General features: G+C 40.8%; 2 protein-coding genes across 4 annotated transcripts; both read left to right on the top strand.

Annotated features, from left to right (window-relative positions):
* Positions 1-76,411: 76,411 nt before the first annotated feature.
* On the top strand, positions 76,412-90,494 carry vgll2a (vestigial-like family member 2a). Of its 2 annotated transcripts, none has more exons than XM_043684532.2 (4): positions 76,412-76,837; positions 77,507-77,795; positions 79,328-79,801; positions 89,554-90,494. In XM_043684532.2, exons 1-4 carry the CDS (start codon positions 76,757-76,759, stop codon positions 89,592-89,594), a joined length of 885 nt encoding a protein of 294 aa, XP_043540467.1. In that variant the 5' UTR covers positions 76,412-76,756; the 3' UTR covers positions 89,595-90,494. The 2 variants fall into 2 exon arrangements, with proteins under 2 accessions (XP_043540467.1, XP_043540464.1); XM_043684529.2 differs by having other exon boundaries at positions 76,413-76,837; positions 89,409-90,494.
* A 1,498-nt stretch (positions 90,495-91,992) lies between these two features.
* Positions 91,993-143,676, top strand: LOC148150613 (uncharacterized). Of its 2 annotated transcripts, none has more exons than XM_087981112.1 (3): positions 91,993-92,279; positions 96,935-96,999; positions 142,795-143,676. In XM_087981112.1, the coding sequence occupies exons 1-3, from the start codon at positions 92,057-92,059 to the stop codon at positions 142,810-142,812; spliced, it is 306 nt and encodes a 101-aa protein (XP_087837238.1). In that variant the 5' UTR covers positions 91,993-92,056; the 3' UTR covers positions 142,813-143,676. The 2 variants fall into 2 exon arrangements, with proteins under 2 accessions (XP_087837238.1, XP_087837237.1); XM_087981111.1 differs by lacking the exon at positions 142,795-143,676 and adding an exon at positions 98,179-99,704.
* Positions 143,677-144,179: the final 503 nt, after the last annotated feature.

Here is a 144,179-nt window from a genome sequence, read left to right as displayed (position 1 = left end):
CTGAGCACATTAAATTCTCCATCACTAAAGGCTGTGAAGGAAAGGTAATTGAATATAATGAGGAAAGAAATAGATGATATCCACCAAAGGTGTCGAGTGGTACGATAAGAAAGCAGGAGTATGGCGTTGAGATGGAGGACCATCCTTGATTATTTTGAGTGGCAGAGCAGGCTTCTTGGGCTGAATGGCCTACTCCTGCTCCTTTTTCCTATGTTATGATTATGTGCTAAATGAACTTCTCACATTAAATTTCACCATCACTTCAATATGTACCACCTGCAAATAGGCACACCTTGCTTTCATTCCCTTCCCTCTGCCCATCGCAAGCCACTAATCTTTTATATTCTCAGATAACATAGAACTAACATGACAGCTGTATGTGAGGCTGAAAGCTTTGAAGAGAAAGAGACAGATGAAGAAGGAACACCACCACTTGATCTGACATTTGGTGCCACCAACTCAGATGCTAACATGGAGCATATGTATAGTACTGCTCTGTACTTGAGGAATTACTGGGTTTGAATGGGTGGAGCCAAGAGAAAAGAATGGGAGGCTTCACTGAGGCAAAGTACCGAGGGGGCTGATATGCATGCACACAATGAAGCCAGCTGTCACCATCAAGAAGTATGGAGGGATCTCGAATCAGCTTGGTACTGAGCTTCACTCAGAGATGGGTGATGGACTCTTTAAGCAATACCTTTTCATTTTTTTTCTTTATTCTTAAGTGATTCAAATGGCATCAAATCAGCATGAAAGTGGAAAATTTTCAGTGTTTTACTGTCTTTTTCACTGTAAAGTACACGTGGCAGTAAAATCATGCATTTCTTTGTTCGTTCATTCTTTCTTTCCAGCAAGGAAGTGGTGGCCAACCCCCATGAACAGAATGCAGGGTTGGCTATTCAAGGAGGAGTTAAAGAGGATTCCAAACAAATATGCTGCCACAAAATAAATTTTAAAATCTTGACCCCTTGATTCTCAGAGTAACATAGAGAAGGGAGACAGTGATATAGGATTACTGTCAATGGACTGGTAATACAGATGCCTAAGGCCATGACCTTAAAGCCCAGTATAGCAGTAGGTGGTACTTAAATTCAATTCATAAAATCTAGAGTTTAGAGCTAGTCTCAGTCCATTATGAAACAAAAAAACGATTAGTTATGGAAACACATCTGGTTCACTAATTCACTTACTGAATGAGTAGGACTTAATCTGCCATACTTAATCTAGGTGACTCAGACCTACAGCAATGTGGTTGACTCTTAACCACTCTCAGAAGCTGTTGAGTTCCAGGACAAATGCAGGCTTGGCTGGTGACGTTCAAATCCATGAAATGATGAAGAAAAGGAAGAATGCTGCCAGTAGCTCAACACTTCAGAAAGCCTGAAGGAGTAGGGAAAGTGCAGATGAGAAATTCAAAAGGATATTGGAGAAACAGAAAGGGCATGAAAACAATTGCCATGAAGTCAAGGAAAACCCAAATTGTTCTCTAAATACATAACCAGCAAAGAAAATAAACTCTTAAGCACAAATGTAGAATCAATTTTAATTGAATTAGAATCCCAAAAGTGTGGAAACAGCCCAACAAGTCCACACCAACCCTCCGAAGAGTATCCTACCCAGACCCATTCCCCTTCCCTATATTTCCCCTGACTAATGTACCTAGCTTTCACATCCCTGAACACTATGGGTAATTTAACTTGGCCAATTCACCTAACCTGCTCATCTTTAGATTGTGGGGAAGCCAGAGCACCCAGAGGAAACCCACACAGACATGGGGAGAATTTGCTGTTGATAAAGGGGTGGATGTACTGCACTTGGATTTCCAGAAAACATTTGATAAGGAACGACATCAAAGATACAATAATAAAGGGGATTGTGGAAAATAAATTTTCATAGTGTAGAGGGTAACATATTGGCATGGATAGTGGCATGGATAGAATTTTGACTAGCTATCAGGAAAGAGGAGGCATCAATAAGACATTTTCTGATTAACAAGATATAATGAGTGGTGTGCTTAACATGGATTAGTTCTGGGCCTGAACCTCATTCCAATAATTTGAATGAAGCTTTAGTTGTAGCATTTGATGATGACACAAAAATAGGTAGGAAAGTAAACTGTGCATCACAAAAGGCTTACATGCAGCCAGTCGCCTGAGGCTGGAATCAAACCCAGATCCCTGGCACTGTGAGGCAACAGTGCTAACCACTGAGCCACTGCTTAAAGCTCAAGTGACTTTTCTGTCTCAGACAATCGTGAATCTTTGGAACTCTACTTGAAATGGTGGTAGAAGCAGATTCTTTGAATATTTTTATAAAGCAGAGGTAGATATATTTATGTTAAGAAAGTGTGTTAAAAGGTTATCAATGGTAGATAGGCATATGGATTTGAGGTGCATATATATCTGGCCTGACCAACCTTCCTCATACAATCATACAATGGTTATTGGTTTGGTAAACCCCCATTGCACTGCTTTCAATACATTTTCATCTTTCCTAAAATAACAGAGGCCAATAGTGTCACATTGCTCCAGATGCAGTCTCACAATGCCCTGTGAGGCATAACCCTGCTATATTTGTTTACAATTCCCTTCAAAATAATCAATAATATTCCATTAGCGTTCCTAATTATTTGCTGTACCTGCATGTAAGCCTTTTGTGATGCACAGTTTACTTTCCTACCTATTTTTGTGTCATCATCAAATGCTACAACTAAAGCTTCATTCAAATTATTGGAATGAGGTTCAGGCCCAGAACTAATCCATGTTAAGCACACCACTCATTATATCTTGTTAATCAGAAAATGTCTTATTGATGCCTCCTCTTTCCTGATAGCTAGTCAATATTCTATCCATGCCACTATCCATGCCAATATGTTACCCTCTACACTATGAAAATTTATTTTCCACAATCCCCTTTACTATTGTATCTTTGATGTCGTTCCTTATCAAATGTTTTCTGGAAATCCAAGTGCAGTACATCCACCCCTTTATCAACAGCAAATGTTTGATTTTATTTAATTTGATTGGATTTATTATTGTCATATGTACTGAGGTACTGTAAACAGTGTTGTCTTACATGCTTTGAAGATTATACTACACATGTGCATCAGGATAACAGAACAAAGCGCAGATGTTACCTACTCAACGTTACCTACTCAAATAAATCAAACATTGTTTAAATATGATTTGTCGTTCATAAAATCATGTCAATGCTGCCTGACTACTTTGCACTTTTCTGTATGTCTTGTTATAACATCTTTACATGGCCTTGCTTTCTTTCTCCCTTCTTTTTTAAATGAGTTAATTTTGCCATTTCCTATTCAAATGGAACCTTCTCTGAATCTAAGGAACTTTTAAGACCCTATGGTTAATCCCATTAGGAGCTGGGTACATGCCAGCCTACAGCTCCAACCATTTACTGAGTACCATTTCTCTGAGGCTTGTAATTTTCCTGAATTCCTCCTGCCCTTCCATTTCCCGATAGGCAGCTATAATTTGCATCCTCTACTGTGAAGACTAATGCATAAAACCTGCCATCTCTTTATTTTCCATTGTTAATTTTCCAGATTCACTTTCTACAGGATCGACATTCACTTTCTGAACTCTTTTCCTTCGTATATAGCTATAGAAACTCTTATTATCAGTTCATTTATATTTTTAGCTAGCTTTCTCAGAACTAAGTGCTGGAAATGTTTTTAGCTCTGTTACCAAGTGGCACTTAGTCACTACAACTTGCATCACATCGCTCATTTTGCAATCCTGCCAGGACCTCTCATTTCCAAAACACCTTCCAGCCTTGCTTCAAACATGGGCAAAACAGATGAATTCCAGAGTTGAGAAGAGCTTGATAACGTTTGAAAGAGAGTGGCATTAGAGAGGTCAGGTAAAATGGGATTTGGCGGAAACTCTCCACTGGTTGGAAACATGCATAGAACAAAGGAAGGAGATTGTGTTTATTGAATTCCAAATATCTCAGCACTAAAATATCACAGGATAATTATGGGTGAATTTAGCCTCAACCATCTTCAGCTGCTTGTCAATGACCTGCCTTTTTCAACAGATTAAAAGTGGAATATCAATGAACGTTCAATCACATTTGCTGTATTTTGTAATAGTTCTGAAGAAGTTAATATTGATTTTGCATTAAGCTTTGTCCAGTTTTTAGGTAGAAGAAGTTGAGTTCTACATGGTACATTTTGGTACATGATTTTAGTATGACCAAATGAAAATTCTTATAAACGACATGACCCTTATCTCCTAACTGTCTGGTGAATGAAAGAAAGGATCTAAAAGATAGTCTGTAAAGATAATACTGCTCTTGTAAAGTCACTGATATTTTTCAGCACCAGTCAGGAGATAGTGGGAAATGATATCAGTAAAATGACCATCTCTCGTAAGGAAGCAGTCATAAACTGGGTATACCAAGCCTAGTCAATCTGAGATTGATCAGAAGTTAAAAATCACACAACACCAGGTTATAGTCCAACAGGTTTAATTGGAAACACTAGCTTTCGGAGCGACACTTCTTCATCAGGTAGTTGTGGAGGACACAATTGTAAGACACAGAATTTATCGCAAATGTTTACAATGTGATGTAATGAAATTATATATTGAAAAATACCTTGATTGTTTGTTGAGTCTTTCATCTATTAGAATACCATGATAGTTTCACTTCTTTCATACGTAAATCACAAAAGTTTTTAAATTAAAAGTTACATTCTCAGGTTAACTGTAACAATTGGTGTCAGCTAGATAATATGTTGAAGGTGTTAGCCCCCTGTGTTCCCTGTCTGTGCCATAATGTTTAGACTGATTCTAGTCTAAAAAGTGAGTTAACAGTCTTACATCAATTCATGCAGTTTTTGAGCAATGTAACTCTGCAAGTACAAATTCACCCCACACAAACGTATATGTATATGTGTGCATGTCTGTGTGTGTTGTCGGGGTGTTGTCGGTGTGAGAGAATGTTTATGTGTGTGCGTGTGTGAGTGTAGAGTGTCTAAGTCTGTGAGAGGGTGCATATGTGAGTGTGAGAGTGTGTGTATCTGTAGGAGTATGTGTGTGTCTGGGGTGGGGGGTTGTGAATGTCTGTGAGAGACAGTGTGTATGTGTAAAGTGTTCTAAGTCTGTGAGAGGATGTATGTGTGAATGTGTGTCTGTAGGTGTGTGTGTGAGTGTCTATGTGTGTGTCTGTATATATAGGAGTGCCTGTGTGTGTGTGAGTGTGTGTAGGAGTGTCTGTGTGTGTATATAGTGCAATGGTGGTCGCCTGTAGTGTGACATGAACCCAAGGTCCCGGTTGAGGCCTTCCCTATGGGTACAGAACTTAGCTATCAGCCTCTGCTCGGCCACTTTTCGCTGCTGCCTATCCCGAAATCTGCCTTGGAGGATGGTCACCCAAAGGTCCGAGGTCGAATGCCCTGGACCACTGAAGTGTTCCCCAGCTGGGAGGGAACCCTCCTGTCTGTTGATTGTTGTGCAGTGCCCATTCATCCGTTGCCGTAGCCTTTGCTCAGTTTCCCCAATATACCATGCCTCCGGGCAACCTTGCCTGCAATGTATAAGATAGACAACGTTGGCTGAGTCACATGAGTACCTGCCACGTACATGGTGGGAGGTGCCCCCATGTGTAATAGTGGTATCTATGTCCACACTCTGACATGTCTCGCAGCGTCTACCGTGACAGGGTTGTATGGAGTTATCCTGAAAACCGGGCAGCTTGCTATGGACAATGATCTGTTTGAGGTTTGGTGGTTGTTTAAAGTGAGCAGTGGAGGTGTGGGGAAGGTCTTGGTGAGGTGCTCATCCTCATTGATAATGTGTTGCAGGTCACGAAGAACATGGCGTTATTTTTCAGCTCCTGAGAAGTACTGAACAATGAAGGGTACCCTGTCAGTTGCAGCACGTGTCTGTCTCCTGAGGAGGTCATTACGGTTTCTTGCTGTGGCACGTCGGAACTGGTCGATGAATTGAGCATCATACCTCGTTCTTATGAGGGCATCCCTGAGTACTTCCAGCTGCCTGTCATGTTCCTCCTCATCTGAACAGATCTGGTGTATGCATACAACTTGTCCATAGGGGATGGCTGTTTTAATATTTTTTGGGTGGATCCTGGAAAAGTGTAGCTTTGTGAGGTTGTCTGTGGGTTTGTGGTAGAGTGTGGTGCTGAGGTGTCCATCCTTGATGGAGATGCATGTATCCAAGAATGAGACAGATAGTCGAGAGTAGTCCATGGTGAGTTTGATGGTGGGATGAAACTTGTTGATATCACTGTGTAGTTTTATCAGTGACTCCTCGCCATGGGTCCAGAGGAAGAAAATGTCGTCAATGTACCTGGTTTATAATGTTGGTTGGAGAGAAGAAGTCTTGTTCGAACCTGTGCATGAAGATGTTGGCATATTGGGGTGCAAATTTGGTCCCCATGGCTGTTCCATATGTCTGGATGAAGAACTGGTTGTCAAAGGTGAAGACGTGATCGAGGATAAAGCGGATGAGTTGTAGGATGGTGTTTGGAGATTGGCAGTTGTTGGTGTTGAGTACTGAGGCTGTTGCTACGATGCCGTCATTGTGGGGGATGCTGGTGTAGAGTGCGGAAACGTCCATTGTGACAAGGGATGCTCCCAGTTCGATTGGTCCGTGGGTGCTGAGTTTCTGTAAGAAATCTGTAGTGTCACAACAGAAGCTGGGGAATCCCCTGTACAATGGGTTTCAAGACACCTTCAACATAGCCAGAGAGATTCTCACACAGGGTCCCATTGCCTGATACGATGGGATGTCCTGGTGTATTGGCTTTGTGTATCTTTGGAAGGCAGTAGAAGTTGCCTACATGAGAAGTACATGGGATGAGGGTGTGTAGGGAACTCTGAAGGACTGGATCCATACAACCCTGTCATAGTAGGGGCTGCAAGACGTGTCAGAGTGTGGACATAGATACCACCATTACACGTGGGGGCACCTCCCACCATGTACGTGGCAGGTACTCATGTGAATCAGCCAATGTTGTCTATCTTATACATTGCAGGCAAGGGTGCCCTGAGGCATGGTACATTGGGGAATCCGAGCAAAGGCTACGGCAATAGATGAATGGGCACTGCACAACAATCAACAGACAGGAGTGTTCCCTCCCAGTTCGGGGACTCTTCAGTGGTCCAGGACATTCAACTTCGGACCTGCGGGTGACCATCCTTCAAGGTGGATTCAGGACAGGCAGCAGTGAAAAGTAGCCGAGCAGAGGCTGATAGCTAAGTTCCGTACCCATTGGGAGGGCCTCAAACAGAACCTTGGGTTCATGAAACACTACAGGTGACTACAATTGCACTATACACAGACACAGACACCCCTACATACACACGCACACACACACAGGCACTCCTATACACACACATACACACTTATACACAGACACTCACACACACTCCCACACTGACACATGCACCCTCTCACAGACTGAGACACTCTACACTCACATACACACACATAAACGCTCTCTCTCAGTCATAACACCCCACTCCAGACACACACACGCATACACATGCACACATATACATATACATTTGTGTGGGGTGAATTTGTACTTGCAGAGTTTCATTGTACTTTGCTCAAAACTGCAAGAATTCATGTCAGACTGGTAACTCACTTTTTAAATTGGAATCAATCTAAACATTATGGCATAGAGAGGGAACACAGGGGGCTAACACCTTCAACATATTATCTAGCTGACACCAATTGTTACAGTTAACCTGAGAATGTAACTTTTAATTTAAAGATTTTGTGATTTACATATGAAAGAAGTGAAACTATCATGGTATTCTACAGATGAAAGACTCAACAAACAATCAAGGTATTTTTCAATGTATAATTTCAGTTATATCACACTGTGAACTTTTGCTATAAATTCTGTGTCTTACAATTGTGTCCTCCACAACCACCTGATGAAGGAGCGTCACTCTGAAAGCTAGTGCTTCCAATTAAACCTGTTGGATTATAACCTGGTGTTGTGTGATTTTTAACTTTGTACACCCCAGTCCAACACCAGCATCTCCAAATCATGAGATTGATCATGTGCTGGTCCCCTCATTAGCAAGCCAATCAGATTTTCGACTTGGCTTATGCATGGGGTTTCAACCTTTTGCAGTCTAGTACTCAGAAAGGAAGACAAGATAGAGGAAGAACTTCACTCAACAAATCTTAATAAGAGAAACCACCCAAATCAATCAGAAGTTCTGAGCTAGTTTTCCAAAGTGAACCAAACCCTATTATTTAGCATTGATTATTAATACCTTATGAAATTTCATTGTTTTGTACTTACTTTAATAAACTTAATAAATCTTGCAAAACTTGTGAAAATAATTTTACCTGGATCTTTCTCGTAACTGTTCAAAGTTGAAAGATTGTCTCCCTCAAAGCTCAATCAGTCAATAATTGTAATTAACTTAAGTTTTATAATTCAGTGAATGCAAATCCTCACCCAATCCAAGACAAATCAGTTGACTTAATTGTCACTCAAACTGCTACATTAAATGCTTCCTCTTTCCACCATGGCAGACCATGGTGGTAGTGTGTACTATCCACAAGGTACATTGCACCAATTCAGCAAGGCTCCTTTAACACTATTTTCCAAACCCGTAACTATTACCACTACCACTTAGAAAGATAAGGGCAGCAGATACATGAAAAACACCATCACTGTAAGGTCGCCCTCATGCCACATACTATCCTGGATCTGTAATTTCCTTCCTCCATTAGCCCTGGGTAAAGATGATAGAACACCCTCAAGACAACACCAAATGAATTGCAATGGTTCACAAACATAGCTCACTACCACCTTCTCAAGATCAATGAGGAATGAGCAATAACTACTGGCCCGGTCAACAACAGAAGTGAGAGTGATGTTAAGGCCATATTTAGAGTCATAGAGATGTACAGCATGGAATCAGACCCTTCGGTCCAACCCCTCCATGCCGACCAAATATCCCAACCCAATCTAGTCCCACCTGCCAGCACCCATCCCACATCCCTCCAAACCCTTCCTATTCATATACCCATCCAAATGCCTGTTAAATATTGCAATTGTACCAGCAACCACCACTTCCTCTGGCAGCTCATTCCATACTCGTACCACGCTCTGTGTGAAAAAGTTGCCCCTTAGGTCTCTTTTATACCTTTCCCCTCTCACCCTAAACCTATGCCCTCTAGTTCTGGACTCCCTGACCCCAGGGAAAACACTTAGCCTATTTACCCTATCTATTCCCCTCATAATTTTGTAAACTTCTATAAGGTCACCCCTCAGCCTCCGACACTCCAGGGAAAACAGCCCCAGCCTGATCAGTCTCTCCTTATAGCTCAAATCCTCCAATCCTGGCAACATCCTTGTAAATCTTTTCTGAAACCTTTCAAGTTTCACAACATCTTTCCGATAGGAAGGAGGCCAGAATTGCATGCAATATTCCAACAGTGGCCTAACCAATGTCTGGTACAGCTGCAACATGACCTCCCAACTCAATACTCTGACCAATAAAGGAAAGCATACCAAACGCCTTCTTCACTATCCTATCTACCTGTGACTCCACTTTCAAGGAGCTATGAACCTGCAATCCAAGGTCTCTTTGTTCAGCAACACTCCCTAGGACCTTACCATTAAGTGTATAAATCCTGCTAAGATTTGCTTTCCCAAAATGCAGCACCTCGCATTTATCTGAATTAAATTCCATCTGCCACTTCTCAGCCCATTGGCCCAGCTGGTTAAGATCCTGTTGTAATCTGAGGTAACTCTCTTCGTTGTCCACTACACCTCCAATTTTGGTGTCATCTGCAAACTTACTAACTATACCTCTTATGCTCGCATCCAAATCATTTATGTAAATGACAAGAAGTAGAGGGCCCAGCACCGATCCTTGTGGCACTCCACTGGTCACAGGCCTCCAATCTGAAAAACAACCCTCCACCACCACCCTCTGTCTTCTACCTTTGAGCCAGTTCCGTATCCAAATGGCTAGTTCTCCCTGTATTCCATGAGATCTAACCTTGCTAATCAGTCTCCCATGGGGAACCTTGTCAAACGCCTTACTGAAGTCCATATAGATCACATCTACCACTCTGCCCTCATCAATCTTCTTTGTTATTTCTTCAAAAAACTCAATCAAGTTTATGAGACATGATTTCCCATGCACAAAACCATGTTGACTATCCCTAATCAGTCCTTGCCTTTCCAAATACATGTACATCCTGTCCCTCAGAATTCCCTCCAACAACTTGCTCACCGCCGAGGTCAGGCTCACTGGTCTATAGTTCCCTGGCTTGTCCTTACCACCTTTTTTAAACAGTGGCACCACGTTTGCCAACCTCCAGTCTTCCGGCACCTCACCTGTGACTATCGATGATACAAATATCTCAGCAAGAGGCCCAGCAATCACTTCTCTAGCTTCCCACAGAGTTCTTGGGTATACCTGATCTGGTCCTGGGGAGTTATCCATTTTTACCTGTTTCAATACATCCAGCACTTCCTCCTCTGTAATCTGGACATTTTGCAAGATGTCACCATCTATTTCCCTACAGTCTATATCTTCCATATCCTTTTCCACAGTAAATACTGTTGCAAAATACTCATTTAGTAGCTCCCCCATTTTCTGTGGCTCCACACAAAGGCTGTCTTGCTGATCTTAGAGGGGCTCTATTCTCTCCCTAGTTACCATTTTGTCCTTAATGTATTTGTAAAAACCCTTTGGATTCTCCTTAATTCTATTTGCCAAAGCTATCTCATGTCCCCTTTTTGCCCTCCTGATTTCCCTCTTAAGCATACTCCTACCTCCTTTTGACAGATGGTGCCACAAGCCTGAGAAAAACTAGTATCTAAGGGAGTGATGCGGAAAACTCTCTGCTGGTTGGAGTCAAAGCGAACACTTAGGAAGATTGTTGTGGTCATTTCAGCTCTAGGATATCTCTGAAGGAGTTCCTCAAGGTGGTGTCCTGGCCAAGCCATCTTCAGCTGCTTCACCAATTACCTTCCCTCAGTCATAAGGTCAGAAGTGAGGAATGTTTGATGATGATCACACATTGTTCAGTACCATTTGCAATGCCTCAGATACTGAAACAATCCATGCCCAAATGCAACAACACCTGAACAATATTCAAGCTTGGGTAGACAAGTGGCGAATATAATTTGCATCACACAAGTAGCAGGCAAGGACTATATCCAACAAGAGAGAAGCCAATCATTGCCCCTTGACAGTCAATGACATTACCATCATTGAATTCCCCCACTATCAACATTCTGGAGATTACAATTGACAAAATAAAAGTGGACTAGCCATATAAATAGAGTGGGTATAAGAGTAGGTCAGAGGCTAAGAATCCTACAGCATGTAAATCAACACCAGGTTCCCTAAAGCCTATGCACTAACTACAGTGCACTAGTAAGGAGTGTGATGGTGTTCTCCTCACTTATCTGGATGAGTGCAGCTCAGGCAACACTCGTGAGATTTAACACCATCCAAGACAAAGCAGCCCACTCAATTAACATCACATCTACAAACATTCACTCCCTCCAGCAATCATGTTCAGTGGCTGCAGTGTGCACTGTCTACAAGAAATATTGCAGAAATTCATCAAGTCGCCTGAGACAGCACCTTCCAACCCACAGCTACTGCTATCTGAAAGGACAATGGCAGCAGATACATGGGAGTATCACCCATATATACAGGTTCCCCTCCAAGCCGCTCACCGTCCTGCCTCGGAAATATATCACCTTTCCTTCACTGTTGCTGGATCAAAAGCCTGGAATTCCATCCCTCAGGGCATTGAGGATCTATCTACAGCACATGGACTGCGGTGGTTCAAGAAGCCAGCTCACCACCACCTTCTCAAGAGCAGCTAGCAATGAAAAATAAATGCTGTGAATCAAATCCCATAAATGGCTAAAAACAAACATCCTATCAATGAATAAAATATCTCTTGTGAGAATTCCATAAGTGAAGAGATAAAAATTTCCAATTAGGTGTTGATATCCGAGGTGGAATTGTACGCTCCGCTGAGAGTGAGTTGGGAAATGGAGTGGGATAGGCAGGTAATAAGTCAGGTGAGATGGTTTAGCCTGTCACCTTTCAACATCTGAGGGGTAAGAGGTGGCTAAAGGTCATTGCAGGCTACATTCCCACCTGACCTGGTCTTTTACGGATGGGCATCATGTCACCTGCAGGTGGCATTGGTAAAATCGGGCAGCCAAGGGGATTTGACTGATCATCCTGTGGCCAAAGGCAAGCAAAGAGCGCTCCTGCTAGACAGCACCCCTGTCTGCCTTCACCAATTGATATATCCTGCTAGACAGCACCCCTGTCTGCCTTCACCAATTGATATATCCTGCTAGACAGCACCCCTGTCTGCCTTCACCGATTGATATATCCTGCTAGACAGCACCCCTGTCTGCCTTCACCAATTGATGTATCCTGCTAGACAGCACCCCTGTCTGCCTTCACCAATTGATATTTGCCCCATACCTGCCTGATATGCCTCTGATAAATTGCCGACTTACCTTCACTCCATGCCTCCAACATTGTGATAAGTCTGGGACCATTACAGTCCCAGCAACTGAAAAGCTGCCAGCCCTCTGACTGGCTGGCAGCTCTTGGAGGCATACTATCCAGCATCAGAGGGGCAGTCATCATATATGCAGACAGCTAATTGTCTGAGCAGTGGAAAATTTGGTCTTACCTCCCGAGTGTGTTTGAAATGGAAATTACCCCAAATGTTCATGTAGGCTGGCAGGCCAACACCTCCATGTGACATACTCAGTCTCTGTGACTGACAACGTCCATTCTTTTGGTCAGTAGAAAAACATTGTGCACATTTCCTGAAAAGGTCAAGTGACAGAAGGAAAGACAGTAGGGAGTGGCAGTTAGGTTTGCTGAATTCATGGTGTTAGGAGTGTTGCAAAGGTACAGGGGGACTACATCCACAATAATATGATTGTTACAAACTGGCAATTCCTCAAAGATCAGAAATAGTTAGCATTTTTTAAGCAACTCATTACTTAGGGGCACCTTGCATAATTCTGACAAAATGTAAAAAATGGACTGTTAATGAACTTATTGCATTTCTCATCCTTGTGTGTCCAGAAGCTGGAAGCAGGGAAAATGCTGGAGAGATATGGAGCCAATGTCAAAACCTTCAACATCTAACACCACCAGGGAAGATTAATGAAGCCTATCACTTGCACTCAACAGCCCAAGTCACTTAGGTCAGAGTGACATTGATAGTCTAAATGAGGAATTGGCATAGGATGATTCATACCTTGCAAAGAAGCCAGAAGATAATGTGTTTGATGTGCAGCAAGATGCCCCTGTGTGAAGATTCAACAAATGTCAAAAATATTCTTCAATATTCAGACAATGATCTCAGTAGTCATGGTAGGAAACAAATATTATTAGATCTTCAGAAGCAGATGATGGCACTGCACAGACTCTTCAATACAATGGAACAGCTTGCAGGGATGGCATCAAAGTCCAATGGAGTTTTCAGCACAAAGGGTTAGAAACCCTTACATTGTGGAGCATCCTGGTGTGAATGAAACTTGTAAGAACCTCTGCTATATCTCCCACAGAATACAAAAGTTTCCAAACACATAACTCTATGGCATGGTAAATATGGAATAAAGATGTAGCTACTAGTAATCACAAGTAACCCTGAGGTATGGACACATGGGGGTTTCCCCTCTGACCATATTTTCTCAACCAACTCATCACTGCCCATGTCATGCCAGGACTGGGAAAATTCAGCCCGATGTCTCAAATCAATTGCTTTTCATCAGAACTTCTCATAAAACATCATCATTCTGAAAGATTAACTCTGTTTTCCTCTTCACAGATGCTGTAAGTAATTAGATAATTAGGATTCTGCTGCATCATTAGGTGACATGGTGGCTCAGTGGTCAGCACTGCAACTTCATAGTGCCAGGAACTTAGGTTCAATTCTACCCTTGAGTAACTGTTTGCATGTTGTACTCATGTCTGTCTGGGTTTCCTCCCATAGTCCAAAGATGTGTAGGTTAGTTGGAGTGGCCATAGGAAATGTAGGATTACAGAGATTGTTTGGGATGCTTTGTGGAGAGCTGGTGTGGACTCAATAGGCCAATTGGCCTGCTTCCACACTATAGGGGTTCTATGACTCCTATAACTACAGATTCTCCAGCATAGGAAGAGAGAGGGGAATAATTATTGATCATTTTCATTTCTCCCAGGATATAATTTAGTTGAGTATTGGGTAGGCTCGTTGAGCTATGTAGTATTTTCCAATTATTCTTTCTGTACGTGTGTCCATTTCTTTCAAGAATTCAGGCTTGGAAATGTGTAAATGCTCAGTATTCCTGTTCTCCTTCATTCTACATTCTTTGATAAATACCACTTAGATATCACAAGATTACACTTTTCTAAGGATCTTATTCTACACTGCAGCAATGATGAAAGATCACAGACTTGGAACATTAACTTGTTTCTCCTCTCTTGCAGATGTGGGCTGATCAGTTGATTGTTTACAGTGTTTTTTTTTCAGCTTTCTGTTTATATCCTGTTTTAAATTTTGCTGATTTTGTAAACATTCATTCTTCATTCTTCATATTTTGTTACTCAGTTAAACAAACAAAAACACATACTACAGGTATATCTTCTATCTGCTGATATAAGAATATCCCCAGGGCAGCTATGAGCCACAGTCTGGGTCAATTTACATTTCCGCAGCTTAAATAGATCAAAAAGAACAGAGGGAAGCAAGAATAGCTGGGCAATTAATTTTTTATCAGATCGATTGATTTGCACAAATAATGATCTTGTTGTTGAACATGATAAGTGATACATCTGCAAATTCACTGAATTTTTTAATGTCATCAATTGTGACTCAGACACCAGTCTAGAGACATGATTGCAGAATCTTGCTGGACATTTCAGTGTGGTACTGAAGGAGTACTACACTGTCTGACATGCCACCTTTTGGATGAGCTGTTTAACCAAGACCTTGTCCCTCTCTCTCAAGTGGATTACTTCAAAGAAAAGCAAAGGAATTCATCCTGTCGTCCTAACAATATTTTACCCTTTCGGAGAAAGTGAGGACTGCAGATGCTGGAGATCAGAGCTGAAAAATGTGTTGCTGGAAAAGCGCAGCAGGTCAGGCAGCAGGAGCAGGAGCAGGAGAATCCTTTGCCAACTTCACTGACTCAGAATTTTTGGCTATTATCCCATTGCTTTTGTGTGTGATTCTTCTCGTTATTACATTCACAAGATTTAGGCATCACTGAATAGGAAAATATTTGATGTCCATCCCTAATTGCCCAGAGAGCAGTTAAGTGTCACCCACATTGCTGTATGCCTGGAATCACACTTAGTCCATACCAGGTAAGGATGGCAGTTTCCTTCCCCAAAGGACATCTGTGAGCCAGATGGGTTTTTCCCTGACAACCAACAACAGTTTCATGCATCATCATTAGACTCTTAATTCCAGATTTTGTTTTGATTGAATTCAAATTCCACCATAGTGGGACTTGAACACACATCACTAAACATTACCTGGGTCGCTGGATTAATAGTCTAGTAATAATACCACAAGACCATTGACTCCCCTTCTCTTGCTGTGTTAAAATTAGCTACTGCAATTTCTATATTATGATGACATATTTGTACATCTTGACATCAGGAGAGGCACGATATCCCATTTTTTAAAAATCTTGCTTTTCCATTACAGTCAATGAAATAGAAATGTATGAACATTCATAAAATTTTCCCATGTCATAGACATCAATTTAGTCAGTTAAATTTTCCTGGTATTGGTGAAGGAAATAGTTTTACATTTGTTGAAGCAACACGGTTCAATTCCCTCTTAAACCTTGAAATACATGTTGCTTTGAATCATACATTCCATTTCTTTTTCAAAAATTCTCTTGGACAAGTAGAATGTCTCTTTCAATTCTAAATCTACAATATCCTTCCTAGGGCTAGTTTGTCATTGTAATTTGCATGGATCCAATAAAAAGAAACAAATTAACATCCTCTCAGGAGCTTGTACACATTCATTAACACTGACAGATGTAAGTGTTATAATACTGTTCAACGCAGATGATTTTCATTACTCTCTGCTCCCAGCAAAGGCTTAAAGTCATGGCAAGTTAAGCTGAAGATTCTCAAGATTCCCCACAACATAGCAGCAATGCTTTAGAGAGTTTCTGCAGCTTGTTATTAGGGATGCCAAGCATGGTTCTTGTAGTGTATATTTTCATTTAGTCTGAATACTTGGCACACACTAATAGTAAACAGAGGTCTAGGTAGGCATGGATGGAATTAAGCCATTATATTGCAAGCATATAAATTAAGACTTCTTTTAATTTTATAGTTCTATTATTGATACTTGGATTTTTTTACTTATTGTCGGTCTTTTATTTTTAGCTGTATTTAATTGGGTTTATCAGATTTTAAATATACATTTTCCAAAGTCCCTTTAAAGTGCCAGGATGCCAGACACATTTCAGATTGTAAAAAGAGAAGTATAATGGCATGAGAGTTGAAAATATTTCAAGTGATTACCTGCTGTTGTTACCTAATAAATCAATTTTTTTTTCAATACTGTGCCATAATTGAGACCCATGAGAAATTTACCGAACATTTCCTTAAGCCGCCATCATAAATGTATTGTTACAAGTTACAAGTATTTTGCTTGCCTGCTTTTTTTCATACTTTTGATAATTTTCATTTTAGTTAATTGATGGTTTAACCTCAGGTGTTAAAGGCTCTGATGTTACACCACAATTATTTTGCATGAATCCAGTGCTGAAAAGAGATTTCTTAAACGTATGTGATATTTTTAGGGCAAGTTCCAACAATTTCAGTGCTCTATTTCATTGAAGTGGCACAAAAAGTACTTGTTGGAAATAACACATCAAACTGATATTAGCCCAGAAATTGCCCTTTGGCGCAGGTGGCATGGTGTCTCAGTGGTTAACAGTGTTGCTTTACAGTGCCATGACTCCATCCTTGGGCAACTGTCTGTATAGAGTTTGCACATTCTCTCTGGGTGCTCTAGTTTCCTCCCACAGTATGAGGATGTGCAGTTTGCGTGGGCTAAATTGCACACAGTGTCCGGAGAAAGACAGGGTAGGGGTCCCGGTAGGCTGCCCTTTGGAGCGTTTGTATGGACTCGATAGGCGGAATGGCCTGTTTACACATTGTAGGGATTCTATGATACCTTTTGGCAAAAAAAATGGAAGAACATTTAACTGCCTTGGATAACATTCTTTTGGCCATTATTTTCACAGAAACGTAAGCATATTTTAATAATAAGGGTAACCATCTGTTTTAAAATATCAGCTATAGAAAGGAATGGAATACAAAGAAATAATCCGACAGAACTTCATTTATATAATCAGTTTAACATGCAATGTACATGACTGAGATTGAATTGTATTTGCAGTTTAGCTATTGCTCTCTCTCTTACAAGCAGAAGTGGAAGATTGGAGAACTACCTGAGCTCCCTCTAAAAACGTGCAATATGTTCTCCACATCCACTCAAATAGGCAGACCAACAGACAATTAGTCCAATGTCCTACCTGAAGGAAGAGAGCTCTCTGACAACAAGCCATTCTCCAAAACTGCACCAAAATGTCAGTGCAGACTAAATGTTCAGGCACTAAGCACTTATTCCCTAACATTTCAGAAAATAACTTCTAGCCTTATATTTCCCACATTTTGATAACTTAAAATGGGATTATGCATAACTATCTCTCAGGTCAAAACTAGATATACCTTTACTTGAATAAGTAAGAACAAGTTGCATTTTGCTGCTCCTCAACATGTGCCAATTTCTGTTTTATCATTTATTAACACATTCAAAAATACTTTTCAAATTTAAGATGCAGTTTACAACAATCTTTTCCTATGCATCCTTGTATAGCTACTAACTATAAAATTTGAAATGTATTTCCAATAGAATTATTCAAAATTTGACATAAGTATTATTGAAAAAATGAATTACTTGAAATAAAATAAACAGAACATTTTATGACTTCTTTGGTAATAAAATTAAACAGTGTATTATAATATTAGTAGAGATACCCTTAAGCCATCAACATCTGTCTGGGCAGATACTGGCTGGTTGTGAAGTGCTTGACTTGGTTGTTCCATAATTAGTGATCAAGTTGTATTTAAAAAGTCAGTCTTACATTGATATATCTCTATGTTGTCGGAATTTTAAAAGTGCTACAAAATAATGAATTGTATTTTTGTTTTCAAGATAATAAATGACATTCGGAAATGTTTGTTATTTTTGTCTCAGTTGAAAATCTGAAGAGACCAGTTGAGGGCAGTGACTTAAGTTTTAAACAATGATCATAAACTTTTCTAATGAAGAAAACAGTGTGTTAGCTATTAAATTTTAAAAGAGGTGCTTTTAAAGTTTGGTTTCTTTATCTTGTTTAAATTCTTCCTTATTTAGTTCTATCTTATGTAAAATATATACACGTGACACAAAGCATCTTCATAGCTGACTGATACCAATTGCGGTTGTCAGAATTATTCTTATCTCACTAGTATAAGTTAACTGCAACAAATGCAGTACTGGAAGCTTTGACTGAAAACCATCCCCAATATGTCTGAAATCTGAAGAAATGTCAAGAACTAGAGAGCTGTTTTATATAGGAGATTGGTTCCATTTATAGCAATTATACCTCCAAATAATAAAAAAAAGAATGTGGCTATGAGACATGGTGTCTTTTACAAAGGTTTTTAACAATGTAAATAATTGCATATGAAGCACATCAAGACACCCTGAAAGCATGGAAGTTGACAGATAAATGTTAGCATTTCCTGGAACAGTTATGTAAAACTAAGTTAAAATCGAACTGACAGCAATACTCAAGGTATTTATTATATTAGTCAACAGTCCTATTAATGTTGTTGTAGAGATAGGAGAGTAGTTGTGATAAGCTGTGAAAGTAGTTTTGGACATCTTCCAAAATAGGTTAGTAGCAGAAATTTGTATTATTTGTCACTGTAGAAACCAATAATGGTTGTTATGATCGTGATGGGGTTCTTACTTTGTTTTAAAATGTCTGAAACCAAGCTTTTCACTAAAAGAATTAAGCAACAATGTTCAAGAAAAAGAACTTCACTGCACAAAAAAAAACAAAGAATATGAATGCCTATAACATCATTAATTTTAAATAAATACTTTTGTTCAAGATATTAAAAGTTTAATGTACATAGTTACTTATACTCTAAACCAAACTTCTTAACACAAATTTATCTTCTACACACACTTGGCCTACACCATAAAAACCAGATACTTAACAGAAAACAGAATGTGACCAAACATGGTCTGAGTAATGTTTCCAAAATTTGTGTATCAGCTGAGATGCCTTGGTCGTTCTGATTACTTTTGCCAAGATTTTTTCTTCCTCTCTTCTCAAACCATCACAAGATTATAGACTTACCATTCAACACAGGCATCACTAGGTATTCAACAGGACATGAAATATTCAAGATGGAATTGGATTTCTTTGGATAGTATTAGTGTGCAGGAATGCAGTATGTGGAATACACAGAAGATTGGCAATAGGTAATAGAACTGATGCAGGCACAATAGGATGAATGGTCTAATTCTGCACTGTAATAATTCTGTGATTAAATAGATTTAACATAGTCACCTCAAGTCAGAACTCTCCTGATTCTAATGTTCTTAATTTGGAAGTCTTGCATCTCGCATCTTGCTTCTCTTCTTAGTTTGGTTAACCCAGAATTTCCAACTCATTGTATGTCCAGTTCTTGAGTTATCAAGGGCACAACACTCCAGATTATATTTAAAACTAAAAGTTATTTCTCATTGACTTTTCTGCTATTGTTTATATCCCAGGCAGGTTGCAATGATCAGTTCTTGAAAGCCACTTTTTATTTACAAGAAATCATCTCCCTGTGAATCCTAGCTCTTGAGGGACCTATCACCCAAACATGAGCATGAGTTCTTTCCTCAAGTATACCTGGCATATCATGCTGTTAACTTCTTTACTGCTCAAACATCCAAACAATTTTGCAGATTGTCAAAAAGGAGAAAATAAGGCACAAGGCATTTAAGGATATGCAGAACTGGTCAAGCCTTCATGAAATTCGTGTATCATCATATATACAGTTAATTTCTTCAAATGTAAAACTCTGGTTGAAGATGGTTACAAATGCTTTAAGCCATATTTGTGTGTACTTCACTCCCCATCACTGGAGATGTTCCTGAATATGGAGCTCGCTGAAGCTACATACAGTACTGAGATTGGTGAATTGATCTCCTTTATTTTTTGGGCGGCTAATACATGTACTTGTGAATTTTGAGTCTTTTAAATTTCAATAAATATATAATAATACTATCTTACTTTTCACCTGCTGAGAATCTGAAAAATGAATTGGAGCAATTTCTGCAAGGCAACTGGTATTTATTACCTATGAGTATATAGATTATTATTATTAGTTGCATGCTGAATTGCTTCTGATCTCTTGTAACTGTGCGATTAAGTAGTCAACATTGTAACAGATGATAAACCATACTGTATGTTCTTTTAATTTTAGGGAGCATTTTTATTGCTTACACTAACACATTACTTGAGCCAAAATGTAGTGAAGCTAAAAACCAACTTTACCATTTTAAAGTAAATATTTTATTTGTTGTAAACAACTTGCTGCATTATGTGACATCAAAAGCAGTGATGGAGAAGTAGTCTATGTAACGTTACAGCATTTTTCACATTACTTGCAAGGCGAAAAGTTCATTTTAATAGACACAAAATATAACATGAGCATTAAGAGAAGAAAGCCTTCCACATGAATAAAATGAGATATTTTCACATATCTCACCACAACTATAACATTACAAAAGTTTGATTTGCTGCTAATTGGGAAAAAACCAACACAATGAGCACTGTTCTGAGTGGTGGGAAAAGTGTTTGATTCTATTACCAATTCCTGATAACTTAGACTCATGGTTAATTTTTTTTAAAGGAACTCTAATTAAATCTCAAAGGATTTGAATCTGAAATGGGATATTGGTTACTTTAAAGTAAGCCATTAATCATAAACACTTAAAACATTCTTGTAACTCCCCAGTCATTTTTGTACTTGTTCTTGTTTGTAGTATGTTTATATTGTTCTAATATTAACAGTGCACTTTCTAACCGTGTGATACCACTCTCTTATTGCACCTTGTTTCCAAGTATGGTCACTGCAAAGGCAAGCTTTTGCTCAGAGCCTGTGTGGAAAATTGATGGCCGACAGAGAAGGGCAAAAGAGACGTGACAGCTGGCTCTGTCACCACCAAAAGGCCAGCGCAATGAAAGAGCTTCACTGTACTGATACCATCCTCTCTCTTACATTTGCTTCTCGATTAATCTGATTTCTCTGTCAACAGCTGTCCCCATTTTCACATTCTTTTTCAAAACAAGTTCTGGTTTGTATTCCTTTCTTTTTTTTTGAATAATTTCCAAACGTTACCAAACACCACATATTACCGATTTGATGCCATTTGATAAATATTGTTGTAGGTGATTACTGTGAGACATATAAAAGAGACTGTGTGTCACCACACCCAGTCCTGAAGTCTAAAGTTTATCATTGAATACTCAAAGATACTGCTCATATATATTGAGTAACTGTATAGCAATCATATACAAAAGTTTCAAGACTATTATTTTTAAAATAGGATTGGATGGAGATTATTTTTTAAATTGGGGAATAGCCATCCACTTTGTTTCAGTTAGCAAATATTACCACAAAAAGTTTAGAAAGCACAAAGCAGAAAACATGGCATATATGCCATCAAACCTATTTCTTTGTCTATTGGCAACTTTCCACGCTATCAAGATTCCCATTAAGTCTCCTGAGTAAAATTCCAAAAGTGACTAAATAAAATTCCAAAATATTTATTCACTCTCACATCTTCACAATTTCATCCCAGGCAGTTGTTTCCACTGGTGACAGCTCCCTAGCCCCAGCAGTGCATGAAGTACTCTTTTCCATGGGATATATGATCATCTCAGTCTATATTTATCATGTTACAACACTACAAATGAGAATGGCCGTTTGGCCCATCTTAGCTCATTTGTCTAAATAAAACTACAGAGCTTATTCCACATCCCAGCATCCAGCCAGTTCTTAAATAATTTCGAGAATGCTTTTAATTTCTATTTAATACTCCATTCTTTTATAACGCCTCTTGTGTTCCAGAGAAAGACTTTTTTTTTAGATTAGATTAGATTAGATTACAGTGTGGAAACAGGCCCTTCAGCCCAACAAGTCCACACCGACCCGCCGAAGCGCAACCCACCCATACCCCTACATTTACCCCTTACCTAACACTACGGGCAATTTAGCATGGCCAATTCACCTGACCTGCACATCTTTGGACTGTGGGAGGAAACCGGAGCACCCGGTGGAAACCCACGCAGACACGGGGAGAACGTGCAAACTCCACACAATCAGTCGCCTGAGGCGGGAATTGAACCTGGGTCTCTGGCGCTGTGAGGCAGCAGTGCTAACCACTGTGCCACCGTGCCACCCACTTCTAGCTAAAATTTCAAATCCGCTTCTACTTGTGTGACATTGAATTCATGGAATCCCTTAATCTATATGCTTTCATATCTAATATTATTCTGAGCTCCATTAATATTGATGAGAATTAGAAATAATTTTTAAAGTTCCAGTTACTAACTGAAAGAAACAAGAAAGAAAATTTCATGTTCTGTTAAAAACAAGTCAGGAGGAGTGAATTGATTTCCCTCTTTTAATTTCCTTGGTTGGTCACAACAAAGATTTATGAACTTGTAGCAGAAAGCCGACATCTTTCCAATTAAAAGAGTATTAATTAATTTCTAAGCAAGCCACAAGAAATAGAGGATTTCTTGATTTAGAAAAAAGAACAGGTTTATTACCTGCTAACCTTAAAGAGACAGCATCGGGCTGTTTCATTATCCTCTCTCTGTTACCACACAGTCACTCTACCTCTGCTATTATACTCATTTCACCATGGCTCATTCTCTACTGCATCTTTCACTATTGCATCTTTCTCACTCGCTGTAACCCAACCCAATCCATGTCAACAATAACCCTGCATTCCCTCTGCACTGCCTATTCACTCAGATAGGACAAGCCCCCAGTTGCACCAAAACTAACAGCTGTAGCACTGGCTCACACTTCCCATAACAGCCGTCTCTTTCTCAGTCAAAGAAGGAAACAGAAAGAGTCAAGATGGGTGGTGTGCTGCCCTACACATACCTCCTCCCCCAGAGCATGAGCCATGGTGAAATGAGTATAATAGCAGAGGTAGAGTGACTGTGTAGTAACAGAGAGAGGAGAGGATTCTAACTCTACCACTCCAAAAGGCTGACTGACGATATCTAAGCCGCTGGACTGGTATCAGATGCTGCCTTTGACATTCCAACCTAAGGTTCTCTCTTTTGACCTTACTGAGGACTGCTGATAACCATGACAGGGCTCCAAGCCACCTGGCTGTGTTAAGTAGTATAACAATATAATAGTTACTTGAGCCTGGTATCTCTAGGTTGAGGGACAAGGTGCAGAAAGGCAAGACAAGATAAGGAAAAATATCTAACACGCTAACCTTCTCTCGGGGAGAGTGGATAGGGGTCTCTAAGTTCTCGCTAACTTGTTTAAGTATCTTTGGATATATTAATTTGAGCTTGACTGTTGCTTAATCCACCTTGAAACTTTGCCACATGTGATCAGGTGTCTGTGGCCATTTTAAGTCAATTTCATTCCATTTTTAAAACAATTTCAGTCCATGAAAGTCCTGGGTATTAAACTGGACAATAGAATTCATCATCATGATAGTTTTATGACATTTATTGTAACAGAATACTGAAGTCCTATATATCTTCATTACAAGTAATTTATATTTTAAATCAAGGAACTGTCTTTCACTGTGACAGCATTACCTCTCAAGCACAAAATAGATGAATCTTCCAGCTTCATTTTAACACCTCACAAATTTGATCTTTTCTATCCAGTTATGAGTTTCCTCCCACATTCTGGCAAGGTGAACATTCGAGCCTTTTGACTTCTCATTTCTTTTTCATTCCTAGACTCCGGCAGACTAGCTCACCTGAATGTGAAATTCAATAATATTCAATGATATTTTAATTATGAAAACCTATAACCCAATGTCACTGTGACTTCGTCTGAACCATTTCTAATTTGAAGCCCATTATAATGAAACCCATCAAAAACCTTGATTCTGGTTAGCTAATCTTAAGAAGGACTGTCCCATGGTTTGAAGTATAAATTGCTTACCATCTTGGAACTAAATAGGCACAACTGTTTACACCACAATATTCTCAAAACGTCTCTGGAACAGTGGGGTCTAAAATCTAGCATGGCGTGTAGGCTGTGACCATCGTCTACAAGTCTAAATGACTTCCATCTTTTTTCCCTTTAATCTCTAACAACAAAATCATCCAGGCTACTGTCAAGTAGGTTTTATCACAGGTAACATGACCATATGCATTTTACTTTAAACTTAAAGATCCAAAAGACTTACAAAATTCACAATGGTGACAATGTATCTAAATGGGGTTTCTTTGTACTGGCCTCCTTTCAAGCTTCAGGAGTTTAATTGTTACAGCTTTATCTGAAAACCCAAGTATTCAATATTAGGAATTTTATCTGCGATTTTTATATCATTATCAGTTGTGTAAAGAAATTGTCAATATGTATAGGGACAGCATCAGAGGACATGATAGGCTATATGAGGGGGTGTTATTAATAAAGATCGTTGCTGTGACTTCAGGGAACTATGGAGACATTTGCAGGCAAAGCTCACTATGAAAGGTCTCCAACTTGGGGGTTTGGGGGGAGGTGTGGAAACAGATGGGGTCTCGGGCTGACAGTGCCAACTGTGACTTGTCTTCCCTGACATCAGTTGCCAATCTTTAGACGTAAAATGCTCCTAAAAAATGGCTGGCACACTGCTCAAGCTGGGAGGATTCACTATCAATTTGATGGGCACAAGCTGGATGCAAAGATGTTAAGGGCCTAAATACATGCAACAGTCATTTGCAAGCCATAGCTACATATCATCTGCAATCATTTCATTGCCTTATGCTGTGCATGTAGAGTTAAGGTGCTTAGGGGTCAGAATGTAGAATCTCAATGATCTCTATCGACCCTCCAAAGAGCATCCCACCCAGACACACCCCTAACATATCTCTATAACCCTGCATTTACCATGGCTAAGCCATGTAACCTACACACAGTAGGCCCATTTGGCATGGCTAATCCACCTAATTTGCACCTCTTTGGAGTGTGGGAGGAAACTGGATTACCTAGCTAAAATCCAGGTAAACACTAGTCCCCAAGGAATGGAATCAAACCCAGGTCCCTAGCACACTGAGGCAGTAGTGCTAACCACTGAGCCACTGTGCCATATCTGGTCAAAGGCAATTTGCAACATATCATTGATCTTTGCAAACTAAACATGAGCATCTCAATGATCTTGAAATTAGCAGCATTGATATAAAAAAAGGCAATGCTGGCCAAAGGTAAACTATTATTCTTGCGCCTTCCAAGGGTGCTGTTGGAGCCACACAATATTGGTCTATCATCTGTCATTTAAATTCAACAATGGTTTGCACTGAATGCAGGGAGAAATTGAAAGTTTGATGTAACTCTGGGACAGGAAGGGTTTGGTGCATTGCATGATCTCCTGTTTTGAATGTATGTGATGGTCACTCAACTTGTGCAGTAGAGGTCTGAAGGTGGATGGATGATGGAGATATAGCCTTTATCATCACGGTGCAGCATGTAAGATAGTATGGTGAAGTGTGCTTAGCTGTCATCTACAGGGCAGGTCACCGATGACTCGTGAGGTGTGAGAGACTCTTTTGCTCCCGTTCCCAATGAAAGTCATTTCCACCAAGAGCTCTTTGCCAACTGCTGGTGAGATGTTGTTGAAGGAGGTTCAGGATCAACGGCGAGGTCAGGAACAACAACACATGGCAATGACAATAAGGTCCTCCTAGTTCATGGAGAGGTTGCTGCCACAGGGTCTTTTGGGATCAATGGGACACCCAGAGACTTTTAACTTCAACTCCATCTCCTGGAGATGAGTAATGTGCAGTGTCAAGACAGGCTCTATATGACTCAGGACACTGTGATGGAACGACACCAGATGCTGCAGTTGAATCTGAGGGCTGCAGGAGTAAGAGGTCAGCTGCTATGCACCTGGCTTCTTTCAGTGAGTGACGGCTAACCTGAGTGGGGGATCTCTCAGTCTTGCACCACAAATGCATCAGGGACAGTGACCAATGCCATCTGTCCAAGGTGAGACTGATTCATTTTGTTCCCACAGCTCCAGCAAAGGATAACTATATAAAAAGATAAGTAGGGAGAAGATGGAATATGAAGGTGAGCTAGCTAGTAGTATAAAAAAAGATTGTAAGAGTTGTTTTTAAGAAAGATAAATGGAAAGAGAGGCAAAAACAGACATTGGACTATTGGAAAATTAGGCTGGAGCAATGGCAATGGGGAACACGAAAATGGTGGAGGAACTAAAATAGGTACTTTGCATCAATCTTCACAGTGGAAAACACCAGCAGCATACCAGAACTTCAAGAGAGTCAGGGGGCAGAGGTAGGTGTAATGGCCAGCAATAAGGAGAAGGTGCTGGGGAAGGTGAAAGATCTGAAATTGATAAATCACCCAGACCAGATGGACTACATCCCAGGGCTCTGAAGGACAAAGCTGACAAGATTGCAGAGGCATCGGTGGTGATTTTTTCAGGTATCACTGGAGTCAGGGCAAGTATCAGAGGACTGGAAATTAGCTAATGTAGCACTGCTGTCTAACAATGGAGGGAGGCAGAAGATAGGAAACGAGAGGCCAGTTAGCCTAACCTTGGTCGGTAAGATTTTAAATTCCATTATTAAGGATGAGGTTACAGAGTACTTGGAATTACAGGGTAAAACAGAATAGAGTCAAGACAGTTTTGTCAAGCCTGACAAAACTGTTAGAATTCTTTAAGGAGGTAACGAGTAATTTGGACAAAAGACATCCCACCAGCGGTTGGCTCAGAACTCTTGCTGGAAGTGACTTTCATTGAGAACAGGAGCTAAAGAGTTTCTTAGACCTCACAAGAGTCATTGGACAATCTATTTGGATTTCCAGAAAGCATTTGACAAGGTGTTGCACAGGAAGTTGGCAAATAATATCAAAACCCATGGTCTAAGGAGCAAGGTACTGGCCTGGATAGAGGATTGGATGACTTGCAAATGGCAGAGAGTGGGGTTAAAGGGGGCTTGTTCAGGAAGACAACCAATGATTGTTGGAATTCCACAGGGGTCCATTTTGCGACCACAACTATTCATATTATATATTACTGACCTGGATGAAAGAACTGAGGGCATTATTGCTAAGTTTGCATATGGCATAAAGATCGGTGGAGGGACATGTAGTGTTGAGGAAAAGGTATGCTGTAGAAGAACTTTGACAGGCTAGAAAAGTGGGCAAACAAGTGGCAGATGGAATATAATTTGGGAACGGGTCCAGTTATACACTTTGGTAGGAAGAATAGAGGTGCAGACTATTTTCTAGAAGGAGAAAGTCATCAGAAATCTGAAGCACAAACATACTTAGGAATCCTAGTTTAAGATTACCTTAAGGTCAACATGTAGGTTCTGTTGGCAATTAGAAGACAAATGCAATGTTAGCATTCATTCCAAGAGGGTTAGAATATAAGAGCAGAGATATACTGTTGAAGCTGAATAAGACTGTGGTCAGAGTGCATTCAGAGCATTGTTTTGGGCCCTGTATCTATGGAAGGATGTGTTGGCAATGGTGGGAGTTGAGAGGAGGCTTACAAAAATGATCCCAAGGATGATGGGCTTGTTATATGAGGCACAATATAGAACCTTGGATCTGTACTCAATGGAGATTAGAAGGACGAGATGGACCTCATTGAAACTTACAGAATACTGAGAGGCCTGGACAGAGTAAATGTGGAGAAGATGCTTCCACTTATAGGAGAGACTAGGATCCAATGGTACATACTCAGAGTGAAAGGGTGACCCTGTTGAATGAAGATGAAGAGGAATTTCTTCAGCCAGAGGGTGGTTAATCTATGGAACACCTTGCCGTAGAAGGCTGTGGAGGCCAAGTTATTACATGTAGTTAAGATAGAGATAGAAAGGTTCTTGATTAGTAAGAGAATCAAGGGCTACAGGGAGAAGGCAGAAGAATGGAGTTGAGTGTGTGCAAATGGCAGAGCAGGCTCGATGGGCCTTATGATCTAATTCTGCTCCCAAATCTTATGTTCTAGGTTGATGTTGCAGCCTGGATCGAGGGTGTCATTGCTTTTAAAAAAGTTAACAAAGTAACAAAAAAGTAAACAAGTTGGTCCTATAGAAATTGAGGCTGGGAATCAATCATGGAGGATTGCCAGTCTTACTGGAAAGAATACATGTAGTATTTCAGAAGTAGTTGTAAGTCAAGAATTGAAAGTGAGGGAGGAACTCAAGAAAGTGACAATTGCCATGGAAGTGTTACTGAATAAATGGTTGGAACTGTGAATAGACAAGTCCCCGGGTCCTGATATATTTCATTCTGGGTCTTAGAGGAGTTAATTAGTGAAACAACTGTTGTGTTGACATCAATTTTCCAAAAGTCACTAGATTTGATGAAGGTTCCTTTAGCTAATGTTATTCCTTTATTCAAAGAGTGACAGAAGCAGAAAGCAGGAAATTACAAGCCAGTTAATATCTGTCACAGGGAAAATGTTAGAAGCTATTATTTGACATTAATAGAGGACACTTGGATAATCAGCTAGTGCCAACATGTCAAAGTGAAATTATATTCAATAAATTTATTTGAGTTCTTTGAAGAAGTAGCTTGTGCTGTTGATAAAGGGGAACTTAGATTTCCAGAAAGCATTTGATAAGGTGTTACATGGGAGTTAGTGGTTAACATATTGGCATGGATGGAAGACTGACTTGCTAACAGGAAGCGGAGAGTTGGAATATGGGGCCTTTTCAGTCGCAGATGATGTTTGAAGTGCTGTGCCACAGGGATTAGTACTGCTGACTATGAAACCATTGCCAATTGTCAGGAAAACCCATCTGTCTTAATAATGTCCTTCAGGGAAGGAAACTGCCATCTACATGTGACTCCAGATCCACAGCAATGTGGTTGACACTCAACTGCCCTCTAAAATGGCCTTGCAAGCCACTAAGTTGTAACAATTGCTATGAAAAGTTTCAATAAAGAAATAGAGTCAGACTATCTGGCATCGACCTAGGCACCAGAAAAGACAATGGCAGAAACAACCCTGTCGACCTTGCAAAATCCTGCTCACTAATGTTTGTCTAAACAGACTAGTCAAGCAACAGCTTGATATTGTCTATCAGGTATGATTCTGTGAGAATCAGACAGAGCACAGGATATATCCAGCCATGATCCCAGACATCACCATCACCAGAACTGGATATATCCTGTTCCACTAGCAACACAAACCCAGCAGAGATGATGGCACAGTGGTATACATTTGGAAGGGAGTTGCCCTGGGAATCTTCACCATTGACTCTGGACCCCATGAAGTCTAATAGTTTCGGGTTAAAGACGAACAAGGAAACACCCAGTTCCAATCGATGGGAAGTCATGGACTGTAAGATATTGGTAGGTCATGATTCGGTAATCTGCGTTGTGTTATCAGAGTGAACCTTAACCTCTACTGCAAAGAAGGATCACTGGAGAAGGATCACTGGACCTGAAATGTTAACTCTGCTTTCTCTCCACAGAAAGTGTCAGACCTGCTGAGTTTTCCCAACAATATGTGCTTTTATTTCTCAAACTTTACTGGCTTTATGTTCACTTTTGCTATCTGCAAATAAAACCTCGTGTTTGGATTTGTCCAATTGCTTGCCTGAATGTTATTCTTCTATAATGGACAATGACAAGTTGCGAGTCTATAATGAGCACTGCGCCATAGCATTGGGTGTTCAAATGGGGTGTTACAACAGACAAGTGAAGCGTATAGCCTGGTGGTTATACAGCACAAAGGTGAGAGAATGAGCTTGTGTGTGTAACAGCATGTCAGCCGTGGACATGCTATGAGTGGGGGCAGATTTGCTATTGGTAGTGTGGCTTTGTGACTGCTGTGCCATGACATTACTGGTGACCTTGGCCCTTCAAAGATGGTATTGGTACAAGGCATTCTGGTCTTTCAGTGATACCCTTGACTAGCGAGTTGCTGTTAGAACAGTGCAGGGAAAGTGGGATTGAATTCAGACATGATGGATGCCATAGTAGATAGTTACTGCAGTGCATTTGGTAAGATATGGGGCCTCAAGGCTCCCTTCAGGAAATCCCTCCAGGAAGACCAGGGCAATGCAGATTTAGTCAACATAATTGGCCCTAAGTTATACTCTAATAAATATCATATTTCTCCGAACATTTCTTTTAAATTTCATTAATTTGACACACTGGCACATTAATTGCTCAGTGGCATCAAACAGAAAGTTAAACAATGTAATAAGCAGCACAAAAACATTGATAATGTGAACAATGATTAATTTGCTTTATCCAATAAATTGAACACATGAGAAAGTAGAAACTAATTCCTTCAAGTCATAAATTGTTGATGGAAATTTAAAACAAATATTAGCTTCTAAATTTTTTCTCATTTTTGCTTTCCACCTCTTTGTAACTGTCTTTCTCGGAACTTTGTTTTTCTGATTTCTCAATCATTTTAAGTTGAAGCAATAAACTGCTCATCCCATTGGTCACCACTTGGTCCATTCCTCCAACAAGATGTGCATATCAAGCCTGAATAGGATACAACTCAAGAAGCCCTACTCCAGAAAAATCTAAACAAACGTTTTATCAAACCTGCAGAGTCAGTCAAATCAGATGATCGTAAACCATAGTTACAATTATAAAATATATTAGAAATTTAGCTAGGTCTGTGTCCAGACATTTTAATCACAGAAATAGTAGAAAACCAAGTGTGTCATAAAAGAAGCCTGCAGTCCATTTAAATTAAAACAAGAAAATCTTTCAAATTGCTTTATAACGTGTATTCTTACACTGTCAATTATCTGATATTTTCTCCATCCAAGCAATCCAATAACACTGGCATGAACTAGACGATGTTACCTATTTGGCCACATGAGAATATCTTTAATTTCCTATTTCTTCTCCATGTTCTGCCTGTGTTTGATATTTATCCTTACTGAAATTCAAAAGAAGAGCTATGAAACTCTTCATTTTTGACATTACTATTATGCAGAATTGACACAAGACCAGCAATTGGAACAGAGAATTTCTTGCTGCTCTATTTCTATCACTAAATCAATATCCCCAAGTTCTTGATGTATTTTGACCTTCCCTCCATCCATCAGTCAAGGCCCTTAAAACTGGGTTGCCTAAAGCATATTCGGTAGCACTGACTTGCTGAAATCTTGCAGATTAAATTCACAGTGCACCAGAGGGGAATTAGGTAAAGATAATTAAAGCTCATTTCATAAAGGGAACAGCTGGAAATGGTTGAAGTGATAAAATCCTGAGCCTGATTACTTTAGAGATTTTGAAAATTGCTTACTGGGACGGGCAGGAGGTTTTATAATGAACTTTGTAGGTGTTGTTTGCTTTTGTTTTAGAACTATCTATTTTTAATTTCAAATATTCAATGTTTATAGCTTTCTTCTCTGATCATTGGCATAATTTGAAAAGGAGAGAAATGGATTGCGCCAAATAGCTAATGGGGAGTGAAGTTAGATAAAAGTAGTGTACATTCAAAAACAAACACATAAAGGATATAAAATGTCCATGTAACATTCAGGAAATTGCATATTGGCATGCCTTTCCTTTTCAAATTATTTTATCATCTTCATCTGTACATGTTTTTCAGTTTAGTACCTTTATTACAATTTTTATATACTTTATATACTTTAGCACGATTATTTGCCTAACCTGATAAACAATTACACCTGATTGTAATGTTCACTCTGTTGATACTAGATAATTTTAAAATTTGATACAAGTAATCTTTGTTGGGGTAAAGCATGTACTGATACAACTTAGATACTTAAATGACTCTGCTGATGGTTTTAACCATGCTTTCAGGATCAAAGGTTCTGGCCAGAAATAGGACCCAGAGTGACAGTCATAGATTCAGCTAGGGGCTGGGCATAAGGCCAAAGCACATTTGAGCTAATGGAATTTCTTGCTTCTATGGAAATGCAATGTTCCTAGCTCGATCGGTCTCTCCCCCATCCCAATCTAACTCCATACAGTCAGAAGGATTTAGGCTACAATGAACTGTCACATAAAACTAACAAGGTTGAGCCTCCCACTTCACTGATATTTGTGCTTCAGTCAAAAGTTCATGCCTGCCAGCTGTCTGTCAGCTTGGCCCAAGATTTCTGAAATGGCTGGAATATGTTTTACCTTGCTGCGCTATTTCTTTAATAACTGTCAAAAATCTAAGGGAGATAACACTCACACTCTATAATTCACACACTCTGTGTTTACTAGGTTCATGCTTTAATCCGAATAGTCACGCACTTCCTCAAAAATTCCATCAGACTCCTGCCATCATTCCCAGTAGTATTCCAATGGAAATAATACAGTTACAGAGGGTTCCTGCCAGTTCCATGTTGGCTTGGGAAGGAGAGGAGTTTCTTTTCAACTTTTAAGGGGCTTTCCAAATCAAAGGTACAAGGCTGTGGTAGTATGAAGCATTTGTTCATCTATATCCACAAAATCAAGGAGAATATCAATGATGATCTTCAACAATTAAGAATGCTACTGCATCAACTTTCATACATTTAGAGCATTACAAATATCAGGGAGGATACTTCAAGGTCCAATTCTGCTTCCTTTGTTAATCATTGCAAAGATCCAGATAGACCTGAACTCCTATGTCATTTAAGCATTCATTATAGACTACTGTATCAGCATTGATGATGCTGTTTAGGTTTCAGACTCATGTTAGTCTGAACTGTTTCAAATGTTAGCAAACGTTCTGGATCCTTTTCCAAGGTGATTTGTCTCTCTTTCTAGAAAAGGGCCCAGCACTGTCATCCCAGACCTGCTGACTCCGAAGGTTCTTTAGGCATCCTTCCTGGGCAGATTCCTAATAGAATTAAGGAACACACAAATTTTAGTATCATCAGAGCTATAATTTCCAGGTAAGTCTATCTCTTAGTAACAATGGGAAGGCAGCCTCACAGCTATTTTGTTGCTGTAAATTTCCTGCTTGGACACATTCTGTAACATGTATAATATGCAACTTACAAAAGTCTCTAGTTTATTTTGCAGGTATCACTAGTGAGGCTTGAGAATGTGGTACTGAGCTACCTTCTTGAACTGCTGCAGCCTATTTGGTGTAGGAAAACTCAGTGGCATAAGAAAAGGAGTTCAGGATTTTGACCCAGTAACAGTGAACGAACAACAGCATAGCTGCAAGTCAGAGGGTGGTGTATTTCTTGGAAGGAAACTTGTAGGAGGTGATATTCCCATGTATCTGTTCCCCTTGTCCTTCTAAGTAGTAGAAGTCACAGGTTTGGGAGGTGCTGTTAGAGATTACTTGGTGAGTTGATACACTGCATCTTGTAGATGGTACACACTACTCCCATTATGTATCAGTGATGGAGCGAGTTTACATATAGAGTAACAGATACCTGGGATTGAGTTACAGGCTAGAATTTAATCGAGGTGTTCGGGGGTTTATATATAAATTAGTAGATAGCTGGGATTGAATTGTCATTCACTGAAAAACATCAACCCTATAACCTTACCGCCTAGCCTATGAATTCTTTCTCTAGTTTCTCTCATATTTCCCCTAATGCCCACTCTGAATTCATCTTGTCCATGTGATCCACCTCCTGTTCTCTTCATGTTATTCTCATTAAGCTGCTGATCATTCAATAGCCCCTCATGGACAATATTTGCTGATATTGAAAGCTATACCTTCACTTCAGGCGTTAGCCCTCTCCAAAATTAAATCACCCATCTTCCCAAAAAATTAACTTTTTGAGCCCTAGGGCCTTACAAATGAACATCTCATCTCCAAAACCCCTTTCCTCTCTGATGTCTTTGAATGTGTCGTCACCTTTGAATGTATTGTCCAATCCAGTATGATCTTTCCCAGAACTCCTTTTTTGATTTGTTGCAATCAAATGTTTCTAGCCCTATATTGAAATGGCTCTTATCAAAGTAATAAATTACTTCTTTCCTGAGATTCCAAAAAACGTTGAGAAAAATCACCCCGCAGCCACTCCGCCTACCTCTCCCCACCTCACCAACACCCCCCCCCCCCCCTCCCGTCCTCATGGACTTGCCTGTAGTCAATTAATGAGCACTTAAGGACCTTCTTCCATTATCATGTACTGAGGCCACAATCTGGCAGCTGTCTGTAGCCTCAGAATGGAGAAGAGGCTCTTCCTGTTTTAATAAACAGAGATATCCGTCAACGGAAAAGGGAGCACTGTCTGAAATTCTGAGCACCTAGTCTCCAAATTGCTGCCTTACCTCTTTCCAAAAACAGTCCCCTTCCTCCCCTCCAGACTAACCCCACTTCTCATAGCCCACTGAGACCTGTGTGACCGACCCCTGCGATGCTGCCCCACTTATGTGGAACTCCGACCTTCAGTGACTTCCCCCTCAAGGCTGACTTCAGTGACCAATGCAGCTGCTCTGGAATATGGGGCATCTTGGCTCACCGGGGTAGATGTCAAAACCTCAGGTCATTAATTGCCCAAGAAGTGTACAATCAGATCATGGCTTCCCAGGATGGCAGAGGCAAACGCCTCCCTGTTTTATCAAGCACTGTAAGGCCACCAGCCCCATGTACAATTCAGCTTTGGTGAAAAGCATGTGAAGCATGTGAAAAGAGAACATGGAGAAAATGACTGCACAATTCATCAGTTTAATCTGTAACGCAAAGGCAACTGCTAGTCCGTTGATTTATGGATAAGAAGTCTGCTTCTACAGACTCAATCTGAGGACAAGTTTTACCTCTGAGTATAGGGAACAACCTACTGTGGATTCAGCCCTGTTATTAACACTCAACAAAGGGCTCCATTCTAACCCATCAACTCCTTGTTATTGGTGGTGCAGGAATGTAGCATGCCTTTGCTGCAAAATGGTTGGGATCAGGGAATGTGTAGTGTGTCTAATGTTACCAATGGCATTCTCATTTATTAACACTGGATGAGTCTCAACCACCAGTGTATACAAGATCACTTCCAAATGGTTTCCATTTCTATTTTCATTTCTGGCAAGCAGATAGGAATAATATTCAGAGCCTTAATCCTCACATCACAGCAGTTTAAATGGCCTTTTTATTATTAAGCTGAAAATGAATAGATGATTTTCTTTAACTATTAACAATTTATATTGTTATATTTTGCAGTTCAAATGCAGAAACAGTAATGCAAAAGCATTGAAGAACAATTTATTAACCATTTCAGCAGTTATGGAGTTATATTAAACATGAAAGAGCTCAGATTAATGTAATCATATTTGTGATGAGGCATACCAGTTTATTACAATCGTCACATTGTCATGTTGGAATTCAGCTCAGGGCAAATTCAAAGAAGGAATACTTTGTGAACTGCCACATATCCAAGGATTTTTTTTTTAATCTTTGGAAAGAATCCATTAGGATTCCAATGTTCCTTGATTACGTCCCACCCCAGGACATGATGATTAAGAGAGGTGTGTTCATAACATGGCCAAATAGACTGAAGATCAACTTGTAATTCCATTCAATAAAATGCCAACAACAGCCAGTACGAATGGGAGAGCTTCCTGGTCTACCAGGCAATGGCAATAAAATTGGAGTTTTGACTATAACAATTATAGCATACCTCTAAAAATGCCACAGCAACTTGGATCCAAGTGTGTGTATGTGTACACACACACATGCGTGTGCACGTGTATGTATGTGTCTGGATTGGGGGGAGTCCTTTGGCTGAATGGCTAGTTTGGACCAGATTTGCGCCCACAGCATAGAGACTAATCCATGTTGTGCTGGTGTGGAGATTTAGGGCTTGCTTTATTTCCCTATCCATATTAAAGGTTGGGACATTGTGAGTTGGATCTGCATTTCAGCAGAGAACTAAAGAAGAACCCTCATATTTTCTTTCAGTTTTAAACCATGTCATTGATTGACAAAACTAATTTTGATAAGCTTTAAAAGAACAATGAGAAAATCTGCTGAATTCTGCTGATCTCACATTCAGCAGATTGTAGAAAAGAATTACTGGCAATATCATATTATTTTGAGGTTAAGAAATATGTATAAACATTTCAAATGAAATACAATGAATCTGCTGCATGAACTTCTGGGTGTAATATTTTCCTGTAGAATTGAAAAAATACCCAAAGACAAATTTGTTCCTAATGATTTTTTGTAAAATTTAATTATGAACACTGAAAAGACACAGATTAAGCTGCATGTTTACATTTAAAAATGTTTTCAAATTCCTTTATTTCACATGATATGCTTTGACAAATCCTGTTTGAGATAAAGATGTTGGCACTGAATTCTAGTTATTACTTCCTGCATCTCTTGCTACATTTTAGTGAAACCCTACAGATTCCAGCTGTATCCAAGACAATAAGACATAGGGAGAAAAGATAGGCCATTCAACCAATTGAGTCTTTACCATTTCATCAAGTCATGGCTGATTTGATAATCCTAAACTCTACTTTCCTGTCCTTTCTCCATAACCCTGGATTCCTTACAGATTAAAAATCTGTCTGTCTCACCTTTGAATATATAAAGCCCAGCCTGACAGCCTTCTGTGGTAAAGAATTCCATAGATCAGAGGTTCCGCTTATGTCCCACCTAGGCTATAACAGAAAATTGGGACAAAACTTGTGGAAATTTCAAACCATTGTCACATTTTGCTTTGTGCTGAATTACATACAGTTTTATGCCATAGGGTCGCAAATTTCAGGACAGTGTAGGAACTGCTAAACCAAAGTTTAGCCAGCAGGAAGGGAATATATCTTCCATGGATCAGTTTTGGACACAAATGTAATCTCTGCTACTGACCTGTGATTGGCAGAATTAAGGCTATACGTGGAGAGAAGCCCAAAAAAGTGGGAGGACCTTTTGTTCAAGTCAAGGCCAGGTTCTTTCATGTGATTGTATTCTTTTTAAACTCATTGCATATGCATCTGTGGGTAAACACCCATTTTATTTGAGAAGCTGGTGGTAGAGAAAGGGAAGTGCAGGCAGAAGGGGGAGATTAAATTTGGCTTGTGATGTATGCTTTCCACTTTTTTTTCAACATTTTACAAAATCAATCTACCCTTTGGGACTTTCTCAGGCTGCTTCTACCTTGGATGAAAACTGCCATGGTGCTATCTGGACAGGAAAAGATGCATCCTCCATAATCTCTTTCCTGACATTGTCACATGCAAGATACTTATGGACTTTGTCTTAATATTGCTCTGCATGCATGCAACAAATAGTACAATATGATCACTAATGTCAACTCCCATTAACTCCTGTGATACAGACATTAAACATTGGAAGGGTCATCCTGCACAGTAGTTTCATCCCTCGGTCATTGACTTTCAGATACAGTGACCTGTAAATGGTCCCGCATGGCTGCTTGTGAATTAATTGCCCTCCCTGAGCACTGCTGTGGGATCATACTCCCCATTTCTCATGAAAGGTCATTGAATGATGGGACATAGCTGCCACGTTTTAGCTTTTACTCACTGGTAGCCTTCAGTTTGTCTTCAATATAAGGTCTCAATGGACTTAATGAACAACAGATTTTTCCAGTTTTGTTTTGATTTCCTCTTTTGGGTATGTCATTTGCCTAAACACACGCAAACGTATCAAGGTTTTTTCCTTTTGCACTCTGCATCCTCAAATTCCTGACTTAGAGATAATGCTGCATCAAAAGGATTCTGAACTTTTCTTTGATCCTTTCCCTTGTATGCATCCACCCTCCTTGAGTACACTAACTCCATGCCCCCCTCCCCCCCCCCCCACTCCTATTAATGGCTTTTTCATTTTCTCTCCTTTTGCCATTATCCGGTTTCCATCGTGCTCTATTAATCTCAATAAATGTATCATTTCCCTGGACATTTCTTCTCATCTCAAGATGCAACTCCCATTGACATTACGATGCCCAGAGTCAAGATTAGAGCAGTGCTGGAAAAGCACAGCAGGTCAGGCAGCATCCGAGGAGCAGGAAAATCAATGTTTCGGGCAAAAGCCCTTCCTTGATTTTCCTGCTCCTTAGATACTGCCTGACCTGCTGTGCTTTTCCAGCACCACTCTATTCTTTACTCTGATCTTCCGCATTTGCAGTACCCACTTTTGCTTATTACGATACCCAGCCTCAGCCTCACACTCCCCTTCATTTATTTACATTGCTGCTTCTCTCTGCCCACTCCACCAAGTTACCCATTGTGTTCATAATCTAGTTAGTTATCCCATCATCTCATAACTGCAACTGTCCTCTTCATCCAAGCTTTCTTTCTTCATTCCCCAACATCATACCCTTTTTTGTTTCGAGGCTTTTCTGTTACCCCCCCCCCCCCCCCCCCTCCTTTTACAGTGTTTAATTTACTCCCACTATTTCCTTTAAAGTTCCATTTAATTTACTGCCCTTAAAATGATCCTCCCTTTAAATTCAGCCATGCTTGTCTGTCCCACTCACAGTTGGTCGAGTGAGACGTTGTAGCTAGCTTGACATGGCTGGTGAGCTCCTTTAGCATTTGCCCCTGATGAAGTCTGAACTCCTGTGACTGTAAGCTTTATTGAGCTGCTCAAAATGGTTTGCCATTACTCCTACGTCAGTACTTGCACCAAAAATCTACTCCTTTTTGAAGGAGCCAAGTATTATACTCACTGGAGCTTGGATGAAACACAGTCTCCTTGCCTGGTACACATTTATACCCTATCAGGTTTTGAAACCGATCTGCTTTCCATATCTGACTTATAAAAATTGTTCCTATAAATTTAATTCCAGCAGTAAGTGTTTCAATGGGTATTCGCAACATGCAAAACATATTTTGTTTGGAATACTGCCCAGTCTGAATATGTTTGAGAACTTAATACCAAAAGTTTACATCCTATCAGAAAACTGACATTTTGCCATTTTATCATGCCCAGCCATTGAAAAGCTCTGGACAGGCCCAAAGATTCTGCCCATTGTGTCAACTCATGACAACACCCAGGTCAAGATGACTTTGATGACTTATTTCTGATTCAATAGTCCATTCCGACCTTCTGACTTATCTGGACAATTCACATATCTCAATATTTATCCTGTTGATTGCTTTTTGCACAGTACTCATTGTTGTCAAAAGTTGGAGACAAAACATGGCGCGAAAAACAAAAGCTGACTTTCAATGGATTAGAAGTGAAGAGGGGATGAGACGTTAAGACATACACACATTTTCCAACTGTCCAATTTCTGTGCTTGGCCTCATGACCTCTCCTGCCAGAAGTTTTCATGTGCATTTGGGCTATTGGCACTGAGAGTGGAAGGGGATGGTGTGACATGAGTAAAATCCAAAGTCGTCAATCCAAAAGTAAGCTGGGGGGATTTAGATTTGGGAGGAGGGGTCATCGTGTTCACAGTAATGCTCTAATAATCAAGTACAAATCTACAACAGGCTAACTTACAGGCAGCGTTGCAACATTGTATACACACAGACACACCAGACAAGGTACCTATGTATCTGGCAGCTGGTCATGGTTGGGAGATGGTGGCTGTGTATGACATTCACAACAGGAGGACCACAGAGGGGAAAGCAGATATTTTCAGCAGGACTGGGGAGAATATTTGTTTAGGAAGTTACCTTCAGCCTTGTCAGTTCCTTTAGTCCAAAAAGTCCTGTTTGGATCTGAAAATTCAATTGGTATCCTTTTGACATCATAAGGTCCCATCTCACTTCCTCCTCTACCCTTCACCCAGCCCAACAACAAGCCAGGGCTAATGGGTTTCATGCCTATTCTGACTGCAGTTTTTAAGTGCCATACTGTGGTCATCATTCTTACTTTGTATATGGGTTGAAAATCAAACCCTCAGGTTGACAGGATGAAAAACACTAATCATATAACACAATGATATTGGATTCATTTCATGCCAGAATGAATGTAGTGAGGATTTTCTTAAATTAATGGATGTAACAGCTGTGAGCAGTAAAGGGACTTAGGAAGAAAATATGAAACCCTCTTTTATGTTCTACAGATATGCATATCACTTTAAGGAACTTCATGTTGATATGAAAGGACAATTATGTATTGTATTTCAGTTTAGAAAACTGATTCAGGCAGAAATTATTTGCAAATTCAATGATATGGAATTATATACATCAGCACTGTTTATTACTTCTCTCAAGTAGTAAACATTGTGACCCAATATCAAATCAAAGTTCAACACAATTGTTTTCACAAAGCGTTGTACATCCTTGGTGATGCCCTAAAGTGGACGGTATCTAATATAAATGATTTCTTCATCTGCTGCAATCTGTACAAGGGAGACAGGTGACTCCCACGAGCCCACACAGACATGCTCTGTTCCATGCTTTGCTTCAGCAGCTCCATAGATTTCAGCCAGTTGTTGCAGTCACTCCTTTGTACAATAACAAAACTCTCGTGAAAATCAATCTATTAACATTTTCTGTTCGCCACTGATTGAGCAGAAAGCAATTCAGGGGTTTCTAATCAGGTATAGAGCAGATTTATCAATGTTTCTAAATATACATCGGACAAACATTATATAATTCTGCAACATTCTCTTTGGTCTTTTTAAAAAGGCAAATTAATAATTCACTCTCTTGTGCCATTCTTTGACACAGGTGTTATATTATCCTTGGAACAGCCAGACACCATTTTAACATACGGTAGTGTCATTCGTTTAATATAACATTTTGTTTTTAAGATTCCTTTTATTAAACAAGACATCTGAAATACTGCAATTTCATAAGCTATACCCTTACTATGGTGGTATTACTCTCACCTCCTGAGATAGAAGATTGTTTGTTTGTGGCCCACTCCAGGAACACATAGCAGCCAAACTTTGTTGCAAGAAATAACAGCATGTTAACGAGTGAGCAGATTCAAGGGATTAAAAGTTATGTTATGCGATGTGAGTCTCCAAATTTCCTGGTTGATTTATGCTGCTCTGCTGTTTGTTTGAAATAATCATTTTGCATTATTAACATTCGGCGGCACGGTGGCTCAATGGTTAGCACTGCTGCCTCACAGTGCCAGAGACCCGGGTTCAATTCCCAACTCAGGCGACTGACTGTGTGGAGTTTGCACATTCTCCCCGTGTCTGCGTGGGTTTCCTCCGGGTGCTCCGGTTTCCTCCCACAGTCCAAAGATGTGCAGGTCAGGTGAATTGGCCATGCTAAATTGCCCGTAGTGTTAGGTAAAAAGGGGTACATGTAGGGGTATGGGTGGGTTGTGCTTCGGCGGGTCAGTGAGAACTTGTTGGGCCGAAGGGCCTGTTTCCACACTGTAAGTAATCTAATCTAATCAACATCCTGTATTTTTAATTGCTTCCTGGATTGCAAAGCTAAAGGGTCATTTATCTTCACACCACAAGTTCGGGAAATTTGACATCATTGTGACAGCTGATAATTAACTCATTACTACATGGATGTATCATGCCGGAGGTAAGTAAGACACCAGATCTTCCTGAACCACAAAAGTGACTACATTTCCTTAAGATCTTAGACATAGGAGCAGAAGCAGAGTCTTTAGCCCACTGAACCAGCTTCACCAATGGATAATCCTCAACTCCATTCATGCCTTTCCTCCATAAGTCTTAATTCACTTACTGATTAAAAATCTGTCTATCTCTGCTTTGAATATACTTAATGACCCACTCTCAACAATCTTCCGGGGTAAAGATTTCCACGGACTCATTACTTTCTAAGAAAGGTAATTCCTCCTCTTCTCTGTCATAACTGTATGAACTTTTACTCTGAGATCAAGCCCTCTGGTCCCAGACATTCCCAACAGTGAGTCTTACCTGATTTGAAACATTAACTATTTTTCTCTCTTTGAAGACCAAGAGGAAGTACTAAAAATGAAGATGGGTTTAGACACTGTAAATGTCTAACTGTTTCCAATGGCTGATAAGTTCATAACCAGAGGCAACATGTACCACCAGTTGTACCAACACTCTCAAGCCCCTAAGACTCATATTTCAGTAAGGTTGTCTCTCATTCTAAACTCCAATAAGTACAGACCCAACTACTGAATGTCTCTTCGTAAGACAGCTCCCCTCCCCCTGAAATCAACCTAGTTAACCTTCTCTGTGCTGCCTCTGATGAGAGTATATTTTCCTTTGGTAAGGGGACCAAAATTGTTCACAATATGGTAGTCTACTTAGTGCTTTGTCTTGTTTAGCAAGACTTGTATATTGTTATGCTCCATTCCTTTAGAATAATAGTCAACGTTACTTTTGCCTATCTTATTACTCACCAACATGGATACTAGTGTTTTGTACTTTTTCTGATTAATGCATGAGAAATGCCAAATCCATCAATACTCCAACTCATACAGTCTTTCTCTATTCAAAACAATGTTCAGGTCCTCTATTCTCCCTGTTAAAGTCCATAATCTTATATTTAACCTATATTATGTTCCATCTACCAAGTTTTTGCCCATTCACTTAACCTGTCTATATCCTTTCCAGACTCTTTGGTATAATCTCACCACTTGCCTTCCTGCCTGTTTTTGTGGCATCCACAAAATTGGCAATATACATTCACTTCTTCATCTAAGTCATTACTATTTATTAATATATAAATTATTGTGACCCCAGCATTGATAACTGCGACACTCCTCTAATTACAGGTTGTCACCCTGAAAGTTTCCCCCTTATTTCAGTAGTACATCTTCTTTAGCTAGCCGGACCTCGATCTAAGCTAATATACCAGCCTCAACACCATGGGCTCCTATCTTATTAAGTAACCTTGAGGTATGGTGTCTTAACAAATGCCTTCTTGAAATTTAAATATATTACATCCACTATCGTTTCTTTATCTAGCCTGCTTATTCACTGTATTTATTGGCTGTAAAGCACTTTGGAACATCCTAAAGTTATATGTAAATGCAAGTCCTCCTTTCTTTATTCCTTCAAAACTGGATTATGTTAAACCTTATAAGAATTGAAGCACAGCACAGTACAGTAGGGAGCCATTCAGCCCACCAAGTTGGTATAGGCTCTTTTGAGAAACAATCCAATTATTCCCACTCTTCTGTTCTTTCTTCACACCTGATATATTTTCTCCTTCGAATACTCGATCCAATTTCTTTTTGAAGGCTACTAAATATCTGTATCCACCATTGTCTCAGGCTGGACACTCATTGCATAAAACAGGTTTACTGCACATCGCCTCTGGTTGTTCTGTCAATCCAAGTCCTCTGGCTATCAATTCATCAGCCATTGGAAACAGTTCTTCTGTACTTACTCTATCTAAACACATATTCAATTTAAATACTTTGATTCAACTTTCTCTTGGCCTTCATGGAGGGAAAACCAGGGTTAATGTTTTGAATCTGATAAGACTCTTCTTTCATTCTCACCACATTAATTCTGTTTTTCTCTCCATAGATGTGACCAGGCTTGCTGAGCAGCATTTTCTCAGCATTTTCTGTATTTGTTTCAGATTTCAAGCATCTGCAGAATCTTGTTTTTATTTTTCTTACACTTTGCTGGTACATCCACTGAAATGTATTCCTTCATCTTAGAATCATCTCAATTAATCTCTTCTGTATCCTTTCCAATGTCTTCATATCCTACCAAATGTCAGTGTTTAGAATTACATACAGTTCTCCAAAAGGGGTCAAGTCCATATATTCTATTGTTTTAGCGTAATTTTCTGGTTTTTGTGCCACATGTGTCTATTTTACACCTTTGAATTGTATTGTAAAGCCAGCTATAAAAATTTACTCACATGTCTTCCTAGGTCTTTTTTGTCTTCTTGCACCCGTTTTAAAATTGTACCAGTTAGCGCTGAAATGATTTCCCTTCACACTCATGCACTGTTATATCAGTTGTGCCCCACGGGCCTATCTTTATCTTCCTTCTACTTCTCATCAGTGTGCTGCTCTTCTGTGACATTAGTAAAGAGAGCACAGTTTCCACAGGTGCATTGACAACGCCCAGTGCTACCTCACCACAATCTATAGTTTAATACTCATTTTTTTTCCCACATAAGACAACATTTTTTTTTGGTCAAAAAAGACATTTCTTATAACTATGGAATGATATGGCACTAAAGGAGATCACTTGAGCCATCACCCCAAGTTAGTTCTTAGAAGCTATCTATCCTTTCATATGTCTCTGTTCTCTCCCCTTAGCACTGGAATTATTTTCACGTGAAGTATTTAGTTATAGAGTCACAGAGTCATAGAATCACATAGCATGGAAACAGACCCTTTGGTCCAACTAGTGCACGCTAACCATGTTCCCAAAGTAAACTAGTCCCACCTGCCTGCGTTTGGTCCATATCCCTCTGAATCTTTGTTATTCATGAACTTATCGAAATGTCTTTTAAACATTGTAACCATACCTGCATCTACCTCTGGCAGTTCATTCCACATCTTGGTGTAAAGAAGTTGCTCCTGATGTCCTTTTTTAATCTTTCTCCTCTCACCTTAAAATATGCCTCCTAGTTTTGAACTTGCCCATCCTAGGGAAAAGACCTTTGTTAATCACCTGACGTATGCCCCTCATGATTTTATAAATTTCTATAAGATTACCGTTCAATCTCCTAAACTCCAGTGAAAAACAGTGAAAAAAGCAGTCTCTATCCAGCCTACTGAATCTGCTTCCATCACCTGCCAGCATTTCAGATCACAATTATTGTGATTAAAAAAATCCTTGAGTCATATCTTGTTCTTTTACCAAACAACTTAAATCAGAATTATTGGATTACGAACCCTTGTGTAGTTAGAGAATGTTTCTCTGAATTGACTCCATCAAAATGTATCCGGACTTTAACATACCTATTAAATCTTCATTTTAAATATTTTCTGCTCAAAAGAGCAAAAGTTCCAAACTTCTTTGGAAATATAACTGAAATCTCACAGCGTTGGTACCATTCTAGTAAACTTCTCTACCTCTCTATGACCTGGACATCCTTACTAAGCTATGGTACCCAGAGATGAACACAATTCTCAAATGAGGCTTGAACCTATGATTTATAAAGTTTTAGCATAACTACTTTATTTTTGTACTGTACACCTCTACTGATAAAATCAAAGATCCCATGCTTTTTAAAACAGTTTTCTCAACTTGTCTTGCGCTTCAAAGATTTATACACAACCAGTTCTCTGCTCCAGCACTCTATTTAAATTCGTCACTTCCAGCATTTATAAGCAATCAAACACATGAAATAGGAGCAGAAGCAAACCATTCAGCCCCTTGAGCATGGTGCACCATTCACTAATATCTGTTTGTGTTTTAAATTCCACATTATTCGCTTATTTAATTAAAACAGCTGTTCCATGATTTTGGCCAAATACATTACCAACAAAGACTTCAAAATTTTTATTCATGTGGAGCATTGTACTGCACTAATTTACTGTCTCCTTCAAACCCATTTTCCCAAAATAGCCATTGCTTTGATGACTGGGTTGTATGGATTTTCAAAGCCCCATCTATTTTACTGGCTCCTCTGTTTCCATTTTGATCTCGTGCTATTCTGTCCAAGTGAAACATATTAAAAAATTGTACTTATTGACATGAAGGGATCAAATTGAAGTGGTGAGCAACAACAGTGTGGTAACCCTGACGCTAACCATGTCAAAGATCATAGGAACTATTGTGAATAAAAAGTGATTGCAGCATTTCAATTGAAATTCCTCGGGCATCAATTCTGATTCAAAGGAAATTGCTCTATTTGTGACATTTCAGAAGGAGAAATTGAAATGTATTTCACTTATTTTTGAAGGTCAAAAAACAGATGACAAAGTTTGCACTATGCTGTTATAACATGTGAAAACAATGTCAACAACTTGAATTTATATAGCACCTTTAATGTGGTAAGATATCAGGGGTGAGCTTAACTGACTTTTGTTCCTGTGGGTTTTATCAACCAGTGCCACCAAGAAGGGCCTAAATTACTGAGAGAAATGATACTATTTCATCCCAGGCTTCAGAACCAAATTGGAGTCCAGAGCCCAAACTTGCCACAACCACAAACCCCAGTGCAATCTTCCTGAAGGATAGCCTCCTAATTAGCCATTTATGTATTTACTATTCTAATAAGGGTTGCTCTCTCATTAGTCTCTTGTTTCTGTTAAGGATGGTGGGGAAACAGTCAATCAGAAGATCAGTACCTCTGGAGTGGCGACCAGTAGTGAGCCAAAATTTCCTGGAATTTCTGCACCATTTTAATGATCCACATGGGGAAGACCAAACAGACTACATGAACATTTTACAGAGCACCTACATTTTGTCCACAAGCATGATCCCATGTTTCTAGTGGTCTGTCATTTTAATTCTCCACATTTCTTTCACTCTGATATTTCTGCCCTTGGCCTCCTGCAATATTCCAGTGAAACTCAATTTAAGCTTGAAAATCAGAACCGCATCTTTCAATTACAGCCTTCTGGAGTCAACAGTGAGTTCAACAATTCAGACATAAGCTTGGTGCCCATTTACTTTCTTGCCATGTTTGAGTTCTTCTTTTATTTTTTGCTTACAGTCGGCCACTCAACTGCTGTAGGCACATTTTGTTACTTTGTTTTCTTTCTTGACCCATCACTGAAATAGATTACATTTAATAGTTACATGCAAATGAGTAGATTGAATCATCAGTGATGTCAGATCACAAGGAGGTAGGATCCAAGTGAAGAAGATTCTACTGAAATCCTACTGAACCTTACCCCCCTTCCATATTGGCTGATCTGCCATATCGGACTTAGACCTAATGGTAAGAGTGGAACTTCATTAAAGAGATTGGAGACTCTGCACAAAAACCCCTCCCTATTTGTGCTTTTGAAGTCTCCTAAACTTTCATTTATCAGCTTTTTTGATTATATTAATTAGCTTTTGCTGGTTTTGTAGAATTAAGTTTGTATAGTGACAGGTTTATGCAGTGTCACTGGTAATTTTCCTGTCACATTTGTATTTGAGCAGCTTTAAAGCAAAATTTTGGCATTAATTTTACTGCAGCAAATATCATCGGGATCTAATGATTGATCTGAGAGAGAGTGTCCTTATCTGTGAGTTGGAAAGTACAGTATCAGAAACTTTCAGTGAGTGCAAACCAGAGCTTTGACTCTAAATTCTGGATTGGCATCCAATAAGGTAATAATATCTGGTGGTGATATGAGTGGGTAGCATCCACTTCATATGGTTTGTGTAAATCCATACAATTATCCTGTTTTGTAGGAATGCAGTATAAAGATGTTGACAACAATGGAAGAAGTATTTGTAGCTCAGTCAGTCAAACTGTTAGAAAGCCTATGAATCCTTTAATCACTTTACATGACCAGCAATGTAAAGATACATTTATGAAAGAATTTAAAGACTGATATATAAGGAAATAGCAGGGCTTTTGTAAGTGTGTCAGAAGCAAAAGGACATAGTAAAAGGAATGACAGAGCTCTGAAGGAATAAAGAAATTAAGTTGTGAAAGATGGAAGTAAGACAAGGGTAATAAAAAAAATTACATCAAGTTTCTTTCAAGAACAGGAAGGGAAAATGTGCAACAATTGTTTGAAATAGCTGTGGAAAAGCAATTGGTTCTGACAGAAATAGTTGAAATCCAGGTGATTAAGATGTAGCTGATTAGTTATCTTTTAACTCATTGAAGGAAGCTGGAGACAATATAATAGAATTTCTGAGGACAGTTGTTTTAATCTTAGGTATAAAATTGATTCAAAGAAAAGAAGATTAACTGACCATCTATGCACCAAATAGTCTAAAGTCTTCCTGAGCAAACAGGCAATTGAAAATTCAAAATCAAATTGGTGAACATTTAGAAATGTTTGGAGTAACTAATAGTAGCAGATAGGAAAATAAAATCTTTGAGTTCTGGACATCAATCTAAATGTCAGATTGAATGATTAATTTTTTCATTCTCCTTATTTAAATTTGCCTATCCTAAAGATAAATATTTGTGATAATTAATTTTCAAGAAAAATCTGCAAATATAGTTAGTTGAACTAAAAACAAGATTCACAAAGAGTGATATTATTACGTCCGTACAATTTATGAAATGACATTTCCAATAGAGCAATATTCTAAACATGAATTTATGTGTTTTATATAAATTAAATATATGAGAAAAAATGTCTAAAATAATTATAAATATCAACAGGACTAACCTAAAAGTGAAATTGATCAGCAGGACTTCTTTCATATTTACCATGAGATGTGGGTGTCACCAGCTTGCAGGCACTAGCTACAAGGGAGAGAATTCTGAGAACTTGAGCCAACAATACTCAAGGAACAGAAATATCAAATCATAGAATGCCTACAGTGCGGAAGAAGGCCAATCAGCTCTGATTGAGTCTGCAACAACCTTCCAGACAGCACCGCACCAAAACCTAGCCTCTAACATATGCCAAAACCCACATTTCCCATGGCTATCCACCTAGCTGACACATCCCTGGATAATATTAACAATTTCAGTAAGGCCAATCCATCTAACCTGCACATCTTTAGACTGTGGGAGCAAACTGGAGCAGCCAGAGGAAATCCACACAGACATTTGGTATATAGTTCCAAGTCAGAGTGGTAGGTGGTTTAGAAGGGGACATAAAAGCGACGGTTTCATCATGTATTTGCTGCCATTATCCTTCTTGATAATTAATCCATGGCTTTGGAAGATGCTAAGGGGCTATGATGAATTGTTGCAGTATATCATGAAAACCCACAGTTTTTACTGTGCATCAGTGGTGAAGGGAGTGAATGGTGAAACTGATAGATTGTGTACCAATCAAATAGGCTGCTTTGTCTTGGTGGGATTTGAGCTTCACAAGTGTTATTGGAGCTGCACTCATATTCCACAAACAAGTGCGGAATATCTCATCACACTCTTGACTTGCCTTCTTAAATGATGCTCTTGTAACCAGTCTGAGTCAAGATCGGGATACAGACAGATGCACACCTTTAAGCTGAGATGTCACGTTTTTTTATAAAATCTTAACTTTTCTTGAGAATGTGACTTCAAAGAAATTCTGAGATTTACATATTAATGAACCGAAACCTGTAACCCATTCCAAAAGATGAAAAATGATATATTTAACAAACAATCGAGGTTTGTTAAATATATCATTTTACTTGCATGATTCTGTAATCTTTTGCTATAAATTCTATGTCATATGGTCTTACTCTACAACCACCTGTAGAAGTGGTGTTCTGAAAGCTAGTGCTTCCAAATAAACCTGTTGGACCATAACCTGGTGTTGTATGATTTTTAACTTTGTACACCCCAGTCCAACACCAGCTCTTCCACATCCTTATAAATAATAGACAGTCTTTGAGGGGTACTTACTAAAATGCACAGTGAATATATATGTTTATTGAAAGTATGCAAATACATTTGCAATACTACATACATGTCCCTCTTTAAGTGTACACTTTACACATAGATTGCTGCACGTCGTTGTGTAAACGTGGTGGTGCAATGATCATATTTAAGATATTGCAGATGACAAATGTAAGGGGTATGTTCAGCAAAGAAGTTTGTATGTTTTCTTTGTATTTAATCATAATTAAGACGTCAATGTGTACTTTTGTAACTATAGTATCAGATGTGGAGAAACGGGCAATAATTGTTAAGGTGGTAACTAGATGGATGAAGACATTTGATGGCAGTTCTGTGGCAAATAAAATGTTCACGGAAAACAAGGAAATAAACCATCTTTTGTGTGCTAGTATAAAAGATGCACTTCCAGATTTTTAATTATAAGAATAATATAGAAACCAAGGCAGACATTATTATTTCTCTTGCCACTTCAATTAATGGTCCTGGCTCAAAGGTAGAAGGCAGAGGGTGGTGATGGAGGGTGCTTCAGACTGGAGGCCTGTGACCAATGTAGTGCCACAAGGATTGGTGCTGGATCCACTAATTTTTGACATTTTATATTGGATGTGAACATTGGAGTTTTAGTTAGTAAGTTTGCAGATGACACCAAAATTGGTGGTGTAATGGACAGCAAAGAAAGTTACCTCAGATTACAACAGGATCTTGATCAGATGGGCCAATGGGCTGAGGAGTGGCAGATGAAGTTTAAATTTAGATAAATGCGAGGTGCTGCATTTTGGGAAAGCAAATCAGATCAGGACTTATACACTTAATGGTAAAGTGTTGGGTGTGTTGCTGAACAATGAGACCTTGGAGTGCAGGTTCATAGTTCCATGAAAGTAGATTCACAGGTAGATAGGATAGTGAAGGGGGCATTTGTATGCTTTCCTTTATTGGTCAGATTGTTGCGCATAGGGGTTGGGCGGTCATGTTGAGGTTGTACAGGACATTGGTTAGGCCACTTTTTGAATACTGCGTGCAATTCTGGTCTCCTTCCTATTGGAAGGATGTTGTGAAACTGGAAAGGGTTCAGAAAAGATTTACCAGGATGTTTCCAGGGTTGGAGGATTTGAGTTATAGGGTGAGGCTGAATAAGCTGGGGTTGTTTTTCCTGGAGCATCGGACGCTGAGGGATACCTTACAGAGGTTTATAAAATTATGAGGGGTATGGATAGGATAAACAGACAAGCTATTTTCCCTAGGATGAGGGAGTCCAGAACTAGAGGGCATAAGTTTAGGTTGAGAAAGCAAAGATTTGAAAGGGACCTAAGGGGCAACTTTTTCATGCAGAGGGTTGTGCTTGTATGGAAGGAGCTGCCAGAGGAAGTGGTGGAGGCTACTACAATTACAGCATTTAAAAGTCATCTGGATGGGTATATGAATAGAAAGGGTCTCGGAGGATATGGGCCAAGTGCTGGCAAATGGGACTAGATTAGGTTAGGATATCTGTGTGATATTGGCAAGTTGGTCAGAAAGGTCTGTTTCCGTGCTGTACATTCTATGACTCTATAAATGGGACAAATATGATTGTTCATTTTCTTTTTAAAAAAGAAATTGAATAAAGTCAGGAAGCAATTTTATGTATAGAGTAACTAAAGCCTACAGTCTTCCAGATGGGATGGCAGAATTTTTTTTAAAAATACTCTGGAAGTATTAAAGAAGCAGTTGGATGTAGTGATGGTAGGGTCCTAGTTAAGTAGAAACTGAGCAAAATGGTTCCTCAAATGTAATTTTGCTTATTGAACTTCTGAAGAATTAAATCAATTTTATATTAAAAGTATGCATCCCATCTGTTTCTTTCCACTAAATGGTAATCATTGTTTAAATTAAAATAGTTAGGCTTATTGATTTGAAATAACTAACTTGAAGTAATTTTTGCTTCTGTGGTAAAGTAAGGGATGCTTGCTTATTCCAACAAATATAAAGGATATTGTAACCCAATTTGACTGGCCTGAGCACTTATGGTGACCAGCCCAGCATTCATCACTCGGTCAAAGCGAATCAGTTGTTCATTTTATGTTTGTGGACCTATATTATGAGTGGGCGTTCCAAACGTGGCTGTGGGGATTTTTGGTGCACCATGTGTTTGGCATTAATTCCGCAACCGGGTATTTAAATGGCCAGAATTGCAATTTAAAAAGTCAAAAATCAGTTTCAATTTTTCAGTCATTGCAGGGAAATAGTTCTGCTGCTTTTTTTTCCTCCAAGTTCAATTGACTCATTCAGTTTTAGAAGTGACATTATTCGCGGAGAGCGAACAACCCGGGCTGTGCTGATTAACCACAACTCAGTATCGGAACTACATGACATTCATTCCAAAGCGGTTACACGACTGTTTCCATTTAATTACTAATCACAGGTGAAAACAGAAAATGTTGAAAATACATATTGAGAAGCGGGGGGGGGGGGGAGAGACAGATTCAAGTTTCATCTGAGCACTCGCCGGATTAAAATGTTAGCCTGGAGTTCAACCGTCCCTTGAACGCCGCAACCACCTTGGCTGGTGTGGAAACAGTCCAGTTTCAAAGTGCTCCCTTGACTTGCTGCTTCCCCAGTCAGAAATCTAAATAGGACAAGTTGCCCTGAAACAAAATCAGAAATTGCTGGAGAAACCTCGGCAGGTCTGGCAACATCTATGGGGAAAAAAAAGTAGAGTTAATGATTCAGGCCCGGCCTGATAGTAACTACAAAAAGGTGGTACGTCCCACGTCCACCTATCCGTCTTCTCAAACCAACTGTCCTGTGCTGTGGTTGGTCATGCACAAACTGCGAATCTAACCAATTTCTTGAACTCGAGCTCACTTCGGAGAATGCAGAATCTTTAAAGGAGCCTGATCTTTTGAACGATATGCAGGAAATTACTCGTTTTTGGACTGGAACGAACAAGTGTTTTTTTTAATGACTAATCGTCTAAATGCTATCAACATCGATGTTTTGGCATCGTTTTGGATATAAGTTCCTCCTTTGTATCAATTATGTTGCAAAACTTAAGGTTTTGGAGTCCAGCCAATGTGTGTCAGCAGCTTGGTTACTTTAACGTTGTAAATCTGAAGAATGGGGTATTCCTGGTCTGTCACAGTGGAAGGGTTCAGCAACTTCCTACATGGATCGCCATAATTTTTAAGAAATTGTCAATATAAAAAATCAGTGGCCAGATATTGTCTTGTCACCATATTAAATTATATTTACTACCTCTTTATATTTCATTTGGTTAGATTCATTTCAACATTGGAATATCAGTTTTGTGCAGTTACATATTCCTACAATCTGCTGAAAGAAGAGGCAGGAATGTGGGGCTGATTCAACTGGAATGGACTTCTTCAAACTAGGCAAAAAAAGTCAGATGAGGGTTGCCCAATAACTAGAGGTCATTTGTTTAATTGGTTGTGAACAGATTTAGTGGGGGAGAAAGAATAATGTATTCAGTATGGAGGGTTGTTACAGTCTAAAATGCACTACCTGAAAGGATGGAAAAGATCTAAGATGAAAATGACTATAAGAGATTTAAAATGAAAATAACTATTAGGTTTGCTGGCCAATGAAGATGAAACATTAAATAATGTCATTCAGAAGACTAGCCATAGCTGAGATGTTGATTGGAGCAAGCAATCCTACTTGTGTGTCAATTATATCAGCTTCAATCCATTGTGTGGATAAAGAAATGCAAACATATTATCATCACATGTCTAAAACTGACTGGAAAGAGAACACATAACTCATGAGTGTACCAAGGCAGCCAAATGGGTCAGTCTAGGATGTCGACACCAGAATTGAGATATCTCTTGCCCTTAAAAGTCAACTTAGGCTGAGAAGAGGGTCTTATTTATTTTACCTGCTAGATTATATTTCTTCACAACAGGACTCAACCATAATGTTGTCTAAAAAGCCAGAATCTTTGAACCTCCATTGTATTCTGTATACGCAGAGAGAATCTTGAGGCCTGCAATGTTTAAACCTTTACCTTAGGAACTATGTTAACAAATAACCATTTTGTTTACCCTGTCAGTAATCTAAGTGCATGCTACATCTTTGGAAGTCATTTATTATTGCGTGTGAATGTCTGTACAAGTTTAGGGAATGGCTGTTTGCTGCACTTACATTTCAAATGTTTTGAAAAATAAACACCCTCACTTTGACTTAAATGTACAAGAGAGATTGATTTTGTCTGATCTTTAAAATCACACTAATGAAGTTATTAAAATAATTCTTCTCCAAAGTGGATATTACTTGCTGTCAGATGAGAGGTCAGAAAATGTGGGAGATTATTCTACATCTCTGGCTAACACTAACAAGATTAAACTAAACAATGCTTCAGAGAACCAAATGATATAATGGAGCAAATGGCCATTTTCTGTGTAATAATGTCCAATAATTCTATAATCCTAAATTCAAGTGCTCTGAGATCATTTATTGGAGGTCACGTCAAATAAGTTAGACTTTGCACTCTCCTGGATATGATGCTAAATTTGTTAAAGGTTCTCAAGCATCTAGACCTTTCTTTCTACATTCGAACTTATTTTGAGTCTTTGGACACTACTGCCCATTCTATTCATATTACAAGATTGTCACTGAGAGATTAGAACTCCACACATGTATACATGTACTAGTACACTGAGTTCTCTCTTTGACAAAGTGCAAGTTATTATCTGGCATGATCACTGTAGAAGATGATTCTTGGCAACTGTCCTCCACATTCTACTGCCACTGCTTTTATTGCAGCCTTATGCAACACAAGTTCTTTTTCATTGTGTTTTAAGCTACACATGTTAAATTATCTTACTGTCTTAATAATGGTATGAAATTTGTTTTGTAAGTCTACCTACTTATCTTTACATATTCTGGAAAACAAGTTTCCATGTGAACAGGTGATATTGAATAGTGTCTTATTTTCATGAACTACCTTTACAATCGTCACATTAACAACTGTAAATGTATTCTAGTGTTATTATTACATTCACCAATCAACAAGATGTATTGGAATTTGCATATTAATTTTGTTTATTAGAACCTGTAAAAGTATGCTGGTTCTGTATTTATGTCCTATACAACAATTTATCATTTTTAATTGTATTCATATGAAATACTTTACAGCTGGCAAAAAGGTCAAAGATCAATTACAAGTACATTGGATTTTAGTGCCTTGTAAGTGCCATTGATAAGAAATCATTAAGTGATATTTTTATTCAGCCAAAATTGACTTTTCCCAACTCCAATTTTAATTGTCAGTGCAGGTACGTCCACAGTATTGTTGGGAGAGAGGTTATTATTGTAAAAAAAAGTAAATAATTGAAGGAAACAGAGCATGGTTAATAGATTTGTAACTATTGTAACTTTTTCCACCCTTTTTGGATATGGGACTCACAATACCTATTTCTAATATTCTGTGCCTTTCCAAATATATATTCTGGTGCTTCAGTAATCTATTCCCTGGTCTCCATCAGCACTCTGGGATTAGTATTGTCTCGCCCTGGAGATTTATTGATATTGAGTCTGACTAACTTGTTTTAGAATTTCATCAAATCTTTGGAGTGGCCGCGAAGCTCATGTCCTTTCTGAGTACACAGATGAAGCAGTCAGTAAGAATACATGTCATTCTTTGTTCAATGTCAGCTTCAAGCCACGGGCAAATTTAATTTTCACTTCCCTGATATAATTATTGGTCAAGTGTAATGATTTTTTTTTGCTAGGTCCCATTTCAGCTGCTATTCACTAAGTCTTTATAACACATTCCATGTTTCAGTGATGTTTCTACAGTGCATTCTAGCATAGCGCATGTTTCATCAATGCGAATTGAGAATAACGCAGTTGAAGAATTGTGGGTGTCATTTGGATAACGCAATCTTTCGACCAAACGAGAATAGTGATTTTCTATAGGGATCTTTTACAGCGCAATTTTCTATAGCAGTTTTCCATACCATGATTTTCTATAGTGCGAAGGTGCAGAGGAACACAATGGTCATGATATATGAGAATGCTAAATGTCTGCATTATTCTCCTATACTGATTTTCACAATAACCTTGTCTGTCCATTAGAGAAAATGATGAAAGCAAGATATTACAAATTCTGGAAATCTGAAATATAAACCATGAAAGAAGCCAGAAATACTCAACAGGCCAAGCAACATCTGTAGAGAAAGAATGATAAAGCTAATATTTCAAGTTGTTGATTTTTTGTCACTAACTTCCAAGCAGCTGCCCGATCTTATCATTGAGAGGGTGGAACATTTTGAAGGAGCGAGGTGAGCAATCAAATGTTGCAGTCCACTTGAAAACTAATGGATAGAAAGGGTTGAGGTGTGTAATTATCATTTCAAAAGCTGGAGAGAAACTGAAAATATTGGACATCATTGGTATGACTACCAATCTCCTGTAATATTATGCCACACAAATACCAAGCTATGACCATCCCCAATAAGAGACAATCTAACCACTGCCCCTTGGTATTCAACTGTGTTGTTATCACTGAATTCTCCCACTATCAACATCCAGGGGGTTATGATTGACCAGAAACTCAACTGCACTCACCATATGAACACATTGGCTAAAAGAGCAGGTCAGATGCTAAGAATTATGCATCTCCTGACTGCCCAAAGCCTGTCCATCATCTACAAGGCACAGGTCAGGAGTGTGATGGAATACTCTCCACTTTTGCCTGGATGAATGCAGCTCCAACAACACTCAAGAAGCTTGAAACCACTGAGGACAAAGCAGCCCGCTTGTAAGACATTACATCCAAAATGATACACTCCCTCCACCACTGATGCATAGTAGCAGCAGTGTACTATCTACAAGATCCATTGCAGAAATTCACCAAAGATCCTCAGACAGCACCTTCCAAACCCAAGACCACTTCCATCGAGAAGGACAGGGCAGCAGATATGGGAACGCAAACACTTTCAAGTTGCTTTCCAAGCCATACACCATTTTAACTTGGAAATATATCACCGTTCCTTCACTGTCACTGGATCAAGATCTTGGAATTCCTTTCCTAAGGGCATTGTGGGTCAACCCACAGCTGATGGACTACAGTGGTTCAAGAAAGCAGCTTATCACCACCTGCTCAAGGGCAACTGGAGAAAAGCAATAAATATTGGTGAGTCAGCAATGTCCACATCCAACAAATGAGTAAAAGAAAACTCACAATGCCCCACACTTGCAATTTTAAGAATATTAGGATACAGCAGGACAACATAACACTGGCAACATGATGCAGGAGTGAGGTGTTGATTCCTGGATCACTGGGACGGTTCTGGAGTAGGAGGAACATATTGTGTGGCTTACATGTCAAACCTGCCAGGACCAATGTCTTCAAGATAAGATTAACTGGAAATGTGAGTGAGCTAATGACCTAATTTAGCAGGAGATGGGCAGCAGACCAAAACTTCAGAGAACTTTAGGCAAAAAAGAATACATCCGTGTTTAGGATCCGATGGACAACAGGTCTGCTCTACCACTCAATACGTGTTTCTCAATCCCATTCTTCTACTTTACCTACAGAACCCATGATCCTCTTACTCTTCAAGAACCTATCTTCCTGTGTCTCTCAATGACACTCAATGACTTGGCCTTCACAACCACCTGTGGCAACGAGTTCCACAGATTCACCACCCTCTGGCTGAAGAAAGTCCTTCTCATCTCAGTTCTAAAGGGTCAATCCTTCACTCTGAGGCTGTGCCCTCAGGTCAAAGTCTCTCCTACTAGTAGAAATATCTTTTGCACATCCACTCTAATCAGGCTTCTCATTATTCTATAAATTTCAATGAGATCACCTCATCATCCTTTAAACTTGGTTGAGTACACAGCCAGAGTTCTCAACTTCTCTTTATATGACAAGCCCTTCACCCGAACATTAATTCTTGTAAACCTCCTCTCAACCACCTCCAATGGCAGCACATCCTTCCTGAGGTACGCGATCCAAAATTGTTCACAATATTCCAAATGCAGTCTGACCAGAGTCTTAGACAGCCTCAGATGCACATCTCTGCTCTTGTATTCTAGCCCTCTTGAAATGAATCCTAACATTGCATTTGCCTTCCTAATTGCCAACTGAATCTACATGTTAATCCTTAAGAGAATCCTGAACTAGAGCTCCCAAACCCATTTGTGCTTCAGAATTATGGCATGGGATCTTAAGCAACTCATATTTTGCTGAAATGCTATCTATTTAATGTGCTTCATGTATTTACAGAAACAAAAACCTGCAGTGAGACTATAAATGAAGCTTTCTGATTATGATGTGAGATGGTTATGAGCAGAGAATGAGGTAAGACTGATAAATTAAACTGCATTTATTTCAATGTATGAGGCTTGACAGGTAAGGCCTGTCAAGCCTGAACTTAGGACATGTATGGGAACATGGGTTTGGGATGTCATAGCTATTACAGAAACATGGCCGGAGAGGGACAGGACTGGCAGCTTAATGTTCCAGATATAGATGCTATAGAAAGGATAGAATGGTGACTAGAGAAGAGGGGGAGTGGCATTTTTAGATTAGATTAGATTCCCTACAATATGGAAATAGGCCTTTCGGCCCAACAAGTCCTCACTGACCCTCCAAAGAGTAACCCACCCAGACCCATTCCCCTACCTATATTTAACCCTGACTAATGCACCTGACACTATAGGAAATTTAGCATGGCCAATTCACCAACCAGTATATTTTTGCATTGTGGGAGGAAACTGGAGTACCCGGAGGAAACCTACACAGACACAGGGAGATTGTTCAAACTCCACACAGACAGTCACTCAAGGCAGGAATCGAACCTGGGTTGCTGGTATTGTGAGGCAGCAGTGCTAACCATTGAGTCACCGTGCCATCCCACAGGTTAAGGATAACATTACGGCTATATTTAGGATATTCCTGGGAGAACATCCAGTGCAGTTATATGGGTGGAATTGAGCAATAAGAAGGGGATGATTACTTATTGGGATTGTCCTCCCAATAGTCAGCGGGAATTTGAGAAGCAGGTATGTAAGGAGATTTCCGAGAGCTATAAGAATAATATGGTGGTAACAGTAGGAGATTTTAACTTTCCAACCATAGACTGGGACTGCCATAGTGTTAAGGGTTTTGATGGAGAGGAATTTGTTAAGTGTGTGCAAGAAATATTTGACCTTCTCTTGGGAAATAAGGCAAAGCGAGTGACTGAGGTGTCAGTGGGACATCACTTTGGGCTCAGTGATCATAATTCTATCAGACTTAAAATTGTTATGGAAAAGGATAGACCTGATCTAAATGTTTGAGTTCTAAATTGAAGGAACGCCATTTTTGACAGTATTAGGCGGGGACTTTTGAAAGTTCATTGGGGGAGGCTGTTTGCAGGTAAGGGGATGGTTGGAAAGTGGGAGTCCTTCAAAAATGAGATAAAAAGAGTCCAGAGACAGTATGTTCCTGTTAGGGTGAATGGCAAGGCTGGTAGGTGTAGGGAATGCAGGACAGCATGAGAAATTTAGGCCCTGGTCAAGAAAAAGGAGGCATATGTCAGGTATTGACAGCTGGGATCAAGTGAATCCTTAGAGGAATAGAAGAGCAGTAGGAGTATACTTAAGAGGGAAATCAAGAAATCCGAAAGGGGACATGAGTTTGCTTTTGCAAATAGGGTTAAGGAGAATCCAAAGAGATTCAATAAATACATTGGGGCAAATGAGTAACTAGGGAGAGAAAAGGGCCCCTTAAAGATCAACAACCTTAGGAGATGGGTGAGATATTAAATGAATATTTTGAATCAATATTTACTGTGGAGAAGGACATGGAAGCTAGTAAACCTGGGAAAATAAATAGTGATTCTTGGAAAGTGTTTATATTGCAAAAGAGGAGGTGCTGGATGTTTTAAAACACATGAAGGTGGATAAATCCCAGGACCTCAACATGTATATCCCAGAACTTCATAGGAAGCTAAGGAAGAGATTGCTGTGCCCCTTGCTGAGTTATTTGTTTCACTGATAGCTATACATGAAGTGCCAGAGCACAGGAGGGTGTCTAATGTGGTACCTTTATTTAAGAAAGGTGGTAAGGAAAAGCCAGGGAACTATAGACCAGTGGTGGGTAAGTTGTTGGAGGGTACTTCAGGGGCAGGATTTACATACATTTAGAAAGACAAGAACTGATTAGAGATAGTCACCATGGCTTTGTGCATAGGGAATCATATCTCACTAACTTAACTAAGTTTTTTGAAGAAGTGACAAAAAGTATTGATGAAGGCAGAGCAGTAGATGTTGTCTATTTGGACTTCAGCTTGGCATTTGACAAATTTCTGCATGGTAGACTGGTTAGCAAGGTTAGATCACATAAGAATCAGTGGGAGCTAGCCAACTGGACACAAAATTGGCTTGAAGGTCGGAGACAGAGGGTGGTGATAGAGGGCTGTTTTGTGGACTGGAGGACTGTGACCAATCATGTGATGCAAGGATCGGTTCTCAGTCCACCGCTTTTTGTCCTTTATATAAATGATTTGGGTGTGAAAATCAGAGGTATGGTTAGTAAGATTGCAGATGACTCCAAAACTGGTGGTGTAATAGACAGTGACGAACATTACCTCAGAGTATAATGGGACCTTGTCAGGTGGACCAATGGGCCAAGGTGTGGCAAATGGAGTTTAATTTAGATAAATGTGAGGTATTCCATTTTTATAAGGGAAACTAGAGCAGGAATTATAGACATAATGGTAGGTTCTTGGGGATTGTTGTCGAGCAAAGACACCTTGGGATGCAGGTTCATTGATTCTTGAAAGTCGAGTCACAGATAGACAGGGTAGTGAACAAGGCTTTTGGCACACTTCTCCTCACTAGTCAGAACATTGTGTAAAGGAGTTGGGGCATTATGTTGCAGCTATACAGGACATTAGTTGGGCCACTTTTCAAATACTGCTTGCAATTCTGGGTCCCCTGCAATAGGAAAGATGTTGTTAAACTTGAAAGGGTTCAGAAAAGATTTAGAGAAATGTTGCTGCAATTGGAGGTTTTGAGCTGTAGGGACAGGACTTCAGAGGCTGATGGGTGACCTTATGGAGGTTTATAAAATTATGAGGGGCTTGGGTAGGTGAATAGCCAAGCTCTTTTTCCCAGGGTAAAGGAATTTAAAACTAGAGGTCATTGGTTTAAGGTGAGAGAGGACAGACTTAAAAGGAACCCGAGGGACAATGTTTTTACACAGAGGGTGGTGCATGTATGGAATGAGTTGCCAGAGGGGGTAGTGGAGGCCAGTACAATTATGACATTTAAAAGATTTGCATAATGATTTGTAGCTCAGGTGCCGGTTGTTGTAGTTGTGGATACATTCGCCAAGCTGGGAAGTTGATTTGCAGACGTTGCATCCCTGTCTAGGTGACATCTTCAGTGTTTTGGAGCCTCCTGTGAAGTGCAGCTGTAGTGTGTCTTCTGGAATTTATTTGGTTCCGGTTCTACAGCTTCTGGTTTCTGGTTTCAATTGTTCGTTGGAGTGGCCGGTATATTGGATCCAGGTCTATGTACTTGCTGATGGAGTCTGTGGATGAGTGGCATGCTTCTAGAAATTCTCTGTCTGTCCTATATTTGGCTTGTCCTATGATCATTGTGTTGTCCCAGTCAAATTTGTGGTCCCTGCCATCTCTATGTGCGTGGCTACTAGGGACAGCTGGTTGTGGTGTTCACTGCGTGGTTGGTGTTAGTGGATGTGGAGTTACAAGTTAACTACCTGTTTGTCCTATATAGGCATCTGCATGGGTATATGAATAGGAAGTTTAAAGGAATATGGGCCAAATTCTGACTAATGGGCTCAGATCAGTTTAGGATATCTGGTCGGTATGGACAAGTTGACCAAATGGTCTGTTTCTGTGATATATAACTCTATGTCTCGGGGCAGCACGGTGGCTGAGTGGTTAGCACTGCAGCCTCACAGGACCCGGGTTCGATTCCCGCCTCGGGCAACTGTCTGTGTGGAGTTTGCACATTCTCCCTGTGTCTGTGTGGATTTGCTCCGGTTTCCTCCCACAGTCCAAAGATGTGCAGGTCAGGTGAATTGGCCATGCTAAATTATCCATAGTGTTAGGTGGATCAGTCATGGATAAATGTAGGAGAATGGGTGAGTTGCTCTTTGGAGGGTTGGTGTGGACTTGATGGGCCGAAGGGCCTGTTTCCACACTGTAGGGAATCTAATCTAATTTAAAAAAAACATGAGTTTGGAGTACACGTATGGACTTTCTATTCCTCCATATAAAGAATTGTGTACATGGAATTTCCAAAGGCATTTGAGCTAGTACCATACAGTAGACTTGTTATCAGAATTAAAGGTCATTAGACTAAAGATAGGATGAATTCAAAATTGGCTACATGACAGAAAGTAGAGAATAGTTAAACTATTTTTATTTTGCAAACTGCAGTGGTGGATACTGTGATGTTCTCTGGGGTCTGGTACTTGGACAATTATTCTTTTTGATATATACTAATGAATTTGGGTATAGAGACATAATTTCAAAGTTTACAGATATATGAAACTGGGAAGCAAAGTAACAAGCTTCACAAGCACAGGCAAACTTGTGAAATTGGTAGGCACTTGTCAGAAGAATGTTCAGTGCAGAAAGGTGTGCTGTAGTGCATTTTGTTAGAAAGGATGAGAAGTGGCAAGATGAACTGCACAGTCCTATTTTAATGAGGTTGCAGGAATGAAAAGGCCTGGGAAATAGCTACAAGTCATGGAATAAAAAGTGTTTTGTGCATGAGGGGAGATATCTATGATAACCATAGATTAGAAAGATCTGGGGGAATATCTACTCAAACAAAAGAATAAAAATCTCTTGTGGACTATCTTTACAAATCACGGAATAAGAAATCTTGGGGACAATCTACACAAATCATGGAATTAACAGACTTGGGGGAGCAGCTGTACAAATCTTTTGAGGTTGGCCAGACAGGTTGAGAAAGCAGCAAAAACAAAGCATTTGGAAGCCCCGCCTTTACTAGTAAAGTAACGGAAGACCCATAAAATGAAGTAATTTAACGTTTTAAAAAACACTGGTTATGCTTCTGCTTGAGTATTGTGCATGAGTGTTGTGTTTAATTATGCACACATTTTCAGGTGCCATGGATGAGTGGCTTACAGTTATATGGAGAAATTAAACAAACTCTGTTCTCTTCAGAACGTAACAGAAACAAAAACAGACGTTGCTGGAAAAGCTCCGCTGGTCTGGCAGCATCTGTGAAGAAAAATCAGATTCAACAGTTCTGGGGAAGGGTCCACAGCATCCACAGATTTTCCAGTTTTTATTAAGTATTCTCTTCAGTGCAGCTTGGCTTTAAGGAGCATTTGATAGAAATTTACAAAATTGGACAAGAAATGGATAAAGGAAGTAAAGAGAAATTCTTTCCAGGGGAGAAGGGATGATAAGCTGAAGACAAAATTTAAGATGGTTGACAAAACAGCTAGAGATAACACAAAGAAACAAGTTTTTTTTACACACGGAGATGTTCTGATTGGGAAAGCATTGCCCAAAAGGATAGCTGAAACAGATTCAGTACCAACATTTGAAAGAAAGCTGGATAGGAAAGAAATATTTTACAATGGAGTAGAAGAGGGACTGGCTTTAATTAGATCACTGCAAAACAGTCACATGAGCAAGATGTACCAAATGACTTACTTTACTTTGTCTGTGCTGCACTATTCTATGATTCTATGAGATGAACAGCTTCTAAGCAAGAGGAGAGCCAGGAGCAATAGGATAGGAAAAAATGGAAAGCTCTGTGCCTAGTTGGAATTGAATTGAATCAAACTGAATTGAATTTACTGTCACATGTACCGAGGCACAGTGAAAAGCTTTGTCCTGCGAGCAGTACAGGCAGATCACAGAGTTAAGTAGCACAGATAGTAAGTAATAGGTAAGCAGCGGCAAAAACAAAAACACAGGCACAGGCGAATGTTAAGAGTTTGTGACTCCATTCAGTATTGTAACAACAGTAGGATAGAAACTATTTTGAAACCAGCTGGTGCGTGTGTTCAGACTTCTGTACCTTCTCCTTGATGGGAGAGATTGTAGAAAAACTTTGCCAGGGTGGAATGGATCTTTGAGAATGCTGGTGGCCTTTCCTTGATAGAGGGCCTGGTAGATGGATTCTATAGATGGGAGGTTGGCCTTTGTGATTGTCCGGGTCGAGCTCACCGCTCTCTGTAACCGTCTCCGATCTTGAATAGTACAGTTGCCATAGCAGGTAGTGATACATCCAGACAGAATGCTCTCGATGGCACACCTATAAAGGTTGGCAAGGGTATTCGCCGTCATGCTAAATTTCCTCAGCTGCTTGAGGAAGAAGAGACATTGTTGGGCCTTGTAACCAGTACATCCACATGAAGTGTCCAAGAAAGCTTGTTGTTGATGACCACTCCTAGAAGCTTGACACTCTCCACTCGTTCCACCTCTGTGCTGTTAATGTGTAGGGGGTTATGGGTAACATCCCACCGAAAGTCAATAATGACTTCCTTCCACAGAGGTGGTTTTGCCAGCATTGAGAGTTAGGTTGTTCTCAGTGCACCATTTTTCCAGGTCTTCCACCTCCCGTCTGTAGTCTGTTTCGTTGCCATCTGAGAGTCAACCAATTATGGTGGTGTCATCAGCAAACTTGTAAATGACATTAGTCTGGTATTTGGCGACACAATCACGGGTATACAGTGAGTACAGTAGGGGGCTGAGTATGCACGCCTGGGGGAGGCTCCATTGTTGAGTGTAAGTAAGGATAAAGTATTGTCCCCAATGTTCACTGATTGTGGCCTGTGGGTCAGGAAACTGAGGATCCAGTTGCAGAGAGTGGGGCTTAGTCCGAGATCACTCAGTTTAGTAATCAGTCTCAAGGGGTTAATAGTGTTGAAGGCTGAACTGTAGTTGATGAGTAGGATTCTTACGTAGCTGTTCTTGGCATCAAGATATTCTAGGGAGGAGTGAAGGCAAGTGATATGGCATCTGATGTGGATCTGTTGGTCCGATAGGCAAATTGGAGTAGGTCAAGAGTAGTGGGTAGGCTGGAGTTGATTAATGCCATGACCAGCCTTTCAAAGCACTTCATGACCAGCAAAGTTAGGGCCGCTGGGCAGCATTCATTGAGACATGCTGCATGAGCCTTCTTAGGCACAGGGATGATTTTGGTCCTCTTGAAACAGGCAGGGACAGTGGCCTTCTGCAGGGAGAGGTTGAAGATGTCTGAGAAGATCTCTGCCAATTGATCTACACATGCTTTGAGTGTATGGCCTGGTACTCCGTTTGGTCCCATCGCTTTCTTTGGATACATATGAAGGAAAATTGATCCGACCAGTAACTGTTGGGATAGGTTCATCAGGAGCGAGCATAGAAGGTGTTGAGACGATCTGGGAGAGATGTGTCATTGTCTGCCATCTTGCACTGTCACTTTTTAGAACCTGTGATGTCATTCAGTCCTTGCCTTAGTCGCTGGGTGTCTGTCTGAGTCTCTAGTTTGGATCGGTATTGGTCCTTGGCTGTCTTAATGGCTCTGCGCAGGTCATATTTGGTTTCCTTAAATTTGAGTGGGTCTCCTGATCTGAAGGCCTCGTGCCTTGTTTTTAGCAGGTCCTATATGTCCTGATCCAGGGTTTCCTGTTGGGGGACACCCGGATTGACTTCCTCGGTATGCAGCCCTCCATACACTTGCTGATAAAGTCTGTGATGGTGGTAGCATAGTCGTCCAAGGTACCTGCGGACTGTTTGAACATGGCCCAATCAGCCAATTCCAGACAGCACCGGAGAGCAGGAGCTGGAGAAATGGCAGAGTTGATCATTGTACAAGGCAAATGGAAAATGCTAATGTGACAAATCAGAGAAAGCGAAATATGCCCAATGGATGTATGAACGCGTACTGCAGAATGGTAGTGGATGACACATGCACTGAACACTCATGGTTTCTGCCACCTAGGAATATGGCACACATAAAAAACAGGACAATAGAGCTGTTGGCAACAACTTTAATCTTTATTTGCAAAATGTCCCAAAGCATTATGAGACAAAACTTGCCACCATGTCACTTTCATGACAATGGATCATAAGCACAATCACCTAGGAACAGATTAAAATTTCATTATGATAAATGATTTTAATTTAAAAACAACATATCGCCAAATGTTGACTGCAGAACTAAATTCATTGTTTGTCTTAACAGGAAGAGACATTGGAATGTCGCATCAAATGTGGTGTCAAGAAAGCTTCAAAGGAATTGACGTAAAAGGGTGAAATGCACTGCAAATTAAATGAAAATCCTAGAAGATGTCTCATACTGTGAATATGATGGAAGACAAGACAGCAGTCTGAGAGAAATACATGATTTGTATCTTCCCTGTCAATAATGCACATGAACAGGAACCAAAAGTTGGTTCAACTGGATTGAATGTGTATGTGCTAACGAAAACAAGTGCACTAGTGAGCTAAGGTAGTCAGGGTTTTGGCCTGTTTTTCAGTACTAGTACACAGCAAAGGTCAAAGTTGAATAATGAACTAATAATCACTAGTTCAGGCAAAGGGCCCTCTCACACTGAATGCTCGATGACATCTAGCCGACAAGCCAGTCAAAAGGAAACAGATCACAAAGGACTCGCTCAGTCTGAATGCTACCAGTTGGCCACCAGTAAAAGGAAACAGCATAATAGAATATGATCTCGCCTGCAAAACCAATAATCTCAAAATCAACTAAATAACTATCAATATTCCACAATCTAGTCTTCATGTATGACTCAGAGAATGATCAATATATTTTTAACCATTGTTTTGTTTGACTCATTTCTCATTTAAAATCTCTATGTCTGTGGGATGTATTACCATTTATTCTTGTATCTATTAAAAAGTACACTCAATTTTATGTTCACTCAATAAAACAATTAAATTAGCTCCTTTCAAAATAAATGCATTTGGTGTTTGAGAAAGGCACTTTGAAGGGAGCGATCATATTTCTAAAGTAATCTCACTGCAACCAATTCAGAGGAGGCTGAATAAAGAAAGAAAGTCAGTTCATCCCTTCACACTTAGAAGCTTAACAATGTAGCATCCTATTTGGAATTATAACTACTTGGAAGACTCACCCAATGTCTGGTCAAAATAGTCATGTAAGCAGATTTTAGAACAGGTGACCAAAAGTTTGCTCAAAAAGGAGCATCATGAAGGAGAGTGGGGATAGTGAACTGGAGACACTTACCAAAACAAGTCCGGTGTTATGTCCAGAGCAACTGAAAGCACAATCCCAAAGGTGAGGTGAAGGGTATGGGGGATGTCGGAGTTGGAGAAATGCAGTGTTCTCAGAGACTTGTTGGATTTGAAGAAACTAGCCAGAAATGGAAGTGTGATTCCATGAAGGGATTGGTCATGAGGATAAGAAGTATAAATCTGAGGTGTTGCTGGTTCAGAAGTCAATTTACTTTAATAAGCAGAGGACGATGAAAGAACAGGACTTGGTGCAACTTAGAATTCAGCCAACTTAGAATTCGCTTCTGAAAGAGCGAATGTTTGCAAGGAGTAGAGGATAAGAGAGCAGCCATGAAAATTTTGGAATAATCAAGCCTGGAATGAACAAAAGCATGGATAAAAAATTCCACAGTAGATAAGCTGCTAAGGGATGTTGCAGACCAATGTTACTGAAGTAGTAGTCAGTTTTTGTGACAGAGAGAATATGGAAGCTACGTGTTGAAATGGAAGCTAAGAATGTGGAGCTGTAGAACAGTCTGTTTAAGCCTAAGACAGTAGCTACTTTGGCAGCTGTAGGATTAATAACCAGGGCATGATTTTACGATAGATGCCAAAGACAGGCTTTTCAGTCTTCTCATTGCTGAATTGGAGAAAAATCTCAACTCATGTAGTCAAGCAGGCTTGCAGCACAGAGATGTAGACAGCTCATAAGCTAGGTACAATGATAGAACTGGATGTCAGCAGCACCTATGCACAATGTGATAATATATGTTTCGATGGTATAACCGAGAGGCACATATAGATAAGAAATAAAAGAAGACCAACAAAATATCTATAGGGAAATCCAAGCATAATACCTAATTATTAGTAAAGTTTCAAGCGTGAAACCAGATGATAAATATCTCACTCAACTGGAGAATGGAGCAGAAGTATTCGACAAGCATAACATGGGTTACACATGGTCAAGGCCAGAGGTGGGTCTCAGAGGTTGAGGAACAACAGGCTGCCTTTTGAATTTGATTATGGCAGCACAAAATCCTGATTGCATTTATTAAACTGGGAGTTTCAGGAAAGGTTATCACAGATTTGTGAGAAGACACTTCTTCAAAGACTTTGAAGAGGAAAGGGAAATTATAGAGGGTGTAATAACAGATTACTTCTTGAACAAAACTAAATGTTTTCCATTTCATCAGAACAGTTAAACCGCATATTTTGTATTGAATCCTGGTGAGTTGGATGCAAGCATAAGAGGTACAGTCAGTAAGTTTGCAGATGACACCAAAATTGGAGGTGTAGTGGACAGCGAAGAGGGTTATCTCAGATTACACCAGGATCTTGACCAGATGGGCCAATAGGCTGAGAAGTGGCAGATGGAGTTTAATTCAGATAAATGCAAGGTGCTGCATTTTGGAAAAGCAAATCTTAACAGGACTTATACACTTAATGGTAAGGTCCTAGAGAGTGTTGCTGAACAAAGAGACCTTGGAGTGCATATTCATAGCTCCTTGAAAGTGGAGTCGCAGATAGATAGGATAGTGAAGAAGGCGTTTGGTATGCTTTTGTTTATTGGTCAGAGTATTGAGTACAGAAGTTGGGCGGTCATGTTGCAGCTGTACAGGACATTGGTTAGGCCACTGTTGGAATATTGCATGCAGTTCTGGTCTCCTTCCTATTGGAAAGATGTTGCAAAACTTGAAAGGGTTCAGAAAAGATTTACAAGGATGTTGCCAGGATTGGAGGATTTGAGCTACAGGAAGAGGCTGAACAGGCTGGGGCTGTTTTCCCTGGAGTGTCGGAGGCTTATAGAGGTTTAGAAAATTATGAGGGGCATGGATAGGGTAAATAGGCAAAGTCTTTTCCCAGGGGTCAGGGAATCCAGAACTAGAGGGCATAGGTTTAGGGTGAGAGGGGAAAGATATAAAAGAGACCTCAGGGGCAACTTTTTCACACAGAGGGTGGTATGTGTATGGAACAAGCTGCCAGAGGATGTGGTGGAGGCTGGTACAATTGCAACATTTAAAAGACATTTGGATGGGTATATGAATAGGAAGGGTTTGGAGGAATATGGGTTGGGTGCTGGCAGGTGGGACTAGATTGGATTGGGCTATCTGGTCAGTATGGATCGGTTGGATCGAAGGGTCTGTTGCCATGCTGTACATCTCTATGAGTTAGTGCAAAAAGTGCCACGCAACTTCAGTGTAACTTGAAATGTAATGGGAAATCATCTTACAAATAGAGTTTAAAACTGCCTTTGTGTAGCTGCATTTTGATTTGATTTCAGTTATTGTAAGTCGCATGTAACTAATTACAGTGAAAGTTTTGTTTTTACAGCAGTACATGCAGATCATAGCAAACAAGGATATACAGATCATAGGGTGCTTAGCCAAATTGAGGCATGCAGAAAGTGTGCAGACCAAGATCAACATTAGCAAGATCTACATTATTTGCACTAAGAGAGTCCATATATCAGTTTAATAACAACAGGAAAGAAGCTGTACTTGAACCTGTTAGTGCATGTGTTCAAGCTTCTGTATCTTCTGCCTGACAGAGGAGGTTGGAACAGAGCATTACAAGAGTGGGAGAGGTCTTTGATGATGTTAGCAGTCTTTCTGCGGAACAAGAAGTGTAAATGGAGTCCATGAATGGGAGGTTGGCTTCCGTGATGGTCTGGGCTATGCACACAACTTTCTGTTGTTGCTTATCATCCTGGGCAGAACAGTTGCTGTACCAGGCCATTATGCACCTGGATTATATGCTTTCTATGATTCATCTGTAAAAGGGATCGAAGGGACATGGTGAACTTCCAAAGCCACCTGAAGAAGAAGAGGCATTGTTGTACTTTTCTGACCATTGCATCTAGGAGGGAGGTCCAGGACAGGTTGTTGGTTATTATCACTCTTAGGAACTTAATGCTGTCACTCCTCTCAACCTCAGCTCTGTTGATGCAGATGGGAGCATGTTCTCCTTCTTTCTTTCTGAAGTCAGTGATCTGTTCTTTCGTTTTGCTGACATTGAGAGAGAGATTGTTATCATTGCACCACATCACCAAATCCTCTATCTCCTTTCTCTATTCTGACTCATCATTGTTTGATATCCGATCTACCACGTTGGTGTGGTCAGCAAACTTGTAGATGGTATTAGTTCAGAATTTGGCAACACAGTCATGAATATACAGGGAGTGTAGTAGGGGACTGAGAATGCATCCTTGGGAGTGTTATTGTGGAGAAGGTTTTTGTTTTAGATTAGATTCCCTACAGTATGGAAATAAGCCCTTTGGCCCAACAAGTTCATACTGACTCTCCGAAAAGTAACCCCACCCAGACCCATTCCGTTACCCTATTTTTACCCCTGACTAATGCACCTAATACTATGAGCAATTGAGCATGGCAATCCACCTGACCTGCACATCTTTAGATTGTGGGAAGAAACTGGAGCAGCTGGAGGAAACCCACACAAACACAGGGAGAATGCGCAAGCTCCACACAGACAGTCGCCCAAAGCAGGAATCAAACCTGGTTGCCGACGCCGTGAGGCTGCAGTGTTTACCACTGAGCCACCGTGCTGCCCTGTGCATGGTCTATCTTCACTGATTGCAGTCTATGGGTCAGGAAGTTGAAGATCCAGTTGCAGAGGGCAGAGTTGTGACCTAGGTCTCAGAGTGTTGCGATTATTCTGGAGGGGATGAATAGGAATCTGATGTTGGTGTCGCTGTTATCCAAATGTTCTCAGGATGGTATGGACCTGTTTTGTTGGTAGCATTTTATTCCAAGCAAGATATTGGAAGCTCCCAAGTCGACCACATGGGGATTTTTGATGAATTGTAACTATGATCTAAATTTAATAAAAAATGTTATCCTTAAATTGAATTTGTATTCAGCTGCTGGTATATGAGTGACAAAGAGTTTGGTCAGCTCACTGTGCAACTTAAAACTCTACCCAACTCAAATTCATACCTACGATGTAACCATTCTCAGTGACACAGAATAAGCAGCATTTTGCTCCATTAAATTGCTCCTCCTCTTTTCACTGAATGTGAGAAAAGTTGTTCCTGTAGATTCAATGATGGCTTTCAGAAAGGAATTAGATGTATAATTATTGAGGAATATGAAGCTAATCTTGGGAGAAACATAAGGGGAGTGGGACTGATTGAACAGGTTTTTCTATAAGTCTCCACAACTGTGAAATTCAACTCAGTGGCACCTGTTTTTTTTACAAGCTGCATGTGCTGTTTTGACTTCAAAACATCATCTGTAGCTTGGATACTCAATTTTGGTGCCTACCATACTGTTTTGCTGAAGGGGTTAATACATTTCTGACAGCATCCCCTGCTGAACGTTTGTAGAGTAAGCAGAATGTGACATCACTCAAAACGTATTGCCGATTTGATGCCAGTGGTACAATTTTAGGATCCAACATTCCTGCTGACGCCTTTATTTAATCCCTCACAGCTGGATACTCTTTACCAGCAGGAAGGACCTCCTCCACAATCCCTATTTAAAGGGATCATCAACCACTTTAGACATTTCCTAATCAACCTGTTCAAAGATGTTATTACACACCTCTGGAGCAGATGGGACCTGAACCCAAAAGTCTCCTAGTTCAGTAGTAGGTATACTATCACTATGCCACGAGTGCTGTTAAATCATCAACCACTTTACAAGTTTGTTGATGATTGATTTTTATTGACTCTTACTGGAGTTATAGAACTGTTTAGTGAATTCTCGATTACATTCAGATTTCTGAAGGTTTCAACGAATGGTCTGGTTGAGCCCTGGTTGAAGGACTTTCTCCAGATTTGAGCAATTTTCACAAATCACTAGCGCACAGACATAGATGTAATTGTTTCTATCTTCTTTGTACTCAAGCATGGCAGGAAGAGTGGGGACAGACAACACAGAACAGGATAAACTGTCGCAAGATGGAGGAGGAGATTGGAGAAGCAGGAGGCCATATCAGAGTTCCAGAAGGAAATTTTCCATCTGAAGCTCAGTGAGGAAGTGCATAAGATACCTCCACCTCAGAAAGGAGGCCCTTGCTGAAATCTGCTAAGCCACAACTACAGCTTCAGATCAAAGTGAGGGCAGCAGTTCCAATGCTTGTGAAGGTGACAATAGCTGGGAGGTTTAATGTGCCAAGTACCTTTGAGGATGGTCAGTGAGTTTGGATAAGGGAACATTTTCAGGATGGTAACCTGTAACTAGTGAAATAGAAGTTATTTACTATACACATTAATGACTTGGATGAAAAAAGTGAATGTACTATAGCCAAATTTGGAGATTATACAAAAACAGAATGGAAGGTAAGTGGTGAGGATGACACAAGAGACTGTGGAGGGATGTAGATAACATAAGCAAGTGGCAAATAACTTGTAGAAGGTGAGGACTGCAGATGCTGGAGATCAGAGCTGAAAAATGTGATGCTGGAAAAGCGCAGCAGATCAGGCAACATCCAAGGAGCAGGAGAATCGACGTTTTGAGCATAAGCCCTTCTTCAGGAATGAGGAAGGTGTGCCAAGCAGGCTAAGATGAAAGGCAGGGATGAGGGACTTGGGGGAGGGGTGTTGGGAATGCGATAGGTGGAAGGAGGTTAAGGTGAGGGTGATAGGCCGGAGAGGGGGTGGGGGCGGAGAGGTCGGGAAGAAGATTGCAGGTCAAGAAGGCGTTGCTGAGTCCGAGGGTTGGGACTGAGATAAGGTGGGGGGAGGGGAAATGAGGAAGCTGGAGAAATCTGCATTCATACCTTGTGGTTGGAGGGTTCCTAGGCGGAAGATGAGGCACTCTTCCTCCAGGCGTCGTGTTGCCATGGTCTGGCGATGGAGGAGGCCAAGGACCTGCATGTCCTTGGTGGAGTGGGAGGGGGAGTTAAAATGTTCTCCACAGGGTGGTTGGGTTGGTTGGTGCGGGTGTCCCAGAGGTGTTCTCTGAAATGTTCCGCAAGTAGGCGGCCTGTCTCCCCAGTGTATAGGAGGCCACATCGGGTGCAGCGGATGCAGTAAATGATGTGTGTGGAGGTACAGGTGAATTTGTGACAGATATGGAAGTGTCCCTTGGGGCCTTGGAGGGAAGTGAGGAGGGAGGTGTGGGAGCAAGTTTTGCATTTCTTGCGGTTGCAGGGGAAGGTGCCGGGCGTGGAGGTTGGGTTGGTGGGGGGTGTGGACCTGACGAGGGAGTCGCGGAGGGAATGGTCTTCCCAGAATGCTGATAGGGGAGGGGAGGGAAATATATCCTTGGTGGTGGGGTCTGTTAGGAGGTGGCGGAAATGACGAAGGATGATATGATGTATCTGGAGGTTGGTGGGGTAGTAGGTGAGGACCAGTGGGGTTCTGTGGCGATTGGAGGGGTGGGGTTCAAGGGCGGAGGAGCGGGAAGTGGAGGAGATGCAGTGGAGAGCATCATCAACCACGTCTGAGGGGAAATTGTGGTCTTTGAAGAAGGAGGCCATCTGGGTTGTTCGGTATTGGAATTGGTCCTCCTGGGAGCAGATGCGGCAGAGGTGAAGGAATTGGGAATATGGGATGGTGTTTTTACAGGGGGCAGGGTAGGAGGAGGTGTCATCTAGATAGCGTGGGAGTCGGTTGGTTTATAGTAAATATCTGTGTTGAGTCGGTCACCCAAGATAGAAATGGAGAGGTCTAGGAAGGGGAGGGAGGAGTCTGAGACGGTCCAGGTAAATTTGAGGTCGGGGTGGAAGGTGTTAGTAAAGTGGATGAACTGTTCAACCTCCTCGTGGGAGCACGAGGTAGCGCCGATACAGTCATCGATGTAGCGGAGGAAAAGGTGGGGGGTGGTGCCAGTGTAGCTGCGGAAGATGGACTGTTCCACATATCTGACGAAGTGGCAGGCATAGCTGGGGCCCATGCGGGTGCCCATGGCTACTCCTTTGGTTTGGAGGAAGTGGGAGGATTGGAAAGCGAAGTTGTTCAGAGTGAGGACCAGTTCAGTCAGTCGAAGAAGGGTGTCAGTGGAAGGGTACTGGTTGGGTCGGCAGGAAAGGAAGAAGCGGAGGGCTTTGAGACCTTCGTGATGGAGGATGGAGGTGTACAGGGACTGGACGTCCATGGTGAAGATAAGGCGTTGGGGGCCGGGGAAGCAAAAATCATGGAGGAGGTGGAGGGCGTGGGTGGTGTCCCGAATGTAGGTGGGGAGTTCTTGGAGTAAGGGGGACAGGACTGTGTGGAGGTATGCAGAGATGAGTTCGGTGGGGCAGGAGCAGGCTGAGACAACGGGTCAGCCGGGGCAGTCAGGTTTGTGGATTTTGGGCAGGAGGTAGAAACGAGCGATGCGAGGTTGTGGGACTATAAGTTGGAGGTGGTGGATGGGAGATCTCCTGAAGTGATGAGGTTATGGATGGTCTGGGAGATGATGGTTTGGTGGTGGGAGGTGGGGTCATGGTCAAGGGGGCAGTAGGAGGAGGTGTGCGCGAGTTGGCGTCTAGCTTCAGCGGTGTAAAGATCAGTGTGCCAAACTACCACTGCACCTCCCCTGTCTGCCAGTTTGATGGTGAGGTTGGGGTTGGAACGGAGGAAGTGGTGGGCTGCATGTTGTGAGGGTGAGAGGTTGGAGTGGGTGAGAGGGGTGGACAGGTTGAGGCGGTTAATGTCGCGGTGGCAGTTGGATATGAAGAGATCGAGGGCGGGTAAGAGGCCAGCATGAGGTGTCCAGGTGGATGGGGTGTGTTGGAGGCAGGAGAAGGGGTCGTCAGAGAGTGGGCGAGAATCCTGGTTGAAGAAGTAGGCGCGGAGGCGAAGGCAGCAAATAACTTGGTCAATGGAACATAATGTTGGCAAACATAGGGTTGCACACTTTAGCAAGAATAGAGCAGTTGACTATTGTTTTAATGGAGAATGACAACAATAAACAAAAAACAGTGGAATTTGGGAATCTTCATCCATGAATCACAAAATGCTGGCACTATGTTCAACACATGGTAGGGAAGGCAAATGGAACGTTGACCTTTATTTCAAAGGGAGTGGAGTATAAAAATAGGGAGATTTTTCTAAAACTAGACAAAACACTCATCAAACCATAGCTGGAATACTGTAAGTAGTTATTTGACCTTGATCCAAAGAAAAGTATACTGGCATTGGAGGCAGTCCAGAGAAGGTTCAAAGGTATGGAGGTAGTGTCTTATGAGGAGAGGTTGAGTAAATTGGGCCTATACCTATTGGAATTTAGAAGAATGAGAGGAGATCTTATTGAAGCATATAGGTTTCTTCAGGACTGAACTTGGCAGATGTGAAAAGGTTACTTCTCCTTGCGGGAGAGTCTTGGACCAGAGGACATAAACTCAGAATAAGGAGTCACATATTTAAGACAGAGATGAGGAGGAATTTCTTCTTACAAGAATTTGTGAATCTGTGGAAATCCTTACCACTGAGTGCTGTCAAGGCAGGGGCATAGATATTTTCAAGGCTGAGGTAGACAGATTTTTTAAATCAATAACTAAATTAAGGGTTACACCAAAAAGGCAAGAAAGTGGAGTTGAGGATTACCAGATCAACAATGAACTCATTAAATGGCAGGACAGACTTGATGGGCTGAATAGCCTGGTTCTGCTCCTACATCTTAAAGTCTTCCGGAGCAGGTGGTATTTCCAATGTCGTGCAGGCTGCTTACATCAGCACAGTCACTGAGACACCTCTGCAAAGAGCATTGAAAATATTTCATTCCCCCTTATCAGAATGAAGCAAACACAGTGAGCAAAGGGTTTCTTTTTTTTAATCAGGATTGCAAGTCTTCCACTGACGCAGAGTATCATTAAACGCTCACACATTGTTTTGTGGGCAACAGAAGCCAATTCGGTGGTGTACTGCAATGAGAAGAGGTTCCAATCCCTCAATATCTATTTGGTGGCTGACCATACTCACCACATCACACACATCAATGCCCAGAAATGTGTCAGACTAGATTGTGGTTACTGAGCAGGATGTTCTATCCACTGGTCATTTGGATGATAACGTTGCAGTGCAGAACGTTTCCAGCTGGCTTGCTGGCATATATGTCATGTAGCTAAATGTGAAAGCTCAGAGGGCTGTCAATGTTGGACCATTAGGTATGTTCAAGGCTGAGTTAGATTTTTTTTAAATCGGTAAGTAAATTAGGCATTGTAGAGATCACACATGAAAATTAATGATTATCAGAGCAACCATGATCTCATTAAATGTCAGAGCAGATTTGATGGACTAAATGGCCTGTTTAATATTGTGTTTTATAGTTATGGCACCGACTGGACCAACGGGCAGGGGGGTTCTGATGTATTTTGGGAGGACGAGTGAAGATTCATGGTGTTCTGTGCACAATCTCACTGTCCTGAGGGCACAGACTTTGCTTTGAGAACGCTGGCACATTATGACCTCTCTGCACACACACACAAACATATTTTTGCTCCTTCCTTCTACAGTCGCTCGTATGTAGCAGCTTTTGGGGAGACAGTTACGGACAACAGAATGGAATATTACAATAAATAGCACGATCGAATAGAAACCAATAAGACAGCTGGTGGTCAGTAAAATATTACATCGAGTAATTTCAAGTGTAATTTCAACCTAACGATAAACTATCACTTACCTAAGAAACTATGTCTTATGAAGATCTTACAAGAATATCATTTGAAGAAAAAGACTGACATTAAGAAACCAAATGGAAATGTAGTTTTATTGTTTTTCCTAGTTGTTTGTAAAGACTAGCGAATGCACACAGAATAGCGAGTTGGGAGGGGGGGGGGGGGGTGAAAGGGGCCAATGCTCCTCGCTGGGTCGTTCCTGTTTGCTCTGCACCCACTCTGCAGCGCTGCTTTAGCCACTGCGGCCACCTCGCACAGGCGCGCGGTGACGTCGCGCTTCTGCCCGTCAGCTTTAAATGTTTGGGGTTGTTTTTTTGCAGAGTCGGATTGGAGAGGGTGGGTAAGTCAGCCAGCAGGACCAGACGGGACAACACGCCGGTACCTCGCTTTTTTTGACGGCTGGCAGCGATGTTCGCGTACATGGGACACGGCCGTCCATGAAGCTTCGTCGCGTGTGGTCTACCTCTCCTGAAGCCAATTGGTGAATCCAGCCTTCGCCATGAGCTGTTTGGATGTTATGTACCAAGTGTATGGTCCCCAGCCTTATTTTACAGCAACTTACAGTCCTTACCACCATCAGGTACGTGCAGGAAGTTGGCAGCGCAGTAACCAGTCATTTAATACAGATAATGTTATTCCAAGCATTTTCCCATTTGATTCAAATTAGCGGTTGATTAATGCAAAGCGCTAACATGCATTCCTTAAATTGCTCTGTGCGTTAAGTAACCTTTCCTGGAAAGCTGAGATTGAGGTCTGATAAACCGCCCGCGGTAAAGTTGCGCCGACACATGCAACAAGTTTTGCTTCGCGTTTCCTCGCCAGAGAGACGGACATTCCCCCTCACTCTCTCCTCTGACAATGTCCAACTCTGGGGACCTGTGTGCGTTGAGCTACCGTTCTGTTCCAAATAGCGAGGGAGTCCCGTAGCTCTCATTTTAACAGATTGCCAACTGTGTTGGGAATTTGGTGGCTTTGTATACGTTAGAAAGGCTGGGGAGGGGGGGGGGGGGTGGTGTCACTTATTAAAAATCGAGCCGTCAAGACTTAACCAGACCTTTGTAGGCGTTTGAGTTGGCAAATGTAGCTATTTTGCGCATGTAGAATTCAATAGATTGTCAGACCTGTCACAATTCATTGAGAAGCAATTCTCACGGACTAACTTTCGAATCTAACTTCAGATTGAGGCATTGCGAATTCACTTGCTCCATGGCACCTGCTGTGACTGCGGACCCCCCTCTTCTTTTCACAGAAACTAGCGTTTTACTCGAAAATGCAAGAAGCGGCGGACAGTACAAACATCAGTGGATCATTTTCTGTCCATGGGTCTACCATCAAAGAGGAGGAATCGCGCGGCGAGAAAGACCGTCCCCCTGAAGCAGAATATCTTAGTTCCCGCTGCGTGCTCTTCACTTACTTCCAGGGTGACATTAGCAGTGTTGTTGATGAACATTTTACAAGGGCACTGAGTCAGCCCAGCAGTTACACTCCTGCCAGCAGCGACTCGAAAGCTTCAAGAGGCAGCGCGAGTTCTTGGCGAGGTGAGTCCAGTGAAAGTCAGCGATTCCCTCCTGATAAGCAATTGTCAGAACACCCTGCCAATCCCAGAGGAAGAACAAAAATCTTCGAAAGCAGAAGTTTCATTCGCTATGTTACTAATCCTGTGGCGTTCTGTCAAATGACTGAAACTCTGGTCAAATCGGCCTGTCCTCGGATGCTGCCTGAATTGCTGTGCTCTTCCAGCACCACTAATCCAGAATCTGGTTTCCAGCATCTGCAGTCATTGTTTTTACCGAGTTGTAAATAATGTCCAGTTCTGGTTGGAAATTCTATAAAATGGTCATTTCCACATTAGTTGAACTTAAACACTGTGCGCAATGGAGTAGGTTATTTGGAGTGACGGTATAAATTGAGTGCAACCTAAATATATCAAGATCCGTTCAGTAATGGTACACTAGACCCGATGTCTGCAAATGTCAGTACATTGGACAATCATAAATGTGCCCTTCGCAATTTTATCGTACAATTGGAGCGAGAGTTAGACTGGCATGACCTATCCAAGCCACTCTATTTTCGGTGTAAATCACACACACTGTCTCTTGGATTTTCTTCCATCTGGGTTATTAATCTTAAACGAAAGTGCACAATTCCAGCCGCCCCGTCCTATATTATTATTCAACTTTTCGCTTAATTCGTTTTAGTCACGTATCTAGTGTGAATATTGCAAGTAGCAAGCTCTTCAGGCTGGTCTTAAAATACAGTTTCACTAAATCGTTTGTACATTCAGAAACTCTCGCAGATGCAACACCGCCGCCCGGGCACCGAGGGGGCACTTCACTGACTGTGAACGGATGTTTTATACAAGCTGACACGTACCTAGTTAAACTTCTGGGGTTTGAGCTATCATTTGTTCATATTGCTCTTTGGTGTTCTGATTGTTGGTAACCGATAGTGAGTTCTAAATGACAGTGGCCGGCGGTTATCTCCACTTTTCAGGTTCCCATAAAGAATGATCTCATCTAAATTTTGAATTGAACAAGAATGTGAGAACGCGGTATTTTAGTTTACCCCCCAAAAATTAATTCTCAAATGTGTTCCGCTCTCCAGTAGCTCCTAAACTGTATTCCTAAACTGAATTTCAGCTCATTTTTTGAATGTTAAATAATATTTATGTTTCACTGGAGCCCGTCTCTGTATCATGAGTTGCCGGCCTGACCTCAAACACCATAGAATAGGGAGAAGACTTTCCGTAAGATATTTCGAAAGGTATTTTGCAAAGTGAAAATGTGCGATCCTTTAAAATTATGTTACCTTAATTATTTGCATTCCTATTTAAGAAATAAACAGAGCGATCATTGGGGCCACATTTCATGAGGAAAATTATTTTAATTAATTAACTTTCACCAAGTAACATGGAGTATTGTGTTCTAATTGATTTGTTGAGAATTATGTTAATTTGTGTTTATGTATTAATTCCAGAGTAATTGGTTTCACTTGAAGATTTTATTCTGGTTGATTGTATTCACTGTTGTTAATAATTATTGATAATTCCATTACCTCTTCTCTCTTTCAGATGGCGCCTTCCCAATGAACCAACGGAGTTTCCCTCCAAGTTTCTGGAACAGTGCTTATCAACCCTCCATGTCAGCAAGCCTAAGTAGCAGTTTGGGCAGTGCTTTGGCTGGAGCTCCCACTGAGCTGCCTTTTGGAGCTGACCCTTATTCAAGTGCAGCTTTGCACACTCACCTGCACCAAGGAGCTCCTGAACCCTGGCACCACCATCATTACTCATTGGGCAGTGCCATCAACACACAGAGCTCCGTCTACACACGGCCTAGTATGCATGATGTATATGGGATGGGTGCACCTTTTGACCCACGCTACAGTTCATTGTTAGTGCCTTCAGTGAGGCCACATCGGTTTCCTGCTGTTCCTACACCCCCGTGCGATCTGGCCAAGAGTGACACTGCCTCTGCATGGACCACAGGGGCTTTCACAGGGCCCACCAGTGACATGAGCCAAAGCCTTAACCTCAATATGGATGCAGGTAAATACTTTCAAAGAAAGTGCATACAGAGATCAAAAAGCCGAAAAGGGTTCAAACACTGAAAACATTCGTGCTCTGCTAATGTAAATACAATTTGTATCATTAGGTGAAATGAATACATAAGTGAATTCTGTTACAGAGAAAATAAAATAGGCACTGCATAATCGTTTTGATAAATATTAAGTAATTCTGCAATTGTCTATGATGAGTTGCATAAATAATACAGGAAATAAAGCTCTCGGGCTTGATGCTTGGTATAATACTTTCATTATTCTCTCACAGTATATGGGCATCATTAGCAAGAGTAAAATTTGTTGCTCTTTCCTAATTACCCTTGAAAAGCTAGCTGTGAGCCAACTTGAACTGTTGCAGTCCACGTGATGTAGGTACATCATAATGTTGTTAGGGAAGATGTTGAAGGATTTTGACCTATAACTGTGAAGAAATGGCAATATAGCTCTAAGCCAGGATGAGCTTTCAGTTGTGAAAGATTCCATGCTTCTGCTGCCCTTGTCCTCCGAGGTAGCTGATGTCAATAGTTTAGAAGGTGCTATCAAACGAGCAGCAGTGAGTTGCTACACTGCATCTTTTAGATTATATACACTGGTATTTGTGGTGGAGATATTGAATGTCTAATGTGGTGGTTGAGTGCCAATCAACAGGGCTGCTTTGTCCTGGATTGTATTCAGCTTCTTCAGTGTTGTCAGGATGTACTATTCATGCAAGTGGAGATCATTCAATCATACTACTGACTTGTGGTTTGTAAATAATGGACAGGATATGGGGTGGCAGGAGGTGAGTTATGGGCATCACATTTCTTTGTCGATACCTATGGAGGTGCCAGGACTAACATCAGAGTCCTGGAAGTGAGCTGAAATTAAGTAATACTTGCTGAAATATTTGTGAGATAAAGCTAGGATTAGACTCAACTGTGGTGTGTTTCACAATGAAATAATTTGCTCTACATGTTCACTGCTGGCAGATGGTTGATAAAGAATAAGAGAATGTTTGGCACCATAAAACTGTATTACAACATGAGTGCGCAACTTTAAAAAGAAAAGAGGAGAAACCCTACATTAAATAATTTCTAGGGATGTAATGTACCTCTTCTATGATGGCAGTATCCTCCTATAGGCCACAACTGCAAAGTCCGGGCTATCAAACATGGAGCCTGTGTTGTAATTTATTTTGGGAATATTACTCAACCACAGTGTTCATAAAGGTGAAAATTCAAAGAGGTTTACATTGCTGTGAATTTAGATACTCCCCTACAATCTAGAGGAAGCCAATAAACACTGAGCAGTTTTTGTTGTGGTTCTGTTCACCGAAATGGGATTTTGTGTTGCAGACGTTTTTTCCCCTGTCTGGGTGACATCTTCAGTGCTTGGGAGCCTCCTGTGAAGCGCTTCTGTGATCTTTCCCCCGGCATTTATGGTGGTTTGTCTCTGTCAGTTCCAGATGTCCGTTGCAGTGGCCGGTATATTGGGTCCAGGTCGATGTGCTTATTGATTGAATCTGTGGATGAGTGCCATACCTCTAGGAATTCCCTGGCTGTTCTCTGTTTGGCTTGTCCTATAATAGTAGTGTTGTCCCAGTCGAACTCATGTTGCTTGTCATCTGTGTGTGTGGCTACTAAGGATAGCTGATCGTTTCGTTTCGTGGCTAGTTGGTGTTCATGGATGCGAATTGTTAGCTGTCTTCCTGTTTGTCCTATGTAGTGTTTTGTGCAGTCCTTGCATGGGATTTTGTACACTACATTGGTTTTGCTCATGCTGGGTATCGGGTCCTTCGTTCTGGTGAGTTGTCTGAGAGTGGCTGTTGGTTTGTGTGCTGTTATGAGTCCTAGTGGTCGCAGTAGTCTGGCTGTCAGTTCGGAAATGCTCTTGATGTATGGTAACGTGGCTAGTCCTTTGGGTTGTGGCATGTCCTCATTCCGTTGTCTTTCCCTTAGGCATAATGTTGATGAAATTGCGCGGGTATCCATTTTTGGCGAATACATTGTATAGGTGTTCTTCTTCCTCTTTTTGCAGTTCTGGTGTGCTGCAGTGTGTTGTGGCTCTTTTGAACAGTGTCTTGATGCAACTTCTTTTGTGTGTGTTGGGGTGGTTGCTTTTGTAATTCAGGACTTGGTCTGTGTGTGTGGCTTTCCTGTATACCTTTGTGGTGAATTCTCCGTTCGGTGTTCTCTGTACCATCACGTCTAGGAATGGGAGTTGGTTGTCCTTTTCTTCCTCTCTAGTGAATCGGATTCCTGTGAGTGTGGTGTTGATGATCCGGTGTGTGTTCTCTATTTCTGTGTTTTTAATTATTACAAAGGTGTCATCCACATATCTGACCCAGAGTTTGGGTTGAATTTGTGGTAAGACTGTTTGTTCTAACCTTTACATTACCGTTTCTGCTATGAGTCCAGAGATGGGTGTGCCATTGATTTGTTCATATATTTGGTTGTTGAATGTGAAGTGTGTTGTGAGGCACAGGTCCAGTAGTTTGAGTATGCCGTCTTTGTTGATAGGTTCACCGTCCTGTTGTCTTTTCTGTATGTCCAGCAGGTTGGCTATTATTTCTCTGGCTAGGGTTTTGTCGATAGAGGTGAACAGTGGCGTTTCTTCCTTGTCCATGTGTATATTTCTGATGATGTCCAAGAATTCCTTTGTTGACTGTATAAAGTGTCTTTATCAAACAGCCAGGGAATTCCTAGAGGCATGGCACTCATCCACAGATTCAATCAATAAGCACATCAACCTGGACCCAATATACCGAGCACTGCAACAGACAGCTGGAACTGACAACCAGAAGCGGCAGAGACAAACCACTATAAATGCCAGAGGAAACATCACAGAAGCGCTTCACAGGAGGCTCCCAAGCACTGAGGATGTCACCTAGACAGGAGATGAAACGTTTGCAACACAAATTCCTAGCTCGGCGAACAGAACCACAACAACGAGCACCCGAGCTACAAATCTTCTCACAAACTATGAACTGAGCAGTTTGCTAAGTGCTGGTTTAGTTTTACTGAGAACTTAAAGAGATGCATCAAAAAAAGAGCAAGTTAGTCACATTAAAATTATGTTGTAAAATCCTGAAACTTATAAGGGAGGAAATTGCAAAAAGTAAAATTAAGAAATGTTGATGTCCAGGGCCTGTGAAAAATTAATAAATTTGACTATACTGAGAAAGAAGGTCATGCAGGTCAGTTGATTCTCAGTTTGGAGGAACAAGAACATTGATATCCTACTTAATCAATTAATTTTCTAAGCTTCGTAATGCAAATTGCTTGTCAGAGCTTTTATTATTGTGCTCAACAATTTCCATGGAGTTCTGTGAAATGTACTCAAAAAAGAATAATCCGTAATACTTGGACTGAGAGTTGTGGGATCAGTTGTCAGTAATACAGATATGAATGACAAATAATGGAATGTTTTGTAGTAGCAAAATTTGTGTACGTACACTGTACTTGTAATCCGATCAATTAGCTGATTAAATGGTTTGATTTCAAACCTTATTCACTATTTGAACCCCAAGGTAAAATTATTACTTTATGTTCACATACCAGACATGCATTATTGTTTCATATATACATTTTAGTGTTTTCTAATTATTCTGGTTTCATGTTTATCTCCTTGATATGAATGTTAGTTAAAGAGGAAGATAGTGATAGTGATATTGCATGCATATTAAATCCACTCATGTGAACTCCAATATCAGAAATTTATGAAATATCAAATTTGTTGAAGCATTCACAGTCTGTATGTGAATCTAGCAATGTGTATGGAGAAATAACTGAACTTGCTTTGCACTCACGGTTCATCTTCCTGCCGTGGTTTGATCTTAGTTTGAAGTCCTCCTGTACAGGCTGGCATAAAGATTAAAGTCTAACTAGGGAATATTTCTGTAATGTAATAAAGAGATAAGTAAATGTGGCCACTAAAAATCTGACATTAAAGTCAAATATAATAAAAATATAGAGTGGATCTATCAATAATTGCAAGCAGATACAAATAGAAATCTTGCTACTGTAATAGGGCTCTTGAAACAAAACTGGCTTAATACACTTAATTTATTTGGAAATAATTAAATACTAGTGAGTACATTATTTCAAACAATAAATAAATAAAATACAGACCAAAAGCAATACTTCAGGAAAGTATTCCAATTATGTTGGTACTAAAAGTACTTCTTCAGGAGGAAAAGGATTGTAGAGTTAGAGAGTCATAGAGATGTACAGCATGGAAACAGACCCTTCAGTCCAACTTGTCCATGCCAATCAGATATCCCAATTCAATCGAGTCCCACCTGCCAGCAACTGGCCCACATCCCTCCAAACCCTTCCTATTCATATACCCATCCAGATGCCTTTTAAATGTTGCAATTGTACAAGCCTCCACCACTCCTTCAGGCAGCTCATTCCATACACACACCATCCTCTGTGTGAAAACGTTGCCCCTTAGGTCTTTTTTATATCTTTCCCTCTCACCCTAAACCTATGCCCTCTAGTTCTGGACTCCCCAACCCCAGGGAAAAGACTTTGTCTATTTATCCTTTCCATGAGTCTGGAAAAACTAAGACATCTATATTCATGTGCTACTGATTGTTATTGATTGAGCACATATAAAAGGAAAATCGTGATCATTAAAAAATCCTTTTATAGACAAACCTGATGTAACCTGAATAGAAACCATAGCCTTTATTGAAATAAATTGAACAAAGAAATGAAAGGTTTTGTTCTAGTGGAGACAGGAGCAGCAAATTTTAATGAAAATCTGGGCATTCTTTACATTTTCAATGAGATTTCCAAATGAAAATCAGCCTGATGGTGTCAGGAACAATGATGCTTAATAGTCGGTCAAGCTGTATTATTCTATTTGCAAATAATAATAGTACATGTTACAATGAAAAATGAATGTTATCCTTGGCAGTACTAACTGTTAAAAAGTGTTACTGGAAACCTTTGCATTCAAGAATTGATTTGTAGAAGAATACTAATTAGGAAGGAAAATGTGATGAAACTTTGAGAGGTGAATTGTCCATCCTACAAAATTGTCCTGATCAATACAATATTATTTAGACTGAAAAATATCAATACGCTGTGTTATGAACAAGGAAAGTAGGGTTGTGAGCTAAATTAAACAATCAGCTCATGAAGCTTTGATTTAATAACGTGCAGTGTCTCAGGTGATCCAGGGAATTAAAGTGATGTGGTTTCACTGATTCTCTAAATATACTTAGATTACCTTTTTCCCAAACAAATTCTTACTTTCTTAAAAGATAGATTAAGTGTAGAATTTCATTGAATTAGATTGTTTCATGAAAACATTGATCTTGTACAATGGATCATCATTGAAATTTGAGGTGAATATTTTGCACTGCTAACAGATATTTAAAATAATTGAGTACTTATAGTATCATTACAGTATTGTTACTAAGACAGTCTATACACTTTGTATCAGATATAAATATCATGTAAAACCAGCTTCAGCTTTGTGTGTCAGAAGTATACCTCAGAGATTTGGGCTCATGGTTAGGAACAGACTTGAAATGTTTTCATGAGCAATTTTGTTATACAGAATAAACTAAAGATGCAAATATACCCTTTAGCTTGATATTATACTACCAGCAACACTTCACATTAAATCATTTGTTTGGAAGTATATAGGGAGTTTGGCTCAACATGCAGCTACATTTTAAATTTTATGGCATAGGAATTCAAGTATAATCAGGAATATCCATCTTTCACACATTAAAAACATTTCAATGGAGTTTATAAAGGTATAAGAGGAGTAAAGGGCTAACATACAGCCAGATCCTTATTCAATCAAGCAGTTACTAAATGCAGTCTCATAGTTTTAGATTAGATTAGATTAGATTACATTACAGTATGGAAACAGGCCCTTCGGCCCAACAAGTCCGCACCGACCCGCCGAAGCGCAACCCACCCATACCCCTACACCTAACACTACGGGCAATTTAGCGTGGCCAATTCACCTGACCTGCACATTTTTGGACTGTGGGAGGAAACCGGAGCACCTGGAGGAAACCCACGCAGACACGGGGAGAACGTGCATACTCCACACAGTCAGTCGCCTGAGGCGGGAATTGAACCCATGTCTCTGGCGCTGTGAGGCAGCAGTGCTAACCACTGTGCCACCGTGCCGCCCACGTGTTTTAATGTGTTCATAAAATCAACCCAACTCCTAAGAAATAACATTATTTTCAGAATGGTACATGCACAAAAGACTTCACACCTCAGTGATTTGGCCAATAATGGCAACATTTTATTGATGTTTTATATCACACCATGTTTCACTTGATTAAATTCAAGAAAAAATTGAATATTTATATTGAATTATTTTCAAAGTTACACTCAATTGTTATAAATTGTATTACTGCAGGCAAATGGTGTTCCTGCCATCTGCCAGTGTCAGACTTGTGTATTCCAGAGTCAGCTGAATCACAGGTTAGATCCTTCTGTTTCTCTGGCAAAATAGTGCCCCTTAATCCCAATTTCACAAGAATGCCTACTGCTCCACACAGCCATTCTAAGGCCCCTGCATGAAATGTGCCAAAGCATGAACAGCGTGTGCCTCTGAGACATGTGGGGATTATATCATGGCGAGTTACTTAAGTTATGTAGTTGGCACAGAAAGGAGATATTTGTTCTTTTTTTTATTGAAACACAGGCTTTAAATATGAAAACATATTGTGTTAACAGACAGCTCCAGTCTGTTCCTAAACTTACTTGGGTCTCAGACTAATGCACATTTTGCAGTAGTTGTAACTTGATCCTTATATTGTTTCTTATCAATTGTCAATGTAATAGCTCTGTCGCAAGTATCCAACAGGATTCTACCATATAAATTAAACTATGGGTGTAGATGTACGACTACAAATGTGGAGTAAATGACAATGCACAAAAACTGCGTAACACATAAGAACTAAGAGCAGGGGTAGGCCATCTGCACTCTCAAGCCTGCTCTGCTATTCAATAAGATCATGGCTGGTCGTTTTGAGGCCTCAGCTCCACTTACCCGCCATCTCACCATAACCCTTAATTCCTTTACTGATCAAAAAACTATCCAGCTTAGCTTTAAAAACATTCAGTGAGGAAACCTCAACTACTTCACTGGACAGGGAATTCCACAGATTCACAACCCTCTGGGTGAAGACATTCCTCTTCAATTCAGTCCTAAATCTGCTCCCCTTAATTTGGAGATTATGCCCTCTTGTTCTAGTCTCACTTGCCAGTGGAAACATCCTCCCTGCTTCTATGTTATCTATTCCCTTCTTAATTTTATATGTTTCTAAGAGATCCCCCTCATTCTTCTAAATTCCAATGAATATAATCCCAGTCTACTCAGTGTCTCCTCATAAACCAATCCTGTCAACTCTGTAATCAACATAGTGAACCTCCTCTGCACCCCCTCCAGTGCTAGTACATCTTTTCTCAAGTAAGGAGACCAGAGCTGCACACAGTACTCCAGGTGTGGCCCCACCAACACCCTATACAGTTGTAACATAACCTCCCTGCTTTTAACCTCAATCCTTTTAACAGTGAAGGACAAATTCCATTGCCTTCTTAATTACCTGTTGCACCTGCAAACTAACCTTCTCTGATTCATGCACAAGGACACCCAGGTCTCTCTGCACAGCAGCATGCTGCAATTTTTACCGTTAAAACAATAGTCAGTTTTATTGTATTCCATCTGCCAGACCTTTGCTCATTCACTTAAACTATCTATGTCCTTCTGCAAACTTTCAGAATCCTCTGCAGACTTTGCTCTACCACTCATCTTACTATCAGCCACAAACTTTGACACACTACACATGGTCCCCAAATCCAAATCATCTAAGCATGTTGTGAATAATTGCAGTCCCAACTCTGATCCCTGAGGCGCACCACTAGTCACTGATCGCCAACCAGAAATGCACACATTTATTCTCACTCTTTGCTTCCTGTTAGTTAACCAATCCTCTACTCATGATAATACATTGTCCAGGATGTGCACCTTTATCTTGCAGGCTTTTGTGCTGCACCTTGTCAAATGCCTTTTGGAAATCTAGATACACCACATCTACTGGGTTCCTATTGTCCACCATGCTTGTAATGTCTTCATAGAATTCCAGTAAATTAGTTAAACATGATCTGCCTTTCATGAACCCATGCTGAGTCTGCCCAATGGGACAACTTCTGTCGAGATATCTTGCTGTTTCTTTCTTGACAATAGATTCAAGCATTTTCCCCACTACAGAAGTTAAGTTAACGCGATTTGTTAATTATATAAGAAAAATGCAGAGAAACGTCCAATTACATATGCTATTAACAGTTCATTTGTGACTGACAGACTATAATTCACCGAATGCTGTAGTCAGGTATAAATAATACAGAGCAAATGTTTTGTTAAATTTTTTAAAATAGACCCCGCCGAAATGGACACATTTAGGAGCGATTTGTTTAGAAAATACCGAAGTATTCAAGGAAAGGAGATACAACCTGGGGCCAATGGGGCGCATCCGGCGGCTGTTTCATTTAGTCGCTGCCAGGCAACTCGACTGTTCAAAATCAGCCAATAACCCCATCACATAGCTTCAATTGCAGAAACATTAGTTGAAGCCGCACACAGCATTCTAAATTTGCAATCAGAATTACTTAATAGCCTAAATTGCAAGAGTTTACGTCCCGGCTGCAGATAATTATCTCTTTGAACCAGAAAAATGTCAGGGATTTTCGGTTTCGGCTCATTAGGATTTCTCGATATCATCTCACTATTGACTGAACGTTATATTTTGAAATTTGGTTAGAGAAAAGTATCAATTTGGTTGGATATTCAGAATTATTTTCACAGTTCGATATAGTTTATCCTCCCACTGATACATTTGGGTGATCTGAGGAATATTAAGGGTGTGTGGACTATGTATTTGATCCTCATCAGATCAATTAATTATCGGCAAAATTTCACAACAAGCGCTAATTGCAGCATACAGAGGGCAAGACATTTGTGTTCTCTATTTAGGTTCCATGAGAAAGAGATACACGAACTGTTTAGACATGTTTATGATATTTTCAGCTTGATATCTGAGCTATCTGCGAACATTACAGCAGGGGTGTACTTGACAATGTTGGGATTTATGTCTGTGGTTTTCAGCGAAGCCTTTTTTTTTTAACTTGCATGTTTTGTGGCAGTGAAAGGAAATTCGAAACAAGTTAAAACAAATTTAACGATGTGAAAAGTTTAAATGACGATAGGTGGATCTGAAAGGCCTCATCAGCTTCCCACCTTCGGATATTTCATTACGTTAAGCACGCGAAACGAAGGTGTTGTATATTTCTCCCACTGTTAAACCGAAACAGATTTGTGATGTGTTTCTGTAGCAGTTAACTGAGAAGTGAATTCTTTCTATGCTCTGTACTCATGCGCTCTATTCCTCTCGGTTTGTGGTGTACCCTGCTCAATGATGATAACCTCGCGCGCGTTACAGTGGGTGCTCTCTCTATCTGTTTCAATGCCTTATATGTTCCAACTTTCAGAACGTTACTCTAACACTGTAACTCTGTCCCTGTTCTGCTTATATATCCTTTCCACTTTTTTTTTGTTTTTTTTTACATTCTCAGGTCTGGCGCACCAGGAAAAAAACAAGGATCTTTACTGGTTTTAGAGCACCCCACCATCTACCTCGTTCGGCTCCCTGTATTTTCTACCTGAAACATTTCTCTTCCTCTGTGTACAGTGTGTAACAGATTTTGATCTCGGTTTCAGCTCGCCGTTACCCCCTTTGTGGTGGACCTCTGGTAAGCTGAGTGTTTAACACAGCAAAACGCTTCAATCAAAACAAAATTACAAACGAATTATTTTTCAAACTACAAACTTCTCAAACAAGGACAAGATTCCGATCATCAGAGGGACGTTACAAGAAGAAGCGGTCTTGGGGTGTTTTGAGCCTTTTCAACAAAGTAATCATTCTTTTTTCACCAAAACATAATCCAGGCGGCTGAACCAAGTTCTACTTGATCAATTCTACCCTGAAAGTGCGTCCCGGACTCATAAAACTGGACTAGCTGTGACTGGGACCTTCTGATAGACTCCAAATTGCTCGCCGAGATTAAAATGCAAGCAGTTTTGTTTTCAGTGTTGATTGTGACAGGACTACGATACAAATGTTTACTCGTGACAAATGTTTAATGTTAAAAATGGGCAGGTTGACTGGGCTAAACTGCCACTCTGCGTGCTAAGTCTGTGCCTTTCCCCCGTACTCACACGTGTTGAGTAGCGGCTGGTACTCCAGCAGCTGTCCGTGTGGGACTGCCAGTCTCCAAGATTTCTCAGAGCGGAGGAAACCAACGGTTTTGTTTTTTTTGGGAGGGGGGGAAGGTGGGGGTCGATGCCAATTTCAAGTTCCACCAGGATATTTTTTTCTCTCTGACAGATGAACTCCAGTTGATAAATTCTGCGTGGTTTCCTTTTCTATTGTGTTTGCCTTCCTTGTTTTAAGCTGTTCTGGAGAATTGTTTTGTAACTGTCAAAACACGCTGAGTCTGTTCATTGACGGAATACAAGTAGTTCAAATACCTCTGTAAAAAAAAAGAGACTGTATAAAATTGTATTGTTCGGACATGGCTCGTTTTCAAGTGTGAATATGTGTTAACTTTATTTCCATGTGCGTTCATTTATTAAACTTTGAGTAAGTGAATTGAAGCCGGGACCCGGATTGTGGACATTTCCTGCCGTTTTGGGGTTTAGCAAATTGGTAGACCGTCCAACCAAAATATTGTACATTAGAGCATGTCCGCATTCATTAGTTATGAATGTCTTGTTTCAACTGTAACAAAAGTGATTTATTTAAGAGACGATTGGGAATGAGAAGGAAATGCTGGATACCCGCCTAGACAGCAGTGAGGGGAGGAATAACTACCAGCAGACCAGTGGCGCTTCTTCCAAGGAGTAAGGCCCTGTCCAGTCTCTAGAGCTCGGGCCTTTCATTATGGTGACAATAAATGTTTCTTACTTCCCCCTCAAGTTTTCACATGCCGACGGGTTCTTTCTCTCTGACTATTCCACTGACTAGATCTTTTATGTGTTTCTGCTGGCCCTGGGCTCGCGTGTATATGTTATTGAGCTGCATGTCTCTCCCTCTGCCCCCCCCCCCCGGCGCCTGTCCTAACAACTGACGATTTTTGAAACGACTGTTTGCCGACATATCAGCTGCAAGAAGCTTCCTTCGCAGCCTCACTCTGACTGTTTACCAGGGGACAGTAACAAGTTGGGTATTTGAGGGGGATTGCTTTTAAATTGAGTTCCGTGTCTGTGCGTAACATTCGGTATTTTCTCATCTGGGGAGCAGGGGATTCCAACAGGGATTACGGGGTAGAGAAAGCGGCCGTATTCCGCTGTGTCTGTCAGACCTGCCGATCTCGGTTATGTCGGCTGTGGGATGTGTACATGACATTATCTGGTCGGCGGTACCCACCAGACCGTTTCCCGGCCACTCACTTCCCCATTCACAAAATCGCGGGTTGGCGAGCCCAGGTCAGAAGTCTCCCCTCAATGTTTCTGTCATTATTTCCTTGGTACACCGACTCTGCCTCACCCATCACTCTCAAGTGTTTCGATGTGGTTTGCCTCTCTGGGAATAAAGGGCGCCTGAACCGAATAAGATTTCACCCGAAATTGCCCAAGCCGTGAATTTCCGCCGGTCAAATGTCAATTTCAGGCCGGGGAGACCCACCAGATTGGAATATAACGTCGACATGAACGTTACAGAATTAAATCTGGCCGGAGTTGAGTTGGATACAAACTTCCAGAAGGAATTGTGAAAAAAAAAAGATTGGATAGAAGTCTGTCTTGTAATCGTTCAGTTGACAAAATTAACAGAGCCGCCCGTGGCATTAGGAATGATGTGACTTTACACCATCACAGTTCTGCGTCTGGTGCAGAAAGCATGTTGACAAATCCCTGAAAGTGCGGCATTTTTAAAATTTACCCGGATATGACACTGAGAAGACATAGCCGTCTTTTCTCAGGCCTGTGAAATGAATCCGTTCCAAGGTGCCTGCTATCTGAGAGGGAGCACTCGCCGGCTAATGTTTCCATGGCTGGAATATTTGTAAAGTTAGCGCATAATCTGAAAGTAGAAACTAATAAATTATTGGGTGCTAATTGGGGCTGGAGTCGGGCCGTCAGCGAGAGCCAATTCCACTACCCAGTCCTCATACCCTAAAAAGGAAAGGGAGCGCGTCCGAAGCAGCACCGTTGCCAGCAAGAAATGACCCGCTTTACATTTCAAACCGAGCAGGCAATCTCAGATGGCATGGTGTGCTCCCTGAAGGCCAAACAGGACAACACTGTATTACAGCTGCGCTTCACAAGAACACAGTTTCCAGTTAAAATTGCTCCTGTCTTCGATTCAGTCCGAGTTTCTGAGCCGTCCATGACTACTCAATATACGAGGGCTGGTTTCAAATATCTCGCGTGCAGCCCCGAGGACGGTGAGATAGGTTATTTTGATCGTTTGTCAGCTATTCACGTAGGAATGTATTCGATCGGTCAGCTCCAATAACAAAACAGCTCAGGGAAACCTCTGCGCCGTAAAACACTGTGTAATTCTGAGAATGTTGAATGAAATTTAATAAACCGGCGATGGACCATCTCAGAAATTCTCGCTACTGTCCAAGAATTGGCTTAATTATTACCATCGTTTTATTTTCCCCCCTCTCTCTCTCTCTCTCTTCCCCGCCCCCTAACCCACCAATGAGGATGTAGAGTTAGACAATCGGAGTGTGGCAAACAAAGTGATCGGGAGAATGTAGCTACAAGACCCCCGCTGAACTTTCCACTCAAACCGGTCGTTGTTAATTTGGAAAGACAAGCTGTAAACTAAAGCCTGCTGTAAAGTACTTTTCATCTCTCCACCCAAACGGATATCTGTAAAGTAAATGTTGATTTTTTTCTCTGACATCTCAACACTTCTCATCTGAATCACTCGGACGTTGTGTTAATAAATTTAAACATTAAACATATGGACAACCTTGCGTTCATTCGATACACCGCTCGATCCAATCAAAATCTATGCTGTAGTTCTATCGCCAGCAAAGCAGCGTTAAACTACAGTATGTGTCGACAGGACAGTTCCAGAAGCGAGTCAAAATGACTCCGCCCATCTACTTTGGATTCCAGCATCTACAGATTTTTTTTTGTCTGTAGCGTATCTAATCTGACACCTGGGAGCTGGTGACGCGATGTTGCCTTGATTTGTAGATGCCGGTGTTGGACTGGGGTTGGTTAACACTGGGCACAAACAGCGCCCCCCCCCCACCCCACAGGCAGCTTGTTCAGTGCCCGGCAGCCCCTCACCTTAACATTGGCTGGGTGGGTGTAATGTGGGGCTAGAGCAAGGAGCAATAGGGTTTACCCGCTCCCAGTCGGGCGGAGGACGCTCAGGACCATGTTTTCAAGTTGCTAGGTTGTGATGGTGAGAGGAGGGAATGAAGTTAGACGGGAAGAGTACGGGTAAGTGGCGTTGAAATGTCCATCAGCCGTGATTGAATGGCGGAGTGGACGCGATGGGCCGAATGGTCGTACTTCCACTCTTATTTCTTATGGTCTTAGACTGGGACAATGGAAACGTGACCTGAGAGACGTGGAGGGAGCAGCTGATTTCCGTTTCACACTCTTTTGGAAAGTCTAACTGATTGTCACCACATAAAAGAGAACAAGATAAAATTGGTCTTTTCCAAGAAACATCGAATTCATCTGCTGCATGGAGTTGAAGCTTATTGTAATTCAGCATCATGGTCAAATGTGAATTACGAATGTCTGTTGTCCTTCTGTTTTCCCATTTAGCCACGCAACTCAATCCTAATCAGAATTTATTGACTTCTAACAGCCAATTATCTGTATTTTGGACCGAGATGTCTATTCACTTTCCCTTTAATGGCAGACTCAGAGTGATGATGGGATTATTTGTGTTAAAGTGCGATCCTATTCCCCTCCACTCCTCCCGTCCCCATCAAATATCACCTGAGAAATTTCTAGGTTGAAAAATATAAAAAATGACATCCAATGTTGAGCCACTCAATAGGCCTGACTTTCTGTTCATGGATTTAAATGGCAGGAGTTACACTGCAACTTGAATGGAAGGAAAATCAGGCTGGTTAGAACGTAGAACATAGAACATTACAGTGCAGTACAGGCCAGCCCTCGATGTTGCGCCGCCCTGTCATACTAATCTGAAGCCCATCTAACCTACACCATTCCATGTACGTCCATATGCCTGTCCAATGACGGCTTAAATGCACTTAAACTTGGCGAATCTACCACCGTTGCAGGCAAAGCATTCCATAACCTTACTATCCTCTGAGTAAAGAAATTACCTCTGACATCTGTCTTATACCCATCTCCCCTCACTTTAAAGTTGTGTCCCCTCGTGTTTGCCGCCCCCATTCTTGGAAAAAGGCTCTCCCTGTCCACCCTATCTAACCCTCTGATTATCTTGTATATCCCTATTAAGTCACCTCTCAACCTTCTTCTCAAGGCCCTCAGCCTTTCCTCGTAAGACATTCCTTCTATACCAGGCAACATCCTAGTAAATCTCCTCTGCACCCTTTCCAAAGCTTCCACATCCTTCTTATAATGCGGTGACCAGAACTGTACACAATACTCCAAGTGTGGCCGTACCAGAGCTTTGTACAGCTACAGCATATCCTCCTGGTTCCGGAACTCAATCCCTCTATTAATAAAGGCCAAAACACTGTATGCCTTCATAACAACCCTGTCAGTCTGGGTGGCCACTTTCAGGGATCTGTGTTCTGTTACAAGCTTGCCAACCACCCGACCCATTGGTGATGCATTGCCTAGGGGTATTATATGAACTCCTTGCAGATACATAGGGACCATTTAAAAAGAAACAAGTTCCTGATTCTCAAACTTTGCCCACCATCAACAAGAGTCCATAAAATGTGGAGCTGGAAAAAAAACACAGTAGATCAAGCAGCATCAGAAGAGCAGCAGAGTTGATGTTTCTGGCAAGATTCTTCACCAACGTGACTTGCTGTGCTTTCTCCAGCTCCACATTTTATGGACTCTGTAGTCCTTGCTATCTCCACCATCAGCAAGACACAAGTCAGGAGAATGTTCACCATTTACCTGGATGGGTGCAGCATCAAAAAGAATAGAGAAGTCCACGACAAAGCAATCCACCACATTAAACATCAGTCCCTCAGCCACTGACACTGGCAGCAGTGTGTAAACCTACAAGACACACTGCAGCAATTCATCAAGGCTCCTTCAACAGCACCTTGCAAACCCCACCATATCTACCATCTAGAAAGACAATGCAGTAGATGCAAAAGTCCATCAGCATCTACAAGTTCCTCTCCAAGCCACTCACCATTCCCAGTTGGAAATATATTGACATTTCTTCTCTGTTGATGAATCAAAATACAGGAACTTGCTCTAAAACATCACAATAACGTACTTTAAAATGTATTCAAAGTCAGTTGTGATAATGTAAAAAATTAACACGCACACACACATTCTGCAAGAGATGATCAAAACCAAGTGAGATTGATTTAATGAATGGTCCCTGCTGACCAAAATAGCCCAATATGGAATTAAAGCCAACATAATGCACAGAGTGTAATTCCATTATGCAGACACAACTAAACTGGGAAATTGTCAATTTACTTTACTATTTAGGGAAGATATGAAAGATAAACTAGAAAATTTGGGGCCTTTAGTTTAATGTCAGTTGTAGTGAAGTCACTAGAAACTGTTATTGCGAATAGCGTGACTGGGCTTTTGGATAATTCTGAGCTGATTGGGGAGAAATAGAATGGATTTGTGAGGGATAAATAATGCATAGGTTTTTTGTGATGAACCAACAATGAAGTAGCAGTAGTAGGCTATGAACTTTTAGATGGGCATGCAACAAGATTCTATCTGTTATGAGTAGCTGATGGTAATTTTGGACAAGTAAGGCCTGGCTTGATGGATCATATGTATCTTGTTTATTGTTTAGTTAGTTAACAAGATGGTTAATCACTGAAGCATAAAAAAAGGTGCTGTAAATGTTCTTTAACTTAAGATTATTGCACAACAGAAAAGTAATACAAACACAGCTGTTTATCCATATCCTGGCATTAGAACAACTTTAACACAAGTATTTCAACACTATCCAATTCCCAGACTGATGTCAGAGAAACTATACTCCTACCTTAATTCTTTATGTTTCCACTTAACTGACTTCTTCCAGTTTCTTTCCCTTGAACTGTAGAGACAAGTTTATGATTCCTCTCTGAGCCTGATGGCATAAACTTCTCACAATTCAGATGAACTAAATGTTTTCAACATAACAAATTCTCTGGGCTTAGAGACTTTGCAAACTAGAAAACTCTTTGCTGGTTTCCTCCGAATTGAACAAACGTCTGCTTGAAGGAAAGCTACAAACATACTTCTGAATTTGATACTTTAATTCTTCTCAACTAAAAGTTCTGGTGTTTTCATATACTTTATGGCTTAATATATATGCACTTTCTGTTATAAATCCAAAAGTTTAAACATCTTATTCTATCAACACTCCAGGGGTTCTCCCAAGTCTTGGAACTGAAAAGTTTAGATCAGTGATCCAGAATTACATTCTAATTTGTATTTTTTAGAAGTATCAAACCACTGGCCCACATTCAAATGCTTCTCTTCTTAAAACAATCCAAATTCCAAATATGATAATATATTTTATATACCTATCATCACACACATAAAAGTTAACAAAAGTGAAAGCTATTGGCTTGGACAGTGAATGTTTTTTAATAACAGGAGTCACAAAGTATGCAAAATAGTGCTCCATTCAATAGGATGGGATGAGTGATGTTCCCTAGAGATATATATTGGCTTGTGGCTTTTTTCCTGAATTGATAACACCTCAGGTAAAACAATTAGAGAGGTCCATATACAAATTATTGGCAAAACTAAGTCAGCAAAGCATGGCAAGTAGTATAGTAGAAAGTGAACTAGTGTAACAAACGGAAAATACTTCCAGATTCTAGAAATCTGAAATAAAAAGTCAACAGGTATGACAGCATCTATGACAAAATAAACTGAGTTAATATTTTGAGTTAAGTATGTCTCTTCTTTGGAATCGTTGCAGGGCCACGATTTTCAGCAAAAAGAGCATTTCCTGACCACTCCTGCCTTTGTTTAGCTGTGATGGAGGTGAGTGAATTCGAAGCTCTGCACCTTGCGTTGCTGGCACAACAACTGGTTTGGTTGCATCTCATCGTCTGCTGCTCTCATTCTGCATCTTCTTTGGAATGGAGAAGAGACAGAATTGTGATGGGTATTCTACTGTTAGAAGGAGGGAGGTGGAGATGGAACAAAAGTGGAGGTCTAGGTTAGAGCACAGAAGAGATTAAAAGCTATGTCATGGAAGAAAATACCAAATGAGTGGTTATGGTTGTAGTAAAGAAACAGAGTATTGGTATAGACTTGGCGTTAATGGCAAAATGAACACTAGAGTTCATGTCTGTAAGCATTGAATTCAAGATTGAATCTAGAAAGTTGTAATGTGTCTCCTTAAAAGAGAAGGTACTATGCGTTGAGCTTAGCTGAACCATTACAGCAGGCAGAGTACACAAATGTGAGGATGAGAAAAAAAGAATAAAAAAATCAAGCAATTGGAAGGTCAGGACCTGGAATGTCATGCTTGTGGACTGAGTGGATGTGTCTTGCAAAGCAGTCATCCAATCTCCATTTAGTTTCCCTAATGTAGAGGAGAACATTTACCTGGAAGGAGAGTTTGGGCTCTTTATCAGTGATGTGTTGTACCTCCTGGCATTACATGGGAAGGTGCTGTCAGTGAAGAGGAGGTGATAGAGCAGTGCACTAGGAAAGGAATAGTCAGAATGCTGACACAGGAAGAGGAGGGCAAGATGTGACTACTGCTGGCATTATGCTGGCTGTTGTGTAAATAATAGAGGATGATCCTTTGAACATAGGATCTGTTGAGCTAGAAATTGATCACAAAATGGAACCTTGTCACAATTTTGGGAGGGAGGGAAGTGGATCAAGGCCCTGTCAACCACAATGGGGAGGAATTTTTGGTTGAGGAAAAAGGAAGGTAATTTATGGAGGATTTGATCATCAGACGTAAAAACAGAAATGGAAAAAGTGGGAGAATAGAATGGAGCCCATATGGGAAGCAGGATGTGAAAAAATGCAGTTAAGATTACTGTGAGAGATGATGGGCTTACAATGAACACTTGTAAGTATCCTACTCTCAGAAATAGATACAGAGAAGCCAAAGAAGGTAAGGGACTTGACAGAAATGTGATGGGAAGGTGAGAGAAAGTTGGCGATTGGAAGCAAAAAGTTGATTTTTTTTTCCATTTCTAGGTGAGAGCGGAAAAAGGTATAAATATCGTAATAGATGTACAGGAAAGAGTTGGAGAGAGGAGGCCTGAGTAGGACTGGAATAAGGGATATTCAACACATCCTACAAAAGACTGACAGGACCCATATGGATACTCATAACAGCATCATTCTCTCAGCTCTAGCCATGACATTGTAGTCAAACCTCACCATTAAGAGTGAGGCAGTTGCTGTGTAGTGCACCAATCTTAAACCTGCAGGAGCTGAGCACAGACTCTCAGACATTTCTTCCTACCGTCACTAGACCAAGGCACCACTGTGGATAAGCAAAAAGAGTGAGATGTTCAAGTACAGGAATTATTTCAAGCTAGTGGACAGGTTAAAAAATATATACATATAATGTGAGGTGGTGAGGCACACAGGATTTGCAACTAACATACTGTATTAGCTCTCATGACATAAACATAAATATGAGACATAGGTCACATGCTGAAGAATTCAATGAACTTTGATTGCAGCTTCTGGTATTTGCATATGTACACTCCAATTACAAACGCTTGAATGTCTAGGCTCAAGCTAAGCAATTCAGATGTATTATAGCACTCTTCTGTCTGTAGGTGATGCTACAAGAGGGACAGAGCTCAGTAAGAAGTAGACTGAGCTTTATACCATTGGTTCACATGCAATGAGAACGTCATGAGCATGTCCCTTAAGCATTTATTGTATATTTGCTGCAAGACATAACACAACAGAAGAGTTATAATGGAATTTTAACCTTTATCTGAAGAGAGCTGGAATGCAACGGCTGAAGTGATATTACAGCTGAACAGGGTTGTTTAGATACCTTCAGGGTACTGCAATCAGTCATCACATCTTTGAGAAGGTGCAGTACAGATTTACCAAAGGGTGCCAGGGTTAAAAGGATTAAAAATATAAGACAGGGTGTTTGACATTATTAAAACTTAATTGTTGCTTATTATATTGATTGTCATATTTTTATGCAATTATTTTTAATTATCATTATCATTATCACAGCATCATTCAAATACCTCAGATTAAATTTTCTATTTGTTTTGGAATGTTTATTACACAATAATTTATTTTATTGTTGTCAATCAATGCATTATGCTGCCCAGTAAGGGAGGTGTGGGCTGCTGCTGAATGGGGATTTGGAGTTGCTTTTACCTGAATCACAGTCGGATAAGTTATTCACAAACAGATCAGCCAGCAAAGAGTTGCCTAGAATGTTGCTGCTCCTGCTCTTTCTCTTTGAACTTTTCCTCTTGCGCTTCAGCTGTTCCTCACAGAGCTGGTTGCAAGGGTTGTCCCACTATGATGAAGCCAGCATCAAAACACCATGAACCTTGATACACATTCTACTGAGTATTGCAAGACGCCTGTTGCAAAGTCCAAGCACTGTAGGAGTTGATTTAGCATGCTAATTGTCGGCTCAATCACATTTTATGTGGTACAGCATGGCTTTCATTTTATATATGCTGGAAAGGGGTGCATGGATAATGAAACTAAGTAATAAATCATGTGGTTAACAGGTATCCTTGTTATCCTTTATATTTCCATTGTCTGTGTGGTGCCTCAATTTGGGTGGCAATGTAAACTGATACAGAAGCAAAGGGATTACTTCCAACATACGAGATGCGCTTCTCTATGAGGCACTGTGTATGGAACACACCAACTGGATCTTCAGGGAGTGGAGTTCCTTTCAGTTGTGGTACCTCCAATCTCTGAGTTGACATGTAGTGCTCTCAGTGTGAAGTGCTAACCATCAATTGCTTCCTCCACCTAGGGGAAGCCAGTAATACTTGTATAACCACATGTATACCCTACCTGCTACTCTAGCAAGAAAGAATTCTATTGAATTTCTTTCAATATAAAATCTCATTAGTCTCCCAAATACAACAGTAAGTGGCAAACTGTTTGTTGTTACTAACTTCTCCAGTTCCAGCCTGGAAGAAAATTAGTGCATTCAAGTTTATTGGCTTGCTCGCCTTTCACAGCCATTGACAATGTACTGCATAAAGGGGGCACACTTCAGTAAGGATTCATCACTGTTTATCCCTGAAGTTCAGGTAAGAAAATTACTCCCTGAACAAGCTGGGTGAATATACTGTCCTTCTGAAAGTCCAACTCTCCCTAATCCTTTTCCTCCAACTTCTAGAAATATGACAAGCTCTATGTGACCTTGAATCACTTGCCAAGACATACTGTATCACAATGGGAATGTCTATTATTAATGTGTTATGCATAACCCTTCATGTCAGAAAGCCCTCAATACCTGCCACACCATGTAGTCTTAGCAAATTTGAATAATTCAAGAAGTTAATAGCCAAACATCAATCAGAAGCTGACCTATAAATAACACTGGTTAGGAGTCTTTCTACTGCTGAAGACTAGTTTCTTAGAGAAGAGAACCTTTACTGCTGTCATTTGACCTGACCTATGTGCCCCACACTTTTACAATTGATTCATACCTGGTCTCTAAAGTGGTCATCAAAATATTACCATCTCTGTAATGCTACTAATGAAGAACATTCATTTATTTTCATAGCCTTCAGAGTTATTCTCATGGCACAAGAATAAATAAAATGTCTCTTTACCAACGTTAACTAACTTGAATTTTCAGGTTTTATTTTATTTCAGATGTTCAGCATTTTCAATTTTTCCTTTTTATTGCATCATTTGTATGAAGCTTGTCACCATTTCGCAAACAGCACATCAACAACATGGGACATCATCACTGTTGCAGCTGTTCTGCACAGAGTTGAGTTACTTTATTTAGGGTTATTAATTTTTTTACTCAAAATATTTAAGAATGACAAATTCTTTAAAAATAGATCCAATAAAAAATGGAAAATACTTGTTCAGGTTTTCTGCAAGTATTGCCTTGGATTTGGTACCGTTTGTTGGTCCCTTAAGCTGATGAACCATCTCAACTTTTTAACGGATGTTGATGCCAATTGTTTTGTATCTGATAGTATTTTCATGGGGCTCAGAAGTATAGCAAGAAAGCTCTTTTGGAGACTCAACCAGACCTCTTTGTCTTTAACATCTCTGAAGCTAGGCTGAGTTAACAATAGGAGAGGCATTATTTACTATGGTTTATACATTACCATATTCATGATATATAAAATATAAAGAACATGAGTTTGGCATTGTCATTTAATATCCTTTTGTATTACAAAAAGAGAGAATACAAATACACTCAGTAAATTGATGAAAATTATTATTTAACTTAGAAAGAAATGGATTCACTGATAATGCTGAAGTCACTTCCTTCTCACAGTTTTTCTGTTGCCCATCTGACTGCAGGTGTCTGCTGATAATTAAAAATGTTTCCTTCCCAAGACTTGCAGGGAATGAAGAAAATTATCAAGACCAAGTGTCTACATGTCTCCAGAATGAGTAAATGCTGCAAATGAATGGGCTAAGTAACTTCCCTATTAGTAGATGGCCTACCCCACAGGAGACTAATGGCGGAAAACTACTTGCCAGACAAGCTTCATTTCAGCATTCATGCTTGGATTGTATTCGTGGCAAAAATGGGCACAGAATCTAAAAACATGACAGCAGTTATAGATACAATTTATATCCCACAAATGGGCTGACCTGGTAAGTGCTGACTATCACAAGTGGAATGCTCGTCATGTCCCTCTGATTCCATTATGCATTCCATTTATACCACACATTAAGCAAGTATTAAAAGACAAGATCAAATTTAATTTCAAGACATAACAAAAGTAATGTGTGAATTAGTGTTCCCTCACTTGGAAATATTTACTTACAGTTACCTGTTCCCAGTGACAATGTTATTACTATAAACATGAAAATAGATTGCACTTGGTACATCAGAAAATATAGCCATCCTTTAACTGGTCTCTGATATCTCTATGTTGTTGTTTCTCATTGTTTCTATTCTACATTTTATCCTGTTCTGCTTTTCTATTTGTACCTCAATTCCTTTTGCTTCTCTCCTCATTTTCATCTGCCCTTTCAACCTGCAACTAGTGCATATGTTTTTGGGCTTAATTTAATTAATATTAAAATGAAAATTTTCCCAATAAAATGTTTAAAGGTTCTGAAACAAATACTATAAGGTTTTTAGGCACTACTCACAAGAGAAATTTATTATCAATTTTGTCTCCATAAATCTTTCCAAATTGTTTCCATTTTAATCAAAAAGAAACTGGTCGGAATGTGCTAGAAAGTGAAGGAAAATATCACTGGATTGAATAGTAAAAATGCATCTTGAGAACTGAGGCTTGTTAACCATGCTCAGGTTGCATCTCCAAATTCAGCTCCTGGAGTCACAGCTCTGATCAAAACCTGTGAGAATTAACCTGAAAACCGAGTGTAAGCTGGTCTATTAAGTTGCCAAAGGTGCAACATTGGTTTGCTCAAACGCAGCCAGCAATAAACGTCACCTGCACACTAAGAAAGTATCATTCACTGCCCTGAAAGCAAGAGCAACTGGGCCTGAAATATCTCTCTCTCTCTCTCTCTAAAACCTCCAGATCCTGGTCTCTTCCACCCCTAAACTCCTTCACCCCATCCAAAGTTCCTGACCCCAACATTCTTCCCCTGATCTCTGAACACAGTCTCAAACATGTACTTAACTTACCATAGAAAACTATCTCTGGTGCACAGAAATCCTCCTTGCAAACCAATTGGCCAACCCAGTAAAACTAAGGTGTGGTAACACATTCTCAGTACCAGGTATGTGGTATCTGACAAGATTTTCCATGTTCAGGATGATGTCCTGATATTTGATGTTACAGATAAGCCCTGAAGGTGGAATGCATCTAACCACTTCATGTGACACTTGTGTGTTGTTCATGCCAAACATTCATACAGAACCACTGCCTGCTATATCTTGGTCTTTGTTTTAATATAGCCCCCATAGGGTAATCATATAGGTGCCTGAGTGACAAAATCATTCAATAAGTCAAGTGAGGCCTATTTTAATGCTGCATTTTTAAAGATCTACCTGTTGGTGAGGCAAGTTATTCACTAGCAGCGATAAGTTACCTATCAAACATGATAAGCTGTTAAATGCTTTATTTTCAGCATAACTTGTCTCATTAACACACAGTTTCCTATCTTACCAAACGTGCTGAATAAAGTAGATTTTGATCATTCTTGACATGGAAGTTAGAGCATGTACCTGGCATCCCCAACTCACCAATTGCTCCAAAGGACATCCATGTTGGACACCGGGCACTGAAATCTCAGGGCACGCTCAATGGGCACCACCCGCATACATCCACAGTCATTGATGTTCAACCTTTAAGAACCCTCATGGCACATCTTCAATTCACTTATTTTATGTTTCTGCACTTCAACACTGCACCTTGGGCATTGTAACTATCATTGTAATTCTGCTGCAAGGACAATGTGTGCTTCGGGACACAAACACAGATAATGGATTGGACCAAACTATGCCTCCAGGTTCCTTATTTGATATCTTAACACTCACTCACTCTGAGCCTACTTAGATGCTCACAGCATCCCTGCTTGCATTGCTCCATGTAGCTTTATGCATTTTGCCCCCTGAGCCAGAGATACCAGGCACACTGTATTGCTGTGCCATTTAGCTCAGTGAAATAACTTGGAATCTTGTCATGGTTGTCAACAGTCCTCAGTCAAGAGTGTAGTGCTGGAAAAGCTTATGCCTGAAACATCGATTCTCCTGCTCCTCGGATGCTGACTGACCTGCTGTGCTTTCCCAGCACAACACTCTCAACTCTGATCTCCAACACCTGCAGTCCTCACTTTCTCCTGTCAACAGTCCTCACTCAAGCCAATAGAGATAGCCTGTGCTCAGGAGTTCAGTAAGGCAAGGGTAGCCTCTGATACGAGTCCAGAGGCTTGGACCCAGTCAGCCAGCCAAGTGGGGCCATCAGAGCGAGGATGTTAAGGCATAATGGGTGAGAAGTTGAATGTCGGACAACTCATCACCTGTCTTCACTCTTTGTTCTTATGCAGAGGTCGTTTTCCTCATGGAATAAGAGAGAGATAAATAATGCAGGAGATAAAATTAAGTGAGACAGCTGTTAGTTTTGGTGCACCAGGGGAGGTGTCCGATTGAATGGGCAGTGCTGAGGGCATGCAAGGTTAATGGTGCCACGGGGCTGGGATGGGTGACAGTGAATGAGGGAAAATGTTGCAGGCAATAGTGAGAGTGGTAGTGCATGAGAATTGATGGGAGGTGGGCACAGTGGTAAAGATAATGTGAGTGTGAGGTATTGAAGAGAAGAGTTTGTACTTACACCAGTGGAGTGGAGACGAACATTGACCTCTTTCAAACATTGCTGCCTATTTCTCCAGACATTGCTGTCGATTTCTCCATTGCTGGATTAGATTAGATTCCTTACAATGTGGAAACAGGCCCGTCGGCCCAACAAATCCATACCGACCTTCCGAAGAGTAAGCCACCCAGACTCGTTTTCCTCTGACTAATGCACTTAACTCTATGGGCAATTTAGCATGGCCAATTCACCTGACCTGCACATCTTTGGACTGTAGGAGGAAACCCACGCAGACATGGAGAGAATGTGCAAACTCCACACCAACAGTTGCCTGAGGCTGGAGTTGAACCTGGGTCCCTGGCGCTGTGAGACAGCAGTGTTAACTACTGAGCCATGGTGCTCTAACCTGGATTGTAGCCTCAGACCAGGCTGGCATTGTCCAGTGTTGTGGCATCCTCGGCTGGTCCTGGGTGAAGAGGAGATCTCACCTGAGCACTGTCCTCTCCAACAGAATGTCCAGGGTCTTGCCAACAAAGTGGGCACCAAAATTGCAAGCCTTCCATGTCCAAGCAAACACAAGTGTAGGTTGTTAATAAGGAGAGTTTAGTAAGATATAGTGAGGACATTTGCTAGGCATTCTAATGAAAAACACTCCAAAAATTGTGACGTAACTGAAACTGTAGGTGTCCTATGTTGAAATATTTGAATGTATGAAGGGAGAAAGAGGGAAAACCAATGAAAAACAGTATCAATATACCATCTTATTTAGGTCACTGGTGACATAAAAAGCATCTGAGAGCATTCCATTCGGCATCACACTTGTCATCACACTGTCACAAAATGAAGAAATGACCCTGATCATCTTTTTAGGGAAACATGTTTGTGCAGAATCTTACAGAAGCTTTCACAGCTGACTGTTTTGAAGACCTTGCTCAGGTCATTACGAATATTATGGAGAACTTCTCATAGACCACAGATCATAGAAAATTACAGTGCAATACAGGTCCTTCAACCCTTGATGTTGCACCAACCTGTGAAACCAATCTAAAGTCCACTGAATCAACACTACTCCATTATCATCCATATGTTTATCCAATGATCATTTAAATGCCCTTAATGTTGGTGATTCTACTATTGTTGCAGGCAGGGCATTCCACACCCTTACTACTCTCTGAGTAAAGAACCTACCTCTGACATCTGTCATATATCTATCACCCCTCAGTTTAAAGCTATGTCCCCTCATACTAGCCATCACCATCTGAGGAAAAAGGCTCTCACTGTCCACCCTACCTAACCCTCTGATTATCTTGTATGTCTCTATTAAGTCACCTCTTAACCTTTTTCTCTCTAAAGAAATCAGCCTCAAGTCCCTTAACCTTTCCTCATAAGACCTTCCTTCCTTACTAGGCAACATCCTAGTAAATCTCCTCTGTACTTTTTCCATTGCTTCCACATCCTTCCTATAATGTGGCAACCAGAACTGTATGCAATACTCCAAGTGTGGCTGCACCAGAGCTTTGTAAAGCTGCAACATGACCAGTGACTCCAAAACTCAATCCCTCTCCCAATAAAAGTTAACACACCGTATGCCTTCTTAACAACCCTATCAATCTGGGTAGCAACTTTCTATGCACATGGACACCAAGATCTCTCTGCTCATCCACTCTACCAAGAATCTTACCATTAGCCATGTACTCTGTATTCCTGCTACTTCTTCCAAAGTGAATCACCTCACATTTTTTCTGCATTAACCTCCTTTTGCCACCTCTCAGCCCAGCTTTGCAACTTATCTGTGCCTCTCAGTAATCTATGACATCCTTCCACACTGTCCACAACTCCACCATCTTTGTCATTCGTAAATTTACTAACCCATCCTTCTAAGCTCTCATCAAGGTCATTTATAAAAATGACAAACAGCAGTGGCCCCAAGCAAATCCTTATAGTACACTACTAGTAACTGAACTCCTGGATGAACATCTCCATCAATCACCATCCTCTGTCTTCTTACAGCTAGCCAACTTCTGGTCAAAACCACTAAATCACCCTCAATCCCATACCTCTGTATTTCCTGCATTAGCCTACCAAGGGGAACTATATCAAAAGCTTTATTGAAATCCATATACACCACATCAACTGCTTTACCCTCACCCACCTGCTTGGTCACCTTCTCAAAGAACTCAATAAGGTTTGTGAGGCATGACTTACCCTTCACAAAATCGTGTTGACTATCCCTAATTAAATTATTCCTTTCTAGATGATTATAAATCCTATTTCTTATAATCCTTTCCAACATTTTACCCCCAACTGAAGTAAGGTTCACTGGTCTATAAATACCAGGGTAGTCTCTACTCCCCTTCTTGAACAAGGTGACAACATTTGCTATCCTCCAGTCTTCCGGCACTATTCCTGTACACAATGATGACATAAAAATCAAAACCAAAGGCTCTGCAATCTCCTTCCTAGCTTCCCGGAGAATCCGAGGATACATCCCCTCTGGCCCAGGGGACTTATCTATTTTCACACTTGCCAGAATTGCTAACATCTCCTCATTATGAACCTCAATCCTGTCTAGTCTAAATAGCCTGTATTTCAGTATTCCCCTTGACAACATTGTCTTTTTCCTGTATGAGTACTGATGAAAACTATTCATTTAGCGCCTTTCCTACCTCTTCAGACTCCACACACAACTTCCCACTACTGTCCTTGACTGACTCTAATCTTATCCTAGTCATTCTTTTATTCCTGACATACTTATAGAAAGCTTAGGGTGTAGGTTTGCTCGCTGAGCTGTAGGTTTGATATCCAGAAATTTCATTACCTGGCGAGGTAACATCATCAGTGGCGACCTCCAAGTGAAGCGAAGCTGTTGTCTCCTGCTTTCTATTTATATGTTTGCCCTGGATGGGGTTCCTGGGGTTTGTGGTGATGTCATTTCCAGTTCATTTTCTGAGGGGTTGATAGATGGTATCTAGATCTGTGTGTTTGTTTATGGCGTTGTGGTTGGAGTGCCAGGCTTCTAGGAATTCTCTGGCATGTCTTTGCTTAGCCTGTCACAGGATAGATGTGTTGTCCCAGTCGAAATGGTGGACTTTTTTCCTCCATGTGTAGGGTTACGAGGGAGAGAGAGTCGTGTTTTTTTGTGGCTAGCTGGTGTTCATGTATCCTGGTGGCTAACTTTCTTCCTGTTTATCCTACGTAGTGTTTCTGGCAGTCCTTGCATGGAACTTTGTAGACAACATTGGTTTTGTCCATGGGTTGTACTGGGTCTTTGAAGTTTGTTAGTTTTTGTTTGAGAGTGTTGGTGGGTTTGTGTGCTACTAGGATTCCGAGGGGTCTTAGTAGTCTGGCTGTCATTTCTGAAACTTCTTTGATGTATGGTAAGGTGGTTAGGGTTTCTGGCTGTGTTTGGTCTGCTTGTCGTGGTTTGTTCCTGAGGAATCTGCGGACTGTATTTTTTGAGTGTCCGTTCTTCTTGAAAACGTTGTATAGGTGGTTTTCCTCTGTTTTCCGAAGTTCGTCTGTGCTGCAGTGTGTGGTGGCTCGTTGGAATAGTGTTCTGATACAGCTTCGTTTGTGTGTGTTCGGGTGGTTGCTGGTGTAGTTAAGTATTTGGTCAGTGTTTGTCGGTTTTCTGTATACGCAGGTTTGTAGTTCTCCGTTTTTCTTTCTTTCGACTGTGACATCCAGGAATGCGAGTTTGTTGTCAGTTTCTTCCTCCTTGGTGAACTTTATGCCTGTGAGGGTGTTGTTGATGATGTTAAATGTCCCTTCTATCTTGTTTCGTTTTGTGATGACAAAGGTGTCATCTACGTAGCGAACCCAGATTTTTGGTTTGATGGTTGGTAGGGCTGCCAAAGACTTCTCATGTCGCCTCCTGGCTCTTCTTAGCTCTCTCTTTAGGTCCTTCCTGGCTAACTTGTAACTCACAAGTGCCCTAACTCAGCCTTCATGTTTCATGTTTACATAAGCCTCCTTCTTCCTTTTGACAAGAGATTCAACTTCTTTACTAAACACTGTTCCCTCGCTCAACCACTTCCTCCCTGCCTAACCAGTACATACTTATTAAGGACATGCTGTAGCTGTTCCTTAACAAGATCCACATTTCAATAGTGCCCATCCCTTGAAGTTTGTTTCCTGGTCCTATGCATCCCAAATCTCACCTAATCGCATCATAATTGCCTTTCCCCCAGTTATAACCCTTCCCTGCGGTATATACTTATCCCTTTCCATCGCTAAAGTAAACATAACCGAATTGTGGTCACTATCACCAAAGTGCTCACCTACCTCTAAATCTAACACCTGGCCCGGTTCATTACCCAGTATCAAATACAATGTGGCCTCGCCTCTTGTTGGCCTATCTACATACTGTGTCAGGAAACCCTCCTGCACACATTGGACAAAAACTGATCCATTTAAAGTACATGAAATATTGCATTTCCAGTCAATATTTGGAAAGCTAAAGATGGTACAGTGGCTCAGTAGTTAGCACTACTGCCTCACAGCACCAGGGACCCAGGTTCAATTCCAGCCTTGGGTGACTCTCTGTATGGAGTTTGTACATTCTCCCTGTGTCTGTGTGGGTTTGCTCTGGTTTCTTCCCACTGTCCAAAAGATGTGCAGGTCAGATGAATTGGCCATTCTAAACTGCCCATAATGTTAGGGGCATTAGTCAGAGGGAAATGGGTCTGGGTGGGCTTCTCTTCGGATGGTCAGTGTGGACTTGTTGGTCTGAAGGGCCTGATTCCATGCTGTAGGGAATCTAATCTAATTAAAAACCCCAAAACAACTACCTTGTTCTTTTCGCTCCTATGCAGAATCATCTTTGTAATCCTTTCCTCTACATCGCTGGAAATTTTCAGAGGCCTATAGAAAACTTCCAAATTGGTGACTTCTCCTTTCCTGTTTCTAACCTCAGCCCATAATACCTCAGTGGATGAGTCCTCATCAAACGTCCTTTCTGCCACTGTAAGACCGTCCTTGACTAACAATTCCACACCTCTCCCCCTCTGTTACCACCTTCCCTGATTTTACAGAAACATCTAAACTCCGAAACTTCCAGCAAACACCCAACCTATGTACCTGTGGTGGGGGAGGGGGGGAAAGGGCGCAAGTCCCAGAAGCCTCTGCTCTCTGGTAATGTTCTAAATAGAGAATTTACCTTCCTGACAGCCCCTGGTTTCTGCGTTTGCCATTCCCGCTGCAGAAACGAAGGCCATTCTTGTTCTGTTTGCATGACCTTTCTTGAGTTTAATAGGCCACAAAGATCATGACAACTATCTACAATCAAAGCTAGTCATGGAATTACAAAAGGGCCACAATACATCAAGACTTGTCTTCTATTCCAGAGGGCTCTGACATTATTTTTCAAATCCCCTCTGGCCACAGGGACAGTGCTAGAGGACTAGATCTCTTCCACTTCCCGCTCCTCCGCCCTTGAGCCCCGGCCCTCCAACCGCCACCAGGACAGAACCCCACTGGTCCTCACCTACCACCCCACCAATCACCATGTACAGCGCATCATCCACCGTCATTTCCGCCACCTCCAAACGGACCCCACCACCAAGGATATATTTCCCTCCCCTTCCCTATCAGCATTCCGTAAAGACCACTCCCTCCGTGACTCCCTCATCAGATCCACACCCCCCACCAACCCAACCTCCACTCCCGGCACCTTCCCCTGCAACCGCAGGAGGTGCAAGACTTGCGCCCACACCTCCCCCCTCACCTCCCTCCAAGGCCCCAAAGGAAACTTCCATATCCGCCACAGATTCACCTGCTCCTCCACACACATCATCTATTGCATCCTCTGCACCCGATGTGGCCTCCTCCATATTGGGGAGACAGGCCGCCTACTTGCGGAGCGTTTCAGAGAACACCTCTGGGACACCCGGACCAACCAACCCAACCACCCTGTGGCTCAACACTTCAACTCCCCCTCCCACTCCACCAAGGATATGCAGGTCTTTGGACTCCTCCATGGCCAGACCACAACAACACGACGGTTGGAGGAAGAGCGCCTCATCTTCCGCCTAGGAACCCTCCAACCACAAGGGATGAACTCGGATTTCACCAGTTTCCTCATTTCCCCTCCCCCCACCTTGTCTCAGTCAAATCCATCGAACTCAGCACCGCCTTCCTAACCTGCAATCTTCTTCCTGACCTCTCCGACCCCACCCCAGTCTGACCTATCACCCTCACCTTGACCTCTTTCAACCTATCGCATTTCCAACGCCCCTCCCCCAAGTCCCTCCTCTCTACCTTTTATCTTAGCCTGCTGGACCAACTTTCCTCATTCCTGAAGAAGGGCTTATGCCCGAAACGTCGATTCTCCTGTTCCCTGGATGCTGCCTGACCTGCTGCGCTTTTCCAGCAACACATTTTCAGCTCCGACTAGAGGACAGTCAATATGGCACCATGATTCACGAAGTGATACCAGGATTCACCATGATACCAGGAAACTACAATTCAGTGGCTTATCTCACATCTGTTGTGGGGAAACTATTAAACAAATGCCTGAGGCACAGAATTAATCTCCATTTGGAGAGGCAAAGATTAATCAAAAATAGTTAGCATGACTTTGAAAGGGGGTGATCATGACTAAAAAAATTGATCTAATTTTACAAGTAGATGACTGGATATGTGGATGAGGGTTGTGCAGTTGATGTACTCTACATGAGGTTTAGTAAGCCTCTTGACAACGTCACGCATGGTAGATTGTTCAAGAAGCTGGGATTCCATGGGATCGAGGGAAATTTGTCAAATTGGATCCAAAGTTGCCAGACTAGCAGGAAGCAGAGGGTAATGGTCAAAAGATGTTTTATGACTGGAAGACATTGTCTAATGGTCAACCACAGGGTTTGGTGCTGGGTCCCTTATTGTTTGGTGTGTGCATTAATGAGCTAGATAGATAGGAAGTAAGATCAGTAACTTCATAGATGGCATAAAAAATGTGGTGTGTTAAATTGTAAGAACTAAAATCTTAGAAACATAGATGGGTAGAACAGAGGCAAGTGGAATTTAATCCTGGAAAGTGTGAGGCGATTCACTTTGGGAGGGCTAACAAAACAAGAGAGTACACAGTGAATAATAGGACACTCGTAAGTCCAGAGAGTCAGAGCGATCTGGTGTATATGTCTATAGATCATTGAAGAAAACAGGACAGGTGCATAAGCTGATTAATACAGCATTTATTAGTTAGAGTAATGAATATAAAAGCAAGGGAGTTATGATGGAGCTGTACATAACATTAGTAAGACCCCGGCTGGAGTACTGTGTATGTTTCTGGACACCACATGATAGGAAGGATGTGACTGGATTAGAGCAGGCACAAAGAAGATTCTCCCAAACGTTACCTGGACAAGAGAGACTAGATAAGCTTTGTTTTCCTTAAAGAGAAGTTGAAAGAGATCTGATTGAGATGTATAAAGCTCTCAGGAGAATAGATAGGGCAGATAGAGAGAAACATTTCCCCTTAGCAGAAGTGTCAATAACCAAGGGGCGTGGTTTTAAGGTAAGGAGCAGGAGATTTAGAGGGGAATTAAGGAACACCCTTCTAAGCCAGAGGGTTTTTAACTACCTGCAACTCATTGCTTGAAAGGCTGTTAGAAGCAAGAATCCTCAGATGCTTAAGAACTATTTAGATCAGCTCTTGAAATGCCATAACATACAATGCAATGAGCCAAATGCTTGAAAGTAGGGTTACAGTAGATGGATGTTTGATGACAGGTGTAGACATGATGGGTCGAAGGGCCTCTTTACATGCTGTAAAAAATGACTCAGTGACTCTATTCCCTTCTGAATTGTTAGCTATGATGAGGTTCAAGCAAACCCGTTGGCTCACTGTCTCTCACCGTTTAGCAAAAGGGAAGCAAAACCACATGATTCTTAGACCCAGCAACTGAACTTAACAGAATTTTTATATGACCTATTATTTTGTATTTTGTCTAATCAAGTTTGTATATTTTGGCTGGAATTCTGCCAGCCCCTTGGTAATGGGCTGGGATACAGGAAGAGTGGCAAAATGGTGCAAGTACGCTTCATGGCTTCCTTTCCTTTAGGAGGCCAATTTGCCAGGGAAGAAAAAACTAACAAAAGAGCTGCCTGCTGCCTGCCTGACTGAGAGTTAGTTACATGTCTGATTCAGGGGCCCTCCTCACCTTTGTGGGCATTTTGCCTACATCAGGGGTGGTCACTGCTGCATGTGAAGACACTCCAGTGAAATCTGGCAGATCATCCTCTCTTTATAAATTTGTGGGAATATTTGTGGGAATGGACTTGAGTAAACTGGAAGGCCTGTTTAGAAATATTTGGGTTTATTCTGTTTTTAAAAATGGATCTAAATTAACAAACAATTAAAAAGTTTCCATTGCATTTCATTGACATGGATTTAGGATTTGGTTAACCTAAGTCGATTAAACAATATACTTTGTGACTAATAGGTATTATGCCTGTGGCAATAAAGTGAATCATAGCAACACAGCTGCTTGTTTAGAATTTTTTTCTCGACCTATATGCAGTTCAGCATTTAACTCATGTCAATAAATCTCCCTTCTGCCCAAGAGGGAAACTTGAGAAATGAATTTGAACATTACTGCTGGCATGTAGTAACCACACACTCTACCACAAACTGACCTTGCCAATTAGGTGGTGTTATGCAAAGAAACGGTTCTAAACCTGTCGGGATCATTTGTCCAAATAAGTGAAGGTTATGTAGAGCTTTAACACAAATCTTTAACAGTGATAAATTACCCTTAAAAAATAACCTCTAGGAAAATCAACTGATCCTTGACAGTTTGAAATAGAAAACCAACTCTTTTAAAGCATTTAATTTGTTTTAACCAAATAATGATAAAGAGGAGAATAACCAACACCTGTTACATTAACCAGTGAATTTTCAGTTATATTGCTGCAATTGGTTAAGTTGCTGTAATTTTATTTATCTTTTCAACAATTTTTCCTAATTTGCTTTGTTTTGTTCATAATTCAGATTATCTTCCCCTCTCTCTTAGACAGGCACTTGTAGTTGAAGATGATTTGCTTCCTTTGAGAAATGAGTACTCAAGTGATCGAAGAGCTCAATGCTCTATGTCACGGGGGCAGGGAGGCAGACATTATTTGGGGAGTGGAAGGGTAGGATGTGTCTCCTTTCTCTGTTGATGCTTGACTTCAGTTTTTTTGGCAGCAATGAACCTCAAGGTCCTTCCCAGATGCTGTCCTCCTGGTTTGGGTTGGAGTTTCCCAGGTGTTGGATGGGATGTTGCAGTTTCTCAAGCACACTTCAAAGCATTTCCTGTACGCTGCAGAGGCTCATGTGTCAGGTCCAAGTACAGTGCTTGTTTGAGGAGTCTCACGTCTGGCGTGTGGATGATGTTGCCCGCCCAGCAGAACTAATTGTGTGTCGTCGATGCTTTGATGCTCAGGGTGTTGGTCTGAGTGAGAACACTGACATTCGTACATCCATCCTGCCAGTGGATTTGCAGGACCTTGCAGAGGCAGCAATGTTTGTACGTCTCTAGCGTTTTGAGATGCCTGCTGTACGTAGTCTCTGTCATGTAGGAGGGTGGGTATCACAACTGTTCTGTAGATCATGAGCTATGTGTCAGGTTTGAGGTCCTAATCTTTAAACATTCTCTTCTTCAGGTGTTGAACATTTTTGTCAATGTTCGGCCTTGCTAACAGTAGGTCACAGATGGAAAGTGGGCCATGTTCTCATAGATTTTGATAACTGGGGTGGGTGATGGGGGGTTAGGCACTGATATGGAGACAGGTTGATAGAGGGCCTTTGCGTTATAAATATTTAATGTAAGGCCTCACAGAGAATGCTCACAATAGCTCGCAGCTCTCAGCCTTCAAATGTGTGCAGACACAAACAACATCAGTGGAAAGGTTTTCACTGACGTATGAACATATGAGAAAAGTAGATCTTTTGGCCCCTCAAGCCAATTTGAGTACGGGTTCTGTATCTGTGTTCCAAACCACACAATTTCCATCGACTCCAAACCCTTTCATTTCATTGCCTAATAAGATTCTAGCCACCTCTGCCACATCTATTGCTTTCTGAGACAGATCGTTCCAAAGTCATACAATCTTCTGTGAAGAAAACATTTCTCATCTCCATCCTGGAAGGATAACCCCTCATTTTAAAACAGTGCTTCCCAGTTGTGGATAGATCCACAAAAGATGAAACGGAGAGGATGAAATGGACTTGGCCTGCAAATAGTGAAGATTGAACAGGTTCCTATTTGTTCTGTAAGTTACTTCCCACTAGCTGAGAGCGTATTGAGGATGCAGTGGAGCATGGTAGCGAGGAAGTTGAAGAGAAGCATCAGCGTAATAGCACAGCCTTACTTAACCTACTGTGAATGTGAATTGTCTCTGTTGTTGCTTCGGATCTTGCTGCATGTCATCATGGAGCAGGCAAAAGATGGAGACAAACATTTAGGGTAACAAAACAGAGGAGGATCCTGCAAAATCCCGACAGTTAACAGTGTTGAAGGCCTTAGAGAGATCAAAGAAGATCGTATGCAAACCTTGATGTCTTTCCCTTTGTCTTGTTGCTGTGCAGTGAATATTATGCCCCCTGAGCCCCTCAGTGGGCTGAATCTGCATTGCAACTCTGGAAAGAGAAGGTGACTGAGGAGGATTCATGTGATAACTTTCCCTGTGGCTGATAATAGGGAAATTCCAGTGTGGCTACTACTGCTTGATTTGTCGTCTTTCTTAAGGTGGTCACATTCAGCATCTCAGTAATCCCCTGGCATGCTCTCCTCTTTGCAGATAAGGAAAATGAAGTAATGCAATCACTCTAATCATGCTTTGTTTGCCATTTTTTTAGTCCTTTGGCAGACGTTCCACCTTCTCCCAATATATTTAGCTGTCAAATGGCCTTTTCTATCTCATACTGGCTTGGGGTTTTCACTAAGATGGCAGCAGGAAGCAGGCTGGGGCATGTATTCTAGAATAATTGGATTAAGGACAAGGAGCCAAACCACGCTTGTTTTGGCTGTGGGTAGTTGTATCAAGGGTTTTGAACAGATTATCACCATAAGGCCTAGCGAGATCATAGAATCCATACAATGTGGAAGCAGGCCATTCGGCCCATCAAGTCCACACTGACCCTCCAAAGAGTATCCTATCCAGACTCACCCATCCCCCTACACTATCCTGTAACCCTGCATATTCCATGGCCAATCCACCTAATCTGCACATCTTTGGACTGTGGGAGGAAACCGTAAACGCATGCAGACATGGGAGAACATGCAAACTCCACACAGACAGTTGCTCGACGATGGGGAACCAAACTTGGGTCGCTGACACTGTGAGGCAGCGGTGCTAATCACTGAGCCACAATGCCATCTCACCTGTGGCTGATAACAGGGAAATTCTGGTGTAGCTACTGCTGTTGTCTCTTGTTATCGCTTGCCAAACACATGCATAAATGTATTAACTAGCCCCATCTAAATGATGTCCCTTTTACCCAATTCAAACCTCACATTGCTAAGTGCTGTTTCCAGAACAACTCGCCACTCAGCAGATATCCATGAAAAGACCACTATCCCAGGCACCCATTTTCAAAAGACCACTGTGCACTCAGGCAGACATTAGGAATCTGGTGTTGTGCCCCACTGACAATGTAATGCTATAGCTGCTTATGAAACATAGCGAGCGGTATAGCTGATAATCCCTTGCACAGACAACCCCATTCTCTCACCTTGTTGCTGTTAACCACTACACCTGTTCTTCACTGCAGGGCGGAAGTGGGTATTGCAGATACTGGAGATCAGAGTCAAGATTAGAGTGGTGCTGGAAAAGCACAGCAGGTCAGATAGCATCCGAAGAGTAGGAAAAATTGACGTTTCGGGCAAAAGCCCTTCATGAGGGCTTTTGCCCGAAATGTTGATTTTTCCTGCTCCTCGGATGCTCTGTTCTTCACTGCATCCTGTTTCAACACCCTTTCTACATCATATCTACTTTGTCCCTAATGGCCACTGGAATTCCACACCTTGCTATTGTCCAGTTAGGAAACTACATCCAAGCAAACTGTGGGACCACTCCAAACATGAACTCTTATTTTCAGCCACCAAATGTAAATAGAAATAAAAGCCTGCAGTACACCCCACAACGCAGATGTAATGCTGGCATCATAACCAATGACTACTTTATACTTGATCGTCTGCTGCTCTCAGCTCTATCTACTGGAACTGGATGTCAATCAGGTTATGTCGAGCTTGGAGCTCCTGACACAGCTGTGCTCTGTCATGCACACAGAGTGCTTCCTCTTCCCCAAAATCCTCCACCTCAGAAGACTGCTCCCATTCTTCCGGTTTCCGTGCAACCAGCCCATTGCTTCCTTGCTCTCCGGAGAGTTGGTGCAGATTCAATTTGGCCGAATACCCTCTTTTCGCACTGTAGGCAATCTATGATGCTGTGATTCTACCCAAACAGCCCATTTCATAGAACCCTTACAGTGTGGAAGGAGGCCATTCGGCCAATTAAGTCCACACCAACTGTCCAAAGAGTATCCAACCCAGACCCACATTCAATTCTATCCTATCTCTGTAACCCTGCATTTCCCATGGCTAATCCTTCTAAACTTCACATCCAGGACACTATGGGTATGTTAGCATGGTCATTTCACTTAACCTACACATCTTTGGTGTGTAGGAGGAAACTGGAGCACCTGAAGGAAACCCACGCAGACAAGGGGAAAATGTGCAAACTCCACACAGTCATCCAAAGGTAGAATTGAACCCAGATTCCTGACACTATGAGGCAGCAGTGCTAACTACTGACCCACCTATCCAGGTATCTCCATTTCCACATATTCCCACATGTAGAGACATACTATATTGAATTTGCCTCCAAAAGTTCTCCTTGAGCCTCCAGTCCTGAAATAACACCTTAACAATGCACATTCTGGTACTCGAGTGGAGGTCACTGCTAATAACACCTCCAGCCCTTCCTTCTGCAGCCTACCATAGCCACCAATGTTGTCACGCTGTCCTTTTGTCTCAGCATGGTGGTACAGTGGTTAGCACTGCTGCCTCATAGCGCCAGAGACCCAGGTTCAATTCCTACCTCAGGCAACTGTTTGTGTGGAGTTTGCACATTCTCCCCGTGTCTACGTGGGTTTGCTCCGGTTTCTTCCCACAGTCCAAAAATGTGCAGGTTAGGTGAATTGGCCATGCTAAATTGCTCATAGTGTTAGGAGAAGGGGTAAATTAAGGGGAATGGGTTTGGGCGGGTCGGTTGGGCCGAAGGGCCTGTTTCCACACTGTAAGTAATCTAAATCTTATAACTTGACTTCACCATGTCACCATCCTTGTCTCAGCTCAATACATGACCCTGCTTTTGCCTCATCTGTCCCCAGCATTGATTTGAGGCAGTGACATCCTCTGACCCCACTTCCCCAACATCACACCTTTCCTGCACCCTCCTCAATGATCATTGCACAGGCCCCAAGGAGTGTATTGACCCAGATCACTGACTGACCTTGAAGAGCAGCCCTGGACATCACTGTTCAGAGCCTGACTGCTGACTTTGCAGCTCCCTGACTGATGATTACACGATTACCCTGATTGCTTGTGATGGCCCTGTAAGACTGACCACTGCCAACCTCTTGGACTGTCATTAGAGAGATCCCCTGACTGTGACCAGCCTGACCAGACAACATACAGGCTGTTAAACAGCAGGACAAAATAAATTAAAATCCTTTCCCTTGGTAGAATCCAAAGGGGTAGCGAGGTGCTAGGTTCCATCTGAAAACAGAAAAAAATTTGTAAAATGTCTAGCAAAAAACCCAAAACTAATATCAAAGGATAATGAAATAGGAAAAAAATAGAATTGTAACTGTTAAGATTAGAAATGGAGTTTCAGCAAAAAAAGGAGAATTGCAGAAAAGAAAGAAGAGAAAGGCAGAAATGAAAATAAGAAAGAAAATTCCAAGAACTAAATTAAAAGAGAGAGTAAATTGAAATGACTTGAGTTGCGAAGACTGAAGGAAGCTTTGATGAGGAAACCACAGCCAAACATTCAGCTTAAGAACTGAAGTATTCAAGTATCCCCCTTTTGTTTGCTGAGGAAGTGGTCATCACCTTCTTTATGTCATTTGGAAGGTTGGCATAGTGGGTGAAGTGGCCAGTCCAGTGATGGGCACAGCTGCCCCAGGCCAGACAGACAAGGAAAACTCACAGTTATCCTCTTTTAAATGAGAGGAGTGCAACTGACTGTGAGGCAGTAAAAAGAACTATTTGTAGCGTGTACCAGTCCATTCCAGAAGCAGAGAGGTAAAAATCCTGCATCTTTAAGAAAAGGCTTGACAAGACATGCCTAGCATAGGAATGGCTTAAGCAGCTAATTTTTCACCAATGGGTACAAGCCCTTAAAATTGAGAACATCACTGAAAACTTTGGTAGGCTAAACTTCTCAAAAGAATTAAAACTCCTTGCCTTTTCCAATTCTGATTCATGTAGAGGAGCAAAGGATTTCAGAGTCCAGGCAGATAGCTGTTATGACTGCTGACCAAATTAGCTGTAAGAAGGTCATGTCCAAAAGAACAATGATCACTAGCTGTTTTAAACAACCAGAGAGAGAAAACAGCACTCTTCAAAACACGGGGTGGTTGTCAACCTTGTGGTGGATAAATAAAAGATTTTCCACCAGGAAGCAAATTCAATTTCAGCTTACTGATGAAAGCGTTCATGGGAAAGAGTAGAGAGGTGCCACTGGTCAAATTTTACTTCATTATGGATCTGATAACCACTGGGGTATCCCAAGTTCATCAGTGCCAGGGATAGGTTTCTCTTTCAGGAAACCCAGAGGGAAAAAACAGTAGAACGAAACAGTAATACTGGGAAATTAATGTACTGGTCACAGTGGACCTCCATCTTGAAATATCCAAGATGAATCTGACAAGAATGCCACATCTGTCAGTTTTACTGTTTTGTTTTCCTTCTGGGGACCATTTAGCTGAAAGCAAACAAAAACACTCATACAGAAACGGACAGCCCTGAAGAGGATCCAGAGGCTGAAAAACAAAAATACAAATGGCAAATGGCAGATGGCAGAGAGGTCAGGATTGAAGCAGCCATGATCTATTCAATGGCAGAGCAAGGTGAGAGGCTGAATAGCCCTCTCCTGCTCCTAATCCAAAGGTTTCTATGTATGATTATACAAATTAAAAGAGCTGAAATCCAGCTAAAAGAGTCAGGAAAGGTTGGGTCAGATCCCGAATGAGTTAACATGGCCAGAGCTAGCCCACTAGGTGCAAAAGAAAGCCAGAGAGGCCCCAGGAAGGGGACAAAAGATGATAGGGTAAAGCCAAAAAAACTGGTTTGAAGGGGAAGCCTCACTTAGTGTAAGAGTTGCAGGGGCTGAACAACCACCTGGTGGCAGTAGTGTTCCAGGGAAAGTAAAAGAGGTTCAACAAAACCCCATTCCCAAACTCAAGGGAAAGGAAAAGGAACATACACCACAGCAGACATCACTGGTAGATGCCACCAGGGCATATCAGAGAGTTAAATGCAGAAGTATGCACCAAGGCAACCAAGGAACAGAGCCAGCTGTCAAACCTCAACCAATCTAATCAGGGTGATGTAACGTTAAGTAAGAGATGGAGAACGGATGTGCAGACGGCCTACAGGGAACAGGGGCCACCACAACATTAGAGGTTGGCTATTGGTCTTCTTGTAACAATACTCACCATTGGCGTGGGAAATACGCAGGAGGCTCCCCATAATCTTTAAAAAAAATGTGCTAAGGCTGGCAGATCCATTAACTGGCAGAATGGAAGAGGCTTTAATTGGTTCCAGTTACCTGCTATGCACATCACTTGTCAGCCTTCAAGTATTAAACGATATGCTTGAGCACATCAATATTTCCTCACTACTGATATTGAAACAAATTTGTTTTTATTCATTCATGGATTGTGTGTGTTGCTTGTTAGTCCAGTATTTATTACCCATCCCTAATTGTCCTTGAACGACCTTCTTAAATGACTGAAGTCCACAAGGGGCAGTAATGGCCTAGTGGTATTATCAATTACCTATTAATCCAGAGTGTCAAGCAATGTTCTGGGGACCTGGGTTCAAATCTTGTCATGGTGGAATTTGATTTTCGAAAAATCTGAAATTAAGAATTGAATGATGATCATGAAACCATTGTGGATTGCTTTTTTTCCCCCCTGAATAATTTGGTTCACTAATGTACTGTAGGGAACAAAATCTGCCATCCTTAACTGGTCTGGCCTACATGTGACTCCAAACCCACAGCAAAGTTGCTGACTCTCAGCAATTAGGGTTGGCAATAAATATTAGCTAATGATGTCCATATCCAATGAATAAACAAAACATTTGGTGCAGGTACACTCACACTAATGTCAGGGATGGTTTCAAAGATTTTGATCCCGGTGACAGCAAAGGAATAGTGATATAATGTCAAGTCAGGATGATGAGTGGCTTGGAGAGGAACTTGCAGGTAGTGGGGTTTTCATGTATCTGTTTCACTTGTCTTTCCAGGTGATAATAATCATGAATTTGGAAGGTGCTGTCTCAAGAGTCTTGATGAGTTGTTGCAGTGAATCTTTTAGGTAGTACAAACAGTATGGCTGTGTTAGACGTAATGAATGCTGAAGTGTCAACCAAGCATACTGCTTTGCCCTGCTTGGTTGTTGTTGGAGTTGCACTCATCCAGACAAGTGGAGAGTGCATCCATTATACTCCTGACTCATTTCTTGTAAATGGTGAGCAGGTTTTAATGAGTCTGGAATTAAGTTACTGCCAAATTCCCAGCATGTGACCTACTCTTGTATCCACAGCATTTAAACCTCGGGTTTAGTTCAGTCTGTGGTCCGTGGTAACCTTGAGGATGTTGATAGTGAGGATTTAATTTTGGTAATACCACTGACTGTCAAGGAGCAATGGTCAGTTATTGTGAATGTTCTGTGTCACATTGTTGTCCAGGTCTTGTTGTGTGGACATGAACTGCTTCAGTGTCTAAAAAGTCACAAATGGAGTTGAACATTGTGCAATCATCAGCGTAAATCCTACTTCTGACCTCATGATAGAGGGAAGGTCATTGATAATGTATCTGAAGATGGTTAAACCTGGGACACTACCCTGTGGAACTCCTGCAGAGATTTTCTGGAGCTGAGAGAAATGCCCCCCAAAAACCATAACATCTTCCCATTGTGTTAGTTATGACCAGTGGTGAGTTTTACTCATGATTCTGAGTGACACCAGTTTTGCTGAAGGCCCTTTTAAACAATACATGGTCAAATGCCATCTTGATGTCAATGGCAGTCACCCTTATTTTCCCTCCTGAGTTCAGCACTTTTGTCCATATTTGCTCCAAGGCAAATGTGTTCTGTGGGCCTTGTAGACTCCAAACTGACCATGAGTGGTCAGGTTGCTGTTGAGAAAGTGCCATTTGATAGCATTGTTGATAACAACATCTATCACTTTGCTGATAACTAATGGGGCTGGATTGTATTTGTCCCATTTTTATTTTATGTCTTGGGCATACCTGGGGAATATTCTACATTGTAGACGATGATGATATTGGTCTCTGGGATGTTTTCTATGAGTCATGATTCCATCAGAATGATTATGTCAGCCTATTCCTTGACTGGTCTGTGCAGCAGCTGTCCTAATTTTGGCACAAGGTCCCAGACATTAATAAGAAAGATTTGGCAAGGGATACAGGGCTAGGTGCACCATTGTTGTTTCTAATGCTGGGGTTTATAGCAGGTGATCTGCCCAAATCCATTTCTTTCCTCAGACTTTCTAGTGATTAGGTACAACTGAGTGGTTTGCGAGGCCATTTTAGAGGGCATTTGAGAGTCTTCCATTTTTCTGGACTGGAGTCGCATACAGGCCAGACCACATGTGAATGGCAGATGCTCCTTCTCTAAAGTATATTAGTGAACCAGATGGTTTCATGACCACCATTTGATTAGTCTTTAATTCTATATTTATGAACTGAATTCAAACTTCACCATCTACCCTATTGCTTGCCAGGGCATTAGCTCTAGAATACATCCCAGTGGCAATACAACTGTGTCCTCTCTCCTACATCACATCTCCACCTCCTTCCCCCACTTTATCAATTTCAATTAAATGCCTCTCTGGCTGATGAGATAGAATGAAAGTTTGTTAATCAGCAGCCAATTTGAAATTACACTGTATTCTTCTTCAAATTGCTTTACTTACAGGAGTGTTTGTTGAAGGTTGTTGGAGTGAATTTTGGAGACCATTTCAGTTCCTTTTCCGCGGATCTTCTCCATAGTATATAATCCTCCCTTCAAAAGAGGCCAATGGTGTAACAAGAATTTTTGTTGCCTTTAGTTAATAATCAGTTAATAGTTAATTCACGGTTCTCCTGTTTTGATTTGAACATCAATGTAGCAAATAGTTATATACAACCAATTGGCATTTACAAATCAAGTACATAACTCTGTGTTAAGCTATCTCTTTGCTGCTCACAGTTAAGTTTGAGTTGTTTCCAGTTTGTAAGAAGAAATATTTGATAATAATAAAGTTAATTTATTCAGAAATTATTGATTGTAAATATAATATATAGAGTATACTCTATATATATCACATGTATATTTAAGAACTATTCACAAGAACACAATCCAATAGACTGGAACAGGAACAGACTGTACAGCTTGTCAAACCAGGTCTGCCATTCAATATAATTGTGACTGATCTTGAGATTCAACTTCACTTTCCTACTCAGTCTCCACAGTTCCTTGTTTCCCTGATAGACCAGAAATCTATCACTTCATACAGACATCAAATTAGGAGGAGGAGCATGAGTCAGTATTTAAAATGCTGATTGTGGCCCCTATTTGCTCTATATTCCTCGCTTGTCAATGTTTTCTTCAGTGTTTGGGGTCTAAGTACACTGACTGAGTTCATGAAACCTTCTACAAGATCTCATTATTCACTGCTTGATTTATACATGCATTATTTTCAGACAAGGTAGGATTTTCAGTTTCAAAGCAGCAGTTACTCCTTTAATCATGTGACTTTGACATCATTAGTACAACTTCACACAGCCTTCCAATTTAATCCCATTAATCCACAAATAATCAAGAATCTCTTAAATTCAACCTTAACAATATTCAATGACCCTGCTTCCTCTTCTCTCTGGGGAATGAAATCTACCACAATACACAAATCCCAACATCCCTGTCTCTTCTTAACAATACATTCAACTGAAAGTGAAAAGTATTCAACAATACATTGAAAAGTAGACCAGAGCTCAAATTTTCATCCCTCCAACTTGGACCTTGAACGTATAACCATCTAATTCAGAGGCAGGGCTGCTGTTAACAAAGCTGACACACCAACAAAGTATGTGTGACATGTGTGCTGGAAGGGACAATTATATAACTGATTGTCAGTCATGTTCTCAATCATGTGTAATTATCTGTCTCTATATTGCAGTAAATACATTTTTTCATTCATAGTGTAGCATATTTTAATCAATATTTGCATGTTAATGTTACAAATGACTTCCTTAATATAGGCAGCAATGTACATTGATAGATGTATTCCATCGAAAGTGAATTATTAGCAAATGTTATATCAATAAAATATTATAACACCTATTTTTAGAATTTAATAGTCCTTATGTTGCACAGTGATCTTGTAAATGTTTAAATAGATATATGTTGTTGATATGGGAAAAATGGGAAGTATGCTAAGGGATTCAATAATTTTTTCCTATTAAGACTGCTGATCAAACAGAAGGATGATAAAATAAAACATAATTAGCAATGAGGTTTATATCATTCTTGTTATTTTGTTGGTATGTTCAACAGAAATATTCCAAACTTTCTATCAATTGTATCAGTGTTGTAGTTCAAGTAAATATTCTTGGAGTACAGCTAAGTAAATATTATCGCGTGCCTAGGCTAAGCAGGTATTTTCTTATGGTACAAACTCATAGTAACAATAGAAACAAAACTTTGCCCAACTTGTATCTCAAATTACTTTTAAATCTTAGATCAAAGGGACACACTAAAGTTTGGGGTAGCTGCCACCCAGGCGCAGCAGCGAATGACCAATGTCTAAGGTCTTTCTGCTGAAGTTAAATGGGGGTCTGTTCAGACCCTCACGGTGCCCCAAACGTATGTAGATATAACCTTGTACTAGTAAGTGACGCCTTGGATACAGTCAAACTCCAGTGTTTGTTTGTTTCCTTGATATGCCTCTGTACAGAAGTGTATATATATGTATATATGAATGAAGTATATTTTGAAATTTAAAAACTGAATATAATTTTGAAATTTAAAGAATCCAGTTAAGTGTTCATTACAATACTAACATTCATACTATTCCATTACAGAAAGGTTTAAAACTGTCTTTACAATCTTTTCCCCCATCCCCATACTTAGTTGCTCCTCTCCACACCTTCACAGTCCCTCTCTTCCATTTTGCAGTTCAAATCCCCTAGTCTGTGCTGCTCTTCCCTCCATTTTCAGTTCTTCTCCCACATTTTGCAGGTCCTCTCTTTCTCATTGCACCACTTTCCCCCTCAATTACAGTTATTTTACCCCTTTCTTCGACAAACTAGCTTGACTCCCCAGGCCCAGGGTTCAGCAGTGTTGCAGCCCATCTTTCCGCCTCCCCTGTTCTCTGGCCATAGTACCTTTGACCTCAGTGGTCCCACTTACCCAGCCCTGCTTGCTCCAGTCTCTGCAAACATGTTCATAGCTGCCACTCACCTCTTCACTACTTCTCCAATCACAGGATGCTTCTCTCACAGACTCACTCCTGATAGGCTCATCAGCAGCAAGTACAAGAGAATCAACCTATGATTAATGGAGCATTGTGTTTCAGGTTCTAACTGTTCTAGTTTTACTTCCATTGGTTGCCCCAACGACTGAATGTTCCCAGGTCCTTTGACTCCTATCAGGGACAAATTTGCCCTCCACTGCTTATGTATTTTGAGTTCCATAATGGTCAATGTGTCTACAAATTGGCTTCTTCAGCTGTTGAAGCCAAACTTCACTGTTATCCACCAGCATTTAAACATCCAGCTATATCTATAACTATAAAACTCAATGCCAATTTACGATATCTCAAATGCTACAATATTGTCTGAGATCTCACAGCAGCATTAAACGTTGTTAACCAGCAACATTAAATGGATCGGTAACGATTGAAATTTATACCTAAACATGTGTGAAATAAAATTAAGTAGCTCTCAGTTTAGATCAATCTTACCATGAGTGGATTGTTTTTTAACACCTGAAATGCAGGATCAGTGCTAGAACTAGTAAACAAACAAGCTCTTGCTTAGGCAGTAAACTGATCTGCATTACTTCCTGCTCCTGGAATACCTAAGAGCTGAATGTCATCCACCCCTGCCATTAAAACCTCGCCCCAGGCTTATGTTTTCAGATCTATACAGAGGATACACACAGTGTGCCTAATGATGCAGAACAACACTAACTACCTGAAAAAGCACATTCAGCAAAGAGAGGAAACACTCATGTAAAAGAAGATACTGAAGAGATGATGGGTTGTTGATTTGTGAGGTGTGAGGTTAAGGTGTGCTGAGAGCAATTGTCAGGACTGTCCATTTTCATGTCAGTAAAGAGCTAGGATTGACAGATACGAGTTCAATAGCGAAGTGATTGATGTAGCACAAATTCCTGTGGTCAGTTTACATCACTCTGTGTGCCAACATTATGTGTTAAAATGTCCAGATATGATGCAGGTATTAAAACGTGATAAAATTAACATACATTCCACTTTGAATCTAAACCTCTGGTGGAGGTAAATAATATAAATTGAACCACCGTTTTTGGAGTTAAATTCATGGTTGGAATTCCTGACTGAGTATCAGACAATTGTCAAAAAATGCAGCATATTTACTCACTCACTCCACACTGCAACATTGTCTTTAAAAAGTTCAATTTTACTACATCATTCCACTCATTTCAAATACCTCCTCAACATCCACCTCTTTGATCGTGCCTTTGAATACTACCTCTGACCTTTCTATTGTCACTACACAATCTTGGGTTGGTGCCTCACTAAGGTGATATGAGATGTTTTATTATGCTGAAGACAAAAATGTAAGTTGCATTGTATATCTTACTTCTCAGAGATTAGACACTCATCATAGAATTCAAAACATCCCTCTCAGCCATTAGATCATAAGAAATAAGAGCAGGAGTAGGCCATTCCACACATTGAGCATATTTTGCATTTCAAAAAGATCACAATTGATCTGACTGTGGCCTTAACTCAACTTTCCTGCCTGTCCCCCCCAAAAACTTTGTCAATCAAATATTTGTCTAATCTAGCCTTGAATATATTCAACAACCTAGTCTCCAGTGCTCTCTGTGGAAATGGATGGCAAAGACTAACAACCTTCTGAGAACAGAAAACCTCCTCATCTCCATCTTAAATGAAAGATCTATTGTTTTTTGAACTGTACCCCACAATTCTACATCCCCCACAATTGAGAACATCATCTCAGTATCGACCCTGTCAAGACCCCTTAGAATCTTTCAAGTTTCAATAAAATAATTTTTCATTCTTCTAAACTGCAATGTCTTTAGGCCCAACCTGACCACCATTTCTTATAGAATAACCTGTTCATCGTAGGAATCTCCTTTGTTAATCTTATTTGAATTGTCTCTATTCCATTTCATCCCTCCAGACCAGAAATATATATATATTCTATATGCAGGTTCATCAATATCCTGTATAGTTGAAGCAAGGCTTACATAGTTTTACTTTCTACATTCTGCCTGCAAAAAAGACCCTGAGCTTCCAGAGTTTTTTTAAGACACCATCCTGTTCCCTGACCAACATCTCTGTTTTAGGCTTGCTGTAGTGCCCAGTTAAGCTCAGCGCTCATTTTCCACTTGGGGATCCTGCAGCCCTCTGGACTCAATATAGAGTTCAATAACTATAGGGCTTGAAATCTCCTACGTTTGAGCCCCCTACTCCACACACCAGGCCTTGTTGTCACGTAGTCTGCCAATACACACTACCTATTGTTAGTCACTAACATTCTCATTAACAGCTAGTCACCCTCCTAGCCAGATCATTATCCACTCTTTTGTCTTTCCAACTGTCTTCTCTCTTTTGGGTTCTATCCCTACTCGTCATTTACTCTTTACCCCTCCCCCACTCTATCTTCTGCATATAAATTGACATTTTATTCACTACCATCAGTTCTGAGGGAGAGTCACCAGACCCAAAACATTAACTCTGATTTCTCTTCACAGATGCTACTGGATCTACTGAGCTTTCCCAGCAACTTCTGTTTTTGTTCCTTTATTTTATATTCCACCCCTCTTACAATAACAGTCAAATTTCTATTTATCTTCCTCAATTACCTGCTAACTTTTTTGTAATTCATTTACAAAGGCACCCAAGGCCCTCCGTAATTTTGCAGTCTCTCTATTTAAATAATATTCTGGTGTTTGATATCCCAGCCAAAGAGGGCTGCCTCAAATTTTCTCAATCATTCTCTGTCTGTCAATTCTTTGCTCACTCACTTAACCTATCTATAAATCCCACCTCTATACAACTGATAGACATTTTTTTTTAGATTAGATTACTTACAGTGTGGAAACAGGCCCTTCGGCCCAACAAGTCCACACCGACCCGCCGAAGCGCAACCCACCCATACCCCTACATTTACCCCTTATTACCTAACACTAAGGGCAATTTAGCATGGCCAATTCACCTAACCTGCACATCTTTGGACTGTGGGAGGAAACCGGAGCACCCGGAGGAAACCCACGCAGACACGGGGAGAACGTGCAAACTCCACACAGTCAGTCGCCTGAGTTGGGAATTGAACCCGGGTCTCTGGCGCTGTGAGGCAGCAGTGCTAACCACTGTGCCACTGTGCCACCGTGCCACCCACATAGAACATAGAACATAGAAGATAGAAGAATACAGCGCAGTACAGGCCCTTCGGCCCTCGATGTTGCGCCGATCCAAGCCCACCTAACCTACACTAGCCCACTATCCTCCATATGCCTATCCAATGCCCGCTTAAATGCCCATAATGAGGGAGAGTCCACCACTGCTACTGGCAGGGCATTCCATGAACTCACGACTCGCTGAGTAAAGAACCTACCCCTAACATCTGTCCTATACCTACCCCCCCTTAATTTAAAGCTATGCCCCCTTGTAATAGCTGACTCCATACGTGGAAAAAGATTCTCACTGTCGACCCTATCTAAACCCCTAATCATCTTGTACACCTCTATCAAGTCACCCCTAAACCTTCTTTTCTCCAATGAAAACAACCCCAAGTGCCTCAGCCTTTCCACATACAATCTTTCTACCATACCAGGCAACATCCTGGTAAACCTCCTCTGCACCCGTTCCAGTGCCTCCACATCCTTCCTATAATATGGCGACCAAAACTGCACACAATACTCCAGATGCGGCCGCACCAGAGTCTTATACAACTGCAACATGACCTCAGGACTCCGGAACTCAATTCCTCTACCAATAAAAGCCAGTACGCCATATGCCTTCTTCATCGCACTATTTACCTGGGTGGCAACTTTCAAAGATCTGTGTACATGGACACCAAGATCCCTCTGCTCATCCACACTACCAAGTATCCGACCGTTAGCCCAGTACCCCATCTTTTTATTACTCTTACCAAAGTGAATCACCTCACACTTACCTACATTGAACTCCATTTGCCACCTTTCTGCCCAGTTCTGCAACTTATCTATATCCCGCTGTAACCTGCCATATCCTTCCTCACTGTCTACAACTTCTCTGACTTTTGTATCATCCGCAAACTTGCTCACCCAACCTTCTAACCCCTCCTCCAGGTCATTTATAAAAATGACAAACAGCAATGGTCCCAAAACAGATCCTTGCGGAACACCACTAGTGACGGCACTCCAAGGTGAACCTTTGCCATCAACTACTACCCTCTGTCTTCTTCCAGCCAGCCAACTCCTAATCCAAACCTCCAACTCACCCTCAATGCCATACCTCCGTATTTTTTGCAGTAGTCTACCATGGGGAACCTTATCAAACGCCTTACTAAAATCCATATACACCACATCTACCGCTTTCCCCTCGTCCACCTCCTTAGTCACCTTCTCAAAGAATTCAATAAGGTTTGTGAGGCACGACCTGCCCTTCACAAAACCATGCTGACTATCCTTGATCACATTATTCCTATTCAGATGTTCATAAATCCTATCCCTTACAATTCTCTCTAAGATTTTGCCCACAACAGAAGTGAGACTCACCGGCCTATAGTTACTAGGGTTATCCCTACTCCCCTTCTTGAACAAGGGAACCACATTTGCTAGCTTCCAATCATCTGGCACTACTCCTGTAGACAACGAGGACATAAAGATCAAGGCCAATGGTTCTGCAATCTCCTCCCTTGCTTCCCAGAGAATCCTAGGATAAATGCCATCAGGCCCAGGGGACATATCTATTTTCACCCTTTCCAGAATTTCCAACACCTCTTCTCTACATACCTCAAAGCCATCCATTCTACTTAATTGTGACTCAGTACTCGCATTGACAACAATGTCCTGTTCCTGATTGAATACGGACGAAAAGTATTCATTCAGTGTCTCCCCAATCTCTTCAGCCTCCACACGCAACTTCCCACTACTATCCTTGACTGGACCTATTCCTACCCTAGTCATTCTTTTATTCCTGACATACCTATAGAAAGCCTTAGGGTTTTCCCTAATCCTACCAACTAAGGACCTTTCATGTCCCCTCCTTGCTGCTCTTAGCTCTCTCTTCAGGTCCTTCCTGGCTACCTTATAACTCTCAATCGCCCCAATTGAACCTTCACACCTCACCTTTACATAGGCCGCCCTCTTCCATTTAACAAGGGATTCCAATTCCTTATTAAACCACGGCTCCCTCACACGACCCTTTCCTCCCTGCCTGACGGGTACCTACTAATCAAGGACACTCAATAGTTGCTCCTTGAACAAGCTCCACATATCAATTACGCCCTTGCCTTGAAGCTTACTTTTCCAAGCCACACATCCTAAGTCATGCCTCACCGCATCATAATTTCCCTGCCCCCAGCTATAACTCTTGCCCTGTAGTGCACACTTATCCCTCTCCATCAATAGATTGTAAGAGTTTTGAGCGTATTAAAACAGAATGTAAACAAACATTGCTGGAAAGGCTCAGCAGGTTTGGCAGCATCTGTGGAGAGAAACCAGAGTTAATGTTTCAGATCGAATGTTTCAGGTCTGATTTTTCTCCACAGATGCTGCCAGACCTGCTAAGCTTTTCCAGCTATTTCTGTTTTTGTTTCTGATTTGCAGCATTCGCAGTTCTTCCAGATTTTATTAAAACATGATGTGTTGCACCTGGAGTACTGCACACAGTTTTGGTCTCCTTACTTGAGAAAGGATGTACTGGCGCGAGAGGGGGTGCTGAGGAGGTTCACTAGGTTCATTCCAGAGATGAGAGGGTTGGCTTATGAGGAGAGACTGAGTAGACTGGGATTATATTCATTGGAATTTAGAAGAATGAGGAGGGATCTTATGGAACCATATAAAATTATGAAGGTATTAGATAAGATAGAAGGAGTGAGGATGTTTCCACTGGCGGGCGAAATGAGGACAAGAGGGCACAGCCTCAAAATTAGGGGGAGCGGATTTAAGCCTGAATTGAGAAGGAACTTCTTCACCGATTGGGTTGTAAATCAGTGGAATTCCATGCCCAGTGAAGTAGTTGAGGCTTCCTCGTTGAATGTTTTTAAAGCTAAGATGGATAATTTTTTTGAACAGTAAAGGAATTAAGAGTTACGATGAGAGGGCGGGGAAGTGGAGCTGAGGCCACAAAAAGATCATCCATGATCTTATTGAATGGCGGAACACTTTCGAAGAGACAGATGGCCTACTCCTGTTCCTAGTTGGAATCATAGAGATGTACAGCATGGAAACAGACTGTCCGGTCTAACACGTTCATGCCGACCAGATATCCCAACTCAATCTAGTCCCACCTGCCAGCACCCGGCCCATATTCCTCCAAACCCTTCCTATTCATATACCCAACCAAATGCCTTTTAAATGTTGCAATTGTACCAGCCTCCACCACTTCCTCTGGCAGCTCATTCCATACACGTACCACCCTCTGCGTGAAAAAGTTGCCTCGTAAGTCTCTTTTATATCTTTCCCCTCTCACCCTAAACCTATGTCCTCTAGTTCTGGACTCCCTGACCCCTATTTATCCTATTCATGCCCCTAATGATTTTAGAAACCTCTATATGATCACCCCTCAGCCTCCGACGCTCCACAGAAAACAGCCCCAACCTACTCAACCTCTCCCTATAGCTCAAATCCTCCAACCCTGGCAACATCTTTGTAAATCTTTTCTGAACCCTTTCAAGTTTCACAACATCTTTCTGATAGGAAGGAGACCAGAATTGCATGCAATATTCCAACAGTAGCCTAACCAATGTCCTGTACAGCTGCAACATGACCTCCCAACACACTTACTCAATACTCTGACCTGTAAAGGAAAGTATACAAAACACCTTCTTCACTATCTTAGTGCCTCTACCTGTGACTCTACTTTCAAGGAGCTATGAACCTGCACTCCAAGGTCTCTTTGTTCAGCAACACTTCCTAGGACCTTAGCATTAAGTGTATAAGTCCTGCTAAGATTTGCTTTCCCAAAATGTGGCACCTCACATTTATCTAAATTAAACTCCATCTGCCACTTCTCAGCCCATTGGCCCAGCTGACGAAGATTCCATTGTAATCTGAGATAACTTTCTTCACTGTCCACTACACCTCCAATTTTGATGTCATCGGCAAACTTACTAACTATACCTCTTATGCTCACATCCAAATCATTTATATAAATGATTAAAAGTAGTGGACCCAGCACTGATCCTGTGGCACTCCACTGGTCACAGGCCTCCAGTCTAAAAAACAACCTTCCAAAACCATCCTCTGTCTTCTACCTTTGAGCCAGTTCTGTATTCAACTGGTTAGTTCTTCCTGTATTCCATGAGACCTAAACTTGCTCACCAGTCTCCCATGGGGAACCTTGTCGAATGCCTTACTGAAATCCATATAGATCACGTCTGCCACTCTGCCCTCATCAATCCTCTTTGTTACTTGTTCAAAAAACTCAATCAAGTTTGTGAGACTTGATTTCCCATGCACAAAGCCATGTTGACTATCCCTAATCAGTCCTTGCCTTTACAAATACATGTACATCCTGTCCCTCAAGGTTTCCTCCAACAGCTTGCCCACCACCAACATCAGGCTCACTGGTCTATCGTTCCCTGGCTTATCTTTACCACCTTTCTTAAAAAGTGGCATCACGTTGGCCAACCTCCAGTCTTGCAGCACCTCATCTGTGACTAACAATGATACAAATATCTCAGCAAGAGGCCCAACAATCACTTCCCTAGCTTCCCACAAAGTTCTAGGGCACAACTGATCAGGGATTTATCCACTTTTGTGCATTTCAAGACATCGAGCAATTCCTCCTCTGTAACAGGGACATTTTTCAAGGTGTTACCATCTATTTCCCTACATTCTATATCTTCCATGTCCTTTGCCACAGTAAATACTGAAGCAAAATACTCGTTTAGTATCTCCCCTGTCTCTTGCGGCTCCACACAAAGGCTGCCTTGCTGATCTTTGAGGGGCCCTATTCTCTCCCTAGTTACCCTTTTGTCCTTAATGTATTTGTAAAAACCCTTTGGATTCTGCTTAACTCTATTTGCCAAAGCTATCTCATGTCTCCGTTTTGCCCTCCTGATTTCCCTGTTAAGTGTACACCTACTGCCTTTATACTCTTCTGAGGATTCACTCGATCTGGCGTGTCTATACCTGATCTACGCTTTCTTCTTTTTGTTAACCAAACCCTCAATTTCTTTAATCATCCAGCATTCCCTATACCTACCTGCCTTTCCTTTCACCCTAACAGGAATGTACTGTCTCTGGACTCTTGTTATCTCATTTCTGACGTCTTCCCATTTTCCAGCCGTCCCTTTACCTGCGAACATCTGTCCCCAATCAGCTTTTGAAAGTTCTTGCCTAATACCATCAAAATTGGCCTTTCTTAATTTAGAAATTCAACTTCTAGATGTGGTCTATCTTTTTCCATCACCACTGTCTTAAATCTAATAGAATTATGGTCTCTGGCCCCAAAGTGCTCCTCCACTGACACCTCAGTCACTTGCCCTGCCTTATTTCCCAAGAGTAGGTCGAGTTTTGCACCTTCTCTAGTGGGTACATCCACATACTGAATCAGAAAGTTCTCTTGTACACATTTAACAAATTCATCTCCATCTAAATCCTTAACACTATGGCAGTCCCAGTCTATGTTTGAAATGTTAAAATCCCCTGCCATAACCACCCTATTATTCTCACAGATAACTGAGATCTCCGTACAAATTTGTTTTTCAATTTCCATCTGACTATTAGAGGGTCTGTAATATAACCCCAATAAGGTGATCATCCTTTTCTTATTTATCAGTTCAACCCAAAAAACTTTCCTGGATGTCTTTCCAGCAATAGTTGTTATGTTCTTATGCAAATATTCAACATTCAGCATTTGTGAAGAGAAACAGAATTAATATTTCCTGGTAATGAACTTTCATCAGCATTGTAGAAACAGGAGAAAGTTACAGGTTGCAACCATGTGTAATGAAGGTAATAATGGGGAAGGAGGGATGTTGTGATACTTGAAATGGTTCAGAAAAGATTTATAAGGATATTGCCAGGGTTGGAGGATTTAAGCTTTCAGGCGAGGCTGAACAGGCTGGGGCTGTTTTCTCTGGAGTGTCAGAGGCAATTCATGGCTTTCATGGCACAAAAGAAAAAGGGAATGATTATGTGACAATTAAAGTCACAAAAGATGTGTCTATATGTAGTGTGAATGGCTAGATATCAGCAATCCGAGTGCAAAATGAAAGAACAAGGAAATTAAAAAACCAGAACTGGTAAAGAAAAAGAAGGAAAATGGAGACAGAGGATGTGGTGTAAAGTTGTTGATCTTTGTATTGAGTGCAGCAGGTTGTAAAACACTAAGCTGAAAGATGAAGTAATGTTCCTGAAGACTGAATTCAGTTAAACTGGAAAACTAAAGCAGGCCCAGGACAGAAACCTTAGAGTGGGAGCAAGGTCAAGGATTAAAGTGCCAACTGACAGGAAGCTCATTTTTGTGGACTGAATGAAAATGTTCCGCAAAGCAGTCTGCATTCAGTTTTCATATGATAGAGAAGACCATGAAGAGCAGGAAATACATAAACTAAATTGAAAGAAGTACAAATAAATCGCTGTTTCATTTGGAATAAATGTTTGGAGTTTTGAAAGTTAGAAGAGAGGAGGGAAAAAGGCAGGTATTGTATTTCCTATTCTACAATGGAGAACTGTATTGGAAAGTTAGAATGTATTGACAGTAACTCTGAGAACAAGGTAACTTCACTGTCTCAGAAAGATTCGCAGAATTAAAGATGGTCACGTACCCAAGAATTTTCTGTATGCTGATGTATCCATAACCAGGAGTACAAATACCGAAAGCCCCAATTCAAGAATGATTGAAAATGTGACAAGAAGGCCCTAGGCACTGCATTGGGAAATTACTAACTGACAACAGAGAAAAATGGGGATATTGCCTGTGGGGCAACCTGAGGAAACATATCAAGCAGTGGCTTGGCAGCTGATCCCAACACAGAAAACCAAAACAAATCTGAGAAAGCTTCACTTTTGGTATTTATGGCAGAATCTACCTCTAATGGATTGCTCTTTTCAGCCATCAACAGTCGAGTCCAACTGCAAAGCCAATGGATTTGGTTTGCTGCAGGACATTCATCTTATACAGATGAAAGGATGCCAAGATGACAGACCGAAGTGTAATCCTGATATAAAATGCCAAATGCTATGCTTAAGATGCCAAATAAAAGGAGGCTGTGACAATAAGTCTCGGCAGATAAAATAACATTATAGAATCAGAGAAATTTTATGGTGCAGAAAAAGGCCATTTGGTGCATTATGTCTGCACTGCTCTCCAAATGAGCATTATGACTTAGCACCATTCTCCCGCCTTTTCTCCATACCTTTGCAAATTGTTTCTCTTTGAAAAGTCATCCAATGCCCTTTCAATTGAACCTGCCCCCACCACAATTTTGGACAGTACATTCAGTACTCCAATTGCTCATTGTGTGAAAAAGGTTTTCCAACCTCACACTTGCTTCTCTTACACATAATTTTAAATTTGTGCCCCTTCATTCTGAATCCTTTTACAAGCATTATCCCTGTTTACTCTGTCCAGTCTTCTCATGATTTTCAAAATGTCTATCAGATCTCCCCTGTGCCTTCTCTCCAAAGAAAATAGTCCCAACTTCTTCAATCTATCTTCATAACTGAAGTTTCTCAGCCCAGGCACCATTCTTGTATATTGCTTCAGTATTCTCTCCAGTAGTATGGCGCGCAGAACTGCATATAATACTCCAACTGAAGTCAAACAAGTGTCTTATATAAGTTCAGCATAATATCCTTGCTTTTGTACTCTATGCCACTTTAATAATGCCGAGGATGCTGTATGACTTGTAGACTGCTCTCTTCACTTGCATCACTACCTTCAATGATCTGTGCACATATACCCAGGTCCGTCTGCTCTTGCACTCTTCAAGAAATATGTCCCTTATTTTGTATTGTCTATCCATATTCTTCCGACTAAAGTGAATCCCATCACATCTTTCTGCATTGAACCTCATCTACCACATATCTGCCCACTCCACTTCATTGTTTATATCATTGGGTCATAGAGTCATACAACACGGAAATAGACCCTTTCGTTCAAACAGTCCATGTCGAACATATTCGCAAAGTAAACTTGTCCCATTTGCCTGCTCCTGGCCTATATCCCACCAAACCTTTCCTTTTCATGTACTTATCCAAATGCCTTTTAAATGTTGTAATTGTGCCAATATCCACCACTTCCTCTGGAAATTCATTCCACAAATAAACCACCCTCTATGTAAAAAAATCCTTTTGGAGTTCTACACAATCCTTTTCAGTTTATAATGCTGCTAAAATTTGTACAATTCACAAATTTTGAAATTGTCTCCTCCACACAAAATATAGATGATTAAATTTATTGGTAAAAACTAAACCAAACCCTGGGAAATTCCATTACAAAACTACTTACAACTCAACTGACTATTTCCTATCACTCAACCAATTTTGTGTTTGAGTTGCAACATTCCCTTTCATTCTATGATATATTCCTTTGTCTCACAAGTTGTGATGCTGCTGCTCCTTTAACAAGGTTATGATGTCCTTGGTTCCTTTCTCAGGAGGTTGTAAAAGCAGTGATTCCAAAAAGTCTGGCTTGTGTGGGTTTGGGATTCTTTCTTAAAATACTTTGAATGGGTCTGGCCTGGTCCATAAAAGACTGGGAGCTCATCTGGGATGTATTAGATTTGATTCACTACAGTGTGGAAACAGGCCATTCGGCCCAATAAGTCTACACTGACCCTCCGAAGAGCAACCCACCCAGACCCATTCCCCTGACTAATGCACCTAACACTACGGGCAATTTAGCATGGCCAATTCACCCAACCTGCACATCTTTGGACAGTGGGAGGAAACCAGAGCACCCAGAGGAAACCCACGGGGAGAATGTGCAAACTCCACACAGACAGTTGCCCGAGGCAGGAATTGAACCCGAGTCCCTGGCGCTGTGAGACAACAGTGCTAACCACTGAGCCAACCTGCTGTTCTGTAGTTCCAAACTGGGGCTATGGTTGTTGGACTCAAAGGCAGCTATTGGTAGGTATTAGTGACTTTTGGTACAACTGTTGAATTTGTTTGATTTAAACAGTGCTTGGAATAGCAACGGCTCTTTCAGTCACCAAGACTTTTCTGGGGGTGGAAGAAGTGACTTTGGAGTTTTTACAAATGGTGTTTAAGGCCAGGCTGCTGGATTAGCAGACAAGCTGAAGCTGGAGCTGTCTCCTTCCGTGAGGAAAGGAGAGATAATTACAACAATAGCCTCAGCATTTAAGTTTGCTGGAAACGCTATCAGAATCTTTAGAGATGGAAAAATTCAATTGAAAATGAAGCAGCTTGCGTTAGAGGCAAATGACAAGGAAAGGGCAACAGAAATGAATATGATTAAAAGCAGAAGAAAAATAAAATAATGAATTGCTTTAGCAGTACAAGAAGAAAAAAGAGAGAAAGAGAGATATGATGAGAGAGAGGAAAGGAAAAAAAGAGAGGGAATTTGACCTTCAGAAATTGGCACTTCGACAGGATTTCAAAAATTCACTTTCTGAAGTAGTGAGAACTCATGTGGAAGAGCAGAGCTTTAAACTGGCAAGATTAGCAGTTGAAATGGCTGATGATTATGAGTTGGTCCATAAATCAAACTTTGGCTTCCAAAATAAATTTCAATTCATGAGGGATAGAAATTAGGGAATAGAGAATCCTCGCATGGAACGGGAAAGGTAGATCTCAGTGAAGATCATAAGGATAACTTACCACAGGGTGAAAAGGAAACCCTTGAAGGGAAAAGAGAAGTTAAAAAGCTCTGGTGTTTTCACTGAAATAAAATAGGTCACATGAAATCACAGTGGTGGTGGGTTAGGAAAAGTACTGGGAAGCCAAATGTAGAACAGGATAAGCCAGTGAATTTTGTTGGAATGATAATGGAAAGCACAGTGGAGGCTAGAAAGCTGCACCGGAATGTACAAGCTGGTCAGGGGTTGGTTAAGGAGGAAGTGCCAGATCTTCTTAAACCATATATCTACAAAGATAAAGTTTTACTTGCATAGGCCAGGAGCAGCAGGTAAAGGGGTTACTCAATCTGTGATGTTGAAGGATGAGGAGATATGTAACTCTGAAGGACTATTCCCAGAAAAGGTGCTAGTAACGGGAATTCACGGTGATACAAGAAGCATTTAATTATGTAGAGTGAGGTTAGAGTGTCCAGTAAAGAGTGGAGAAGTTGTGATAGGAGTACTGGGCAAACTCTCAGCTCCAGGAATACAACTTATCATTGCTAATGATATAGCTGGTTCACAGGTAGCAGTGCTACCTAATGTGGTTGAAAAGCCAATAGAAACTCAGGCAACTGAACTATTGCAGGACATATATTCTGGGATTTTGAGGTCACAAAGTCATCAGTTGAAAGTGGAGAGATCAACAAGTACAGGTAAGAAAGATGAAGTGGAATTAGCAGAGACCCTGTTTGATCAGAGACAAAGCAGGAACAGATAGATGACAAAGCAGCCATTCCTAGCTCCGATAAGTTAATTGAGTTACAGCAGAAAGATGAAAATTTAAAGCAATTATATCAAAAGGCATACACAGAAAAATAATCCAAATATCCCTGCATGTTATTATCTTAAAATTATGTCTTAATGATGAAATGGAACCATCACATATTCAGGCAGATGAGAAATGGGCAGAAGTTCATCAAGTTGTATTGCCAGTGGGTTATAGAAAGGAGATGATGTGAATGGTACATGAGCTACTACTAAGGGGTCATTTAGGAGTGAGAAAATACTTAAGCTAAAATACACAGACATTTTTACTGGCCTGGAACGCACAAGGATGCAGTTGATTTTTGCAAGGCATGTCATACATGTTAGGTAATTGGAAAATCACAGGCAGTAATAAAACCTGCACCTTTACTACCCATTTCTGTATTTGAGCAACCTTTCTCAAGAGTCTTAATTGATTGCGTGGGGCCCCTACCTAAAACAAAAAGTGGGAATCAATATTTGTTAACAATAATGGATGTGTCCACTTGATTTCCAAAGGCCATTCCACAATGCAATATCACAGCTAAAAGGATTGGAGAGGAATGACTCAAATTATTCATTAGATATGGACTACCCCACAGAGATACAATCAGATCAAGGATCAAACTTTACATCATAGTTATTCAAGGAAGTTATGAACAGGTTAGAAATAAAATTATTCAAATTTACAGCATACCATCCAGAGATACAGAGAGCACTAAAAAGGTGGCATCAAACATTAAAGACCATGTTGATGGCTTATAGTCAAGACTACCCAGATAATTGGAATTAAGGAATTCCATTTATGCTTTTTGTGATCAGTTTTGCACCAAATGAATCGATGAAATTCAGTCCATTTGACTGAGTTTTTGGGCATGAAAGGACTGCTAAAATTGATTATGGAAAAATTGGTAAGTCAAGATTCAAAGAACAGATATTTGGACTAAGTGTCAAATTTTCGGGAATGATTAAATAGAGCAGGGTAGTTGGCTAGACAGCATTAAAAAGTTTCACATCATATAATGAAACAGGTAGCAGATAAGAAATCAAAAACTCACCATTTTGCTATCGGGATAAGGTGTTAGTGTTACTTCCAGTGATAGGTGAACCTTTAAAAGCACCTTATCAAGTGGACCTTATCAAGTTGAAAGAAAATTGAGTGAGGTAAACTATTTGATAAGGACTCCAGACAGAAAGAAATCTCACAGAATGTGTCATGTGACTATGCTCAAAATGTATTTTTATTGGGAAGGAAAGCCACAGGGGGCTGTGTTATTGATTACAACACAGAGGGAAGAACCACATTCAGAGGATTCTGCATTGGACATTCCTCAAATCAAACTGGGCAATGAGAAAATGATCAAAAATTGGGTAAAGTACTGAGTTACCTTCCAGAGGAAAACAGAAATAACCTGAAAGAGTTATTACTATGACATGGGGAGATATGTGGAAATAAGCTGTAAAGTACTAACCTAATTATGCATGATGTAGATAAAGGAGATGCTGTTCCAATTTACCAACATCGGCATAACCCCCTAAAGTTGGCACAGGTTTAAAAGGGGATGAAACTTATGCTCCAAAATAACATAATTGAAGTGAGTTACAATGACTGGAGCTCACCCATAGTAATGGTGCCAAAATCAGATGGTACCCAACGCTATTTGTGGACTATTGCGAAGTAAATGCAGTTACAAAGACTGATGCATATCCGATTCCGCATTTGGAAGACTGTGTTGGGACCAGCAACTTATATTTCTAAGTTGGATTTGCTCAGAGGATACTGGCAGATACCTATGCCTGAAAAAATGAAGGCAATTTCAGCTTTTGTAATGGACTGTATCAGTTTAAAGTCATGCCATTTGGTATGAAAAATGTGCAAGCCGCATTTCAGAGACTAACCAATAAGGTCATGACCGGATTACCCAATTGTGTTGTATATATTGATGACCTTGTGATTTTTAGTCACACATGGAAGGAACATTTGCAACATTTATCAGACTTGTTCAATCAACTTTGGAAGGCAGGCTTAGTGATAAATTTAGTTAAAAGTGAATTTGCCAAAGGCCAAGTCACCTTCCTGGGCCATGTTGTTGGACAGGGACAAATGGCCCCACAAAACTCCCCACGGTAATTGGGGAGTTTCCCATACTATCAACAAAAAGGACATACTACGATTCCTGGGATTGAGTGGATTTGATCAAAAATTTGTACCAAATTTTAGCAGTGTGCTGGTCCACTCACTGAATTGCTAAAGAAAGGCAAGAAGTTTCAGTGGACAGTGAACTGTCCGAAGGCATTTGATAGCCTGAAAGCTGTGTTAACCACTGCCCCAGTATTAGCCACACCTGATTACACAAAGCCATTCAAGTGGCTTTATCGATGCAAGTGATGTGGGTTTTGGTGATGTCCTCTTGCAGGAAGACCACAAGAAGATAGGAAGACAACAAGAAGATAGAAAGATCTATCGGGTATTGCTCCTGGAAATTGAACATTCATCAGCAGAAGTACTTGACAGTTGAGAAGGAAACTTTGAGTTTGGTGTTGGCGTTACAACATTTCAATGTTTATGTTACCCGTAACATATCTGAGACGATTGTATATACTGATCATAACCCACAAAATTCTTAAATTTTGTGGAGAAATTTAAGAGCAAAAATACCAGACTGTTTTGTTGTCCTCGTTGTTACAGCCATTCACTTTGAAAACTGTGTATGTGGCAGGACGAGAAAATGTGACTGCCAATGCATTGTCAAGACTTGAATGAGAAATAGAGGTGTTTGGTGGCAGGAATAAAACACTGAAACAAAATGTAGTCGTGCATGTTTGCATGATTATTGTCTACGCAATGTAGTCTACTAACAACTTAAGATTAAAAGGTTTTAAAATGAAGCCATTTTTGGTTACTGATGGTTCACATTTTTTAAGGGTGGTAGTGTGATGATGCTGCTCCTTTAACAAGGTTATGTTGTCCTTGGGTTTTTTTCAGGAGGTCGTAAAAGCAGTGATTCCAAACAAATCTGGCTTGGGTGAGTTTTAGGGCCAATTTGATTATAGCTAACAGATACTGCTTCAGGCAAAAAGCTTTTAGGTTTTAAAAAAACACGTACAATAATAGATGACTGGCTAGTTCTCCCAGCTCAGCTTTCCCTCTGGTTTGGTTTGATTTGGTTTTGGCAGTCTGGCTATTCACTGAAAGCAGTCAGGCAGTTTGAGGTTGCTGATCCAAGAAACATGGAAGAGGGTGTTCCATGCTGCCATCTCTCCTTCTCCTGTAAGACCCTGTGTTTGATTTTACTTTTTGTGCCAAGGGGTGTTTATGCGGATTGTTGCAAGCATTTGGAACTGTGTTATTAAGTTGGGATGATTAGTTGGGTTTTAAGATAGATTAAGTTATTCTATATCCTGTTCTCATTTGTTTGTTTTTCATTCGGTAATCTTGTAAATAAATTCTGTTTTGTTTAAAGCTAAGTGGTTTGACCAGTCGCATCCCTCCTGGGATATGGGCATCAAACAACCAGCAAAGTTAGGGTCTGGGCTATTTTCTTGAAATGCTTTGAGGGGGTCTGGTCTGGTCCATAACACAAGTCAGCTCTCTGACATTGCATTGAATGCTTTTTGAATGCCCATATATACGACATCAACAGCAATACTCAAACCAACTTCTTTTACCTCTTCCAAAGAGACTCCAGCAAGTTAGTTAAATATAACCTTCCCTTTGGAAATCCATGCTGCCCTTCCTTACAATCCACCATTTTCAATGTGACTACTAATTCTATCCTGAGTAGTTGTTTCTAGAAGTTTCCTCACCGCTGAAGTTAAATTGACGGTCTATAATTGCTAGGCCAATACTAACAATTGGAAAAAGGGCAACTCACAATTCTCACCTTGAAATGCACTGTTGTGCTGAATTGTTCAGTCTCAGGAAGTGAAACAGTTAGCTAGGCATATTTATGGGATAAACATCTTGAAGTCTCATAGTAATTAAAATTAAAATAAAGGCATCTTGGTAGAACAGAAGATCAGAATATGAAAAAAGTTGAGCCGAGTTCTTGATAAAGTCTGAGGAAGGGTCCTTAACCAATAATGTTAATTTTTGTTTTTCTCTCCACAGTTGCTCCAGACCATCTAAATATTTTCAACGCTTTTTGTTTTTTAATCTTGCTTGGAATATGGAAAGATATAGTAATTGCTCCATTTATTGCTCCATACTTGCATCAAAAGTGTTTTTTACAAATTTCTCATTTAAGAAACAAACTGTTACAGTTGAGAAGATTGGTACTGCCACCTATAAAGATACTAATAACATTATACTTAAAAACTTTGAGGAAGAGTCCATTTGTTTTTGTCTGAAGATAAATGCTGGGCTTTCACTTCTGCTTGTACAACATGTTGGTATGTGATTTTTACAGAAATCTGTCAGGAATGCTTTGCAAATGAATGTCTTTATCAATAGTGCGTAGCTAAACATGACTTGTTATTAACCGTTGCACATTTTAGTTGAAATTACCAATGACAGAAATCTACATTATATTTTCAGTGCATCAATATCGAATGAATGTTCAATAGAAGTGTCAAACAATTTATTAAATGAAGTTAGCATATACATTACAATGTGGGTAAAGGGAGTTCATTGAAATGCATTAAACATATTTCCACAATAAAATTGGCCTAACATGGGTCTTTCACACTTTTTCAATGTCCAGCAAAGGTACTTAGAAGAAGTAATCTTTTGAAAATAGAGTCTTTAGTATACCTTTCAAAGCCTGCACTTGTTTCTGAATCACCGTCATTCTGTTGCATGTGCCAAAGTAAAGATGCACCTTTGTTTACAGATAAAGTTTTTGAAGAAGGAAGGTTAACAGGCTGTGAGTACTCAGCAATCAGATTTATATACCATATAACTGGTTTGATTGATTAAAGCAACATTAATTCTAAAATTCTGGATAGGACAATCCCAGCTAGGATCTTTGTGAGATGAATTTCCTATTCTGTACAAATTGTAAAGATTGTATGAATAAAAGCTGAACCAAATGGAAGAGTCCCTATTTTGTAAAGGATCCTTTTTTTTGATGGAGGCTCAACTATGAAGGTCAACATTACTCACTGACTTTCAATGAATTAGCTTTTAAATTAAAATTGTATTGTTCTCACAATGATGGGCATTATGAAACAACAATTTCTCTCATTAGTACACTCATTTCATGCAATCTCTTTTTCATTAAGCTGTTTTTTTTTTTCCGAAGTGTTCAAGCAATCCTTAACAATTGAAATACTCCATGGTAGTATTTGAAATGTGACATTGTGACATCTGTTTGTTTTTGACTTCAATTAGAAATTACAGGGTAAAATATCCTGGGAGTTTTTGTGACAAGAGTATTACTTGATTTTGTAGGGGAAAGATGTGAGGTAAGGACAGCACACTGAGTCCACGACTATTCTTGTCCCCATCAGAAATATGATGATTTTTGTGAATGATATATTATTGTATCAATATAA

Source organism: Chiloscyllium plagiosum, unplaced genomic scaffold (assembly GCF_037043375.1).
Source record: "Chiloscyllium plagiosum isolate Xiang-an unplaced genomic scaffold, Cpla_swu_hap1 HiC_scaffold_3, whole genome shotgun sequence".
Lineage (NCBI taxonomy): Eukaryota > Metazoa > Chordata > Chondrichthyes > Orectolobiformes > Hemiscylliidae > Chiloscyllium > Chiloscyllium plagiosum.
The sequence above is the reverse complement of the archived record's forward strand: the minus strand, read 5'-3'. Positions and strand labels throughout refer to the sequence as shown.

Bases quoted from the DNA above. Each gene is read 5' to 3' on its own strand.
- vgll2a (XM_043684529.2), top strand. From the start codon at position 76,757: ATGAGCTGTTTGGATGTTATGTACCAAGTGTATGGTCCCCAGCCTTAT. The intron at 76,838-77,506 runs GTACGTGCAGGA...TTCTTTTCACAG, and splicing joins ACAGTCCTTACCACCATCAG to AAACTAGCGTTTTACTCGAA. The intron at 77,796-79,327 runs GTGAGTCCAGTG...TCTCTCTTTCAG, and splicing joins CAGCGCGAGTTCTTGGCGAG to ATGGCGCCTTCCCAATGAAC.
- LOC148150613 (XM_087981111.1), top strand. From the start codon at position 92,057: ATGACCCGCTTTACATTTCAAACCGAGCAGGCAATCTCAGATGGCATG. The intron at 92,280-96,934 runs GTGAGATAGGTT...GAATCGTTGCAG, and splicing joins CGCGTGCAGCCCCGAGGACG to GGCCACGATTTTCAGCAAAA. The intron at 97,000-98,178 runs GTGAGTGAATTC...TTCCATTTCTAG, and splicing joins TTTGTTTAGCTGTGATGGAG to GTGAGAGCGGAAAAAGGTAT.